This window comes from Molothrus ater, chromosome 7 (assembly GCF_012460135.2).
Source record: "Molothrus ater isolate BHLD 08-10-18 breed brown headed cowbird chromosome 7, BPBGC_Mater_1.1, whole genome shotgun sequence".
NCBI classification, from domain to species: Eukaryota; Metazoa; Chordata; class Aves; order Passeriformes; family Icteridae; genus Molothrus; species Molothrus ater.
Genome location: NC_050484.2, coordinates 2839446 through 2953813, shown reverse-complemented (window position 1 = coordinate 2953813; position 114368 = coordinate 2839446). Strand labels below are relative to the sequence as shown.

Sequence of the window (114368 nt, the reverse complement as noted above, 5' to 3'; positions counted from 1 at the left end):
GCAGCTTCCAGGGCAGGAAGAATCACCCCACAGAGCCAGATCTTTCCTTGGGATGCTTTGTCAAATAGAGGAGTTTTTATTTCAGCAGCAATGAACGCATTTGTGCTTCCCAAGTGTTCCCAGTTACTTCTATGAGAAATGAAATCTTGCAAGTGATGCAAGACAGAATAAAGCCCATGAGTGAGTGATCTGCCAGATGCTGGAAACATTCTTGCAGGACATGTCTTTACAGGTGCAACGTGCCAGGGCTGGCTGCTGAGAGTGCCACAGGCAGCAAGGCAGGGATCCATGAACAGAGCAAAGTGCTGTGGAGGAGCTGCTGCACAGGGTCACTCAGAGGGTGCTGGGGGCTCTCTCCAGCCCTAACACAGCAGGGGAATGAGAAAAATGGCCACACTTATCATTCATATTTCACTGGTTTCTTGGCCAAAATGACAGGTCCACACGGCAGCACCACAAAATGCAGCAGTGTGCTCATGAACACTCCTGGCTTGGCTGTGAAATACAAGGGGATCAAACCTGACAGTGCCCCTTGAAGTCAGTGCCAGCCTCTATCCCTGGGATGTGGTTCTGAGGTGAACACAGTGGTGGCTGCATGGATGTTTGGATTTTGAAATCTTTTGCAACCTCACCAATTCCACGATTCTAACATCACATGCCCTTGCAGCACACCAAGGAAGGTAACATTTAAAAGTCTATAACCAATTTAAAGCCCTGCCTCCCTCACAGGTGGAGCAGCAGTTGCCTGAGGATTTGCCAGATTAGGCAACACAGTGCACAGCACTGGATGATGCTGCAGTGGTGTAAGACAAAACTGGAACATCCCTTGAGAAATGGTAAAAAAAGGATTTTGTTGAGCAGCCCATGGCATTCCCCAGGACAGGCTGCACACACTCTCTGGGAATTGCTCTTAATTCCTTCCAATGGCATGGCAGGAGCCTGGAAATGCAAATTCCAACACACTTCCTGGATACCTCAGTTCAGGCACAAGACATGGTTTTGAGAGAGATACTCACTCAGCATTTTTAAAAAACATTCAGAACACTCCAAAAAATTCAATGGGCAGCACTGTTTTCAGTCCCTATGAAACTGCAGGTGATATGGCACCACCATGGTCCCACTCTGCCACCAAACACATTCCCACTATTTATTGGTGATTTTTTCCCCCCTATTAAAATGTATTTGCAAAGCAGCCCCTCCTGAAAGCACTTTTCCCTCAGATGGTCTGTCACTGTCATCAATACAAGGATTGTATCACACAGGGCCTGCTCTAAAGAGGTCAAGGAGAACTGTGCAGCTGATTTTTGGCTCAAAGTTCTTGGATATTAACTCCTTATTCCTGCAAGGCAGCCTTGTTTCCAGGAACAAGTCCCCAGACCAAGTAGAGCTTTGAGATATTCTGATAGCAGAGCAGATAGGCTAAAATAAAATTTATTTTTGTGCTTAAGTCCAAGCTTCCTGCAAATGAATTAGAGGCATGACAAGCTGAAACATTTGGGACAGGATTTGCAGAAGAGCTCACCATTAGGGTTTTTCCTCTTAGGTCAACAATGTTCTGCTGGAGCAGATTTAGGAAAAGGCAGGAAAATGCAACTTTTGGTTTTAAAGCCACGGTGCCCTGTTCCCAGCCAGTCTTTCACCCTACTCCTTTGCTCCCAAGGTCACCTTCAGCCACATCTGGTCCTAGCAAACCTACAGGTGCATGAATCATTTCCCACCACACCCAGCACTGAGGGCTGGATTTGTGAGGCTCCCTCCCACACACACACACACACACACCCCTACCTTGCCACAGGGCTGCTTGCAGGCTCCACACTGCCCCTTTTCCAGTGGTTACAAACTCCTGTGATCCCATCGACACGCAAGCCTGGATCAGGATCAGAAGTTAGTCAGCAAAGACTTGTGGGCACAACATGAGCAGTGAAAGGCAGCAGCTGCTGGGAGATCCTGGCAGGCACCAACAACCCCAGTTTAGTCTCTCCCTGGTACAGCAACAGAGCCACCCCCACTCTATTCCTGCTCAGCAATGTACAGCTCTCCAGAGTATGCAGTGAAGCCACTAACTTGGGGTTTGTTGTGCTCACACAGTTATGGGTGGGCCTGATTCATTCAAACTCTTTCTCAAAAGCCTTATTCTTGGGGCCAGGGCCCAACTCCCAGTCTGCACAAACCCACTGAATCCAAGGCTGGAGCAAGTGGGTGATATGGGAGTTTTCTTAGGATGTCCTTTAACCCTTCCTTCAGATCTTTAACAATGTTAAACCCAGATCTGATGCCAGTGCCCAAATCCTGACATTTCTCATTTATCATTCTTTGTGCTTTCAGCTGGTTTCCAATCTGCCAGCAATGCTCCTGTCCCATCACGTGGGCCTGGACAGCTGACAGATGGACTAATTAGGCATCACACTATTCATGGCAAGGCTGATAACAAGGCCAAAGCAAGGTCACAGTGAAAAATAGATTTGACTTTGTGAAGAACAATTGGTATTTCCAAGGCTGGGCACAACTTGTGCTTTCCAAGCCAAAGTGTCAGCAAAGCTGCCCAAAAAAACACCAACAAAACAGCTTCCAAGTTAAGAGGCCTAGGAACAGACTGTAAGGATAAGGAAACAGAGGCAGGATGTGCTTGGGACAACAGCTGTATCATGGGTGGGCTGTTCTGTATGCAAGGGAACCATATTTCCTGAAAGATTAAAATAGTATCAAATTAAAAATTAACAATATTTGCACATCAAAGGAAGCTAAATCCTCAGCCATGTGGATTTAGTAAAGGCTTTTTTCTACATTCCATAATGCAGTTATTTGACCCAATATATACATAATCATGCAAAATACAGGAAAAAACATTATTTTTTATTATATTATGGGATAATAAAACACCTACTTAAAGGCTTGCTCAGATTTAGCAACTGAGTTGTGAGCAATATTTATTCCCCCCATAGCTGGAGTGCATTCACACATGTTCCTTCTCACATGGACTCTCTAAAACAAGCACAGGACTTCCTGCCCAGGCACTTACCATATTCTTTCTCTACTACCTGGTTGCACACTTCAGTGAAGGCAGCACATTTTGTAGTGAAGAACCTACAGATCATTTCTGTGGGATTTATCCACCAACAGCCTTGGAAGCTATGGGGAAGGGCTGACAGGCAACCCCACAAGCTCAAAATCTAAAAGCAAACAGCAATCTGAGAGCATACTCTAAGGATATGCAGCCACCACACTCCTGCTTAATAGGTTTCTAGGGTGACTATCCATCACCAAGTCACCTGGGTGTTATTACAAAATCAGCTAATTAAAACCACACCCTGGGATCTAAACGAGCATAGGGAGTGCTGATGAGTAATGACAAGTTACACAAGGCCTGTCAGCCTCCTGGAGCTGGGAACTTGCTTGCTGTAGAGAAAAATAGGTGTTGTAATAATCCCTCACAAGCACCACAGTGATGGAGGAGCACAGAAGGGCTGCTTACCTACAGAATATTTCTGAGAGCTCCTTCACTCCCAGCAAAGGAAAGGTTAAAGATCTCTTAGGTCATTGATAAAAGGCAGCTGTCCCAAAAGAGGGTTTGATTCTCTCACTCCCAGGGTGGAGATGGGCAATCTTCACTGGATGGGCAAGGAAGGAAGGTGGCTCTGCAATCAGCCTGGGAGAGAGTGCTCACCCCTCCTTTCCCTAATGACTGTAGCAGCAGGCACCTTTCCTGGGAGGAATCAGCCAGGTCCTTCAGGAAGTGCAGTGCACAGAGAAGGGCTCATTATAAGGCATGCCCTGAGCTTGTGGCCTGCATGTCAAAGCCCATGTGTGCCTGAGCACAGGGCACACAGGCTGATCCCTGGAGAGCTGGGGAGCAGGTGTGGGACTCGTGCTGGGAGAGGCAGCACCTTGGGAGGGGCTGGAGGATGGGCTGGAAGATGTGCTGCCACCCACCCGGGCCTCACTTGCACACCCTGCCACCTGCACGCCCTCACTGGGGCTTCCATGATGTGTCCTTACCTTGGGAGGTGTCCTGGGAGATGCACATCCCTGGATGCCCAAGCATCTAGATTTACACCTCAGAGAGTTGATTCATGCTGTAGTTTCATTTTTCAAAGAGAAATGAAATCTTGAGTTGATACTGGGACTTTGCTGTCACATGGAAGTTATCCTGGGCATGGAACAGAGAAAGAGGAGAAATTAAACTCCAGTGCTGCTGGATGGATTTGCACAGCCAGTCCAGCAGCTTCTGGATAGCACAGATGGTCAATCACACCCAAACCAAGCCATGCTTGGTGGGCACAGAGTGATGCACCATGCAGGACCTCCTCAGCAGGTCAGACAGGTCCTCTTTGTGCTGGTCCCACTCCATGGGCACTGGAAAGCTGAAAGGCAAGTTGTCTACAGCCACAACTCCAGGACCTCTGCCTGTCTGGCAGGCCTGGCAGATCCCTCTGATTATTAGCAAGGTTCTTTGGTCACTGTATTCTGGATTCCTTGGTCTGCAGTCCAAGATATCCCAAATATCTTCCTGGGTTTTGCAGCTTCTGGCCAGAGTTCCCCTCATGGCCAATCTGGATGTCTGAAAATCTCCAAAAAGTGACATTTTTTGTAACCTTTTGGTTTCTTTTCCTTGCCCCCCAAAATTTTCTGTCCAGAAAAGCTTTTACTTTATAAAAACCCCTTATAAATTACTCCTCAAACCCATGCCAAAGGATGAGTGTCCTTTTGGATGCCATTACAACTACCACAATCAGAAAGGTAGGCAGCAGGACCAGTGATAAGACAGCACAGGACAGACACTGTGCCTGTGGGTGAAGATGAGCACCTTTGGGCAGGAAGTTACAGTCTGTTTTCAAAGGGCCTCAAAGAGCTTTATTATTTATGGATAGCATCATTATTTAGAGTCCAAAGGTCTGCCCATTTTCTCCAGCTTGTTTCAACAAAGATCAAAGGAAGATTCACCAGTGTCTTCCTCTGCATTGCCAGAAGGTAGTGGTAACAGCAGTAATTGGTGCTCTTTACAGTCAAAATGCTTCTAAAAAACCTTTTCTAATTATTTAATAATGAGACACTTGATGATGCACTGGAAGCAACATTCATTGCCTCCAAGAAAACAGAAGCAGCATCAGATGTGTGCTTGAGGAAAAAATGCCATGGAAGAGGGTGCCCTCTGTAGACACTAATCCATGTAAACCCCTGGGAAGGAGCTAACTGATGCCTGCCTTTCCAAAACTAATTCCAGGACAGACTGTGATAGTTGTATGCCTGTATCTCACTAGAAGTGGCTGAGCAAGGCTCAGTTCTGCCATCCTGACAGCTGAAAGACAATATTAAGAACTGATGATGGGATTGTGTATTTATCTGGGATATAACTTCTTCCTAGAAGCTAAACCAAAGGATAAATGTGGATGTAATATCCACATCAGGGAGATGACACAGCAAGGCATGAACCTCCTCACCAGTTCAGGCTGTTTGACTTGGGTGAAGAGACCTGAGGTGCACAAATAACATAACAAGTAATAGCAGAAATCAGCAAACAGATGATTGTCTCCTTTTGGAAACATTTTTCCTCTCAGCCCTTGAACAGAAAATTGGGGACTCCATGACACCCAGACACGATCTTCATTTGACTAATCCAGCTATTGTAGAATCAACAATTTATCTCCTGCATTTACATGAGGAAAATTAGACACAGATTAATTTGAAACAAGGGTGGGCTAGCAATGGGACAAAATACTGCAAGCAATTCTGTGCTGCAGGACTATTTTCAGATTATTTTGGGCACAAAGGCTGCCCAGGAGCTCATCACTTGGAGACAGGCAGGATGTAAATGTAAATGTAAAACACTGGGCTCCTACACCACTGGTACTTATGGACTCTCCCCCAGTTCCCTATGTTAATGCCACTTGGATACAACTGGCTATTTTGTGACAGTGAAGTTATCTTAAATTCCATGGGAAAGCTGATGAAAACAATAATTTAAAACATCCTTATCAAGCATTGGTTAAACAGTGGGTTTGGGAAGGGAGAGAGACTTTGGGAAAAAAAGAGATTTGGGGAAAAAAACTCTCCTGCACGTAAGAAGATGGAGTAACTCCCATACACACACACATATCTACACACTGTGGTGTGAGAGCACAGAGGGTTTCAGCATCACCTTGCCTTGAATCTTGAAGAATTTCTATATTTGCTTTGATTCTTAAAGGCATACAGAGCTGGGGCTGCAATGCTTGGAGTTCACTACGAGCTGAGCTGGAATGGTGTGTCAGCTAACCACAGACAAATTTCCACATTTCCTCAGTTTTCCTTGGAGTATGAGCAGAGCAAACTCAAATCTGCCTGCAAAATACCTGGTAGAAACCATCTTAAAATGTATAGCCCTTACATAACCCAAAGTTTAAATAACCCACTTGTACAATCATTTATACACATGCTTATCTCCACAAGACAACTGAAAAGTGGAACAGCTCCCCACAAACAGGAAGAAAAGCCTGTGGAAAAAATCCCTGCAGGATTGGGGCACCAGGCTGTGGGAGCCAGAGGCCTCTCCTGGATGGCAGGAAGGCTCTTGGCATGCTGCAGGTGCAATCCAAAGCACCACCAAAGTCAAACCTTCCTACAAACACTGCTTAGAACTATTTCATTATTCAGATCTCAGGAAAGCTGGGGAGTCAAACATCTCCTTTTTTACAGGAGAAAATGTGAAAATCCCACACTGCCTTTTTCCTGGACTATATGTTTGGAACTTCCAGACAAGACCCTGTATTATGCATTGGCTTTGAGACTTTTTTTTTCTCAATTTCTAGAATCACAGAATCATAGAATGGCCTGGGTTGGAAGGAATCTTAAAGATCCTTCAGTCTAAGTCCCTGCCAAGGGTGGGGACCACTTCCCCACTTCCCTAGATCAGGTTGTTCAGAGGATGCACAGCAAGCATCTCTTGCAGTTATTTTTTTTTTTTTCCACAGACAACAATCAACAGCTCTGAACCCAATTCCAAATGCAGTTTGGTTCAAGTTTCAAAAAGCTTTCATGTTCTGTCTGTGGGTGTGCACATTTTCCTTTAGTGTGGCTACAGCACTGCATTGGAAGGGCTACATTAAATTTTTTTCTTTTTTAATCTCCAAGGCAGTTATCTCTGACAGTGAGTGTGTCACAGGACAACATTTCTTGCAGGGATTGCACAAACAAGCCTCCAGCCTCTTGCCTTCACAAGCTATGCGACCCAGTGATGTTCAGCATGGCACTCCTTGTGTTTTATTGCTGGCTGCAAAGATTTGTTTTGAGCCTCTTTCAGTGCTAAAGGTCTTTATTGCTAAACAGCCCTTGCTGTTGAGAAATACATGAATTTAATGTACTCATACTGGAATGCCTGCTTGGAAGGTCATGGAAATTCAACTTAAAACTGCATTTAGTTCTTTCTTCCCCTGTTTTTCACTCTGCCTCTGAGTTTTCTCTTTGCTGTTTGTAAACCACTTCCTGAGCTGGTTCCTGTGCTGCAGCAGCTCTTAATGAAGCAGGCAGTCACCTCAGTGCTGCTCAGGCACACGAAAGGGATGATCCGGAGGAGGAAGGGGCAGTGGCAGTGGCAAGTCTCATAAAAGCAGCATCCTGCTTGTGCTGCTTTGACAAGATGTGAACTAGTTCCATTCATCCTCACCAAGTTATTAATAATCAAAATCCATCCACAGAAGAAAGCAGTGCTAGCAGCTCTTCCTTGGCTGTTTGGCAAGATGCCTGTAGGGAGGACATGGAAGAATCTTACATAGAAGAGCACCAAAGCCCATCCTGGGCTATTTCATACCTGGAAGAGGTTAAGGAAGGTTTCTGGAGGGCTTCTCTTTGGAGAGGAAATAGAAATCAGGCTTTTGAACATTCTGCATCAAAGCTCTCTTGCCTGTGCTACTGTTGCCTCTGTACCTTTTGCTAGGAAACAAAAAGCTTCCATGACAGCTACCAGCCATTCCAGGAGTGCAGCTCTCTTACTACACTGGGAGAGAATTCTGAGTATGAAAATGTGTCTGTGAATTTTTAAATAAGTCTGGCACCTTTCACGTTGTTTTTCAGCAAGCACTCTCCACTACCAGCAGGAGCTCTGACAGTTTACTGGGAGCAAATCCTGTGCTGTATTCTGAAAGTACATTTGCAGTTTTATGCTCTCAGATATTTCATTTTTCTCCCTGGTGTTTCTGGTGCTGGCATCTGGGATATAAGTGAGAGTACTCCCTTACTTGAAGCAAAAGATTAATTTTCAGCTCTCACAACTGAAAAGAAAAGCTGAAAACCATAGACTGTAAAAAGACATGGTAATCAGAGAGGCCACCTCAATTTTTGAGTGGTTTGGGGTAGTGAAACTTTAATTGTGGCTGTCCCTCTGATTGTTGCACATGGGAAATCTGATTCTAAGAGTTACACTCCCGTGGTCAGTGAAGAGAAGCACACAAAGTAGTTGAGCTATCCAGTTAATGCTCCAAATCTGATCACCAAATATTGCATAAGCTGCTCTCAAACAAGTTACAGATTCAGTATTATCTGCAGAAATAATAACAACCAGCATTTGGCAGCCTCTGAGAAACCTACTATTTTCTACTGGGCTGTTCACAGCGACCCCAAATAGACAAAATTAATCTAATAAGGCATTCATTATGTATCATTTACCAGCTTGTGCAAGTGTCAGCCCAGAACTCAGGACCACACCTGACCTTTTAATAGACACGTTTTTCTAACCAGCACTTCCTAGCAGGCTGTGCTGTAAAGCAGCTTAGCTTTGATGGAAATATCCCTCCTCCCCTCCAGCCCTGAACATCCTGCTCCATTAATGCTCCACAACTCTTATCACACCTCCTCACTGCTGCTGCTGTGATGAAGGGCAGGAGGTGCACTGTGTCTGCTGGGCCCTCTCAGAACATCTCTATTGCAGGTACAGGCCATTAGAAATGGAACAAAAAAAGCACCCAGAGCAGAAGCAGTGGGGAGAGGAGAGGAGGTGTTGTCTCTGGCAGGTCAGTGTCACAGACAGGTTTTATGAAAAATCCTTTCCTTGGGATTTTTTCTCCTGAGAAGCTGAGAGGCCTCAGGAACAAAATGTAACCAATGATTATCTGCTGCTGTGGAATGCAACAGGTGGATCTGTGATTGGTCTCATGTGGTTGTTTCTAATTAATGGCCAATCACAGTCCAGCTGTCCGGACTGTCTCAGTCAGTCACAAGCCTTTGTTATCATTCTTTTCTATTCTTAGCCAGCCTTCTGATGAAATCCTTCCTTCTATTCTTTTAGTATAGTTTTAATGTAACATATATCATAAAACAATAAATCAGCCTTCTGAAACATGGAGTCAGATCCTCATCCCTTCCCTCATCCTAAAACCCCTACAAACACCACCACAGAGGAGGTGTCTCTGGCAGGTCAGGGCTGCTGGGATGGCCCATCCAGGTCAAAGCCCAGGGACCAAGGTGAAACATCCGCCAGGTCAGGGCCCTGACTCACAGGCACTGACGCAAACACGGCAGCTGTTAAAATGTCACTGCCTGTCCTGCCCCGGTGACACCCGGCAGGGAACAGCCCCGTGCCAGCACTGCAGCACACCCGTGGCACCTCGCACACAGCCAGCAGCCAGGGGCTGGGCACACTGGGGTGTGTGCCCTGCTGCAACCAGGGTCAGCCCTGGGGGGGGCCTGGGCAGCAGCTGGGACTGCTCAGCCTAGGCTGGGGGGTTTCCATGGTGCAGCGAGTTCAAGATGCTTCAACACCATTAGAACGAATCTCAACAGCAAAGGGGGTGTGCAAATGGACTCTTGGGTTTGTTGTTGCTGAAATGTCTTTTGAGGTATTAAAAAGTTTTTTTCCCAGCCCTGCACTGGAAGAAGAAGTTGGGATTCTTTGGCTTTGGTTCTCAGGGTTGTTTATTTTCTCTTATTTAATATATTCTTTTTCGGACCTGCTGAGGTCTGTCCAGGCACACTGACCGCCCTCAGGGAGGTGTTACCTTTTTCTACTAAAAGCTACATGTACTTTATTTACAATAATTTTCCAATACCTATCACTTATGTTAGACAGTTTGTCTCGACCTTAAACCAATTTAGAAGTGTCACCATCACAGCAGAGGATGGAGGAGAAGAAGAAGAAGAAGAAGAAGAAGAAGAAGAAGAAGAAGAAGAAGAAGAAGAAGAAGAAGAAGAAGAAGAAGAAGAAGAAGAAGAAGAAGAAAGACAGGACGTGCTTAGATTTTTCTATTTTGCCTTTTGAACTTTCATTCTAAATCTTCAAAATTCTACATTTTCACCCTGTGATCAATTTACTAATATTTTACTCAAACTCTTGTGGCTTGTAAATCCTCACACAAAGCAGGTAATTGTTTCTGTGGGTTAAAATTGAAGGCACAGGTGTCTTTCACTCCATGCCAAAGTCTCTGAACCCTCTGCCAGGGTCTCGAGTCCTCCAGGGCAGCCAGAGGAATGTCCTGGGTTCTGACAATGGACACGTGGCACACACCAGTTTCCTACAGAAACCCTCACACTGCCTGGAACACTGACTCCTGAGCCAGGGCAGCAATATCCTAAGCCATAAGCTAAAGTAACCATAACCTATGAGCCATAATTTAGGTTTGCAAATACCCAGCAGCCCCGAAAATCTTGGGGCCAGTTCACAGCTACTGCATGTGGTTTAAGTAAAGTTCCTCTTTTAAGGCTTTGAGGGGGTGCCCAAAGTATCTTCCCCACTGTGGAGAGCTGTGTGCTCCAATGTGGTGAGACCTCACCTCTAGAGCTGCCTCCAGTCCTGGGGGCCCAGGACAGGAAGGATGTGGAGATGTTTGATCCAGTCCAGAGGAAACAGCAACATGACTGAGGGATGGAGAACCTCTGCTGTGGGGAAAGGCTGGGAGAATTGGGATTGTTCATCCTGGACAGGAGAAGGCTTTGGGGTGACTTAATTGGAGCCTTCCAGTGCCTGAAGGAGCTGACAACAAAAATGAAGAGATTATTTACAAGGGCCTGGAGTGACTGGACAAGGAGGAATGGCTTCCCACTGGCAGACAGTAGGCTTAGATCAGATGTTAGGAAGAAATTCTCCCCTGTGAGGGTGGTGAGGGTTGCCCAGAGAAGCTGTGGCTGCCTCATCCCTGTCCAAGGCCAGGTTGGACAGGGCTTGGAGCAGCCTGGGAGACTGGAAGATGTCCCTGCCCATGGCAGGGGGTGCAACTGGATGATCTTTAAGGTCCCTTCCAACTCAAACCATGTCATGATTCCATCTCAAACCCAGGGCAAAACTAGAGCCATTCATCTGAAGTGATGCTATGAGGTGCTCCCACTACCTGTTTGGAACTCCATGGTCTCCTGCATCACCTTTCCAGGGCTCTCCCTGGCCCTGTGTGTCTGCCTTTACCTTGGCTGCTCTGTGAGGTGACAGTCAACTCACTCCTAAGTGTGCTAACCAAGAGAGACACAGAATCATAACCAGCTCTGTCTCTGGCACATTAAAGACCAGCCCACATAGGCTGGGGGATTTTTACTATGGAAGCTCCTTTCCTTTGGGGTACAGTTTCCTCTCACTTGAATCAATGATCATTTGTTACATTAATTCAGAGATAGAAATCAGCTACACTGCATTCATGCTCTCTAATTGTCCAGTTGGAAAAATCAATGCTTTTATTGAATTAGCCAGTTGCCACAGCAAGTTTGCTTTGATCTCTATGGTTCCCATGAATCAATAGGAGTCTGTCATTGCCTCTAAGTGGAGCAAAGTCAGGCCCCCAGTCACATGGCTGGATGACAACACAAATCTTCCTGCAGAGCTCTGTGCATTAGGTGGATACAGGACAGTTCAGCAATTTGCTGAAAAAGTGCCTCCAATTGTCACCATGATATTTTATGAAAAATCCCTTTGCCAGGATTTTTTCTCCTGGGAAGCCTCAGAAAAGAATGAAAGCAATAATTATCTGATTGCTTGGGAATGTGGTCTGGAGATCATTTACCAACAGGTGCATCTTTGATTGGTTCCATGTGAACTGTTATTAATTAATGACCAATCACCATCAGCTGGGTCAGACTGAGGAGTCAGTCACGAGTTTTCATTATCATTCTTGTTTGGCCTTCTGATGTCTCCTTTCTTTTTCTTTAGTATAGTTTTAGTATAGCATTTATTTTAATATAATATCATAAAATAATAAATCAGCCTTCAGAGAACATGGAGTCAAATTCTCATCTCTCACCTCGTCCTGGGGACCTCACAAACACCACATCCAATGATTTCCTCCCCTGCCTCAGCGACTGCTCCCCCCTCCCGACTCCACTCCACTCAATTCTCATCTCTCACACTTGGTATCCTCTGTTTTCCTGCCTCCTAATCAGGTTTTTCTGTGCCCTAGGCAGGACCTCCTGCTGCTGTCTCCATATTGTTTTAGGTGCAGGTGTCTGTGCCAGAAACATCTTTCCCTGATAAACCCAAATGCCTCCCCAAGACTCCATTCCCCTTGCTGTTGGCAATAAGTCACCTTTAATCAAACTGCCGGTCCAAATATTTTGTTTGGTTTGGGTTGGTTTTCTTTCAGAAAGGTAATTTCGTTGCTCTTTTCCAGCCTCCCCATAAAAGTGGCCATTTTTTATCAGCACAGCTGGCTGCGAAGCATGATTCATACATAAATTACCTCTTTTACTGCCTTCCTTCCCTTTGTCAGCCCTTCTGCTGTCAGCTACCTGGGACAGGACCATTATTCTTCAGTGTTTAGCAAACACTCCACACATAATGGGCGATCCTGTAAACAAATGAAAATCAGACCTGAAATCAAATGCAAGCTGACTGACAGGACTTTTGTGAAGCCCTCCGAGCTCTGCAGGGGTTTAATCGGCTGTGCTGCAGGGCTGTGTTACAGGGCTCTGACAATGGCTCTGCCTTACAGCCATGCTCACACAGGATCCCAGGGGATGGCCACGGAAATCGGGTCTTTAGCTCTGTTACCCGTGGCACTCTCGGCTTGATTAAGAACGATGGGGCTGAGAAGAACCCTGTGACTTGTGACTGGCAGGAGATGATGGATAGCCCAGCACTTATCGCCTAATCAGAATTTCTTCCAGGGAAATCGGGGGAAGCGATAGAAATTAATGCTAAGGAATGGCAAGCTGCAGAAGACGTCAAAACTGATGGGGGAAACTTCCCAAGACAAGTTGGCCCTTTTTTAGTGAGGGCAGGAGCTCATAAAAATCCTGTGCTAAGAAATTTTGGTCATGCTGTAGAGAACACAAGCAAAGGCAAGGACTGTAAAGATGACTAAGTGCTAATCTGAGCATGAGTGAAAATCAGGGGGAAACAGGAAAGCAAGTTCAGAGGGCTGCAGTATTTCAGCTACCAAGTGTGAATACAAGAGGTGAGCAGTAAAACTGCTGCATGGCATGGCACAGCTCAAACTGGCTGTGCATTACGCCATCAAACCATTATGAAGAGTATTGCATGGCATCATCTGCAGGAGAAACAGTGAGAAGCTTGTGAATGCACATGGGTTGGAAGTGGATATTGTTTGTGTGGTACTGCCTACCCCAAACACTCATAACTTTCAAGTTAGGCCCAGGAAACTGTGAAGGTGGCTTGAAAATGGATGGGTTTATAAAAACACTCCATACATTGTAAATGTTTCTCTTCTAGTTTTCAACCTTCATGGTTTACTTCTGTTGTGCAAGGGTAGAGTCTGCTCCAAGTGTCTGCAACAAAGCCACAGATCAGATTTCAAACACCAGACTTCCCACAGCCTTGTGGTTTATCCCCCCTTGGGAATCCAAGGAACCCCATGGAATTCAGCATTCAGGGTCTTCCCAAGATGCTTAGAAGAGGATCTCTTTAGGCTAAAATGTCTGTGAAGAACAGAACCAGCCTCTTTCCAGATGGGATGATGCTGATAACCAAGTAAAATTATGAACAGTGGGTCAGCAAAGGGAGGTTTTGGCAAGGAAATGTCAAAGCTGAACAAAAATACAGGATGTGAAGAATTAACCATAACTTTAAACCCAAATCTCTAACATTAATTCAGGAGTAAAAACCCTTTTACATGATTCAATCATGTGATTAATTAATTAATTCCTACTCTCAGTGTGCTCCTTGCCATGGCTTATGGCATCAGTGGAATTTGAGGCTGCCTAACACTGGGGTTTCAGTCCCTTGCAGTGGTCAATCTATAAAAGAACTTCCCATATTCTATTTGAAGGATTTTTATCTGACCCACTGGATTAAGCTGCCTCTTTCCTGGAGAAATAGTTCTTCTCCCCATGTGTTTGTTATGATGCTGATGTGTGCTCCTGAGATGAGTTAAAAGGAGTCTGTTCCCAGCTCTGGCAAGGTGTGTATTTATGTGGAAAACAGGGTAAATAAAACCAACCAACCAACCAACCAAACAAAAGTCCTGCTTTCCAGCTCTCCAGAAATAGCTAAATGTTGCATATTGTCAGCAGAATTTTATGTTTTGGGAATTCTGTCCCCAGCATGTTTGCTTCTTTTCATCTAGGCAATAAAACACAGCAACACAAACTGAAGTGTGACCCTGTCCTTATTTGTCACCCAAGTCTTAACAGAGAATGAGATGAGGTCATAATTATGTGATTGATGATAGTATCACAAATTAAAAAGCAGGGCTGGAGAAGACATTAGTTAGACAAATTGAAGAAAGTCAATTGAAAGTGTGTAGCTGTGTTTTGCAGGAAGACCCATTAAATTCCCTCTGGCCCTGCTGCCTTGGCCTGAGTCCCAGGCTCAGTTTTTACCACCAAACTCATACAGGGCCCAAATTGTCACCCCCATGTGTCTGCTAATTTAGCTCAGGAAAACAGCTCCACTCAATTAAAGCTCCAGTGGCTCCAGAGCCACTGAGCACAGATGGGCACAGGGACACAGTTTCCATGCCTGAAATGCATGGAAAAGGTGGAGAAAAGCTGCACCACAAGCAGAGACAAGGCTGATCCTGCCCTTGCCCCAAGAGAGTCAGGAACCATCGGGACACGAGGCATGAGCAGCACCACTGCAGCTCCAGGTTAATTAGTATAATTAGTACCTGCCTCAGCTCTGCCTAATGAGGGGTGGTGTTTGTCCTCCCCATCCTGAAGGCTCCCTGCTGCTTCCAGGTAGATTTGCCACATGAACACGGGTGCTCTGTGCCCAGGATTGATGGAACTCAGTCCTGCCCAGGGCTTTGCACCAAGAGATTTCAGCTGTGAACAGGCTTTTCCCCCAGACACTGTTTCATGCAGGCAAACACCAACACCCCTCACTGAATTTGCACTGGCTTATCATAACCTTGCATTTTCCAATTCCCAAACAGCTGTACTAAGCTAGCTCAAAATATTAATGGAATCTAGTTAATGGAACAGAAGCTACATGATTAAATCCTGCTTTCCTGAAAAGCAGTATCTGGAAAATGACAGTGTTTATTCTAGAACGTGGAAATGTTCATTTTAAGGCCTCCTGAACAACTTCAGATACTTGGTTTTAATGAAAAGCTGAGAAACTTGGCTTTGTTTGAGGTGAAAAATGAAAAGGCTTGATTTAAGGCTTCTTTTTCTAGCCATAAAGCATCAGGAAGATGATTTTGAAAAGCCAGAATTTGTCCTGTTGTGACTTGAGACTCTGAGCTAGGAAGGTCAGAACAGAAAGAAGGAAGCACAACAGATTATGAATGCAGGGCATACAAGATAACAGAGTTTTCAGAAAACACAAGAGACTCCTGGAGAATCCAAAGCCATTGGGTTTTGAACACAGAGAAGAGACAACATTTCTTTTCAATTTTTTGTCCCCACAATTCTTCATTAAAATGTTATTCATGTTTCTAAGGCCAAAATACAAATACCTGGTGCAGTTACTTGGGAGGAAAAACAAAGGAAAGGAAAGGAACAAGTGATTTCTGAAAAAATGTCTCACTCTTTGCTTCTGTTATTAAAATTAGACTGTGTAAAATCAGCAAAATCTGAAAATGGATGATTTGCTGCAACTAAATCCATCTGCCAGCTAGAGACTGCTCCAAGCCTCGCTGGCTGTGGCACTGCCTGCTGTGTGATGCTGCCCATGCCTCTTCCCACAACTCTGTCTCTCTTCCCATCCTCCTGTTTAGCCATGATTTCTATTCAGCTCACAGGGTCTTGCGGCAAGCCCTGTTTTCATCCTGGATCCCGGCTCTCCAGGGCCTGGATCTCAGTCAGCTCTAATGGAACAGATAAATAACCACCTATGGCTGTCTATCCCAGAGAGCTCGTGCCACTTTTGGCAAGGTGCTGCTTTTTCAGGCATTTCAGGAAAATGGCAGCTCTGCCTGTGTCTGCTGTCAGGCTCCTGTGGTGCCCCAGAGTGCTGGAACTGAGCACAGGCTCGCAGCATTTCCTTCCCTGCAAGCCAGCTCCTGGATGTCACACAGAAAGATGAGTCCCATGGAGTGATGGGGTTTGTGCCTAAACCCTTCACAGCCAACACAGGCTTGTCTGCCACTCAGGGAAATCACTGTTTTCTCCCTGCCTGGAGTCTCCCTCTTCTCTAGATAAGTGATGACTGGGGCTGGGTTGCTATGTAAAATCACTCTGTTCCTTCCTAATCCAGCTTCACTGCTTTCCAGATGCTTCTCAACTACCAGAGCCATGACTCTGTTTGATTCTGTACTAAGAAAGTTCCTCATTTAGGATTTTTGCTTTGTTTTTTGCTGGAGATCTAGCAGAGATGGTGCCTGGTGGACAGTAAAACTATGTCACCTATCGCTCCAGGCTGTCCCAGGAGAGCACACCCGCCCATTTCATCATCTCCCAGATCCTGTTGGAGCAAATTCCAGCTATCTGGGGAACCACAGTGAATTAACATGCAAATTGAAACCTAAGCCAAGATTCATGTCACTGTCATCTTTATGTATTAGACCGTGGATCATGAAAGGAATTATGCTCCAGCTGGCTAATTAAGTAAACATGAAGCAAACCAGGGTAGCAGACAGGGGTCCAAGGGCCTGGGTGGAGGCAGGAAATTCTCCTGTGAAGATGGGCAAGTTTGTTAGGGGTAGCTTCAAAATGCACAAATGACAACAGCAGAACAAGGGGACTTCGAGGTGGACTCCTGTCCATGTCCAAGTACTGCACAGATTTCCACTTCCTCTGCCTTACAGAGCAGCAAACAAAGGGACTGTGGCATGAGACAGCCTTGAGGACAAAGCTTCTCCCTGCCCTCTGTCCAGGCCAGGGCTTTCCAACAGGTTTTTGCCAGCACTTGTCCCAGCCCATACCTCAGTGCTCTAAGGCAGCTACACAGCTGGCTTTGCTGCACACTCATCCAGGGAAATGTACTCAAAAGATGGGGAACTCGGCCAAAATCCCTGCTGAAAACCAGAAGTGCCGTTCCTTACATAGGATCTTCGATGGTTCCACCTCGATGCCAGCGGAAAACCAGCTCCATTTTAACTGTCCTAGCGCGCTCTAGTGGGAGCCGGTTCCCTGCACATTTGGCAGCATCCCGGCAGGATCAAGCAGGACAGATCTCCCGGCAGGACAGATCTCGCGGCAGGACAGCTCTCCCGGCAGCAGCTCTCTCACCCAGGGACACAAACACTGGTGTCCAAAGAGCTGGGGGCAAGGGAGACACCGATGAATCAGTGATTTCAATTTCCCACAGAAGCTGTGGCTGCATCCCTGGAAGTGTCCAAGGCCAGGCTGGACAGGGCTTGGAGCAGCCTGGGATAATGGAAGGTGTCCCTGCCCAGGGCAGGGGGTGGAATGAGATGAGTTTGAGGTCCCTTCCAACCCAAACCATTCTGGGATTCCATGGTGCTGTGAAAAGGTAAAGCAGCCTGTTATTTGTGGATAAAGTTATTTCTTTGCACCTACGGCAAAAGCACCCAAATAAAATATTTCCTCTTCTTTCCTTTCCTCTGGGAATTCTTCCTTTCAGACAAACAGCCTGACAAGGCAAGGAACCTCAAAGTGGATGGGATTTTTTTTATGCTGCAAACCCCATATTTGCAATTGCAAACAGACCTGTTCACCCACAGCCTGACAGCCTGTATGTGGGGTTCAGATCATAGAGTAGGCACTGAGTTGCCAACAAGAGAAACTATTTCTTTTTTCTTTTTTTTTTTTTGGTATTATTTTTCCTTCTATGCTTGGATAGGAACCAGCCTCTGGGAGGAAAGGAATGGAAGTGTTCAGAAAATAAATCGTCCTTCAGTTTATGCACCTTTGGGTCTCATTCATAACCCACAGCATTAGGAGAATAACTCAGGCTGAAATCTGCAATATTTATTCTATTACAAGGAAAATGAAATGGTTCTTTTGCAGGAAAAGCATCAGGCATTGATATCACAGGTTTGGGAAAAGCAACCACTGGTGTTGGTGAGTGAAGAGGGGATGTACCCTTCACAGCCCAGGTCAAACTGAATGTGCAGAGCTCTTTGGTGTGTCTGAACTTCAGCTAAAGGCTCCTGTCACCTCAGCAGCTCCATGGGACCCTGAGCAGGGATTTACAACGAGAGCCGACAGCCGGCACGGCACGGATGTGATTTAACCGGGACCTCCGAGGAGCACAGTGAAACAAAAGCTGCTCCGAGCTGATAAGGGCTGAAAAAGAAACTCCAAATGCATCAGGGCTCTTGAGCCTCTCTGTTATTGTGGAACACTCCTGGCCAGCCTGTTCATCAGCTCAGTGCTGGAGCTACCCCAGAGCTAACCCACAGCGAGAGGCACGGGCTGTGTGATGCAGCTCTTGAACAAGGCTCAGCAGAGCAATACTTAGCAGCTCTTCTTCTCCTGGAATACACCAAGAAGATTTTACCCTGAAGTTCTCATGAACCCTGAGAGCAAAAGGCAGACAAACCAAAAGTCTGCATGCAGCAGTAACCCTTGAGAAGCAGCCTGGATTCAATCCCACTCTCACCTCTACTGTTGTGCAGCATCCGACACAGGACAGTGAAGCCTCCAGGAGACTTTAGCAGTAAGCAATCCCATAATACTCAGTAAGGGGCATAGATAAGTGCTTGCAAGATTGTGGTCTCTGGGAGATGGGAGAAACTGAGGCCCAGTGCCTGGCAAACAGCACCCTCAAGGGAGATAACAGATATCAGAACAATTCCTTGCTTCCCCTTGTGGCAAGGGAAGAAAAGAGGATTTTGAGCAGCACAGAGGTGTGTTTGTCTTACATCATGCTGAATAGCACAGCCTTTGTTTGAGGGCACCACAGAGCACAGCACAGGCTAGGGGTTCTTGAGGAAAGGCGTGGGGAGGGATGTAAATGAAAGCAGGGCCTGGTTAAGGAAGTTAAGCTTGGCACGATGGGGAATTTCAAAGCTGAGGACTGTGTTCACACAGGCACAGATGCCCACAATAACATGTTTTTCCAAAGCAGCCTTGTGATGTTGAGAGACCTTCCCTGGGCTAGGACAGATCCAGATCAGACCACTGGTGTAATGCTCACCACTCATGACGCTTCACCTCTGAAGCCCCAAGCCAGGCCAGCCACAGAAATGCACTTTGAATGGAATCCTCCTTTTTGGCTGGGTTTTCCTTGTCCACTGGCAGGCCCAGCCCACCCTCTGCTGGCCCACAGGCAGCGGCAGGCAGCTGCAGAACCCTGCTGTGTTTGCTTCCTTGCCTAACAAACTAACCAACAGCCAAACTGACCTGTTTATCTACACCCTTCTTGGTCTGCTACCTGAAAAAAACCCCAACAATAGAAAACAGAGACTCAGAGCCAAGCTAAAAAGCATCACTTGGTCCCTACAGCCTAAAGAGAAGGGAATCTAGGGTATTGTCCTAACACCAGCAACACCATTCCTTTTGTATGCCTCTATTCAGCTTCAACCTCTTTTTACTTCTCCTTACTAACACAGCAGAGCACAGTGCTTATTAAGGCTGATTTTTCTTTCTTGGATGTAGGCCCTAGTATGATTTAGAAATAACCTTAATGTGGTATTTGTAATTCTAGCATTTACCTCTTGCCATTATTTCCAATATGATGTTACTGCATTCTTGGCTCAGGATGAGCTTCTGTAATGCTTTAAAACACCAGGAAAAAGCTCCAATGAGACCTCATTCCTATTGAATAAATGATGGGACATGAGCAGAGCACAGGATATTTGAATATCCTTTAAACATCACCAAAACCAATTAAAATTAAGCTCGATAAAGCAAAACTAAACCTCTGGGGAGGCAGACTGTCTGATTTCCCTGCAAAGCCATCCCCAAACCAGGAGATATCAATCACATCCAAATCCAGACACCCCTTCAGCACACAGCCAGAATGACCCTTCTTAGATGCAGAATCACAGAATGGTTTGGGTTGGAAGGGACCTTAAAGATCATCCAGTTCCAACTCCCTGCCATGGGCAGGGACATCTTCCACTATTCCAGCTTGCATCCAACCTGGCCTTGGACACTTCCAGGGATCCAGGGGCAGCCACAGCTTCCGTGGGCAGCCTGTGCCAGGGCCTCACCACCCTCACAGGGAAGAATTTTTTCCCAATGTCCAATCTAACCCTGCTCTCTTTCACTTTGACCCCATCTCCCATTGTCCTGTCACTCCTGGCCCTTGTAAAGAGTCTCCACCTTTCTTTTCAGCTCCTTAGCACTGGAAGGCCACAATTAGGTCATTCCCAATCCTTTTCTTCCCCAGAACGAAGGATCCCAATTGTCCCAGCCTTTCCTCACAGCAGAGGTGCTCCATCCCTCAATCATATTGGTGACCTGCTCTGAAGTGTCCTTCCTGTGCTGGGACAGGGATTAAGCCCAAACCACCCCCTGCCACTCCTGCACAAACAGAAACCTCATCTCAGGTGCCAAGGGACAACGAACTGCTGGACAGGCCATGGAGCCAATGCCATTATTGACCCTGATAATGTCCCTCCCACTGTTTGTCTGAAGGCAGCAGTGTCCCTGTCCTCGTGCACAGGCTGACAGGGCCACCAGGCACCCTGCTGGAATTCAGTTACTCTCCAATGTTGGATAAAAATGCAGTGCTCTGTCAAATTGTGCATTTGCCCATACATTTATCACTAAAGCCTGCCTCAGCTGTACTCTGTGCACAACTTTTATTCTCTCCAAGGTGTGTATTTTCATAATGATAGTGCTCTTAACAGTATATTTTACTTAACAGTATATTTTCATTTGGCCCCAGCCACCCTCCGAGCAGTAATTTATTGCTGCTTGTCACTAGCTGCTACTGAGAGTAATACACACACTGGGTTTATTCAGTATATTTGGTATTTCTGGCTTGACTCTTCCTCACACAGACAATACTGCCCAAGCCCAGAGACTCACAAATCACAACAGCCAAGTGTCTGGGCCTTCCAGCTGCACTTTGCCTTGTACCTCCCACCTTTTTGCCTGCAAGAGCTAAAAATTCCCATTTATCCCTTCTTTTGTAATGTGAGTGGAGAGCCTAGTGCAGCCTGAGTGCTCTGGGAGCTGTAGGTGTGCAGTGAACCCCTCTGTGGCCGATGAAAATGTGACAGAAGTTGGCAGGGATGCCTTGGGGGCCTGCCCGTGCTGACGTAATTCCCCATTCAATATTACCAGGTGGGGCCAGGGCTTGTGCTGCAAATTAACTGCAGAGCTCTCTATGTGCTGTCCCAGTGCTGCAGCTAAACCCTGCTGGAGTGTACAGGGCACAGCAGAGATTTTAACCAGATAAAGCCAACATGTTCAGTCAGTGTCACCTGTGAACCACAGGGAAAACAAACAAAGCTCCTTTGCAAGGAGTATCAGGAAACTTGGAGGCCCACTGAAGGGAAAAAAGCTCCCCTTAGGGAGACAAATAGAAAATAAAGACAGAAAAGCATCATTTTGCTATTTGCAAATGATTTTTTACCTCAGACTTGGCAAACGAGTGTTTTGCCTCTGCCCGTGTGGAAGCTCTGCAAGAGGACTTTCTATAGATGAAACTCCTGTCAGCACTCCTGGAAACAATTAATGGTCCTTACTGCATCACCTTCCACTGTGAAGAGGGATTGCCTCACCTGCCCCTCACTTTTCACCTGTGTACCAAGCTGGGTTTCCCAGCACCGAACATTCTGTATATGTGTGTGTGCACATACATACAAGTACCTCTGTGTGGGGGCGGTGCAGCCGTGTCAATGCACGCAGATATACCAGTGTCTGTGTGTCTCATGTCGTGCACACACACGCCCTGAGCACATGTGCAGCGGGAACACCCGCTTGCCCACACGTGGCCCACACAAGACCACGGAACATCCTCACCCTCCAGGGCACCTCACCCCCAGGACACGCGTGTGTCCCAAAACACACACGCCCGCCACCCGACCCCGCCACCGCCGCCTCCCTCCATTCCCCGCCCCGCCCGGGCCGCCCCCTCCGCCTCCCGCCCCCGTGAGCCCAAATCCCGCCGGGCCGCCGCCGCTCGTCCTTTCCTTTCCTCCGCGCCCTCCTGCACCCACTGACGGCGCCATGGCCGCGCGGCAGCAGCTCGGTAACGCGGGGCGGGCGATGGCCGCGGGAGGGTGTCCCTGCGGGGTGTGGGGGGTGCCCTGCCGCCGCCGCAATGGCCGCCGGCTCGGCAGCGCTCGGCAGCGCGGCCCCGGAAGGCGCCTCAGCGCTGCTTCCCGCGCGGGGTGCCGAGGGCGGGCAGGCGGTGTTTGCTGGTGTCCCCGGGCCGGCCGTCCCTCGTTCCCGGTGCACGGCTCGGCGAAGGGAAGGCGCTGAGGCCATCGGGCCCGCACTCTGCGGCCGTGGCCTCCCTGAGGGGCGGCTTCTTCCCCTGAGGGGAACCGCGAGGCTTTGGTGCTGCTCCCCTTCCCCTCCCCAGGCACCTGGCACCGCGTAAACATTAAACTACCTAACTTGTAAAAGCTTTACTGGCTTAATCCTGCCGTTTTCTCTGTTCCGCCGTTAAAACTCAACCACTCGCGCTCTTCCCGCCTGCCAGCTTTACTCAGCGTCTCTGACAAGACCAACCTGGTGGAGTTTGCGAAGAGCCTGAACGCGCTCGGCCTGGGTTTAATTGCCTCCGGAGGAACGGCCAAGTCCCTGAGGGATGCTGGCTTGCCGGTCAGGTACACACACTCCCCTGTACATCACCGCCAAAAATGCTCTTTTAGGCCCTGAGGCTGCTTAAATTGTTTTCTCTGTGAACAAAGATGAGTGAAAACTGGTTTGAAAGAAGTCTTCCCTTCCAAAACAACAACAACAAAAAAAAAAGAAAACCCTGCCCCAAAGCAAGCTTCAGAACCTTTGTGTCTACGTATCTGTTGGCTGAGGCAGATAACTGTGAGGAGCTTTTTGTTGGGATTCCTTGTGTGCCTTGAACCAACTTTATTTCCATGGGACAATCAGTTATCTTGATGTTCATGATCTGCCCTGAGTGCTGCTCCTCACAGCCAGTTGAAAGCTGGTCCTGGGACAGCACTGATGTGTTAAGAATGTGTTGAAGCTCACTGGAGTTCACTGGTCACAAATAATTTTCCCAGCACAATTCACTTAATGTAGACAGAGCCTAAAGGCTCTGTGTTGCACATCCACCCTTGGAAAAAGGTCACGTAGGGTCACTGGCTGTTTTAGCCCATGATTCTGGGGAAATTTGTTCTGGTTTATTCCATGCTGTGATTAAAAAAAAAAAACAAACAAAACAGTTCTGGCCAAATAAAAATGGGGTTTAGTGCAGTGATGAAAAAAAAGTCAATTATTTGGTTCCCTTGTTTTTGCTCCCTGTGAACACAGTGGCTGGCATCTGGGACACATCAGCACAAATCTACATCACCTCCAGAGCTCACTGTTACCCAGCCCTTGGTTGTGTCTCTCCAACTTATTTCCTTGGCTGTGCTGTCAGTGACGCCTGGAGCAAAGCATGCTGACATTTCCCCTTCCCTCATTATTGTTATTACCACCCTAAACATTCACAAGGAGTGGTGAAACTCAGCTGGAAGGAAGAGCACCTCCACATGGCCTTCCATTTTCTCTGTAAACCATTCTGATTTGGGGTTTGCTTATCTTGGTGATTCCAGTGTGTTCAAGAAATAGCTGTACTGCTTAGTTGGGTGTGAGCCATGAACTCCATTTCCATCCATGGGAAAAGCAGTTGTTGACCCTTTGCCATAGGGGGGTTTTGTAGTGAAATCTATACATTTTCTTTGGTTTGGGTCATTCAGCCTCCAGATAAAGTCAGAATGGCACATGTGCTGTTTTCTTCTTGGGCAGAGATGTCTCAGACCTGACAGGCTTCCCTGAGATGCTGGGTGGGCGTGTGAAAACCCTTCATCCTGCAGTCCATGCTGGTAAGTTTCTGCTAATGCATCTTTCACTCTAAAAGAGGGCAGGGAGGGTGGGAAGAGGAGGTGACAGATGCCTTTTTAAGGGTTGTGTGGAAGAACCAAGTAACAGGAACAGATTTGCTCCAGGAGCAGAAGAAGAGGTGAAAAGCCACGGGGTGGAGAGGTGCAGGGTGAGAGGCTGAATTAGCTCCTTGTTGCAATGCTGGCATCTCTGCAGTTAGCAGAGCTCTCTCCCTGGGGCTATACGTAACAGAGCTTCTCTGTAAATGCCTCTGCAGAGTCAGCTGCACAGAGTTTAACTGTGTGTGAGTCTGGTGTGCAGCACAAGGAACACAGCAGTGTGAGCTTTAGGGGTGATTCCTGCATGCTCTGATATTCTCTGACTCCTCTTCAGCAGGGAGGATCTCTGATATCTGCTCTGCCTGCACATTAATCCATCTGCTCTTCCCTCTCCTGTTGCTGTGCTTGAGGTACCTCAAGTGGAACCTGTTGCCCATTGTACTGAGGGCTGGAGACAATCTCCTGTGACCCTGAACACAGGACTGCTGCTCCTCACACTGTGCCAGCCTGTCACCCTCATGTTTCTCTGAGTTCTAGACCCCATCAGCCACCTGCACTGCTCATCCTCTCTTGCTTCCCTTGCCTCATGGGGCAGGTGCCCTTTTTCTCTCTCCTGAAGTCATTCATGATGGGTTCAGTGTTTGAAGGGTAGCAACTGAGTGCTTAGAAAGTACATTGTTGAGGTTGCTGCTCAGTATTTGGAGTACTCTAAGATTTATCATTCCACCTGTTAGCATGGAATTTGAACAGCCAAAGACTGTAAAGTGGAATAGAAGAGCAGGGGCTGAAGGTGCTGTCTGAACTAAAATGAAAAAGTTAAGCTAGAAAGGCTCAGGACAAAAGCACAGTGTGAAGGGAGATGTTGCATTAAAAACCTGGTGGTTATTATTTAGTTATTTTTTTAATGAAGATGCATTGTTTTTTGCAACCAGGCATCTTGGCTCGCAATATTCCAGAAGATAATGCTGATATGAAGAAACAGGATTTCAGCCTTGTAAGGTAAATGTTGGGGGATGTGATGCAATCCATCAGTAACCAAAAATCAACAGCAGAGCCCAGTCAACACCAAGGAAGGGGAGCAGTAGGAATTGTGACCTCTGCACACCAGCAGATCTGCAGTCTCCTTTCTTTACCCTGGCAGGATGTGCTGTGTATTTAAAAACATAATGTTCTACAGGATCATCTTCTCCACTTGTAGTAAGAGAAAGCTGAAACAAGAAAGTTATCTTGTGGTCCACAGGGAACTCAGAGGTCTGAATTCCTGCTGGTTCCCTGGGAAATCTGACACGTTACACTCAGTCAGTGTAGGGCCATGTTACACGTGCTGCAGAGTTGAGTTCTCAGTACTTTTGAAGCTGGCTCATCTTCCCTCAGGTTGGTTCCACGTGTCTGATCAGATGGCAATTCCTGATTTTGAAATGCTTGCTTAGTAAATATACCCTTTGATATTTGCATAATGTTTACTGAGTTTCAACACATAAATAAAGAATAGACACGGAAAATGGGTCAGGAACACTGCGTTTGTTCAGACAGAAAACACACAGATAAGAGACAGAAAACTTCAACTTTGAGAGCCATCTTGGGAGCAAGTGAACTGCATCCAGAAGCTGAAGTAACAAAGTTTGTGCACTAATGTAGCAAAGTTTAGAGGTTTTTTTTCAGTTTTTGTTAGAATGTGTTTACTTAGTTCAGTCACGCAGAGCAGCTGGGGGCTGTATGTAACTAAGTGGTGTTAACATCCAACTACTGCTTGTGAATAACCAGTTGTACATCAGGGAGTAGCTCCTGGTTCAGAAGCAAATGGCTGAGTTGGACATAGCAAATTGTAGGTGTAGCCAGGGTGGGAGGTACAGTACGACTGTGGGCCAGAATGCATCTGGAGTTTTAAAATTACTTTCAGAAACTGATGGATGAATTTCTGGGCTGAATTTGAAAACCTGAAATTTAAAACGGCAGGAATCCTCTTAGAGGGCTCAGCAGTGGTGGCTCTTCAGAGCATGCTGCATATTAAAGCAGGCTCTGCTGAATTACAGGGGGAATAACGTGCCCTTACATCAGTGACTTATGGTGCACTTGCATCCAGACTGGTAATTTGGATTCAGGTTCTCTTGCAAAAAGCAGAAGTAGCTGATCCTCAGCAGGACTGCCTTTGCATAGTTGCATAAAATTTGCATATCCAAGTCAGTGAAGGAAAGCCTGATATTGATTGTCTTGGTTTGCACAAATAAAAGCGTTAGCAGTGTTCAAGTCCACAGGTTCCTGATGGTTTGCAACAGGTCAGGAGCACGAATGGAACAGGGGGAAGGGGGCATCAGAAACACAAGCGGCAATAAAAGACATTGTAGGAAATTTAGAGACACGGGGGGTTCCAGCCATACTGGAAGCTTATCATCCCTTCTGCTGGAGTTCACAGGGAGTGGGAACAAAGGAATATTATGAGTTGGACACAAGGGTGCTCATCAAAGCAGTTCTGTGCCATGCTGAGCACGCCTTGGAGTTCTGTACCTTCATGTGCTCAGATCAAGAGAGTAAATTAATTCTCTTGGCTTAAAAACCCTGCTTGTGAAGGTCAGAACAAATCCCTCGTCTCAGTGCAGTTCCTGTGGCTCTGGTAGGATGGGACAGGCAAGTTATTACATCATGCTTGCTGGAATACAGACCTGCTTCTAGATCAGATGGAAAAACTAATTCCAGTAAGGTCCAGTCTTAGCTTGAGAGGGAAAAGTCAATTTTCTCCCCCACTTTCATGTGCTACAGAAGCTTTATGGCATTTGGGCTGCACACTCAGGTTTCATATATTGTTGGTATTTTAAAAGTCCAGAAGGTGACATGTAGGTCATTTTCTGCTCTTGGAAATGTTGTGGAAAATTAGATTGTACTTTGTTTGCAGTGGATCTTTCTTGGGTGCTTACGCTCTTTGGAGAATTGGTGGATGCCCATTTTCAGTATTGCTGAGAGCTCATTTTGAAGTCCTTTGAAATGGCTCAGGTTGGGCACCAGAATAACTAAATGTTTATATTCAGGCACATGTATTTAAAAAAGCTCCTCCTTCAATCTGGTTGCTGCAAGCTGTGGCTCTGACATTGTTTGATACACAGAGTTCAGTTGAATGTTACAATGCACTGTACTATCACTTGCCCTTGGGCTGAGCATCACTCTTGGCCACAGCATTTTATGCTGGTCCCTGATCTGAGAGACAAGACCATGAAATCACTGGTGATATCTTGTGCTTGCCAAGCCCAGTTTGGCACTTTTATTTCTTGCTGAGTAACCCAGTTTTCCCCCCTCAATTCTCAGAGTTGTAGTGTGCAACCTGTACCCCTTTGTGAAGACCGTGTCTTCTCCTGGTGTGACTGTACAGGATGCAGTGGAAAAGATTGATATTGGTAAGTTGAAGGGACAGTAAAGAAGGGAAAGTCTGCTTTCCAGACAGACTCTATGCTTCTGAACTCTGAGTGGTCTCAGCTCTTGTCTTTTTGTTTGGTGTTTTTGCATACCTGTAAAGGGAGTCTGCTCAGGAGCTGCAAGGAGCAGGCTGAAGGCATAGTTGGGTAAGCCTCATTGCTTTTAAGCAGTAAAAGTGTCCATAACAGGCTGGCAAGGCATGCTGCATGGGGGGCAAGCCATGCACTGCCCTAAAGGAGGAGCCTGAGGGCTGTGCTAGGAAAGGCCAGGTGGACCATGCTTCCTGCTGAAACATGGGGAGCAGACTAAACCTCTTTTACAGCCTGACAGTGCAATAGAAATTTAAAAAAATATGAGCTTTGGAGAGCAGAGCTGAGCCACTGGAAGTGCTCTGAGGATGAGTGAGAACTTCACTGCAGGAAGCCATTAGAAGGGAAGGGGTTGGTCTGAGTATGTGGGAGAGTGCTCAGGACCTGAGCTGGGAAGCATGGACACCTGCTTTGGACATTAGCATGTTTTCTCCTGCTGCTAGTTATGAACCCCAAAGGCTTGCTGTGCCTTCACTGCAGCATCTCTGCTTGGCAGCCTGTGAACAGCACAGGCACAGTTCTGTGCCTTGTGCTGGGGTTGGGATTGGATTTTCTTGCAGTAGTTTAGTCCAAATGATGCCCAGCAGAGCTCTCTATTAAATGTTTTATGGAGTAATACTTGCTCTGCATGAAGCAATGCCAGCCTCTACTTTTCCTTTGCAGCAGCCTAGTATCTGGTATGATTTAGAGAGTTGCAATAGCAATGCACTCAGACCGCAGGGAGAAGCGTGGCATTTTATCTCACACAGAGGACCTGGGCAAGATTCATTATTATTTGCAGAGACATTTGGGAGCTTCTGTGGTGTGGCAGCGTGGAAGCAAATCTTTCTGCAGACCCAGTGTGCAGAGGAGGGTGGTTAAGCCATGTGTGGGGACAGCCATCTTCTTTTTCTTGCCCCAGTTGCTCATCACAGCCCACATTCTGGGTCTGCCAAGCCCAGTCAGTGTTGAGTCAAACCCACCAGCTTTGAGCATTCTGAAGAGCACTCTCACCCCTCTCTGTGCTGGAGGGAGGGGACACATTCATCTGGCACAGAGGAGCCATGGTGCACGTCCCTTCCTGTCCCTGCCTGGCCTCACCTGCTGATGGTGCTGCTGTCCAGGAGGGAAGTGCTCCATGCCGTGCCGCTCTCTTGCAGGGGGAGTGGCCTTGCTTCGGGCAGCTGCCAAGAACCACGCCCGTGTGACAGTCCTGTGTGACCCTGCAGACTATGCTGCTGTAGCTAAAGAGATGGCAGCCTCCAGGGACAAAGACACTGCCATGGAAACCCGGCGGCTGCTGGCACTCAAGGTTGGTCACGCTTTCCTGCCCTGAAGGGCTCATGTACAAAGAGATTCTTTACCCCTTTAAACACCAAATCCTCTGTAAGGTGATGTTTCTGAGTTGACAGGTGTCCCCATTTGTGTCCCCAGGCCTTCACCCACACTGCTCAGTACGATGCAGCCATCTCTGACTACTTCAGGAAGGAGTACAGCAAGGGGGTGTCGCAGCTGCCCCTGAGGTACGGCATGAATCCTCACCAGAGTCCTGCACAGCTCTACACCACGAGCCCCAAACTGCCCCTGACAGGTGAGGCCTGGCCTCTGCTGGCCTGGAGGGAGCTCTGGGAGAGCTGGGAATGGAGGTGCTTGGACAGGCCTTGGAAACTGAAACACCATCTTGTACCTTAGTCCAGGGGATGGCCAGCAGTGTCATCACAGCTGCTTTATTACTGAGTGGCACTAACTTGGCAGTTCAAAGTTGAGCTGTATGGGACAGGAAAGCTGCTTTGTTGAGCCCCACAAGATCAATTGTAGCTCCCTGTTCTCTGTTGCAGTAGGATTGTGTGTCCAAGATGCTTTGAACAGATTTATGGTAGTGTACTTTCTACATGACATTAGATCCAGATTTTGCAAAGGAAAACCTCATTACCTCATTATCCTTTTAAGATGCTTTTCTACTTGCAAATTTCTTTGTTTATTATCTTCCCCAATTTTTTTTTTTGGTGTCACTATTTACTCTGCCTAGAAACCAAGCTGTTTTTCTCTGGTTTGAATTTGTTTTGTTCTTTTTTTGGTCTTTCTTTCTTTGATGGATTTGAGCAGAGGGGTTATTACCTTGGGTTTGTAGAATACTCGTTCCACTTGAAAATTTGGGACGGGTCTGGTGTATCTCTGTGCCATTTTACAAGGATGTGCCACTTGCCACAGCATTGTTGTAGTGAGGGAAAACCCTGTTTTGGAAAGAAAGTCTGGCTACTTTTGTTCTTGAAACTGCTTTCAATGTGTGCAGGATTGTCCTGCTGAAAAAGCAGGGAAGATTTGTGTTGCAGCATTTTCCCCATTTCAGCTCTGAGACCTCTTAGGAAGCTTTTCCATTCCTGCACTGGAGAGGTTGATTTGCTTGCAAGCCTGCCTCCTAGTATGGCAGCAGGGCAATGCTATGCTCACTCCTCCTGAATCTGGATTATTGTTGAGATGATCTTTTGTCCTTCAGTCTCCTGAAATGCTCACAGTGCTGCCATGTCAGTACAAGCAGTTCTTCTCTCAGGGCCAGAGCAAAACGTTTTGAGAGCAGACTTTTAAATGGCCTTTACTCTTGGTGTGGATTTCTGGGCACTCCACCAGTTGCTGAGGAGCCAGGGTCATTGAACAAGAACAGATTGTAGTGATTTGAGTGCTCTCTGGGGAAACCCTTTGTGCTGGCTCTCCAGGCTCTGGGGAGAGGCCTTTGCCTGCTCTAACACGTGTCCATGTGCTGTGTTTGCAGTGGTGAATGGCTCCCCGGGCTTCATCAACCTCTGCGATGCCCTCAACGCCTGGCAGCTGGTGAAGGAGCTCAAGCAGGCGCTGGGCATCCCGGCCGCCGCCTCCTTCAAGCACGTCAGCCCCGCAGGTAGGCTGGGCCCCGCTCCCCGCCCCCGGCCGTGTGGGCAGGCCCTGGGGCAGGCACGGGCAGCCCGAGTGCCCTGGCTCGTGTTTCCCACTAGGTGCTGCTGTTGGAGTTCCGCTCAGCGAGGAGGAGGCCCAAGTGTGCATGGTGCACGACTTGCACAAGAGCCTGACGCCCCTGGCCTCTGCCTACGCCCGCAGCAGAGGTGAGGGCTCCAAAGAAGCACAGCAAACCTGAGCAGCATCCTCAGCTCTTGCCCTGCTCCTCCCTGTGCACCACACTCCTTCTCCAGAGGGGCTTTCTCCATAAGGGTCTTCCTGACTGCCTATCAGAAGTTGCTTTCCAAGAGAGCAGCCCTTGTATACAGTTTCAAAGCACTTTAGATTCTGTTCCTTGGTAAAGATAAAAGACCTGTAAGAAGATGTATTTTTAAATTTGAATTTGTACATACACACACATATGTATGTATATATATGGGGCTTTGGCTAAAGGACCTGGATAAACAGCAGTGCTGGTAGCACACTCAACATTGGGCTGCTCAGGAATATTTAACTTGAGTAGAGATGTTTCTGTCTGGTATTTGATGGGTTTTTTAAAATGCTTTTGTACTGCAGAGCTCACCATAAAAAGCTAAAAAAAGTAAACAAAACCAGCTTCATCTGCTTAGCTGAGATACTTTGCTATGTCTCTCATTTTCCATGGCATTCCTAGAAACTCTGCAGAGATTACAAAAAACAAGGCAGACTTGATAAGGAGCACGTTGGCTTGGGTTCATTTTTCACAGACCACCTTTGAATGTTGCTCTCACAAAACCATTGCATGATTGCTAGAAAAATAAACCCTTAGAATGGCAGGGACAGAAGAAGTGACCTTGCTGAGTAGTGGAGCATTTGTGATGGGAGTTGATTTCACCTTAGCTATGCCATTAAATAGAAAATACTTATTTTAAAACAGAAGAAGAAAAAATTTGCCACATTTCTGGATCTGCTTTCTTGCAGGAAAAGCCAGGTGGGAGCATAGCCATCTAAAAGCTTTCCTCTTTTTCCAACTGTCTCCCATCTAAAATCTTTCTGTGTGATCCTTGCCTCTCCTTGTCCTCCTGCCACCAAGGGTACAGCTGGAGGTAGTCATTACAGAGTTAGAGTTTGACAGAGGCAGTGAAGAAGGAAGAATATCTGAACTATGGGAATATATAAAGGTCCATGTGTTTGAGGTAGGATTTTTCATCCTTGTTGCTTTTATGGCCTCTTTTTTTGGTTATTTTTGCTGTGGGATTAAATTCTTAGCTCTCACAGCAATTGACTGGACTGTAGGAGTGGAGAGTTTTCTTTGTCAGGTGCTGAAGTTTGACAAATGAATAAAATGAGGATTTTTCAGGTGCTGATCGGATGTCCTCCTTTGGTGACTTCATTGCCCTGTCTGATGTCTGTGATGTGGCTACTGCCAAGATCATCTCCAGAGAGGTCAGTGACAGCAGCACATCATTCCAGGCTATCCAGGAGAATCATTTCAGATGCAGCCATTGCTTTGTGACAGCCTTTTTGCTGGAAATTGACCCATTTTACCAGGAGGAATTTTACTGGGCCATTTGTGTCATCCTCTGAGCTGGAGTGCAGAATTTACACCAGTCTTTTGATGTTTGTTTTTTTCCCTACCAATTATCACCTGGCTGTGTGCTGGAGCCTGTGAAACAGCAGAGCTGGCAATGCTGCTTTCCAGGAGATGATTGCAAACCTCTGGAAAGGAGCCCTGCTTAAGCTGTCACAAATGTCTGGCTGAGCAGCTGTCAGGGCAGAAAAGAAGGGCTGGAATGCTGATGGCCAGCCCCTTGCCCAAGGCAGGAATTTGGAAATAGGTTGCTACCTGCCACTTACATGCAGCTCAGCCACTTCCCAGGCTGTGCTTTTTCCTTAGAATCACAGAATCTTTTAGGTTTGGAGCAGCCTGCCCTAGTCCTTGTCCACAACAGGAGGATGGAGTGAGGTGGCCTTTTCCAAACCAAACCATTCTGTGATTTTATGATGCCAAACAAATGAAAGAGCATATTCAGCTGGTTTGTGAGGGGAACTTTAGGTACAGTGCTGCTGAAAATGAAAAAAACCTCACCCACACTGTAAGGCACAAATGTGCAAGTTGTGTGTTGCTTCATGGCACTGATGAATGTAAACTCTCAGTTTCCATGCTCTTAACAGCTCTTTTTCCAGGGTTTTTGCCTCCTCAGGAGTGACACCCTTGAAATAAGGATTTATTAGATTTTAAGCCACGTTTACTGTTAGGGCTGAGAAGTGGAATGTCATGGTCAAGCTGTCAAGGATATTAATTATTAGCTCCATTCTGATTAGAGGGATGTGAGGTATTTTTTACTAACTTTGCCAAGAGCTCACAGTGCTCTGCTGCTTTGTGTTTCCAGCACCTAAGCCCATACTGTAACAGTGCTTTTGCTGTTGTAGGATACACACAGACCCCAAGAGAGGTGTGTCTTCAGTACAGGAAATGGCTGGTGCAGCTTTAGCTTAGCCCCTGTTTGATTTCTTCCCCTGTGGAAGCTGAAATCTCTGTGTTGCAGGTGTCTGATGGCGTGGTGGCTCCTGGCTATGAGGAAGAAGCTCTCAAAATCCTTTCCAAAAAGAAGAATGGTGCTTATTGTGTCCTCCAGGTTTGTACCCCTGCTCCAGCCAGGGATGAAGCTGGAAGCACACACACTTTGGACCTTAGATGATGCAGCTTCACATGCTGCAGCCAGCATGCTTGTCAAGCAGTATTAATATTCTGTGCTCCAGTCAGTGTCAGGTTGCCTTCCTGGTTCCTGCAGTGATTGTTGGGACTCCAAAATCACCCACGTTTGGTGAACATGACTCATGGATCACAGATTGCTGTCAGGTCCTATTTCTGCTGCCTCTGAGAGACAAATGAGCAGAGAACTTCACTATAGCATCACAAAAACAAAATCCAAGCCTTAGCTGAGGTTGCAATTGTAGCATAGCTGTCAGGGGAGTTGGAGAAGATGGCTCAGGAGCTTCAGGGCAAGAAGGAATGGAATTGCAGACAGTCTTGGCAACTGATTACCTCCTGGAATTCAATTAACTTCTCAAGGATGAGGTCATGTTGGTGAAGCCTTTATCTTCAGGGCTGAAGGCAGAGCAATGCTAAGGAAAGTTGGTCTGAAACATTTCAGTGGATTAGGAAAACCACATAAAGCATGTGCACCCTCCTATTTAGAGCTGGTCACCTTAGTCTGGGTTGTTTCCTGTCTGAAACCTCAGCTAGGGCTCCCAAAATTCTGAGTAAGGCCATGCATGGGTGCACCAGAGTGCAGTGTCACAGCTCCAGTTAACCTGATCCCTGGGCTGGTGTAAATTAATAATTGTGCTTCCAGCTGGGATGGAGATGTGCCCCAGGAGTGCAGCTCTGGAAAGAATCACATTCACTGTTCTTGGATGCCACAGAGGGCTGGGAGTTGTAGCTTGAGGCATGTAGGAAGCAGCTCCAAATACTCCTGCCTTCCTCTGGAAGGCTCTGTGTGCATGTGCATGTTTTTCCCCTTTGTGTGAAGACTGGGAGAGTGTAGGTTTTGGTGTAAAAGTGCTTTATTGGGCTGCCTTTGGCCTTCAGATGGATCCCCACTACGAGCCCGATGACCTGGAGGTCCGGACCCTCTATGGCCTGAACCTGATGCAGAAGAGGAACAACGCGGTCATCGACCGCTCGCTGTTCAAGAACATTGTCACCAAGAACAAAAACGTGAGTGGGGGGATAAATCAGCTTAAAGACACGTGCAGTGAATGAGCTGCTGTGCCTTCATCAGGGAATTTACCACTGGGCAATTTCAAGAGCTCCTAAATTATTTTAATGAGGTTTAACTGGCTCTTAGTAAACAATGCAGCAGACTTTCTGGACCTAATATACTTGAGTAAATCAAGATAGCTTTCCTTTGTTTTGATTCCTTGGATAAATAAGAGGAGCTGGACTTTTCCCATTATCTCAGGCTACCACAATATTTGTAAATACTCTTTGTAAACAAGAAGCTACCATGTGCAATTTTTTATGGTGAGACAGCCATGTGCTAAGGATCCGTCACAGCTCCTGACTCATTGTTTACCTCACCCTTTTGTGCCAAACTCTGGCCTGGCTGCAATTGCTCAGCAATTAGAGCCCACATCACCAGAAAGTTCTCAGTGATTTCTTTGTCTCTGTTTTTTTTAATGAGAATGAGATCAGACATTAATGAGCACACAATTAGTCATGGGCTCAGAAGCAAGTTCAGATATTGAGGTAATAAAAATCGCTTTCCTAAATTAGGAATGGAACTTAAAAATAATACAGATTTTGAGAGCTGTTCTAATTGTTGTGGTCCTGTTTTCTGCCTGTGAGCACATCTGATGACAATAAATGCAGAGTAGTTTTCAGGCTGAAGGCCAGTGATGTGTGGTGGCGTTCACAGGGGTCTCAGGACAAGGGAAGAGATGAGAATCTTGACTCCGTGTTTCAGAAGGCTGATTATTTTTTTTATGATACATATTATATTAAAAGAAAAATATATATCAAAACTGTACTAAAGAAATAGAAGAAAGAATTTCATCAGAAGGCTTGAAAAGAATAGAAAGAATAGAATGATAATAAAATCTTGTGACTGCTCACAGCCTCAACACAGGTGGCTGTCATAGGTCATCAAGTAAAAACAATTCACATGCTGGGTAAACAGTTCTCTAAATCACATTCCAAAGCAGCAAAACATGGAGAAGCTGAAGCTTCTCAGCTTCTCAAGAGAAAAGATCTTAATGAAAAGATTTTTCATAAAATATGTCCATGAAAGTGATGGAACCCACTGAGATTGAGTCTTACCCTGAGAATTGGAAGACCAATCACATTTGAGTTTTAATCCAAACAAAATGAGCTGGTAATTGACCAAATCAGGGTGTTCCTAGCTGCCTTGTTTTCCCTGGGTGTGGTTCAGTGGCTGTGCTGGCTGGGCTGTCAGGGCTTGCTGACAGGGGTGCTCTGTTCCAGCTGCCCGAGGCCGCTGTGCGGGACCTGATCGTGGCCAGCATCGCTGTCAAGTACACCCAGTCCAACTCGGTCTGCTACGCCAAGGATGGCCAGGTAGGAGCTGCAGCAGGGCTTCCCCACCCCCTGCCCACAGGAAAACCCTCCTGCACCTGGGGAGCTGCTGAGCAGGGCCAGAGCAGCTGCCCTGTGCAGAACAGTTGCTTCTCAAGAAGCTGCTTCAAAACCTTGCTGCTGTTTTTTCATGGTCATGGCAGGGCTGGCTCTTTTGTTGGTGGGGTTGGAAAAGCTCTTTTGGGCTTCTGCACTGTGGCTTTAAGTCATTTCTTTCTGGCTACTCTCTTCTTTCACATCATTTTTCTCAGGGAGTGTTGTAGTCTATGTAGAGCCATACAGTAGGTTTCCCAGTAGGTTTCTCAGCTGGGTTCTGACTGCCCAAATGCTTCTTTGTTTTCACTTTTTCCTTAGAAAGATGCTATGTGCTCTCTTCTTTTCGCCCCTCTGGGTTAATAAAAATCTTCTGTTCTCCCTGATTGTGTTTTTTTAAAAAGCTGATGATGGATGTTGGAATTTATAGGGGCATTATCAAATGTGTAATTGAGATTATGAATCATATGGTCACACAGTGGTTTTGGGCTAGAAAGGACCTTAAAGCTCATCCCATTCCACCCCCTGCCACAGGCATGGACACCTTCCACTGTCCCAGGTTGCTCCAAGCCCTATCCAGCCTGGCCTGGAACAATTCCAGGAATGGGGCAGCCACAACTTCTCTGGTCAACCCCTGTCAGGGCATCACCACCCTCACAGGGAAGAATTTCTTTCTAATATCTAACCTAAGCTTCTCCTCTTTCAGTTTGAATCTTGAATTTTAAAAAAAAGTCAGTTCTTTCCAAGTCATCACCAGGTGTTCAGCCTAAATAATTTCTCTAAAAATTGGTGTAAAGGTATTGAAAGTTGTATTGTTATCCAGCAGATCATTCTTGTAATGGTGCTGTTTAGCTGGCTCTTTGCTCTCCATGGAAGTTTTTCAGTAGGCCTGGATTAGTACAGAAGAAAAATACACAGAATCTTTTTGAGCTTTGGTACATCATAAATCAGCAAAATGGATGAAAGAGTGAAGCCTACAGGTAGAGACTGAGACTGAGCTGCAGTGCTCTCCCTGCACTGGCACTGATGTGTGTTTGTCAGGCTGTTGGTACAGCCTGAAAAGGCTGCAGTGCTGGTTCACAGGACTTCCTGGGGTCCTGTGCTCTGTGGTTCCTCAGAAGATGTCTCTGGAGATCCAGCATTTGTCTTTTATTCTGCTTTATGTTGGGTTTCTTCTTTTTCACTTTTAAATGATTCTCTGCACTCAGCAGTGTTAGATCTCATAGCCCCAGAACAAAGGTGTCCCTGTGTTTGCTCATTTCCCCTCATCACAGCAGCAATTTCCAATTTCCCCAGTGCTTTTGCAAGTCTGGTGCTGCAGCTGCACCAGAGGATGTGTGGTAATGGATGTGCCATATGGAAGGGAGCAGGGACAGGGAATCCCTGGGCAGGCAGAGATTCAGCTGGCTGGGCTGCAGAGGGGGCTTGCAGATTTTCATGTGGAAAGCACCTTCCACATTGCTGCTCTTCATCTGCTCCTCCAGGGCCTGGTTTGGGCTACATGAGCCAAGCCTGGGAGGTCCAGCTTGCTTTCAGTCCCATTGCTTTTGGTTTTCCAGGAGTTATTTCAGCCTCACAGCATCCCTAAGAAATGGGGATGCCTTGGAAAACTCTGGTGTATGAGACATCAGCCCCTCCAGCAAGGTAGCTGTGTTAGTACATTGCAGCCAAGTGTGGAGTGGGAAGCATTTCTGGAGCTGAGTGTCACTTCATGTGCAGGAAGCCAGCTGCCACTAATTGCAATAAACACTTGCACTTGCACTTCTGGCTGCCTTTCAGCTTGTACCATGTTGATTTACACTTGCTTTGATGACACCATCATGTTTTAAATTAGCAATTTAAAGTTATTCTTCCTTTATTCTCTGTACGCTAGCATTAAACAAACCTGGTAATTTACCTTATGCTTTCCCAGTGACTTCCCTGTTTTGTTTGTCTTCCCAATGGTCAAGTCCTTTATTAGATTTTTATATTTCCAAGTGTCTTTAGGGTTTTTGTTTTCATTCATTATCCAGGGTAAGTCTGAGTAAACCCAGACCAGCCTGGATCATTTTGCAAGAATCCTTTGGGCATTATCCATCTCATCCACTCTGTGCTGTTGCACAGCATTCCAGCTGTGGAGTGTGTTTGATTCTCCTATGAACCAAAGTGTTTCTAGTCAAGTAATTCTTAATTTTCACCCAATCTTTTTTCTATTAAGTGATAGATTTATTTTTTTTTTCTACTCACCCTGTGCTGCTGTCTCCTTTCACTGCTCACACTTAATAGGCTCTGCTTAAGCACTTTTGGATTCCCAGGAGATTAGGCTCTGAAAGAAACATAATTAATTTTTGTGTAGGAAAGGGGGGGAATGGCTCCTTAGTGGAGGATTTTGAGGTTTTGGCTGTGCTTTTGTGAGGGGGAAGGGCACCATGTGGGGCAGGGAGTGATGAGGTGTAGGAAGAAGGATTTTATAAAGTGAAAAAGGCAGGGAATAGGTACAGGCCAGTGTGAGGGGAGATGCAGGTACAAGTATAGAGGTTGTGTTATTAAGCAGAAAAGCTAAAACCTACTGATTTCTCTTCTTTAGACCAGACATTCCTGGCTGGAATTGAGGAATTTGTTCCATCAAAACCTGTGCTTTTAAAAAAGGCAAAACAATGGCTTGAACCAGTGTTACAGATAAAAACCTCTGCAGATGTGGGGATGCTTGTGAGGAATTTACAGGCTGCATCCCTTTGATCAACTGAAGTACAAAGTCTCTGCCATTTTGGAGTTGTTGAATACAAGCCAAAATTTAGGTACTGATCTCTTGATAAAATTTAGGTCACAAAAAAAGTGAGATACTTTGAGTGGTTCACAGAGGAAAGGAAAATGCTCTTTTAGAAAGGTTCTGGGATGCTGACAGGTAGCAGCAGTTATTCCTGCTCATTCCATCACAGCAGTGCCAGGCACAGCTCACAAGGACCTGATGAAGACTGAGACACAATTCTGGCTGGGAAAGGACACAGGACATCCCAAGCATTAGACACCTGGGGATGTTTCATGGTATTTTGGCCCCTGCTAGCAGCAGTCAGTCTGGGCTACGCTCCAGCATCTGCAGCCCAACTAAAAACGCCTGCCTTAGGCTGGCCTTGCTAGTCCCACTCTGCAGGGCTGAGCAGCAGTTCCTGGTGGGCTGTGGGACAGGGCCAGCTCTCTCCTTGGTGCAGGGAGGGAGGATGAACCTCTGTGGAAGTGAGAACACACCCGTGTGCAGCTGCTCTCGAGCTCCTTTGGCTCCAGGGTCCCTTGGAAGTGGAAGTGGGTGGGTTGAGAGCAGAGGTTGGACATCAGCAGCATTTGTCAGGGGCAAGGTGCCACTGAACTGTAAGAAACTATGTCTGTTCAGTGTTTGTGGTACCACCAATGTCCCTGTGGGTTTATTACACACTGGTGACTTCAGTTATGGCTGAGCAGATATCTGATAGCAGCCCAAGCCTCCCAAGCCTTTCATTTGCTCCTTGGGGGAACAGGATCCAGCAGAATGTTTTATGGTTCTGGTAAGAGGTGAAGTCAGTGTCTTGATGAATGGGAAGACAAATGAGTCATTCCTTTGAGGGCAGCCTGCAGCTTATGGCTTTACCATCTGTCCCAGGCTGAGCTGGGAACTCTGAGGCACTGGCAAGCACCTCAAGCCTCAGCACTGTCCCTGGAGAACAGTCTGGGGAACAGCTCAGCTGTGGTTGAGCAGGAAATGATGGGAGAGACTTGTTTCCTGTCAGATCTCCAGAGTGGAATGGCAGGAGTTCTCCATAGGAAGCAGGACCCACAGGATGGACAGAAGGTCTGACATCCCTGGTGGGGATGTCTGGCTGCAGGAGTTGAGCCAGTGCTGTATTTTCATAGCAGCTTCCTTGAGATAAAACCACTGTGTAGATTTTGCTTATCTGTCAGAGATCAAGCACAAGTGCTGTTAAATAGGGTTAGCAGCAGCCATTTCAAAAAGCCTGGATTCTGGCAGATGGCAGCACAGGAGAAGTGTGGTACCTCCAGGGCCTTGAGAATCCATGGATGTAACAGTGCCACTGACCAGCATTCCTGAGTGAGCAGTGGGTTTACTTCCTTAGCAGCCTTGCCACACAAACTGCACCTCTCAGCTGATGTGGTTAAGCTGTGTGTGCCTAACTCAGCAGAGAGATGATGGTGTTTGTGTGACCTGGGCTCAGGCATTAACATTCTGACCAGAAGAGGCAGGAAGCCATAATTGTGTCACTCTCCTGAGGTTAAAGCTTTGACTCTGATGGCTGGGGCTGTGTTATTTAGAAGGTGAAAGCACATCAGTGTTTGTGATGTTTGAACATGAGCGTGACTGTCAGCTCCAAAGAGCTGGAGAAGTTAGCGGTGCCGACAGCTGGCCCTGTAACCAACTCACAGGATCAGGAACGCAGGCATTCCCCCACTCATCACCTACACCTTCCCTGCTCGGGGCAGCTGCAGCTGTGGCTCTGACCTGTGCGTGCTGTGCTGCAGGTGATCGGGATCGGCGCGGGGCAGCAGTCCCGCATCCACTGCACGCGCCTGGCCGGGGACAAGGCCAACAACTGGTGGCTGCGGCACCACCCGCGCGTGCTGGCCATGAGGTTCAAGGCTGGCGTCAAGAGGGCCGAGATCTCCAACGCCATCGACCAGTACGTCACCGACACCATCGGAGAGGTGAGGGCAGCACAGCTCCTGCCACGCCAGCCCTTGTGCGGGTTGTACCTGCTGTGGGTTGGAATGGGTGACTCCAGGGCTGGGGCATCCTGGGCCCAGGGTGGTGGTCCATCCCCCAAGGTCATTTACTGCATCCTGGGCCCAGAACAGTGATCCATCCCCCAAGGTCATTTACTGCATCCCAGGCCCAGGGTGGTGATCCATCCCCCAAGGTCATTTACTGCACCCACAGCCTGCCCTGTGCCTCACTGAGCACCTTGGCTTCACCTCCTGCTTCTTCCCAGCAGTGAGGATGGGTTAAAGCTCCAGCTGATGTTCCAGTTCTCCCTGGCCTGTCAGTGGCTTCTCCTCACACAGAGCTGTTTGTTTGTGTGGCACTTTGGATTCTCAGAATCCAGATTCTGACCTTCCCGTTACGGGCCATAGTGATACCACAAAATAGTATGTCCTTTTTAAGTATCAAAAGCCAAGAGCTGGATTAGGGACCTTGTGAATCACCTTGTGAGCAGTTGCTTGTTTAAAGGGGTAAGAACTGGATCAGTTGCTGTTTCAGAAGGTGAATCATAAACTGAGCTGCTGTTAAGTCATCTACCAGATGCCTGCTGGCATTCATGGAGCAGCACACTGCAGGCAGAGCATCTTGGAATTCAGGAGGGAGAGAAGGAATCCCTCAGGTCCTGTGGTGAGGAGAGGGAAGGAGTTAAAAGGATGCAGAAATAACTGATGGTGGTAATGTGTTTAAACCCTCTGATATGAAGTTCCCAGCAGCAGAGTCATGGAGCAGAAATCCTGGGATCAGAGGGAGGCCATCACTCATCTCCCTGGCAGGGAACAGGGGGGGAGCTGTGTGCTCTGGGGCTGAGCTGGCTTCTCGTGCCTGCAGGATGAGGACCTGGTGAAGTGGCAGGCCCTGTTTGAAGAGGTGCCCAAGCAGCTGACAGAAGCAGAGAAGAAGCAGTGGATTGCCAAGCTCTCTGCTGTGTCCCTCAGCTCCGATGCCTTCTTCCCTTTTAGGGATAACGTCGACAGAGCCAAGCGGGTAAGGCTGTGCCAGGGCCAGGGCCAGGGGGCTGGGTTGGCTCCAGGGGGCTGGGGTTGGCTCCAGGGGGCTGGGGTGGCTCTAGGAAGCTGGGGTTGGCTCCAGGGGAATGGCTGTGCAGCCCAAGCTTGTCCTTTTCATTCTGTGTGCACTGCTGAGCAAAATCCCTGCACTAGGATAGCAGATCCTGGGAAGGATGTTCCTGGTGCTCACAGCTCTCACATGGACAGTAATTATCCAGTCATTGCTCAGTTTGTTGATTGGGATGAATAGAGGATTAAAGTTTATTAAACTGTTTAGGAATATCAAGCCAAGACCTGTCGCTTCCAGAGGAACCATTTTAGGTTCTCTCTGAGCAGCAGAGGGAACTTCCTGCTCCCTTAAGGAGCATCTTTGGGACTGGAAGGCTTTGTTCAGTGGGATGTGGATGAAGGATTGGGACTGCCAGCTCCTCCTGAGGGGGATTTTGTGTTTCCACCCTCTGATCTTTGCCCTGCTCCCTGTGTGTGCAGAGTGGAGTGCAGTTCATCGCCGCCCCGTCGGGCTCGGCTGCCGACGACGTCGTGATCGAGGCCTGCAATGAGCTGGGGATCACCCTCATCCACACCAACCTCCGTCTGTTCCACCACTGAGCCCTCTGGGCACAGCCTCACCAGCAGCCACGTGGCACTGCTGTCACTGGGAGGCTCCTGCAGCCTGGCAAGAAGCCTTTCCCCATGTTCAGGGAGAAGGAAGAGGTACAAGTTGGCTTCCAGTGTAGAAAATCCGTATCTTTTGCAAATAAACATACAGTTGTTAGCTACCTGCTGTCTGTGTGGTCCCTGTCACCCAAGTTCTGTGTCCTCAGGAAAAAGGTTTATTTTTGAGGTAGGTTTTATGGTCCAGACTCTACGAATTCAACAGCTGGCCTGGGGAATTATGTGAAAGCCTGGCTTCTGCTCAGCTTCTCATGGAACTGACCTAAGTTGGGTTGGTGGGTTTTTTTTGGATCAGCAGGTACTTCTAATCCATTATGCTCTTCCCTGGGAGGAGAGGGAGCAGCTCCTTTGCACGAGGCACTCTGGGGTTTGGTGCTCTGAATCCTGCCCTGCACTCTGTGCTTTGGCAGTGCTTTCTCCAAGGCAGACCCATTGACAGGCCTGTCCCCATAGTCCCCATACTGGAAGCAGAGTTCACAGGCTGGAAGCGGTGAGTGTCTGGAGACACTTCCTTTCTCTGCTGCCTGCAGTTTGCATTAAGCAGATTTGAACTTAACTCTGGGAAAAAGCAGAGTGAAAATGTGGAGCACAGTGAGAGAAGTGCAGGATGAGCCCAGACACATTTTTGCTGGCAATCGCTGCACCTGTTCCAAAGGGATTTTCTCTTTTTTGGTTCCATTCCATAAAATCTGTTCAGTTTTGCCCAGGAGCAGCCCAGAGATTTTCAATGAACACTTCTGTGGGCTCAGCTCTCAGCTGGTGCAGAGCAGGGAGTGTGCACGTGTGCCCTTGGCTCAAGCAGGGCTGTCCAGGTGGGAGATGGACCTGGGACAGGGGAAATCTGAGGATGTGCTGCTCACTGGCTGTGACTGTGGCCATGGCTTTTGTTTTACCTGATTGTCTGAACCAGACTGGTTCAAATGGAGCAGAGCAGAGACACTTCCCAGGTGAGTTATTTAAGGTACCATAATCCACACACTGTTTAACACTGTTACTCCATCTGCCCTTGCTCCAGCCTGAAAGGGAGCAGAGTCCTCTCTTTTCTGATCTCTGCAATGGATCATTTTGTCATTTCTGATCTCTACAATGGATCATTGCCAAGTGACTGGATGAGACAGGACAGGGTAGAGAGCATTCTACTTTTTTGGCACAGATTAAGACTGCAATCCAAACTAAAAAATGTCCATTTCTTCCTGGCTGGCCCCTTTGCTGTGCTAACCCCAACCCTGGCCTCTGACTGTTCTCTGTGCTGTTGCTTCCAGTAAATTATCATTGCTTGGAGTTTTACTTTAAAAGTTGGGGTTGGGGACTCTTCGACAGAGGTGAGTCCACAATGTTCCTTACATGTCTTCTGTGTCCTGCTGTTGTGGCTGCAGCTGGCACAGACCCTGCTGTGAGGTTCTCCTGGGAATTCCTCTGTCCATTCTTTACCTGCATCTTCTGCAGCATTGGCTGAAACAGAGGCTGGCAGTGAGAACCTGGCAGCTCCTGTTCTGTGGATTCCCCTGATCCTTGTTTGCTGTCCTTGGGGCACTGTTTGTTTTACTGAGGGCAGTTAATAGGTACTGATCTTCAGCTGAGATCTGCAGGAGATAGGAAATGTCTGCCTCAGCTGATAGCTCTGTAGGACCTGCCTGCTCCCTTCTCTTGCATGACTTGTACACAACATCTCAGCACCTGCAGAGGGATGGTTTTGCCTCCTGCTGCGCCTGTGGTAAGGTTAAAGGACAGGCAGGAGTTGTCAGAGGGGGAAAATTGGATTGTTTAATGTCCCAAACCACAGCTCTTGACGATCCTGCCTCAGGTGAGTGGATACAGGTTGATAAAAATCTCTGGTCTGGTTCCAGGTGTGAGGTGACTTCACAGGAATGTCTCTGGGGATGGCTGGTCCCCTGGGCTGCAGTGACAACTCCAACCAGCCTGGCACCTTCCCCCTGAAGGAAGCTTCCCCTGAAGCTGTGGGAGTGGTTGTAGGAAAGGGCTGTGGTGGTCTCAAGGTGTCCCTCCTGAAGCCTCCTGCTCTGCTTCTGCCTTGGATGTTGGCAGGGATTAACAGCACACTGTGAGCTCTGCTTGGTGTCATTTCCCAGAGGGAAGGGAATGTAGGGAACGTCCCTTCAGCTGCTGTGTCCTGAGGAGCAGCTGCTGCCAGGCTGGGATTTGCACTGTCACCTCTGGCACCTTACCCCTGGCAGGACAAGGTGCCACAGGTGACAGTGGCTCCCAAAATGTGGATGTGAGCAGAGAGGAATCATTCTGGGCCCTGGCAGCCAGTAACAGGGGTTTTATTTTCTTCTGCAGCCACCAAGGCACTTTGCCCTGGAGTAGAGAGCCCTGACTCTGGTTGTTCCTGGGCTCTACCCAAAGCTGAGCAGACAAGCCCTGTGGAGATGTGCCTCCTGTTTTGGAAATGAACTGCCAAGAGCTTAAATTCTGCAGGGCTTGGCATAGCTGTGAGCACCATGTGCTTTAAGGCACAGACAAACCTCTACAGGGAGCTTGGGGGAAAGTGCTGTTTAAATGGTTTTATCTTGAAATGCTCCCTGTGGGCAGGGGAGGTGTTTGCTGCTGCTACAAGAGATGTGGCAGAAAAGAGGAGGTGGGCTCTGACTCCCTTCAGTGTGTTGGTGAATTATTTGGTGACAAAGTGAAAGGATCATTGCAGAGTTGTTCTCTGGTCCAAAAGCTGTAGCCCTCACTTGGGAAAACCAATCTGGTTTAATAGGAAATGACTCCTCTGTGTCTCTGTCTAGGCCAGTTGTAGTTCTCAGGATTTTTAGGGACGTGTTTGGCTTTGGAGCACTGGTGAGGTAGAACTGAGTGCTGCTGCAATGATCCTGCTCTTTACAGAGGTTTGGGGAGCTCTGTAGGTAGCAATCCCTGCTGGCAGCTGCCATATGCCAAGAAGCCAAATGGAGTTTTCATGTGATGCTTTATTGGGTGCAGAGAATGCCGGTGCCTGGAGCAGTACAGTGCGTGTGCAGCCCAGGGGAGGGGGCTCAGCAATCCTGACAGGACCTCCCTGGCATTTGCAAAGGCTGGACAGGTCCTGGCAGAGCAAGCAAAGGGACTCACTGCTGGCTTGGCTCACTCTCATCCAAAGGGTTGTGAGGAGCATTTTGTTACCTCCCTCCCCGCCATGAGGTAGAAGCACAGGAGACAAGAAAGGGGCCTGTGCCTGTAACAGCCAGGCTTAGACCCACAGCTGGTGCCTGTCTCCTGCTGGGTTTTGAAGCTTTGGACACATTGAAATTCACAGGTTTGGACCGTCTCGCTAATTCTGGCACCTCAGCCACGGGAAGCTTATTGAATGCTAGCTATGGAACCAGCTCTAGCTCAGTTCATGTGCAAAGCAGGGGCTGTTTGCCTTTCCCTCCCTTCCCCTGTTGCCCCAAAGCAAGCCTGTGCCTCCTGCCCATGCCATACCTACCACTGTCTGTGCTCTACGGGGGCAGGGGTGCAGCTGGAAGCCTTTCTTTAACAAACTGCTCTAGCAATATTCTCTCCAGGTTTACTCCACTCTTCTTGGGGATGTTTGCTCCATCTTGTGTTACTCCAGCTCTGAATCATCCCGCTCAGAATTATCCACCTCAGAATAATCCAGCAGAGAATAATCATCTTCATCCTAAATTCCACGGCAGCAAAGAGAATCACTTAAACTATTTGTCTGGTTTGTAAATCTTTTTATTAAAAGAGTTGGTTTTTTTTTTCCTCTTCCACAGTAGTAAAGCTTTGGCACTTACAGTATAAAAATAATCACTGATCATAATTACACCAAATTCCTCTTTTGTCATCTGCATACTAAGTGTCTTCCATACATTTTATTCCCATATAAAAACACTTGGAAGGTCAGGGGAACAAAACTGATAAATAACAGTATGAGATACAAAGATACAGCTAGAAAAATACTAGGATCATCAAGAAAGAATTAGGACTGTGCATATTTTAAATATCACAGTGATTGGATTTGCTGTTCCTATCTTATTGCTGGCTGCACGCTTATGTGAAAGCAGAAGTGTTTGGTGGACTTTCCTATCCCTAAACCTCAGTATTGCTGTACTCAAATGTTCTTGCATAGCACGGGATCCTTGAATTTCTGCACCCACCCTCCCCATCAGTATTTTGATCCCCCACCAAATTTGTGATTTAGAACCTCTCCCCCTCCTCCCCTCCTTTTTTTTTTTCCTTGCCCTCTTTAAATTTGAAAATATTGACTGGAATTCAACCCTTTGAGCAAAACCAAGACAATCGCTATCAATCATGAGAAAAGTCTGAAACACTCCAAGAGTGGCGCTTGGAGAAGCTGTGAGTTGAGCTTAAGCTGGGAAAATGGCTCCAGAGCAGGGAGCCATTGTCACTAGATGCACTTTTTTGCTAGCATCACTCCAGTTTGGATGGTACTCGTGGCACATAGGGGTTTACACTTTGGTTTGTCTGTTGCCATGGCCGCAAGCAGTCTCGCTGGATGTTACTTTCCCCGTGGATGTTGTGTGTCTGCCTGTACATCTAGGGGCATGAAACACTCAATGGGGCAGTTGACGTTCTGTCGGGAGGGAAGGAAATCAGTTAGAGCTCTGTCCTGGGTGTGCTTTGTGCTGGGAGCTGCTGGGGCCATTCCCCAGCACAAAGCACACAGCTGGAAACCACTCCATGCACTACTGCCTCAGAGCATGCATCGAGGCCCTGTGGGACTGTGGCACTGCCCATGTGTGTGTGGGGATGAGCTCAAGCAGGTGTGTGTGTCCTGGGGGCTGCCATGCACTACCAAGGGAGCACCAACCCGCAGCTGCTGCAGCCCTGCAGCCACCCCGCCACCTGTGCCAGCCTCACAGCAGCATGAAGGGGCAAAGAAGGAAAGCTGTACTCACAGTGTTGGTGGCCTGGTGGTACCTCTGTGTGAACTGGGTGTAGGTGTGGCCAGCAGAGCCCTCGGGAGCCACCTCCACGCTGGGCCTGCGGCAGTTGTCACAGCGCCAGCCCTGTGGGGACACAACGAGACTGTCAGTGGCCTGGCCAAGGAGCTGCCAGGGCTCAGAATCCAGTCCCTAAAGCTCATCCCATTCCACTCCCCTGCTGAGAGCAGAGACACCTTCCACTAGCCCAGGCTGCTCCAAGCCCCATCCAACCTGGCCCTGGACACTTCCAGGGATTCAGGGACAGCCACAGCTGCTCTGGGCACCCTGTGCCAGGGCCCCAGCACCCCCAGAGGGAAGAATTTCTTCCTGATATCCAATCTACATCTACTCTCCTTCAGCTTAAAGCCATTAATCCATGATCATTCATACATGAGGCTAGAGCCACCAGCACCGGTGAGGCTGCTCCTGTGTTACACCAGACAGGCACCAATGCAAGTACTGCAGCTCTCCTAATTACTTTTCTCCTTGTTTGGGCCCTTGCATGACCTGAAACCCAGCAGTCTGGTAAGTGCAGCCCAGCACAGCCTCCCCTGTGTCCAACATCACACCTCCCTGCTGCTTACCTGCTGTCCTCCATAGCAAGTGCAGGAGCAGATGGCCCCAAAGTATTCCTTCTGCCACTGCTCCCCAACGTGGTACATCTTCCCATCGTCATAGCACGTGGTCTCATCTGTGAGGGCACAGGCAGAGCTCAGCTGCAGGGCCTGGGCTGGGCTTTAAGCATTCCCAAAGCATTCCCAAAGCAGCCTGGTGATCAGCAGGGAGCCCCTGGGGAAGTGTGCTCCCCTTGTCTGAGCAGAGGCTCCCTACCTGGCAGGGGAACATCAGACATGTTCACAGCTCTCCAGACACTTAACCTACAGCAGGGGGTATTCTCCTGACATGAGCAATGCAGTTTGAGTGACAGTGTGAAGGCCAGAGGAGCCTGAGGCAGCAGGCCCAGCAGGAATGTCCAGCTGGGGCAATCCACCCCTCTGAGACAGCGACATGTCCCTGGTGTGCAGCTCCAGGGCCAGAGGCACACAGGTGCTCAGTGTGCTGTGACCTGAGCTAACTAAAGGTTTTCTTCTTTTCAAGCCCAGGAATGTGAGATTTATGCCTCCATCTCCTGTGAGAACAGACTGAAGCTGTCACCAGTTCAGCCTGAACCAGGCACACTGACAGTCTGCTTGTCCCCCTGGCAGGACAGAGCTGGGATGCTGAGACCTGCTGAAGGAGAGCTCAGACTAACAGCAAAGACACTTACGAGGTTCACACTTGAATTCTCCTTTTCCATTCCCAAGGCAGGTGCAGCTCATCATCTGGCCATTCTCCCCTTGCCTGTCCCACTTCTCCCCAATCTTGTAGTTAACTCCATTGTCATGGCACCACTCTGGAGAAGGCAGGGGAACAAGAATCAGGAGTTATCCCACAGGCAGCAGGAGGAAAAGAGCATGGCATTGTCTCAGGAAAGGCAGGAGAAAGAATCTTCTCAGCTCATCTAAGTCCCAAGGAGGAAATGGGTTCAGCTCCTGCAGTTTTTAACCGCTGAAGGCTGTTTCAGCTCTGGAAAATGTGTAGAGGCTCTTGGGGAAAAAGTAGGATGTGACAAAGAGTGGAGAGAGGAGGTTTGGTTCACAGGAGATGAAAAGAAATGAAAAGGAATTTAATAGATGTGGGGTAGGAAAGGAGAGAAAAATATTTAAATGCTCTTTTTTGTGCAAATACCCAGCATAAAATTTACCACAATCTTACAAGACACCATGGACAAGCCATGTGTATCAAATACTGAAATATAAATATTAATCCTGTAAAATAAGCATCTTTTCCTGTAAAATTAAGTGTCTCTACATAGACTCCTCTGAATCTATGCAAATTGCAGAAATACTCTCTCTGCTGAGCTTATTCCACAATTTAAAAGCCTCATTTCAATTAGCTGGGTATGTTTTGTGTTAAACTGCTCAATGACAGACTTTTGTTCCATTCCCTTGTGTCAGATGGATTTTTTTTTTCCATGTAAACCACACAGTTCTGCAAAGAATAAAACTTAATGCCCTGGGCAGAAGTGTTAGAAAAATTAGTTAGAAAACTGGTTTTGCAAGCTGCTTTGCAAAGGCTGCCTGCAACACAAACCAGATTTATTGTAATACCAGCACTGGCTGTAACACTCACTGAAATCCACACTTTCCCATATTAGCTAGACATGTCTGGCAAGGTAAAACATCTCTTATCAATACAATACTGATTGTTGCTGATGGCAATTCTAGATTAGCTGCAAAGCTCAGAGGTAACCAAAGTTTTCCATCACTTCTCACGATGCAAAACATCGCTTTGGTTTAAGATCCTGCCTTCATTTGCATCATGTTTGGACCAGGCTGAGTCTGTCAAACATGGCACTGCTGCTGGGGGAGAGTGGGGATGGGGATGGTTAACAGCAAGCTACTCACTAGAAGAGTCACATCTGAAATGGCCACTGCCAAAGCCCAAACACTGGCACCAGAGCTTAAAGCCAGTTTCAGATAAGCGCTCCCATTCCTCGCCAATGGAATAGAAGGAGCCAGTGTAAGTATCAAAGCAGGTGTCCTCAGCTGGCTGGTTTAATCCTTCAGACACTGCAACAGAAAGAGGAGAAACAGGCATCACACACAGCAATGGGAGCTGCTGACAGACAGACTGATTTTCAGTGAACACACACGTTTTTCTTCTTGTAATATCCTGGCAGTAATGGAGTTACCCCATGGACATATACTTGATGGTTGTCAGCAGCCCAGCTCCCTGTGATTTATTTTCCATTTGCATGTGTCAGAGCAGTTGAATGATAAAAAACCTGACATGAAGGCTATTTTCATTTTGATTTGCCAAGTTTCAAGCAAGTGTGAGTTTCTGCATTTGCTGCTGGTGAGGAACAACTTGATTCTTGCCTGTCTTCAGGAGAAAATGTGCTGTAAGATGCTGAGGAACAGCAGGGGGTTGGTAGCCGCATGTGCACCTTTTTGGGGTGCTGGGGTTCTGTGTCATGGCAGGGGGTGGGAGAAGAAGAGCAGACCCTGTAGCTGGGCAGAGTCATTGGTCACCTTAGGAGTGTGCCTTGGCTGGTGGGTGCTTTACAGCCACCAGTTCAGGGGGTGATGATCAGGGTCAGGAGCTGATGGTCCAAAACCTCACAAATCACTTGTCCCAGTGTCCTGCTATGAACTGTCCTTGTCAGAAGTTTCCTTTCTGAACTGTTGTCAAGCTTGGGCACCAGGCAGGTGACCTTGAGTAAGGGGAATGAGGCAGGGGCTGCACAGGTCCAGCCAGGCTCCCTAAGGCTGTTCCTTACCAGTATTGCCAACTGTGACCATCTCCTCCAGCACCTTCTGTCTCCGGTGGTCCTTCAGAGCTTCCACTATGATGTTGTAGGTGGCCCCTCTTGTGAGACCCTTGAGCGTGGCACTAGAGGAAGTGCCAGGAACCCTGAACTGCAACAAGAGACAATGCCAGGTCACCAGAAAGATGGTAACACCCTGTAGGTGTTACCTCTCTCACAGGAAAGGCAGGGTGTTTAGGATGACGCCTATGCTCTGTACCATGATGGAGCCAGACCACTCCCCTTAGATACTCTGAGAACTTCAGATAATACCAAGTTAGGCAGAGCTACTCTGGACTATGGATCATGAGGGGTTACTTTTGCCATTTCGAGGAAACCAAGGGAGACTTCTAGGAAAAGTGCTGTAGCTTGGAGAAGCAGCACCTCAATCTCTGAAACTCCCACTCAGCTTGCTGCCCCCTTCCCTGGTGAAACATCACTGCTGTCAGCATTTCCAAGCTTTCTGGTTTCGCAGTTTTATCCTGTAGCCTTTTCTATAAAGGCGATGAGGAGGCTTTCATCCACTCTGGTCTCAGCTACATGTTAGACAGATTCTTTAGGCTAATTCCTGCCACTCCCTTTCTCAGAATCTCTGCTGGTCAGTGACTCTGAGATCTGTACAAGCCTCTTTTCCCAGCCTGGCAGTCAAAGGAGGAGTCAGAATTCTTCTGTTCTCCTTCTTAAGGTTGTTTATTGTTTCTTATCTATAAAATTCTTTTCTCCAGGTCTGTCTGGCAGGTCAGGTTGAGGCACACTGGTGTTATCTTTTTATACTAAAAACTACGTGTACATTATTTACCATAATTTCCCAATGCCTATCACCTATGTCAGACAGTGAGCTTCTGCCTCAAACCAATCCAAAAGCGCCACCATCACAGGAGAAGATGGAGGCCAAGAAGAAGGAGAAGGAGGAATCTGGGCATGTCCAGTCTATCTTGCCTCCTGAACCCTCATTCTAAAAACCCCAAAAAAATCTATTTTTCACCCTGTGATAAATTCACTATCATTCTACTTAAACTTTCGTGGCTTGTAAATCCTCATATAAGGTCAGTAATTTTTTGGGTCAAGATCAAAGGCACAGGGGTCTTGGGCCAAGGTCTCCTGGCAGGGTCTTAAGTCCTCCAGGGCAGTCAGAGGAATTTTTTGGGTTCTGACACCCCTTAGCACAGCAAAGGCACTGTTGCCCCAAGAGCCCCAGGTAAAGTGTCACCACCTCTGCTCTGAGACAGCCCGTTACCTGCAGCGTGTCCTCATCCTGGCTGACGGGCTGGCAGGAGATGATGTACTCGGAGCTCTCCAGCAGGGGCCTCCAGGAGATGGTGGTGTGGGACAGGGCCTCCTGGCTGTCGTTGCGCCGGGGCCTGTGCGGGTACGAGGGCTCCACCACGATGGGCACCTGGTAGCCGGGCACCTCGATGGCCTCATCCACACTGGGCAGCCTGGAGCCCGGCCTGAGGGGAGTGGCTGTGGTGGGCCCGGGCCGCCGGTAGCCGTGCTCCTCAAAGAAGATTTGCTGGCCCTGGTGTCCCACCGTCTGAGGGTGCCCAGAGGAGCCTGGAAGTTGGATCCCATTGCCATTGTCGTACCTGTTGTTGGTGAGGTAAGGGGTCCCCTCGTCAATGGAAGGCACGTCCAGGATGTCGGGCTGGTTGGGGTGTGGTCTGCTGATCAGTGTGGGGAGCTCATCTGGCAAAGAAAGGTTGGAGGCCGTCAAGCAAAGCAACAAAAAAGCTGCATTACACCACTCCAAGCATCAAATATTAGCCATTACACTTTTTATGACCCTGCCCTGATAGTAAGGTAATTTCCCTCTCTGCATCTTTCACACCTTTGTTGGTGTGAAATTTTCATACAGCTGAGCGACACTTCTGAACACTGCAACCCACCACCACTGCTCAACCTGAGAAGGAATGATTGCAAGAGATAGTTCCAGGTTATCATTTTAAGAGGAATCACTGGTGAGCAGGAAGAAACTGGCTCCTTGATCGTATTTGGATGTCCAGCTGGTATTTTGCTTGCTATAGGTCAGTCTTGTACTGTGAAAGTTGCAAAGTAAGAGGAATGCAACAAGGAACAAATTGAGTGGATTCTGCATTTGATGCAATCAAGTGTTAGACACTGATTTAATTATCCATTAGGTATACCAAGCAAGAATTCAGCATCAAGCACACTGTTCTGTTGCTAGTGTTCAAACACAGGTAAGTGTTATTAATATAAATTTAGAAGTGTACCTCCTGTATCCTTAGAAAAGAAAACCTCCTTACAAAGCCTATGTGACTCAAAGAAAAGGTGTGTGTGAACAGGATGTTTTTAAAAACATTATTATTTCAGTCCTCCACAAGTGTCCTTCAATGTCTTTCACACTGTGAAAGCTCTCTCCTGTTGGCACACAACAATCCAGAGCTTTGTTTTACCTGTCCTTTTTCTGCCAACCAGTGGTTCACTCTTCTGACTGTTCTTCACAGCAATGATGTAGATGATGTATTCAGTGCCAGGTTCCAAACCTAGGGAGGAAGGAAGGACAATTTTAGACTTCTGAGTTGCTTTTCTTTATGATTATGTGTGAGAACTAAGGCAGGATGGGAGGTGGGTATGGCTACAGTATTGGGTATGTGCATTTCACTCCTGAGGTTTTCAGGACAGTGCAGAGTTCAGCCTCCTGTTCCTCAGAGCAAGTTTGCAGTCTGACCACATCAGCTGGGATCATGGACCCAAAAAGAAGGAATCTTTAGCACATGTGACTGGTGGGTGCCAGAATCAGGGGCTTTTCTTCCTTGGAAGGACAACAATTGTGCTGACAGTGGAAACAAGCACCAGACTGTTCAAATGTGTGGTTGTTCTGATCAGTGAGGTGCAATGTGTTTGTAGGACAGGTGTGCTTACAGGACCACTCTCTAGTGCTGGAAACCACAATAAAGGAACACAATTTTCTACCTATTAGCTAATCACCAATCATAATTGCATTTTATAATTAGGCCTTCCCCCTCCCTCTCTCAAAATTCAAGTGTTTCAGGTGAAGAGCTCCCAGACAGAACAGAGTTACCAGTAATGGTCGCCTCGGTGGTGCCGGGCCGGGGCTGAGGCAGCACCTCCTTGACAGGTGAGCCAGGTTTCTCATATTTGATGATGTAGCCCGTGATCTTGGCTCGGGGGGGCTGCCAGGTGGCCAGCAGGGAGGTGCTCGTGGTTGTGAGGAAGCGCAGGTTAGAAGGAGCATCGATAGCTGGGTGGAAACAAAAGGGTTTAAATCATCAAATACAGAAAAGACCAGCATATTCTTCACCTGAGCTGCTTGACACCCTTCTCAAACCCATTGCCAGGGAATATTAAATGGTATTTTAGACAAGATCAGATACAGACAACTCCTAATTGGCCATATGTGATTGCTGTGTGCTAAGATGAGCAGAAAGGTCATTACCAGTGGAGGCATCCAGTACCACCGGGGAGCTGCGTGCGTTCTCGTTCAGAGTGTACAGGTAGATCTTGTAGTCAGTGCCAGGCTGCAAGCCTAAAATGAAGATAAAACACAAATGTTAGCTAAGGAGAGGAAGCCACCTAAGATGGCCATCAGAAGGTCTTTCAATAACCTCTTCTTGGAGCCTAGTCTTGATGCTTCAGATACTTTTTCCCACCTTTTGTTCCTGTAGTATTTCTCAACGAGGATATTCAATTCCAAAACAAGAACCCAGTGTACTTTCTGATACTAGCCAGGAGCTGCAGAAGCCCTCACTTACCAGTGATGGTGTAACTCCTGAGCTCAGGGCTGATGGTCCTCTGAATGGGGTTCTGGCCTCCTGCAGGGACAGCTTCCACCAGGAAGCCAGTGATGGTCTCGGTCTTGGTCCTCCAGGTAATGGTGATGGTGGTCTCAGGTGACATCTGTCACCCGGGGCCTGCGAGGGGGACTCACATCTGCACACAAGGCAAGCGTCCTGTCAGTACAGGGGACTGGCAATCTTACCAGGCAAGGGTTGGTGCAGCCTGGGATGGAACTTTGGACAGAGCCCCAACTTTGGGCACAGCTCCTCTGCACCCACACAGCTCTAAGTGGTCATCTGGGGAGGGTCATCACTTACTTTCAAGGGTTGTGACCACCCCCTGGGCTGGTCTGCTGGTCAGGGAGTCCTTCAGGGCATACACACTCACTTCATACTTGGTTGCTACCTAGAATGGACAGAGTTGTGCCATGTTAAGAGAAGGACCCAGCACAGGGGGGGAAATGTTCCAGCCCTCAGTCAGTGTTTGGTGGAGCCACATTTCACAGTCACCACTCACTGAAATATGAAACCTTAAAATAAACTGGGGAAGGACTGATGGGATAATTCTTATTATTCCCAGCTGGAATAAAAGAGTAGGCATGGACCCTGACACACTGTGCACATGTGCACACTCAGGAGCACAAGAAATCCTGCAAGAAGCTTATTTATCACCCCTCATTTTAGAATCTGTGCTTTAAAGCTGATTCTTCAGAGGAACTCTAATTTCCCTCCTATTTTTCCCAGGGTTAATGGATGCCATTTGCTATGATAAAGAATAAAATAATGTGAATAAAAGATAACTGTGAATGTAACAGCATGGGGGGGTTTTGTCCTTGGCTGCATCAGACTATGGGTCCACTTAGATTAGAATGTTTTTTAAGGCTCATTTTTGAAAATTATTCATAAAACTCCTTAAAAACAGATCAGTAGCTTTTTAAGATCACAGGAACCATAAAAGCAGTTATTTTCAGCCTTCTCCAGTTCAGGAACTCCTGAAATGCTTCCAGTGGAGAAGATGGCTATAAAGCAAATTTAAGCCTAAGTCACAAAAGACTTGTATTTTAATGTATATTTTGCAGATGTCTTAAAAATAGGCAATAGACTGCCAGAGCTCCTATATCACAGCTTGAAATCTCTGCATCAGATCACTTTCTGACCTCTTTTGTGAAAGATGAGTAAAAGCATTTTGCTGGGTTACTTTTGATTGTGAACCTGGTAATTTGCATTTGATTAGGCATCCAGTCTCTCTGTGCTAGATGAGGAAGGGGGTAGAATGCAGCTTCAGCAAGCCAATTAATTGCCTTTTAAAAAAACTACAGTGCTGAGTAGCTGCAGGCTGACTTGCCATGAGCTTCAGAGCCAGACCCTCAGGAGCTGAAATGATCTACTCCACCTGAAGCTCCTGACACAGGAATCTGAAATGTCTTCAAAAAATCTCCTTCCCACAACACAAAGAAAAAAGTTACCATCAAGCCAGACACAACTGCAGATGTGCTGTCTGGAGAAAGGTTGATTTCTTTCATAGGACCAGTCTTTTCTTTGGGGTTCACTCTGACTCTGTAGCCAGTGAGGCGAACATTGGGCGCATTCCAGTTGATGGTGAGACTGGTGGGAGTTACCTGAGTAAACCTCAGGTTTGTTGGAGGTGGAATTGCTGCAAAAATCCAGACAGGCACGTGGTTACTTTAAAAAAAGACAGTTGGGTAAGACAGTATTGTCTCCTGAACATGAGCCAGGTTTAGGCCAGAAAAGTGGAAAGCCTTGTGCAAACACAGGCAATAAAACACCGTGGGAGAGGATGTGTTGTTCAAATCTACAGAAACACTTTTCAGCAGAAATAAGGAGATATCAATGCTTCAATCCTGGAGTTAAGTGAGCAATGACACTTGCTGTGATGTAAGGTAAAGGCTTGGGAAGGTGATTAAATCTCTAGCAGGCCAGCCTGTATTAATTATTCTACCAGTGTCTGCTTTTCATCACACAGCTCACGGTTTTGTCCTGCTCCACTTGCCCCAGTCTGTTCATTTCCAAAATACCATGGATGATTTACAAAAGTAAGTAGGAAGCAGGCTCAGGAATTGCAGAGAAGATATAAAAATACTGCAAATGGAGAGGGGAAGCATTTTACAGCCACTTACACAGCGAGCAAGGCAATGGAAAAGCAGAGCTGTGGTGGCCATGAGGCTCATCACACAAGAGCCTGTTCAGGAGCAAACACATCCACTATCCTTACAAACAAATTCCTGCCTAAAAAAAGGAATGTCCATTGAAACAGTCTCTTGCCTTACTGTTGGTAAGCCTGGAGCTGTAAACAGAGCAAAGATACACCTTAGCATAGTGCCCACTATGGCACATTGCTATCAATGCTTTCCAGTTTTACAAAGTGGAAATACAGGATAATTCTTCCTTCTGGCTTAGCTCAGAGCTCAATCTAAACGCCATGAGAGTCAATGGAAAGTCTTGAATGACTTCAGATCCACTATTGAACAGCTCTCAAAAGGTAAACCACGGAGGGTGGGTTTGAAAAAGTATTATATTTGCATTTCTGGCAGGTAGTCAGCCAGCTGTTCCATCATTACATCACTTTGCCTCAGTTTAGCACAGCAAATCCATACACTAGGACCCACAGAATTCATTCTACCTCTGGAATTAAAGTGCCAACTTTTCAGCCACAAATGAATGGGAGACCTTTATTACACAGGTGCTACCTGTCTTTGTAATAAAGTCACATCTGGTAGTGCTGGAAGCTTGCAATGGATTCCATATTGCTGGAAGCAACGTTAAGCTAATTCCTTGCAGTAATTTTCCTTTCCCATCAAGGAATTTTCAATGCATGGAACTGCAGCTGGATCAGCCTGGCACAGAAGGGACTCTCCTGTGGAGGTGATGAGGTGCAGGGTGTGGGCATGCAGTGGGCTGTGGTTCCTAGGGCAGTGCCAGTGAGGGATCTGCAGGCTCTATGACACCTGAGGGTTCAGCAATCTGCCAGCCCTTCCTGCTGATCTTTGGCTCCAACAGCAAAGTCCCTGGGCCATGAAAGCTGCCCTCATCTCTCTTGTTGGTCACTACCTGTGCTTTGAGGTGTCACATACCTTGAAGGCAAGACAAGAGCATTGTGAGAGCACTCACCATGGATCAGGCTCTGTGACCAGGGACACAAAACCACTTGACACCCCTCCCTCCTTTCTCTAGGGTCTGCTTGTGCAATCCTGCTCTCTTGCCTGCCTTCCCTGATGTGTATGCAGGCTGACTCTGCTCCAGGCAGCTCTCTGGCCCCAGCTAAGCCATCCCTCAGGAGCAATCCCATCCCCTGGGCTGCCCCACTTGGAGCACCAGTTGCACATGGAAGCACACTTTACCCCTTGGGGCAGAACCCACTGCTGCCATGGCCTGCTGGGGGTGGTGGGAGCTGTACCTGTGGACTGGGTCCCAGTGAGGGGCAGGCTCTCCATGTCATCGTAAATGGCAACGATATTGATAGTGTACTCAGAACCTGGCCTGAGGCCATGCAGCTCAGCAGTGTCTTCTTCGCCCCCTGGGGCCGGCAATAGCTCATGGATTCCATCCTCAGGGCTTGAGTAGGTCACCCTGTACCTGGTGACTTGCCCCTGAGGGCTTTCCCAAGCAATTTTGATGGAATCAACATCCACCTCAGTGAATGTTAGTCCTTTAGGGCGGTCAATGTCTGTTAGGCAAATTAACGGTAAGAGGTTAAGTGATAAAAAGCAGGTTGTGGGTGAGGAAAATAAAAAGCATTTCGATTACATGCAAAGCGGTTTTCAGTCTGGTGTGGCAAGGGGGGCACTGGATTCTCCTCTGTGCTGCACCTTGCACACATGCTTACATCCCTAAGCCCAAGTTTGCAGGTGCCAGGCAGCAGGAAAGTGATCTTGGCTTTGCTGAAACCAAAAGGACCTGCATTGCCACCTTCAAAGCAGCCAGGACACCAGTTCTCCCCTATTTTTGAGTCCCCTTGACACCAAAACCCCTTTCACACAACTCCAGTAGCATTAAGCTACCTTAAAAGGGGACAAGGAAAAAAAAGAAATGGGAGTGCTAAGACCCATTTCTGCCATGTAAATGGTTGCTGGTGCCAAAGGCAGCCAGAGAACCCACCTGGCTCTGTAAGTTTGGGTTCATGCTGCACTTGCTGTTCACTACTGGGAGCTGCTGTGCTAAGTGCCAGTCCAAGGAGAATCCATCCCACTATTTTCTTTCATAAATTAATATCCAATTAACATACTCATCAAGAAAGCAAAATTACTCAGCATATTATATTGTAGAATCAGTTAGAAATAAACTTTTCAGCTTGGTATTGAGTGCACAGGGAATGTCCACAGGTGAAACTGGATGATATGCACACCTCCCAATTAAACCAATTCACAGGATTTCCTGGCAAGGTGGGAGCTCAGAGCAGGGGAAGTGAGCCTTGCTCCTCCTGGAGTGGCTATCACAGGAATACACCCATGTGCTACACAAAATGGGAGGATCTAGCATGTGATTTTTGTATTGGATCAAAACCATGCTTTTCTAGAAAGCTCCATCTTTTTAATTTGCCATGTTGTATTAGTCCTCATTTTTCTGCATTTTCTAGTTGGCAAAGGTGATTTTTGTCCAGGATTTTGTTGGTTTGAATGTGGATTCTTCACTCATCTCTGCAAAGCTCTGGAGAAGCTCCTGCTGTCTGCAGTGTTTGGGGCTGAGTCATGGTTTTGAATACAAGTTTGAGGAGGGAAGTAAGAATCACACAAATCCCTACCCCAGAGGGATATGGAGCACTTTAGCTCAAACATAGCCCCGAATTACAAGGTCTTCTGTCCCCCCTGTGACCTGAGCAGGACTGCTGCTTTCTACACAGCACCTCAGTCCTGGAATTTTATTTTTTTTTGCAGTGCTTCATCCCAAGTATAACCCATGTGGTTTCCCTTACTCCCTTATACAGGGCAAGTGCTCCCAAGCCCAGTCCAATCCCTTAACAGCAATCACCTTTGCCACCTAGCTCCACACAAAGGAGATCTTGGCACATTTTATCCACTGATTGGTTGATGGCAAACCCAATTGGTTGATGGAAACCCCAAAAGGCTTTTGTAGCTTTAGTGAAAGAAAATAAGAAGCGCAGCACTTTGAGGGAGTGGGAAATTGCATTTTGGCAGTGTTTGAGGCAGAGGGACTGCATTTTTGCCAGCATCTGCAGCTTAGGTGCATGGTACTTCTCACAGGGCAGACCACCTCACTCTCTCCTGGAGACCAGGCCCCTGGCTTTTGTTTCCCCTGGGAATGTGGTGGTAGGTTCAGAGATCAATAGAAAACACGTGTTTGTTGCCATGAAGTGAAATACGTACTGGTGACAGCTGTCTGAACCAAGGGCTGGCTCTCCCCGTTCTGATTCTGAGCATAGACACTGACCAAGTACTCCACTGTGGGCTGCAGACCTTCAATAGTGACTTGAGTTTGATCTGGCAGGAAAGAATACTGTCAGTCAGAAAGAACAGCACAAAGCTGGCCTCAAAGTAGCCTTGAATGAATGGCCTGTCTAAGCCATACCATGAATACATGTTATTAAAACAAGGTGGGACTGACAAATTAAATTTGCCTTTAAATTGCATCATGCTTCTCTGGCAGAGCACAACTGCCATTTGTACCTGCTCCAAAGCTCCACAGCCAAAAGGGCAGGTTAGCACAGTGGGTAGAAAGGTACAGGGAGACCAGCTTTCATCATTTTTTAGGATAAGACTGACCACCAGCTCAGCTGCATCACAACATCCCCAAGTGCTCTGCTGATCCCACAACATGCAGTTTTCCTGAGAGCTGACCTGGCAGGTTCCATGGGTACTACACTACAAACCTGCAGTGTACGTGACTGAACCCATGCTGAGGCCAAGGGTCACGTTATGTGACTTCCAGAAGGATTTCAGAGCAAGTTTTGCTGGATGCTAGAAAATCCAATGGTATTTCTTTGAAATGCAGGTGCTTTTTATGCACACTGCCAAGAACAAACTTCTGCAGTACAATAGTGTCAAAGAAATACGAAGCTTTTGGGACAAAAACCTGCCTGAGGTCATCTGTCCTGGATGAGACAGAGCTGAAAATCAGCAAGATAAAAAAAGAAAAAAAAAAAAAGGTACAACCAGCAGCAGGATTTTAGTGGTCACATCTTGCACTCCTTACAGATCCAGTGAAGGATGACATGACTCTTACCTGCAGGGACATTTTTTGTTTTTGAGGGCCCATGTCCATTCTTGGGATTAGCAGTCACCCGATACCCTGTGACTGGGGATGTTGAAGGGAGCCATCTGATGCTGATACTGTTGTCCTGGACATCAGTGACTTGCATCTGGGATGGTGTGTCTATTTCTGGGCAACAAAAATAATTTTTCTCAGTATGTTGGTAGAGGAAACCCTCCCTCCACTTTTGTGTCCTGGCTGAATTTTATCCAGAGCAAAAAAACCTGAACCATGATGTGTGGGTGAGTTATTTCATATCAATGTTAGCTGAGGATTTTTGTTGCTTTAAAGGCTACTTAATGCCTTTATCTGCAGCTACAGCAGGAGTAGGATTCAGCTATATCCAAATCAGGAGTGAGACAACAGTCTTGGCATTAGAAAAAAATGGCAAGACTCCTCAGGATCACAATCCGACAGTGAAGCACTGGAGTTAAGCCAGCAGTGACCCCACATTATGAGAGCCCAACAGGATTTCCACTCTGCAGTGAGCAGTTGAGCACTGCTTTTATCCCCCTCTGGACTTCATAGGGTTATCCTTCTCCAGGGCCACAGACCCCTTCTGTACCACCAAGCTACACAGCTCTACAAACTGATGGCCCTACAGCTCATGGCTTCTAAAAAACCCCAGGAATCAGCAATACACATTTATGGGGAAAAGCCAACACAAAGCTGTGGGGTTTTTGCCTTGTTTGGTTTAATCATGTCTCACCTGTCCTGTAGGTGACAGTGACTGGCTTGCTGCTGGCAGGGCTGTCTCCACGGCCAGTCACAGCATACACAGTGATGGTGTATTCAACGCCAGGCTTGATGCCAGTGATGGTGGCAGTGGACACTGTGCCAGGCACTGTGAACTCCTGTACTGGGCTGCTTCCACCTAGCAAGAGTAGGTTAAGAAATGTGATTAACCTGTAAAGCATACATTTAAAATCTCTACAAAAACCAGGACAGTCCTACATGCATCAACCTGAAGACAGGACCCTGTTGATTTCAGTGGTTGTTGGGTCAGAATTGTTTTGAGGAAAAGAACGAAACACATACATAGAACCACTTCTAAAATTACTGGAATACTCTGATACTCTTTTTAGGCAGACAAAATAGGATTTGTTTTTTTTTTTTAAAAAGGCACCTATGTGTCTGCTACAGCCCAAGGTGCCTTTGCTGTTTGCTTTCTAATGGCCTCAGAACAGAGTTTCTGGGCTGTGACCAGCTGTAGCAGCCTGCCCTCACCTGTTTCACCATAAGTGATCCTGTAGTATCTGACTGTCACTGCAGGAGCATCCCAGGAAATCTTGAGGCTGGTTGGGCTGGTAGGCGTGACTTCCAGGTCCCTTGGAACATCAGACACTAGAAAAACAGGGAATTGAGAAGGAATTTAAAGAGAAGGAATTTAAACACAGCTGTACATCAGCTACATACTCTACTTATACCATGCTCCTCTGCTACTCAGCTGTCTGTCCTTTGGCTCAGGGCACACTCCTCTCCAAAGAGATGTATCTGGCTAAAACCATATGGCATTGGACTGTATTTAATGAAAACAATTCTGCTGGCCCTAGAAACATCTGAAAGCAGCATGGGTCCTCCCACCTTGTCCTAAATCAAGCCCTACCTCAGAACACAGGCATTTCCTCATGAGTGAAGCTGGCAGGGGAAATGTGGATGAACAGCAATGACTTTGCTAGAAGACACCCCAAATGCAGCACTCCCTGCAGCCTCACCTGTTGTCTGCTGGCCAACCAAGGGCAGGCTCTCCTCCCTGCCGTTGACAGCGATGATGCTGACCACGTACTCGGTGCCTGGCAGCAGGTTGGTGAGGGTGATGGAGTTCCTGGAGGGGGGCACCCTCTCCTCCTTGGGCCGGCCCCCGCCCTGCTCGGGCTGGTAGCGGATCCTGTAGCCCGTGATGGTGGCACGGGGAGCGATCCAGTGCACCGTGAAGGAGTTCGCCGTTATATCCGAGAAGTCCAGGCCAGTGGGGGAATCCAGGCCTGGGTGTTTCAAGAGACACAAGGGTGAGCTCAATCAAACTGCTTGGCATCATCAGAGGAAAAAAAAAAAAGGTAATTAAGTCCCACTAATGAATTCTTAAAGGCTGGCATTAACCACATGTGCATCCAAGTACCTGTTTTCTGGACGCCGTACAAAGGTGCGCTCTCGTGCTGCTCAGAAACGCTGTAGACTCTCACCAGATATTCAGTGCCAGGGAGCAGGTCTGTGGAGTTGAAGAACAGCAATTTGGGCTAATGTTTCTTTGCTAACATCAAGAAGTTAATCAACCTACACTACACAATTTTAACTGTGTTTCTTAGGAGACAATCAAGTTTTGCTTGATGGAAAATCTGGGCCTCCAGGACAATCAAAAGTTTAAATCAGTTATTTTTGTGGCATCATGGTTCCTTGCAGTGCTTTAGCCACAACGAGCATGATATCCTATCTCATTGCTTCATCAGTTTGTGGAGATTGACTAGAAGCAATTACCTTTTTACAGGGTCCATTCTAGTCATCTACTAGTTTATCTATGCACCAGGCCAAAGCTTTAGCTGATATAAGCTGAAATAGGGCCAAAGATTTCCAACACAGCTGCTCTAAGTCAGACAAGCTCTAGATTCAGTTTTTTATTCTGAAAACAGGTCTTGTCTCTCAACCAACTGGATTCTTAGATTAAAAAAAAAAAACACAACCCCAACTATAAATATAACACAGCTTTTGCTCCAAAAATTAATGTCAGCTTTTGGAAAATGCCCAAATTTTGCTGCCATGTCCTGTAAGGTTCCAAAACAGGATGTGCCTTCTGGTCTGAGCATACAAAGTATCAAAGGAGCAATGGCCTTTTTGCATATTCTGATCCTCTCCTGAACCTCTGCACTGCAAGTCCTTGACATTACTGGCAAACCAGGCGAACAACACGTATTTACTGTTAATACCTAACCAGGCTGCAAATCAATGCAATTGCCTCACAGCCTGATTCATCACTGTCCTTGGATTGATAGGAAAAAACTTGCCTGTGGTTTGGCTTTAACTTGGGTAAAGCTAGAGGCCAAATCCCATTTGGTGTGAGTTTCTATGAGGCTGCTTGCAACATCACTTTACATCAGCTGAGAATTTGGCCAGTCACACTCAAACTTTTTTTTTGCCTCATCTTGTGCTATGTGGACCTTCTCACCCTCTACAACCTGTAGCAAGGTGGGGGTCAGTCTTTTCTCCCAGGTAACAAGAAAAAACAAGACCTCAAGCTGCACTAGGGGAGACTGAAGTTGGATATCAGGAAAAAATTCTTCCCTGAAATGTTGGTCAGGAGTGGAGTCACCATCTCTGGAAGTGGTTCAGGTGGTGTGTGTGGATTGGCACTTGGTGATGAACATGGTGGTGCAGGGTTGATGACTCAAAGACCTTGGAGGTCTTTGCTCTTAGTAATCTTATGATTTTATGAGGAGGGCTTCTCATGTTTGTTTGATTTATGCAGGTAACCCACTTACTTGTTAGGATGACCATGTTGTCTGAGGGTGAGACTGTCACCTCTGCAACATCTTCCTCCTTCTTGGCAGGGGAATAGCGCACCAGGAATCCGCTCAGCACGATGGAGGTCGGGGCAGTCCAAGTCACCCTCATGGTGTCAGGCCCCACGTTAGTGAAGCGCAGGTCAGTGGGAGGAGGCACAGCTACACAGCAAAGAACAAACCCACCTCAGCTCTCAGACTCATACTGATCAAGGGGTCTGTTCAGGGAATCAACCACCAGAGAAAGTATCTCATGCACAACTGACTACGGCATCAGACTCATGCAAACAGACTTCTAAACTACATTTGGTTCTACTACAGTTAAGAGAAAAATGTGTCTGCACTGCTGTCAGGCTGCTTTAACCTCTTGGCAATTCCTGATATGTTAAATGTACCCCGTGGGGCTAATTTAAAAACAAGGTAGCAAGTTTCACCAATGTGCTTTTAGCAGCTGGATTTTGTATTACAGATGTGGTGCCAAGAGAGGTTTAAAGTTGCCATACAGCAGCTACAGATGGAAAAGTAATCTCATCTAGAATCCATACATGCACACACAGGAAAGGAGAGGGTATATCACTAATTTCCTTTGACTCTACTTCTACTCATGTCGAAGGATTTACAGCCTCAGGACTTTCAAACCCAACAGGATTTCATGCAAGAACCAGTTTCCAGCTCTCCTTCAGCTCATGCACTATAGAAACCCCTGACGGTGTGGCATGGCTGTCACTGGCATGTACTCAGGGAGTGGTGTCCATCTGCATCCTTTGGGGCATTGTGGAAAGAGTAGGGCCACCATGGAAATGGGCTGCTGGAAGCTCAAACAGCTGTCAAGGCTGGAGGGTGTCTACTGATCTGCTCCACCCTCCAGCACTCCTATTTTGAGGAATCACAGTTTTAAAGTCTGGCAAACACACAGCTCATGTTTCAGGCTCTTGATTCCAACTGGATCCTGGAAATCTGAACAGCAGAAGGTGAATAAGCCTGGCAAGTCTGCAGTCATTCATGGTATTAAAATGCCTCCAATTCAAAAAGGAGCAGCACCATATCCATCCCCAGCTGCCACATGGGGAAAGGAGCCAGCTGGATCTGCCTGGCTTCCCTGCAGCAAGGGGCTCAATTCCTCTTTGGACAAAGCCCCAGCACCCCGACAGCCAGTGACAGCCGGTGACACCGTCCACGTCACGAAACACAGAAGTTTTCAAAATTCACCCGTTTGCTGTGTCAGAGTGGTAGGGGCGCTCTCTCCGCCATTAATGAGTGTGATTACACTGATGTCGTAATCAATGCCCGGCTCCAAGCCTGTCACTGTGTAGTATCCTACTGAGGAGTCCACAAAATCTTCAAAAATAGGGACACTTTCTCCTGCTGCAACTACTGTGATGCGGTACCCAATAATGGCGGAGGCATTTAACGGGGTCCACCTCAGGCCGATGCTCGAGTCAGTTATGTCAACAAAGCTTAGGTCAGTGAGCTGGGGCACCTCTAATGAGGTAAAGAGCAAATGGGAGAGGCAGAGACACACGGAGGCAAAAGAAAGACAAGGGAGAAAAAAGCAGTGTTCATCACTATTAACATTGACAGAACTTGAAGCAATTGCGGTGATATGCACAATTTCTGTTGAGGTTCGGGGGAAAAGGATGGATTTTGGTGGGGTGGTTTTTGTTGTGTTTTTGCTATTGTTGTTTTCCTTTTGTTTTCTTAGATTTACCCTTCAGCGCAGTCTCCAGCTGCTTCCCTGGGCAGACAGAACCTGAAACCCCAATTCCCTCAGAAGCTGAAACCCCAGTTCTCTTTAGACATAAAATTTTCAAAGAGCTCAACAAGAGGCACTTAACTTGCAACAAATTTACTCTGAGCAATGATGAGCCACAAAGACCCATCATTTTCTGACAAAAACAGAAGCAGAAAAAACACAGCCCTTTTTTCTTTCTACAGGTAAATGACAAGAGAGCAAAGTTTAAATAAAACAACTACTTTGTTGATTGACCCTCTACAATTCTTGCTTTGTTCAAATGGTGGATCTTTTATCACTGGGATCATAAAAATATCAACTCACTTGAAGAGGTTAAATCAGACCCTCAAGCTGCTGAGAACCTCCACAAACTTCCAGGGTAGATCATCCACTGTCTGAACTATTTACACTGCACTTGGGAAAAAAGCCTCAGATCCCTGCAATGGCTTGAGGACCTGGCCCAGAATTCCTCAAGTTCTACTTACCAACTAACTGCTGCAATATATGTGCTAAAAACAGATGATGTGAAACAGCAAGTAACAGAACACTCCCTTGGAAACATGGAAATGGTTAAAAATGACCTTTAGATGGTACTAATTTTGTCAGAGTGACAACATCCCCGAATCCAGAGGTTATGCCCAGCATATGATGTGCCCAAGAGCCTGACATATGTGGCTAAAATGGTTCAAAATCTCAAGTTTTAGCCCCTGCATGAGAATGCCCTTTAATGACCTTTAAGATGCTGCCTAAATTTTTGTAGGGAAAATAAGCCAGCTGTGACTGTTTTCCCTACTGATATTATTCCATTAGCAAAGGAGCTCATTTCCTGCATGTTAGGACCAGCAGAATTGGGCAGGGAATGGGGAACTTTAGATGCATGTTTAATTGACAGTGGCCAAACCTTCAGTTGTTCAAGTCAATAAACTGGTATTGACTTAAGCCACAAGATTTGGCTGTGTAACTTTATCAGGGTGATCCTGAAACCAGTGGGAACTAATGGATGCTCTTCCTCACTCAGGATCAGACATCAGTGAGTCAAAGATTCAGGACTCTGTGTCCATTCTGTTCATTACAAGTTAGTTTGAAAAGAAATTAAGGGACAGAGATATTGTTTTAATAATAGTGGTTTTGTTCTATTTTGATCTCCTTCTTGGAAGACACTTATTTTACAGAATAGGTGCCAAAAAAGGGGCTAGTTTTCTGTAAAATAATTGTTTACCCACATGGAATGCATGTACCATATCACCTTTAAAGAGTTGTAAAAGCCAGACACATACATTCTTAGCTTTCCCTCACCAGAAGATGGTGAAGGGCTAAAGCTATTCCTGCATGACTATGCAGCATCACAGTATTAGTTCACCCCAGGGAGCACACAGCACTTCAGTGAAGCACAGAAATTTTAAAGCAGTGTTACAAGAGCAAGCAAACACAGTAGCTGGCATCATCTCAGAGCAGAAACAAAAACAAACAAAGCCTTCACAAAGGAAAACTAAATGCAACCATTTGGGGAAATGCATATAAATTTTGCTACTGTGGCTACAAAGGCAGTTTCTGCAGTCCCCACAGATGTCATGTGAGGTGGCACACTCCACACTGTGCCTCAAGTGCTACAGTGATGGACCATTCCATCTTGGCTTTCCTCTCCATTGTGCTCAAGTGATCTTCTGCCACCAGTGCTGCCAGAATTTCTCCTGTGCTTGCTTTCCACTCATACCTCTGCTCACCTACTTCCTGTTGCCACCAGCACTTCAGGGCTAAATTAAATTCCTGCTGCTGCTGCTGCCCAGCTCAGTACTGACACAGCAGATCCATGGGCTGACCACCAGCCTGTGAAGCACAACACAGGCTCCCCATGCAGAGAAGTACATAGGTGTAAGAAGCTCTGTCACAGGCTGGAACGTGGCTGTTCTGCTTCTTGAGACTAAATGTGAAGTCTAAGCCCTCTACTAGCAGACTAATACAAGTTCTGCACTATAGAGCTCTCAGGCTCAGCCATTTGAGCTTGGGCAGCTGAAATTGCTGCTCATGCTCTGGTTACCTGGTGTGATGGTTTCTGAGATGGGCACACTCTCCTGGTCATCCTTGACAGAGTAGACACTGACGTTGTACTCCACACCAGGGTTGAGGTTCTCAAAGGTGCAGGTGGTCTGATCTGCACCCACCACCTCCTCCAGGGTAGAGCCCTGCTGCCCATCTGTGGGAGCAGTGGTCACACGGTACCCAGTGATGCCTGAAATACAGAGGCCAGTGTCAGGAGTCTCCTCATGGATCCTGGACTGCTTACATCAGTCCTCAGTGTGACAGCTGAAGCAAACATGTGACATTTTATAAGTGATTTGGCCACCCTGGGCCCAGCAGGAAAGAAAGAAGCTGCTTTGTCAAGCACCCCTAATTGAGCTTCCCAGGAGCTAGCCATGCCACCCTCATGGCATTTCTGCTCCCTTTGAGACCTCACCAAACTGAGGTCTCTCCCTTTGAGACCTCACCAAACTGAAAATCTCAGGAGTTTTGAGAGGAACTTCTCTCAGGACTCTGTCAGAAAAAGATTCAGCTACCAATACAGGTTTTTGTAAACTTTCAATCCACTTTTTATGGGAGTCAATTGTGTAGCTCCCATCAGCTATTGTGGGAGAAGAGTTCATCCTGAACATGGTCAGAACTTGCACTTTCCATTTGTCACTTCCACAAATCTTCGTGGTCCATTCTGCTTTCCTTCCCTCAGACCATTTTTCAACCACTGGAGATTACTTAAAGAAACCCTTCAAATCCTTAAAACAGCTGAAATATTCTAACACATTCATGCTCCAAAACAGCATTTTATATAGAATGTAAATCATTAAGAGTCCTACGGCAATAATTCACAGCTGTGAAGTATATCTTTAAATATATCTAGAAACGCGTACATTTTCCTTTAAATTAATCAACAGCTAATTTCCCACCAAACTGCAGGGCACCACAGAAGAAGTGTTAGTTAGCATTCTGCTCCAAGGGGAGGTTTGAGCACAGAGTGAGTTCACATGGTTACCTGGAGATGTGCTTCTCTCCCAAGAGACTATCAGGATGCCAGTGTCAGGATTGGACCTCAGGCGCAGTCTGGTCGGTGGGGCCAGTGCTGCAAGTGTTCAGACAAATGGGTCACTGATGGCACTGAGAATCATGCTGGCTGCCTCAGCACCCCTCTCCCCACAATATCCTCAACCTTTGAATTAGCCAGAAATACTCCCCTAAAGCTGTGACCCTGCATTGCATGAGCCAGTGCTGCTGTCACCTATGCACCAAAAAGAAAAACCAGCTCACGACAGGGAGGAAAGACCAGAACTGCCTCCCAGAAAGGAGTGGAAGAAGGAGGAGGAGCAGGTGCCATACGTGTAGTGACTCTCCTGATGATGGGGGTCTCTCTCTCCTGGCCATCCATCAGCACTGTCAGGCTGTAGGTGTACTCCACGCCGGGGGTGAGCCCGAGATGACGATGCTGCCGGAGTCGGAGATCACCTCGCGGGGAGCCTCCCCGCCCTGGCTCGGGCGCACTCCCAGCTGCAGGGCACAGGGGTTTGCTTTTCAGTCACAAGCTGTCAGTACCCTGACTGACCATCCAACAGCAGCACTAGGGGCCCTCATGCTGAACTCCAGATGTTACTCCTGTAACTTGTGGTCTAGATGTCCCACTTGACATGAAACGCCATGTCTGCACTGACCTCTGTCACCTAAACCTGCTCCCTGTGAGCAACAGGCCCTTTGCACCTCTCCCCTTTGTGCTGCCATCTTCACCACCATAGGAAATGGCTTCCATCTGCCCTCCCCACCACAGTGAAGCAAGAAGAAAATCCAACACAGGACTTTGCTCCTCCTACCTTGAAACCAATCCTTGGGGCAGGTGTCCAGGTGATGACAATAGAGGTCTCAGTCACTTCTGTGTTAAAAGGAGGAACAGAGCCAGCAGGCTGATCTGTGGAGTGAATTGACCAGAGTTCAAGTCTACCTGCTGTGATGGCTCCAAAGAGTTTGAAAACCTGACCTACAGCAGCACAAATAGTCAGAGGTATGAAATGAGTGCTGAACTAGATCACTTCTAAAAATCCAGTTATTTGGGAGGGATCTGACAGATGATTTTTGTCTGCTGCTGGGCTTGACAGACACAGTATGCAAGTGGTCTAATCACAGCCAGAGCTTTTATTCCTGAGGCAAACAAAAATACTCAAGTGGATGCATGATCCTCTATGCATCCACCTTCAGGAATCTGGGGAATCCTGTTTTTGGCATGATATTTAAAGTGTTCCTCAAAACTCAGCTGTTTTTTTTAATTCACCCACTAAATGCCTTCCAACCAGCAGAATACCACACCCCTGTCTGTCATCCAGCTGTCCCAGCAAGGACCATCTCATCCCTCACCAACATCTTGTGAAGTCAGCAGAAAGGAGCCAACGTCAGTCTGAGGCATCTGTGGTCTCACTGACATCTGTCAGAAGCATCACACAGAAGCCAAAGCCTTTGTGCATGCCAGATCAGCCCAAATAACAACACTGAGTTTAATCTGAAATGGCCTTGTTAGTAATGTCATTAATGAAGAGGCTTGGTTAATCAAATCTACAGTCTCAAACTGGACTGGTTACATTCAGACAAGCCAGAACTTGAAGGCAATATTAAATCTAAGATATCAAATCACATTCTACTTGAGGAATATTTATAGATAAGACTGTCAGCAAAAAGCACCTTGCCAATGTCAACAATGGTACTCTGATTGAAAGTTTGAGCCCTTATTTTAGTTTCACATTGTTCTAAAAGAAACCACATTCTCTTCTGAAAAGAGGATGTGGTTCTGGGCTTGGGTGGCTTTGACTTTTGCTAGTTTATATGATGGCATCATCATTATTTAAATACTGGATCTATTTGCTCTTTTTAGAAGTGTGTGGGGGTTGTTACAGAACTCTCTTTCCTTCCAAAATCTGCTTAGTATTTCTTCCAAACCAGCATCACAAAGAGAGATGACTGAAATGCAAAAAAAAACCCCACAGAATACAATGTTTGTGTCAGTTTGGGTAACTGCAGTTGAGCTGCCTCAGATGGTATGGCTGAGCTTGAGAAATGACTGCTTTCAGCTTTATGTAAGTACCAGACTAATTATTCTTTGCCCATTTTAAAGGGGTTTGTATTCTTTCCTTCATTTGTCATGCCAAAACCAAGCAATTAGGAAGATCAAGTAAAATTTAATTTCTCTGACATCCAGCTAAGCAAAAAGTAAGGTAGCAATAGTAAAGTTCTCCCTCTTGTTTTTAATCATCAGGAAAAGCTGAAATATATTTTACTAAAAGCTTTTTGATGCAAATAGCTTTTTCCTGCCAATGAGTTCAGAAAGAACAACAAGGAGCATTTTTCCCAAGCTGTTCTGCTGGAATGCTACTTCAAAAGGCTGCCCCTGTAGATCAACTCACAATAGGCACTTTCAGCACAAGTTTTGAAGAAGGGCAAGGTACAAGAGGAGTATGTGACACATGTGTGTGTCTCACTCACAAGTGGTGAAGACGCCGGTCTCTCTGTTGCTCTGCTGGTCGCCTTTCACGGCCACCAGGTACACGGTGTACTCGGTGCCAGGCTGCAGGTTCCTCAGGAGGTACTTGGTGGCAGAGGGTCCCACGTTGTAGGTGCGGGGCTGCCCTCCCCTGGTGGGCCCTGCTGTCAGCCTGTAGCCCGTGATGATGGCGCGGGGCCGCGTCCACATCACCAGCACTGAGTGCTCCGTGGTGTTGACGAACCGCAGGTTGGTGGGGGCGTCGAGCTCTGGGGAGGTAAAGCAGAACACCCATCAGCTTCCCAGCTGAATCTCCACCTCACCCCCACTTCCAAACCATGGCCTGTATTCCTGATGTATTGTGGGAGGGCAACAGAAGGGAGGAGAGAAGGTGGGAAGTTATTTCACTTCTGCATCCACGCCCCAGCGCCATCCATTAATACACCGAGACAGGCAGACCTGAGCGCTCCAGGCTGCACTGATTTGGGTCGCTGCCATCTCTGCATCCCATGGGGAAGGCAGCCTAAAGGTTGACCCCAACACACTCAGGAATTTCAACAGTTTCTCATGAGCACTGAGCATTTTTTAAAAACCAGCTTGGTTTAGACTTGTCAGTATAAGCACGGAAACCTAATTTTAGTCCTTTTCCATGAAAAAGATTTATTCTTTGAAATCCTTGCCCAGTCCTCTCAAAATCCCTTCCCAAAATAAACCACCCCTACTTTGTCATTTGAATGTCAAAATAAGTAGTAGTCAGCGACTTTCTGCAGAAAACCAGTTCCTAGATCTACTTAAAAATATTCACACCATGGAACCGACCATCCAACAATTCCAAGCATGCTCATCTCTCCCCTGGGACTCAGGGAACAGCTCTTACCAGGCTTCCTCCCCTTTTTATCAGTGCCCCTGGGAATCTGCTGAAGCTGATAACCCAGATAACTCCATAAACAAGAGGCTGAGGCAGCACAGCTCCTTCACTGGAGCCACAGTGACTGGTAGAGATGTCACTGCCTTGAGCTGAGGCAAGGTGAGGCTCTGCAGGGGAATTTGCCCCCAGAGCAGGCAGGGTAGCACTGGCTGCAGCAAAGAGTTCACAGTGTTCACATGGCAAGTCTCCCCACTTTTCTATATTCTAACCATATATTGAACTTAATAGCAGTGAGGTTTCATCAATGCTCTTTTTTGCCGGCAAATGTTTTTTTCTCCTCCTGGAGAAGTAATATTTTGACAAAAAAATTAATGTTTTCATCACTCTCCCAGTGATTCAGCAGGAAGATGCTTTTCGCCTTTTTGTTTTCTCCCCAGTTGTTTTCTCCATTTTTGAGGAGGGAGGAAAAAGGAAGTGAGGTCTTCCTTCTTCCACCACTGGAAACAACTGGGGAGAACTCAAAAAGGATGAGTGTAACCTGGCTTAAGCCCATCTCCAACCCACAGGCTGAAAGTCAACTTTATCCCTTGCTGCTACTTAGATCTGGGCCAAGTCTCATCTGATAAAGACTGTATCTTCCTAAAATGTGTAGCCTAAAGTCAGTTCCTTTCTGCACAATTTAATTTGCCAGCTCTATTAGGCTTCTATCACTTCCTCTCCCCATAGCAGAGGAAAAAGGGAAAGATTAAAAAGCCACACACACACTCAGAGTTTATTTGTAGACTGCTTTTTAACGGAAGGCCAAAAAGAGAATCACATTTACACCGTGGGAAGAGACTTTTGCTGCAGGGTTTTCCTTGGGAACCCTGAATGATTTCTGTTTCCCAGGACTTTCGATTACAGGATGCAATTTATGTGAATAGTTTCTGCAATGTGGTTTAGGCCAAGCAGTTAAGCAGATGATCACAGCCTATGGAAAACGATTCCAGACATTTGTGACTGTGCTGTCTGAATTAAATGTCTATACTCCTATGTACACCTCTCTGTGCAGTTTCAGAGGAACCCTACACCTAGCCTAGGCTCCTCAAAACAACCACAGAAAATTACAGATCTGGCTGGGAACTGAGCCCTTCTTGTTCTAAATGCTTCCAAAAGGGCTCAGATTCCTAAGTCGCATCCTTGCTTTTGAAAGCCTCACTTGAAAGAGGAGGGAGGGTGCTCACACCATCTGTGCTGGGCTCAAATTAGACACCTATGGCAAAGGATGGACATAAGGATCCCATTCTCCCTGCACAGTCAAGGGACAGGCACTATTCATTGCTCATAACTTTATGGATGGAAGTAAGGATATTCCTCAAAGAGCATGGTTATATTCACAGATTATCCCATTTCCTTTCCTTCCCTCTCATATTACTAAGAGTCAGGCTGGGTTCTCAGAAATTGCTCTTATTTACTGAAAAGTATTAGAAGAGCAGCAGATGCACACAAATACCCACTCACCCTTCTATTGCCCAATAAACAGGACCTGATCAAACCAACTATCTCCCATGTTCCATCTGATCTCCTCCTCTTGGGTCAAAAACAGAGATAACCACCCAGATAAAACTCTTACTCTTCCATCTGAAAACCTACATCTTACCCAGCCATTGCTCCTCTCTCTTCTCTGCACTGCTGCAAAGCAAAAAAAGTGCCTGACAGTGCATTTCCCCTCACACTGGTGAGGTGCTGCACTGCCACTAGATCATTAGCAATCAGGTTCTGAGGGATTCTGCATGAGCAGGCACAACTGCTACTGCTGCCAGGGGAGCCAGGTAGGTATGGAGCTGTCAGAAGGGAGATGGGGATTTTCAGAGGAACCTCAGCAAGCCTTCTAAGTCATACTGAAATCTGCCCTAAGGTACCAGCAAAAGAAAAAAAAAATTATAAAAGTCACAGGCTGTGATCTGTGCTGTAAAAGAACTGCAGGGTCCATCAATTCTCAGTCAGTAATAAAAAAGTTGAATTCCAGCCATACAAAATTGTTTTAAAGTGCCATGAGACTTGAACTCCCATTGGAAAGCCCTGGAGGAGGATAAATCTGCTGAAGAGATCATTGTTAGAATGAATGAATTCCCAGCCCTGTCATCCTACTGATGGGATACCTCCTGGGCTAGAACTGTTGCACTTCAAGTGCTCTGTTTATACATTTCTCCAAGTGACAGAAAAATCCACGCTTCAAAAGGCTGAAAAAGAGCACAGAGAAAAGACACTTACTGGTGGTTTGCTCTCCAGTCAAAGGTTTGCTCTCCCTGCCCTGGTTTACAGCAAAGATCTTGAAGAGATAGGTTGTTCCTGGGATCAGGTCAATGACTTCAGCAAAGGAGCTCCTGGTGATGGGCAGCCTCTGGCCGTGCTGGCCGGGCCGGTTGACAGGGATCACCTCCACCCGATAGCCGGACACTTGGCTCTGCGGAGGGGTCCACATGATGGTGATCTTGATGTCAGAAACCTCCACAAACTGCAGGTCTCTGGGAGAAGGCACTTCATCTGAAAGCACAGGGGTACAATAGTTGTCAGAGGGAGTCTTTAGCAGGAGGAGAAGTTATTGGTTTCCATGGAAGGAAAATAAAAGTGAATTTTCCTTGAACGATGAATATTACCTAGGCCAAGAATATTTACCAAATTAAAAAGTCAGGGTAACCTCACTGTAAACATGCCTACACACATTCCCAGACAATATTCAAGCAGACTACAATTCTAAACATCATTATCTACTTTAAAGTATATTATGTCTTCAGAAGGTACCTTGCTGTGACAGAAAGAACTGAAAGACCAGATGCAATATGCTACAGAACTTCAAGTATATGCAGAAACAAAGCCTGAGGGGAAACAAAGTACTCTGGGGGTTGGAAACGGTAACCTCCTTCTAAAATGAAAAGGAGGGTTTTCAAAACCCACAGCATGTTCTGAGTGTCTGTGATTAACTTGAAATCCATCTTTTATAATTAAACAAGTACAGGGGCTGATCTGGCCTTACTGCAGTCAAATGCAAAATGCAGTTCCCTCAGTGCTGGGCCACAGTACTGCACCCTTGAATTCCTGTGTTTAAATTAAGTTTCTTGAGACTAGGACTGATACTGTCCTAAGGTTAACCAGTGCACATTTTTGGAAGATGAAGAAGCCAAACCATAAAGTCATTGAGCTGAGTTCATTCCTGGTAAATTCCCATTTGCAAACACATGCTTGCAACTTGCAGGACCATGAAATTCCACTGCTTACCACATCAAATCCCAATTCTTTCACTATCCCTTCTTTTGATTTGGTTATTCAGTCCAACTGGATACTTAAAGAACCCCGAAACCAGAAGTTTTTTAAATACTGAGTGCCTCAAATTTAGATCTTATGGTGTTTTGGCACATCAGTCAATGCTGAGCAATCTCCCATCCCCACTGATTGCAAAGGAAAATAATGGGTAGGACTGGAAGGCAGAGGGAAAAGTAAGGTGAACAGTTTGAACATTGTGTTGTGGTGTCTGATACATAACCCTGAACATCACAAGCCAAGTGTTCGGTCAAAATGATACACCAGGCACTTCAGAGGATTTCTTAGCAGAATTCCCCTAAGATAACTTGGGAAACTGAGGTCTCTTCTGCAGACAATGCAAGACCTGCCTGCAGCCCAATCTCTGGGAATTACAACCCTGTTGATGCAGAGTGGTGTTTTGACTGTGTCAGTAAGTATGATTTTACTCCAGAACTTCAATACCAGTGAAACTTACAATTCGAACCCACAAAACCATAACTGAGTTCATTTAAGCACTCCCTTAGCTAGCAGCAGAAACCTAAGTGACTGAACCCCAGAAGATGAGCATTACCTGTGCGTGGGACCCCAGTGGTTTCCTGCTGGATGAAGACAGGAGTGCTCTCCTGGTTTTCTTCCACAGCATAGATGCTGATGTTGTACTGAACCCCCGGCATCAGGTCACTGAGTGTCACAGAGGTGGCAGTGTCGGGCAGGTTGAGCTCTGTACTGCTGCCTTCCACAGAGGGAACGTAGACAATCCTGTAGCCTGAAGCAAGAGAAATATGGAATCCTCAGCACAAGCAGCAAGCACAAAGAATGCTAGAAATGAGGGCTGAGCTGATCTCCCTGCTGAGCTTTGATAAAAATAGTCCTGAACTTCAGCAGGACCTGTGGCCTGTGCTCACGTCTCACCTACAGACCACACACTCACACCACCTTCCAAAGCACAGTCTGACCTGGGTTAGGAGCTCTCTGAGGTCTGACATGTGGATTTAGGCCTGAACTGTTCTCATGCTCACTATGGGATGGGTCTGGATGACAGATACAAATATAAGGGCTTGTTTTTATTTAACACAAATCCAGAAGGAATTGTTTTACATCCAGCCTTCTGCATTGCTTGGTTCAGCCACTGAAGCCAAGGAAATGCTGAACTACCCATGTGCTTTCCAGCTGGTCTCTCTCTGACCAGGCAGAATCTTCCACTACCTTTGTCCCAGAGTTATATTTTCCTTTTCACCTACATTTTAGGTTCTACCAATAATGCAGAATAAGGGCACTGCAGCAGGACAAACCTGTGATTGGAGCCTGTGGTCTGCTCCAGCTGATGACAATGGATGTGTCATCCACACTTTCCACTGTGTGGTCAGGTGGTGCATCAGGAGCTGTTTAAGACAATAAATACAGGAGGACAGCAAGTGTGAGGGTCAGAGGTAACAAAAAAATCTTGAGCAAACAGCAGCAACAGCTTTCAAAGTGCAGCAACAGCCAAGCACACATACCTGTAGTCTGTGAAGTAGACAGGATGAGATTCTGCTCTCCCTCTTCAGAGATCTGGTAGACATTAACAATGTACTTGCGACCAGGAAGCAAGTCAGGGATGTTGACAGAAGTGGCTGTGCTTGGAAGATCTGAGGAAGGCAGGAGAGAAAAGTTTGGTTTAACAATTCCATCTTCTTGCTTTCTCTCCAAATTCAATAATTGAGAAGCCTGTTCTAATCTGGGCTGAAGCACAGTCTTCCAGCAATAAAACAGCAGTTTCTCTGCACTGTGTTTGGCTCACCTCAGAAGAGTTGTGTGGAGAGTTGGGACCAGCAACCAAGGGATATTGCAGGGCACCTTGAGCAGCAGCCCCCTGCACAACCATCTCAGCTGAACACTCATTTCATACCCTGACTGTTGAACTTTCAGTACAGAAATATATGGAAAAACTTTCACATGAGTAGGTTATGTGGAAACACTGACTCATGAGTGAGAAGAATGACATTATGAGGGCTGGTGAACTTCTTTTTCCCTTCTCCCAGATGTCCACCTACGTGCCAGATGTAGAAAACTCCCCAAGAAGCAGCTCCTTGCTGACCAGACTGAAGCCAAGCATCTTAGGGGAAACTAGGAATTGCCTTTCAATCTGCCTGTAAACCTCTTGTCTGACAGACAAGCTCAGGAGCTGCTGCTCAGCTCAGCTGTCTGGGCAGAAAGAAAGGTGGTGACAGTCCTGGCAGTCTCCACAAGAGCCACTTCTGCTCAGTGTCCAAGCCTGTGAGTTCAGGGGAGCAACAGTCCAGGGAGAATTATTAGGTCAGGAGATTGCTATTCTTTTTGTCATGTTCTTCTACCATACTCATGTCCAATAACTATTATAACTTCAAATGCTTGAGGGTGAGGTATTGCTATTACCACTGTTTAGACAGGAAAAAGAAATTAAAATGAAATTACATGTAGTGGTGCCATGGGCTCTACAGTAAATGTTAGAAAACCAGTTTCAATTCCTGTGTCTGAGTCCAGTGCCTTTAACCAGCTTCCCAGCTCAGCTAAATTGCCACATTATCAAAGATGAGGAAGATCTGATCCAAACAAAATAACTGACAGAGCAGACTGGAACATGAGATATCCATGAGGTAACAAGCAGCCAAGAGAGGGCATTTGGGAAGGAGTTCTCTCTGTCCATTCTAATGGAAGGACAAAGGTATGCCAAAGGAAATTAGCCAGGAGGCAGGTTCAAAAAAACGGATTTGGTTCTCTTCTCATCTGAACTGCTGCTCATTTTAGGATGCTGTGGAAGCCAGTAACTTTACATGATTGCAAAATGAAAAAAAAAAAAACTGAGCAAAAGAAATGGAGCAAAGATTCATGGGGATGAAAAGAATAATTATATCTACTCAGAGTTATTACTCATCCACCACTCCTGGCTCAGGCAGTTTTTCCTCTGCAGAATTCTGGGACAGTATTCTGAGGGGATATTGCTATTTGTTTGCCTTGTTCTCTTACAGCTATTAATGGAGAAAAGACAAGGAACTGAGTTTTTAATCCAAGCTGCTCTTGCCACTCTCACATCCTAACTGAATCCTACTGAAAGACAGGGAGGTGCTCACTGTGATGTTCACACCAGCTCTACTGAGTGCCAGAGAGCAGTGGTGCCCTGACTGTGAGCAGTGCTTTGCCCTGGCACACACAGCATTGTCTCACCAAGGTACTGGGGCTCGTCACCCTCCTCGCTCAGCTCATACTCAACACGGAATCCAGAAACGGTGTCAGAAGCAGAAACCCAGGAGACAACAAAGCTGTTGGATGTGATTTCAGTGACGGATTCTGAAGTAGCAACCACGGGAGGAAGAAGAGTTGTCTCTCCTGAAACAGTGTTGCCTACCAGAGAGAGGAGAGAGAGGTTGCATTAAACATCACTACACTTTTGTGTTAAGTGGGATGCACAAAGCAAGGATGTGGGTGAAGGAGATCAGGTTTTCCTGGGTGCCCCCCTGCTCAGCTCACTTGTCACTGCTGTGGTGCTAGTTGTGGTGAAATCAAAGCGGGTGACTTCTTTGTGGCCGTACTGCTGGACACTGATGAGCTGTCCCTCATAAATCACACCAGGCTTCAGGCCTGAGATGGTGTACGAGTTCCTGTGGCCAGGGATGGTGGCTTCCTTCCACTGCCTGCCTGAGTTTTTCTGCAAGAAAAAGGACACTCAGATAGTGAGAGACTCCCTAGGCTGCAGGCAGGGCAATCTACTGTCCTAACCTGCTGTGTGGTTACTACTCACTGTGATATTCAAACACAGGTGTGACTTGAATGCCTTTAGTGCACAGACAGAATCAAGTCAAAGGAGATGAGAAAAGTATGCCAAGAAGCAGGACCAATGGCATTGAGTTATTAGGTTTTACAGGGGTAAACTAAAAACAACCTAGCTGTGAACTTTACCCTTTAAAAGGAGCATTATTTGTTATAAATTCAACTCATTCCTTCACCAAAAGCACAGCAAAGCATGAAGTAGTGGCTGGAAAAGATACTTTTGAAGCCTGTTCATAATAACACTCTAAGCCATCATCTGAAAACAATATACAGAGAGGTTCTTTCCTTCTACCCTGTGTTTGAACTCTATGGGAAGCTTTAAAATAATGCTCCATCCTCTGAGGTTTGTACTCCAGTGCTTTAAAGTCCATTTCATTCAGGCCTTCATCCAAGATACACTGAAATCAGTAAAAAGACTTGAGTGCCTTTGGATCAGGGCCTTTATTGTTCTCTTAATAACAGGCAGCATTGAGGTACTAATGCTCTTAATCATTAAGTGGTCTTTTGTGAAGCTGTACTCAGGGGAGCTGGAAGACAGCTCATCTGCATTGGTTAAACCAAATCATTCCTCACAGAGGAACCAGCCAATGAGCTGTGGTTAACCAGTTTGGGTTTAGATGTTGGAGAAGATGGGAGTGAGTGTTTATTTAATCCTACACAAGCTGTTTATGACTTCATATCTTAGTCATTTTTGCCTCCACATTAACAGAATAAAATGTATCCTGGTAGTCTCTGGATATGCACATATTACTAAAACAGCATTTCCTTGGATGAAGAAGCTTCCACAAGGATTTACATTCCTAAGGATATAAACTTGTCTGCTTGCTGTACTAGTGCTTTGTTTAATAAAATACTTTATAAACACAGCAACCAGTGAAATTTGGGCAAGAAAACATTAAGTGTTTATATAGCATTGGCTCTCCTTGATGCTCAAGAGTAGCTGTTGACCTCAAGAGGCCAAAGACACTGAATAAGCAACTCAAGTTTGCTGAAGTTGTGTCAGCCACTTCTTTCAGACACCAGAAAAAGCCAAATAAAGTTCTCTTGAGGAACAAATTATGACAGATGTGGCACTCACAGGTCTCCAGCGCAGGATGTACTGGGTGATGTGAGATCGTTCAGGAGCATTCCACTGGATGGGGTGGGAGTTTGGCTGATTGGTACTCTCTGTGATGATCACCTGAACAGGTCCAGTTGAGCCTGAAAAAAAAAAGAGTTGCTGGTTTTAACTTGCTGAGGATGTTATGGAGTCATCAAAAAGCAAGAAAGCTGCATGGCTGGCATGGTATTTCTATACATGGGAAATCAGTTCTATTGTCTTTCTATCCTTCACTGCTACCTAGAAAACCAGTGAGTAAGAATAAATTCTGTGGGGAAGCTAATGTGCACTCCTCTAGGTCCATTTCCTGTAAGCTACCAATCAAATGGAAAATGGGAGAGGTCTAGTACAGAAAAAGTCTGCAAAGCAAAGCCTTGCTGTTCAAAGAGACAGGGGGAACTTCTCAGCAAATAACTGTTTTCTTCACTAATATCTTCTGAAATGGAGCAGGGAAGCTGATAAAAACCATCTGCCAAATCCAGGTCTAATCATGCAGCATGGTGAGGGAAAATTTCTGGTCTGACAATGAATATACCATAATAGACACTAATCTTCTACTATTTTACTAAATTTCTCAATCAGTTCATTTGAAACACTGAATTTTCCTGACTCTGCAGAGGACTCCACAGATAAGTGAGACTTTTCTTCTGCACACAAACCCCACCAGAAGGGTAGGTGGAAGTCCTGAGACAAAAGAGGCCCATGAACCAATGAAAATGACAAGTTCTGCAGTGCTCTAATGCTTAAGACTATTGATTGCATGCAGCTAGGTCAGCTCAGGCCTATTTCCTCCAACAAGCTCTCCAATTGAGAAGGACAGGTTTTATGATCCTATGGTTCTCTTTTCAGAGAACCTGGGCTCACTGGGGAGGTGTCACTGAACACTCAGCAGCACTGTCCTCATCTTAGTTCTCAGAAAATCTCAGCAAAGAGATCCCTGGAATCTGCAAAAAAGTGTTTAAGCCATTAAATAGCTGCACCCTCACCCCATTCCCAACATTTCTAATAATAATTTATTTGGACAACCATGTAACATATAACTGTTCCCCATTTAACAGGATTTCTAGAAAAACAAACTTGTGCCCACAGGCAGAAAATTTCGAAGCTCACCTAACCCCAAACCTACATTCAGAAACATTAGATTTGGTTTATTTACACATTTTCAGTCACTCTTGTGTCTAAAGCAGCCCCAAGCCTGGTCTCCAGGCTGGAGGCATGCATATTTCACATAGCTCAGGGAGATGTTTGTTTAAGCAGTCCAACAGGAGTAAATGAAGCTCAGCAAGCCTTAATACTTCATCTTATTCAGATTAAGACAGTGGCAGTTGCAACCTTGAACAGGAAAGTAGAGAAGTTCCCCTCATGTTCTGTTCAGGGAACTGAAGCTGAACAACCAACAAACAGGCATTGCCCATTCCTATAGAGTTCCTGGAATTGCCTGGACAAACAAGAGTTCAAATATTTAATGTCTTTGGGGCACTGAACGGGAAAAACATTTTGTTCCATGATGGATTTTGCTTCTGCAATGAGTGGAAAAGGAAGAATCACACATGTGAGTTTCAGGAAATATAAGCTGAAGATCACACGTGTGATATCACTAAATACCAGGAGGCAATATAAACCCAAGCTGTTGTGTGCACTGAGAGTCATTCTCTGAACTAACCCTGGCCTTAGGAATAGCTGCAAACAGCCTGAGCCCCTCTTTATCACCCCCTGACCACTGCTTGTGTCTGCCAAGGGATAGGGAGAACCTGTTCTGCTTTAAAAGGAAACCAAAATGCATTAGGTACAGAAACCTGACCAGGTGAGGGGTGCGAAGCTGCTCTTCCTCAGGTCTCACTCAGCAGGTGAGATCATTTTCTGTTGTGTTTCTTACCTGGGTAGGTCTGCAGAGGTTGGCAATGCCACTCTCCAATCCCACGCCCATAGCAGTAGCACTGGTATCTGACCCCATGCACATACTTCTCCCAGGAGTCTCCAATCTGGTAGAACGTGCGCGTTTCTGAGTCCTGGCATTGGTCTGGAGGCACAAGAGGGACAGTTCACACTGGGTGTTACTGAAACCACAGTGGGTTATCTACAAAAAAGTCCCAAAAGCAAAGAAAGTCCCCCCTTTTTGCACAAAGAAATGCAGCACTGAAAATATAGGCACATAAAGTGGCAATAGAATTAGAGTCTCAAATCAAGGTTCTTAATATAGCACTGCATGTCTTAAGTTGGGTATTAGGGGGCTAATTCAGCTGTGATGCATTTCAGTGGGGTGTTCCTTCTAGAAAGAATTTCATCCACTCTGGACCTCAATTCTGCCCTGGCCAATTGACTTCATCTCTCATCCAAAGCTAAACCATGCTGCTCTCAAGGAGATCAAAGCCAAAAATTCCTCCTGCCTTCAGAATTCATTTACGCTTTACTAGTCCCCAGAATGTTTTTATTTTCAGTAGAATCTTTCCAGATTTACCATTGTATAAACCAAAGGGGAACAGATCAGATCCTGAAATCAGCTGAATTAGGGTAAATACAGCACAGTACAGCACTTCAGTACACTTTCTACCCTAACAACTGCATGTATGCCTGGCTCCACAGAAATTTTCAGTGAGAACCAGCATTATGTTTGCTTGGATAAATAAGAGCTTTGTTTAGAGAGAGCCAACAAAATTAAAACTTTAATTGCACTTATACAGATAGCTGAAATCATCCCCCCACCCCCTTCTTCAAACTAGTAATTTTCAGGAGCTTTACAATCTATGTTCCTTGAGTAAACACGTACAGATACTACTCTTAATAAAGCAGAGCTTCACAACTAGCAATTGTCAATAGATTTTCTTGGCAATAGTTTGAAGCTCTCTTGGACTTAGCAACTGCAAATCAAACAGCCAGGTCTTATCTTCCAATCAAGGTTTGCTAGAGAAGGGGAGGGAGGAAGAAGACATGAAATCTCCTTCCTGCAGAGAACCATGATGGTTTTAGGTAACCTCCAGAGCACTATTAACATGTGTTCTCATCCTGAGCTTTCTCTCTTTGCTAGAACAAAGGGCAGCCAAAAAATCAATTCAGTCCAAGGTAAGTTAATATATATCTGGTGCCCCTTCCTCAGTTCAGGGAGAAAACTTTGAAAGGTTTTAGGATAGAGAAAGGCAAGAAAACTGATCCTAGCATCAGGGCCCAGCTGCATGTTTTATCAGTGTTCAGGCTGAGAGCCCTGCTAAGCTGACAGCTGAGGTACCAGAATCCAGCCAAATGACCACAGCCTGAGGCTAACTGCCCTGCTACCACCAGCTGCTACATTTTACACCATATGCTTGCCACAGTCGTGGTTCTCCTGTGGCAGGTGTGATAACCCAGGCATATGTCCTTAAATTAACCAATGTCCTCTCACTTACCCTCCAGCAAATGCAGTGTTGCTTCTAGTTTTGCTTTTGTACAATTCAGGACAGAAAGTGGACAAAGACTGGGCCCAAACTCCCACACCAGTTTGTCCATACCACAGCCAGTTTGTACAGAGGCACAAAGTGTGTCTGGCAAGGGGGGACAGCCAGTGACTCACCAACAGGATCACACTTCCATCTGCCCCGGCCCTGGCCAAAGCAGGTGCAGTTCAGCATGTGCCCCTCATCATGGCGCTTGTGGAAGGTCTGGTTCACGTCGTAGGTGATGCCATCCACAATGCACTGGTCTGGGGAAGAGAGTAGAGATCATCAGCAATGGGTCTAAGCATTGAGACAGAACCCTTCTGCCTGGAACATCATTCCCTTGCTGGATCAGCACACAGACTGACCATGACCAGCTCCACTCAAGGCAGAGAGGAGCTTTCCTTTCTGTACTCTGTGACCTTCACAGTGCTGCACACACAGCCCTGCTCCTGAGTTCATCTATCAGCACTGTACAAATAAGAAACAGTTGCAGAAAAGAGGTCTGTAGGACACAATCCAGCTACAGAACTGCCTCTTTGTTCATTTAGACATATTCCACGTGTGAACAAAACTCTAAACCACCACACTCTGACCATCTCCTCTGAGGAACATCTCAGCTGAAACTCCTCAGCCTCAAACCACTGCAACTACACAAGGAGAAAAGGGCTGTTCCAAATTTATGAAGATACAATGAAGAAGTACAGCCATCCTCATGATGTTATTCTGCTGGGTATCTCTGCTACCCTCTGTAGTAATTTGAAGGTAGAGGCTGATATTTTACACACAGAAGATGCTGCTGGTGCCTACTCTTCCCTCATAACACAGTAACCAGACCCCATGCTGTAGTACAATGGTATCACTGTTAGGTCCAATGTCCATCTGGGATCTGGCCCAGAACTCCTAAAGCCAGTCTAATCACAGCAAGGAGCAGAAAGACAAAATAAACATGAAAACAAGCCCAGAAGCAAGTTGTTTTGTTAAGTGGGACCCAAGAGACCCAAGTTCAGGTCTGGAGTCAATCCTGGACCAGCTGTCCTTGGGGAAGTGAGTCCATGATTCCCATGATTTTATTCCCCATGATATTTTCCCACACCATGGGCACAGCATCTGGATAAACCAAGGAGTGCTCAGACTCTCCTGCAGGCGCCAAGGTCTGGCTGCTGTGTTTAAACAGCTCTACTCAGATAACCTTTGCCTTTTGAAAAAGCAAAGTATCTCTACCCTCTCCTCAGCAAGAAAGACCACTTCAACTCCAGAATGGAACTGCAGAGAACTAGCTGTGTAAGTGGAAACAGGACATGCAGAGCCCAGAATTTTGAGCAGTGCCTTTCAGGCTGAAGGGAACACATTTAAAAAACCCCTTCCAAGGCCCTTGAGCAAGCCTTTCCCTATAAATTATATCCCACTTCAGCAGTGGTGTTAAAAGAGTCCTTTCTTGGCCTCTTGACAGCAACCCCCCTGCCTTTTCCAGACATGAAGCCAATGCTGTGAGCTAGCTGTAGGATGATCAAATGTCTGTCCTTTTAAGTCTTCTTTTTTTGGTATTGCTTAAGTACTTCTCCACTTGGACCGCTCACACAAATGAGTAAATAAATAAGAGTAATCTCCATGCTTTCCTGCCAGCCTTTCATATAGATTAGCCAGCAAAAGGCTAATCCAGCACAAAGGAATTGAAAATTTCACTGCAGAACAATAAAACACAACAGCTCTGCTTTCAAACTTCAGAGTAGTCTGGAGTTTTGTCTGTTCTTGAGGTGGGGAGGTGCCTATACTGAGCTCCATGTAAAATCACAGTGCTGCCAATTCCTAAAACTAGACAAAAGGAGGGAGGGATACCACAATCAAGACAATCAAGGTTTGCTTCTGCTTCAGAGCCTGTAAAGGCTGGAATATACTTTTCCAGCACATAAACAAGACAAGAACTTCACAGCTCCTCTAATCCCCTTACTACTCCAAGGAGTAAACAACAGTTCTTGAGTGTGGGCTCGAGCCCACAATGACAGAAAAGAATACCAACTTCTCCCACCTCCCACTTTGAGTGAGGTGGTGATGCCAACATGAAATTCAGTACCTCTGAGCTGTGAATAGGCAATGCAGGTCCATTCTCCACGGCCATTTCCTACACAAGTACATCTCATCATGTGGCCCATGTCATGCTGCTTATCCCACTGGTCCCCAACACGGTACATGACACCATCGTTGGTTGTGCAGATTTCTTCATGGGCTGGGTGAGAAGAAAGCAAGAGGATATTTATGAGGCCAGAATTTACAAGATTTTGAGGACTGAGACCATTTGCAATGCCCCTTCATACCAGGTAGTGGTTTCTGCATCTTAACAAGGAAATTTTAGGCACACACTCAAATTTAGGTTCTCCAGCAGATCTACACCAGCAGATCTGATGGTATAAACTTCTGAAGTTTTCAGCTGTAGAAGTACCTACTGTTGCAAAATCCTGTGCAAAATTAAGGATTAGTTTATGAACTGGTTCTATTCTTAACTTTGTAGAAGGACTCAAAATCAGAATTACAGGGAGTATCAGAGAAACTTATAGGAAAAACTCCAAGCACCCAACATTATCTGAAGAAGTGGATGAAAGACAAGAAAAAAATTAACAGTAAACTCCAGCAAGTCTCACAACAAAAAAGTAAGTTAAATTCACCAGAAGATTTCTCAAAAATAACCTCTACTGACAACTATTACTTGTGACAGAGTATGGAGGAGTAAAGAAATAGTTTAATTTAAAAAAAGAAAAATAAACTAACTAGTATCATGGAGTATCAGGGACTCACACCAGCTGAAGAGCATGCCTACCACTGGCTTGTAGCAAAGAAGTCATGAAAATTTACTTCTCCTGGCACTGCTAAATCTCTGCTAGCGGTGGTCAGTGGGGAAAAAAAGGACAAAAGAAAACTTCAGAAATGCCTTAAAGGACTTTGGGCTGAGACTCATTAGAAGTCATCAATATCTGACCACAACAGAGATCTTCACTTTCCAGCTCAAAGAACCAGGTGCTCCATGAGCCCTTTATGGCTCTCAGCCTTACCAGCCATGGGGCAGAAGCCAAACTTCTGGTCAGCATCGTAGTTCTCTGTGGTTCCACACCACTTCATGTTGTCCCTCCGTCCCTCGGAAGTGCAGTCGGTGTAGTTGCGGTTGTTGTACAGGAAGGGGAAGTGGCACAGAGCACCATTGGAATTGCCACCCCGTGTCTGGACCAAAACTGTACAAAAAAATGAAGGGAACAGATGCAAATTCAGCCTGCACTCTCTCTTAGCATGCATGGAAGAGCTTGGAAAACAAAGCACTCGCACTACTTTTTCCCATGTGTGCCCTGTATATAGTCCACAGGCCTCTTTTCTTGGCTTTAATTAATTCAGATGTGGAAACATAAGCTTTGCATGAGGTCAGCTCAGTTCAAGCTTTGCTCTGGAATGAGCTGCAGAGCCAGCCATGGGAATTCCCAGGAAACAGGGAAAACCAAAGCTTACTGTGCTTGGGAAGTAGCTTTGCAAAGCCTTCTCCCAAGGCCTAGGGAATGAAATAAACTCACAGCTCTCAGCATACCTGCATTATCTCTGAAGCCATTTCCCAATGGTGCCCCTCAGCTCTAAGGAAGCCTTCACCCTCAGGAAAGGGTTACAGCTCAGTTATGTACAACAGGACAAGTCAAAACCTCTCTGCAGGCTGGAAGCTTCATGTTTTGCAAGCAGCAGTGGAAAGAGGGCTGTAATAATCTACCTGAACTAATCACCTCTTGAGCAACTCTGCTTTACAAATATTAGAGAACAACAAGACATTTACTGAGATTTTTCTATATCACATTTCTCTTTTCCACAGTGTACCACAAGAAGCCTCTCTAAAACATGAACATGTACATGAACAGGGACAGTGTTTGGGTGGTTTTTTTGGGTGTTAGTTTCTTTTTGTAAAAATAAAGTATCCTAAGTGCTACAGAAAAAGGCTTGACTTTTATCAGGAAAAAACAACCAAAGTAGAACAGAATTTTAAAGAAAGTGTCTATGCAGTGTAAGAAGCAGTATTTTCATGTGGGAACATGAAATATTCTTTCCAAGGTCAGATCCCAAGAAGCTGCCTGGACACTGCTCCATGGCAGTGTCTGACAGGCACTCCAGGAAGTGCAACCACATAGGTAGACAGATCTGTGCTGTGAACACTCACCATCCACAGACAAGAGGCAATGCTGCTGCCTTAGTCATGCCCCAGCTCCTGATCGGCGACCACAAATCACATGAAGAGCACTGCTATATATGGCAGCCTGGCTAGACAGCCAGGATGGAGGGAGTGACAGGACTGCACAAACTGTACTCCATGGACATCCTCCTCTTTGCAGCCTAATATGGACATTGCTTGAAGCAATTCACCCAAGCAAAGCCAAACATAAGCATCCTTTGGGCCAAAGCTCCATGACCAGGTACTCCCATTCTAAGGTCAGCTCAGAGAACAGGACTCCAAGGGGCATCTGCAGCACCCTCCAAAAACACCAAGAGCATACAAGCGCTCTGTCAGCGGGCAACCCTCGATTCACAGCACTGCCTTGCTGCCTTGAGTCCTTCCAGAATGCTGGAATTGGTCAGGCAGCCTGTTCCTGTGTCCTCTGCTCCCTCCTCCATCCCTCCACCAGGGTGACATGCATGTGCAGGCCCTGTGATTGGAGCTCACCGTTCTGCTCGGTACAGAAGGAGTATCTCCTGTCCTGCTCGAAGTTGGAAGTGGTGCTGCACCAGAAGTGCCCGTCCGTGCGCCCTTCGGTGGTGCAGGAATAGAAGGTCCTTCCATCATAGGTGAAGGGCAGCACACAGGGCTCTCCATCAGAATTGCCACCGTACGTTTGGGTCACGGCTTCAGAAAGACAATCACAGCATTAGACTGCAGTGTAAAGCAATTCACAAATTTCAGGGCTCTAAAACAGCAACAGTCCCTCCAGGCCAAGCTGTTGGCTGCTGGGAACCCACACTGACTGCCAAGGAGCCGAGCCAATACACACCAAGAGACAGCTCCATAGCTGTGGCATTCCTCCACATTCTTTTCCAAACATATATTATTGCAGCTCCATTTGAATGAAGTTATTAATGCTGCTCCCCAAGGGCGCTGTTTCCCCACACCAAGTTATAAATAGCTCACTGGGAAACATTCCTGCCCTAAACAACAAGGCTTCAAATAACCAAAACATTTCATCCCCACCTTGCACCTTTCTCCAGTATGTTTTCTTGAGAGGATACTTCTGACACACACATGAACAATGCTGCTCCCCAAGGGCTCTGTTTCCTCCTCAGAAGGTTATATACAGCTCACTGGGAAACATTCCTGCCCTAAACAACCAGGCTTCAAACAACCAAACGATTTCTTTGCCACCTTGCACCTTTCTCCAGTACATCTTTGTCAGAGGATACTTCTGACATGCACACCAAGGGTTCTACTTGGAAATTAAGCCACAGGACAGTCTTAGAGACCTCACATCAGCTCATACCTATCTCCTGGCAGCTGACTCCATGGCCCAGGCAGGTGCACAGCATCTGCTGGCTGCCCTGTGTCTTGAGCCACTGCATGCCCACGGAGTAGACGACGCCGTTGTCGGTGATGCACTGCCCGTAGGGCTGGGGCTGGGGCTGCTGCGGCTGGGGCTGGTACAGCGCCGTCTGCACGTTCGTGATGCTGGGGGAGCCAGAGCCTGCAGCACAACGGGGCACAGAAGGGACATGTGGCACTCAAAGCTCAGCAACAGAGGGCTGCCATTAAGTGCTGAGATAATAAAACCTCAGGCACTCCAGCAGATGGAAGGCACGACACTCTTAAGCTTCCCGAGACGCGGCTTAATTATTCCACTTTGCAAATTTCAAAATTAGAAGAACGACTCCCCCTCTCTGCTAATGACAGCCTCTGGCTGCCAACCCTGTAGAGCGGCTTTAGAAAGCATTTAGAAAGTCTTTTTTCATACAATTGTTTAGAAAACAATTTTTTTAGGGAAAAAAAATTAGTTGAAGGAAATGTAGAATAGAAAAATCAAGATCAGTGACAAGAGAATAAAAATTACCAAGGGAGTAGGGAGGTAAGGCAAAAAAAGATTAATTTTGAATTTTTCATTGAGAAACAAGAAGAATAAATTCAAAATGTGTTCTTTTACTCAGCAATTTTTAAACTTTGAATCAAAGTTTTTAGCACATCACCATTTGAAATAATACAGAGAGACAAAGAGGCTTATTTTTGTCTACATCATATGAATTTTTCCTAATGATTCCCACAGGAACCCCCAGCTCTGCTGAAGTAGGGGAAGTAATAATGGAAACCCTTGAAAATACTGTCATCCTTGAAGTGTTACTCATTTTGAAGTTTAGACCTTCTGAGAGTTTTAAGTTAACCTGATGGTACCAAACTGTTAAAGGTCATTTACCAAGAAAAATTTAGTGCAGGCACTGCAGGAAAACAGAAGTTCTACATTGCACTCACTGATAAGAAACCTAGATCCTTAAAATGACAGAAAAAAGAATTTAGGAGCTGAAGAGGTAAACCTTGGGCAGAAAAAATATGCTACCCGTAAACTAGGCAATATTTCATACCAAAATTACAAGCTATCTCATGTACAGATACTAAACAGCATTGTATACATTCCTTGACATTTTTGGGTTTTTAAAGCTCAGCCATTAGTAGGTGTATTTATCATGTCAAAGAAACCAGATGGTCTCAGTGAGGTTTAAATAAAGGACATTTTAAAAAAGTTACCCTGAGGGGAATACATAAAGTTCAAACATTAACTTGGAGTGCCATGCTCCCAAGAAAAAGAGTTCCTGTGGATGCAGGGCCCTGGATGTGATTTACTGCCCTGTGATTGTGCAGGCAATCCCATCTGTATGTGCCAGCCCCACTTCTGCATGGAAACAAGGTACCAATTAATCTTATCTTCACACACACTAACAAGGAGCATCTTCTGAACTCTGGCCCTCTTTGCTGCTGATCTTTCCCAGACAAGACTCCAAAATACTTGAATGAGGATGGAACAACTCAACTCCAAGCCCTGACATGTCAAAACAAGCCATTCCTCTTCCCCTTCCCTATGCTCCATGACATGATGTGCCACTTACCAGTGCTGGTGGTGTGCAGGGCCGTGTGCCTCTCACACTTCCATTCTCCCCTGCCATTCCCAGTGCAGACACACTGCAGCAAGTTGCCACGGTTGTCCTTCTTGCTCCAGGTGTCTCCAATTCTGTAGGAAGTCTTGGTGTCGTGGTCATTGCAGCGATCTGTGTGAGGAACAGGACTCTCAGCTGGGCCTGCACTGGGCAGCTTCCACCACTCCACCACCAACTCTACCAAACAAGCTCATCCACTAAAGCCTGAATTAAAGGTCCACATCACTTTCTAGAGCCCACTACTGCAATTCCTACATGCACTAAACTGCACAGGCTGAGAGCATCCCAAAATCCTGAAAGATTTCCATTCACTTCCAGAACTGTGCTTTCACATTGCAGCCATTGTCAAAATGAGCTACTTTTTAAAGCCATTCTAAACCCATCCTGTCCAGCACACACCTTTAAAGCTTATCTTGTTTTAATGACCCTTTTTTGTCTTTTTAGAAAAAAACAGGAGTCTTTACAGCTTGGTCATTTCATACTATACACAGGGCACATTTCAAGTTCAGAGTTCTCTCTCATCTGGAAGGGACTAAAACCTGTTTGAGGTCAACATGTAAAATCCCATTTCTTTCAAAAGAAGCCTTCATGAAGCTGCAGAGGAGTTAATACAAGCTGCTCAAGTAATACCAGGAGTACCAGACTTTCTAAATCTCTTTAATAACCCACAGCCCCCAGTGAATTGAGCAAATGGGTTCAAAGGACAGCACAACAAACTACTTTTGTCTGGATGCCAGATCCACATGGATTAACTAGTTCGTCTACCATTACAACATTTTACCTTCCTATTCAAGGGAAACTTGATACAGTGGCTCAAATATAATCACAGATCAATGAACATGGATTTATGAAGAACTGTGGAAGGACAGACGCATTAAGCCAGATTGCCACTGAGAGAGCACATGGGACAGAATGTGAATGTAGAAAACGTTACTGATTCACACTGCTAGAATGACCAGAAATTGGGCATTTGCCAGAAGTATGGTAAATTGGTGAGGTATTCTTCATGCAGTTTTGCAAATGTGAAAAAAATGTGTCTAATGGACACACTTCTCAATGAAAAGCTGAAATGTCACGGAAGCAACCAGCTGTGATTCTGGAAAATGCTGGCCATAAAAGATATATAACAGCAGCACACACTTGAAGAGTAATGCCATTTTGTGGGCTAGAGGTATCATTTTATAGACATAAATTTGAATTTCTCTATTCAAATGTAATTGGAAAACAAAATGAAAAATGAACAGCTCCTTATACTGCAATTTCCCCCATCATACAACTGCACAGACCTGAGTGATGGAAAGAAAGCTACTGCCAAATGCATTTTATTAGTAGTAATAAGTCCTCCAAAATTCACAAACAACACATTCTGTTTTATTCATTCCCATTTGACAGCTAATGATTTTTCCCCACATGTCTTTAACAGACTTAATATTGTCAAGGCTGGGTTGATTTTTATAGCTTATTTCTTGACCAGCTCTCTCCAGATCTTCCATTTTCATCTCAACCCTCCTTAATGTCTTATTCTTTACTGCTGCTTATATCATCAAGGCTGCTGTTTATATCAGCAAAAATCCATTATTTGTGTGCCCCAAGGCAACTGAATATGAGGCAATTGAAAGGCTACAGAAGAGTTTCTCAAACCTTGCATAACCAAGGTGTAAGGTACAAAGTTACATTTTCTTGAGGCAACTGGTGTAAACCCGAGACAGAAGTAATGTCTTTGGTAGAGCTAACAGGACTGGAACAGAAGGTCAATAAACAAGCAAGATTTTGGGTTTTAAAAGTCCTGTTTGCTCTGCAAATACAAATAAAATAGAGTCTTTACGGTAATCTCCCACAATGATGCAAAAACTTTTTCTAAAAAATCACCTGTGCTGCTGGAGCGAGAAATGGGGTGGGAAAAGTGATAGGTGAGATGACAGAGAAGGCAAAACAAACCCTGGTTTAGCTAACAAATAAATTAAATAGTAATAGAGAGAAAGAAGTAAGAAAATATTTTAATCTTGCAGATCCTGCTGTTGGAAAGGGTATTTTACTTAAAAACTACTCCATTGTCCCTCAGAAGGCTCCTTGAAAGTCCAGAAATGGACATCCTGGGCTAAATGCTCTGCCATTTTGCAGGCCAAGCCATTTCCCTGATTTCCTGGGAGATGCCTGGCTGTGGCTCAGCTGACATAAAGATTCCTTGCACCTTTCTCTCTCCATGAGATTAAATCCCCAAATAATGCAGGCACCCTTGTCCCAGCACCGATGACCAGCTCTGGGGAGTGTTCCCAGACTGCAAATGGTGACCAAGGCACCACCACAGGCCTCTCTCCCCTCATCTACTTCTCGCCATTCCTCAGGGGACGCCCGTCCCTCTCAAACTACTGGTACTTGCACAGGGCAGGCAAAGGAATAACTTTCCTTTCCCAGGAAAATAAGCAGGAAAATAAAAAAATAAGTAAGCTAAATAAAGCGTAGGCTGGCACTTACTTCTGGAGGTGCAGGTGATGCGGCCGCTGCCCTCACCGAGGCAGGTGCAGTCCACCATCATCCAGCCCTGGTAAGGCTTCTCCCAGGTCTCTCCCACCACATAGGAGGTCCCGGCTGTGTTGTCGTAGCATCGCTCGGCTGTGAGGGGAAAGCGGATCAGAGCCCGCCCAGGGCATTCCCACACGGGGACACCTCAGGGAGGACGAGGAGAAAGGGCCCACACACCCTGAGGGAGAAGGAAGGAGCAGCCACTCACCCACAGGCTTGCAGGTCCACTCGCCCTTGCCGTTGCCCAGGCACACACACTCCAGCATGTAGCCGCCCGTTTCGTGGGGCCGGCGCCATGTATCGCCGATCTTGTAGGACTGGCCGCCCTCATGGCAGCGATCTGTGGTGGCACACGGGGAAGATGAGGTGAGGGACACACCAGGGATGGCATGGTGGTGACAAGGTAAGGGCCATCTGGCAAGGGGCAAAGGGGGTCAGCTGGGGTAAGGGGCAGCAAGAAGGAGGAGGGACACTGAGAATGAGGGGGGACATCGGCCTGTAAAATGGCGCTCCACATTTCCCGCCATTTTCTGAGGGAGCCCACTATTTTCTGCACTTCCCATGCCCTGTCCTCTTCCCTCAGGTAACTTCTCCATGTTCCAAACCCCAGGCAAAGCCTGGCTGGTGAAAAGGGAATGCCAGGGAATGATGAGGCCCTGTTTCTCCCTCAGGCCCTGTTTCTCCCTCAGGCCCTGCCCTCAGGCTGAGGGCTGGCAAGAGAGGGTTTGCCTCCATCTTGTTTGAGGCAGCGCCACTTGGGCTTCTCTGTGGTCATTCATGAGGGACATGGTAGCCAGGACAGCATGTGGTGCTTGGTGTGACAGCCGAGTGGGAAATCAGACCTCTTTTGTGACAGCCTAGTGGGAAATCAAAGCCCCTTTTGAGGTTTGGAAAGCCTGCCCTGGAAAGGCAGATTCCTGCCCAGCAGTGCCCCACAGCTCTGAGGCAGCCCAGGCTGAGGGAGGGCAGCACGGTGCAGGGCAGTTTGCAAACACTGGGTTTGTTTCTTTGGAAGAATCCAAGAAAAAAGAAAAAAAAGAAAAAAAACACCCACATCCCATCATTTATTAAGAGCCAGTAAAATGTTTTGTGGGCTCATTTGTGAAAGCAAGGAATCTCAGAGCTCTGAAGATTGATTCAAAGCCAGTTGCAGTCAGTGAGACTCTCCAGTGAGCTCTAAACCAGGCTGATGATGAGGAAACAAGGCTGCTCTTACACTCGCAATTTCCTTACTGACTCTTTTTCTTACAACACTTATCATCCCTGCCCAATAAAGTGCCATTAAATTCAGAAGGGTTCCAGCTTTACTTGTTAGGTTTAATGCGTTATTTTTTTCCCATGCTACAATGATGGCTGGTTTCCGAGTCCTCTGTGGCAACACTACTAGGGTCTGCATGTTTGTCTTAAACAAGAAACTGGATACTTTTAACAGCAAGACTTTTCTCAAAAGGTACCTCAGAGACTTTGAAATCTCAGTCTAAAAATCCTGACACACAGCAATCTTCCTCTGGGCTCACAGAAAGTCCAATTATGAACTAAGGGGAAATTGTGAACAATTCAGTGACTCAATAAGGAAAGGATTTCCAGACAGAGATGTGAAACAGGAGCTGGGGAGAAAGGACCAAGGGAAGAGAGGGAAGAGCAAGAGGAAAGTATGGGTCAGGCTAGTGAAAAAGGAGTTGCAGAAACATGTTAAGCTGCTGTCTGGATATCAAATCCCAGCTCCCTTAGAGACAAGTGTTGATGACATTTTTGGAGGATGAAGGACTGGCTCTCAGGTAGCATTCATTTATTATCATTTATTCTGAGTAGTCCCATTAATGCTGACTGTGTTATTTTGACCCACCAGCTGCAAAGCAGACTTTTTCTCCAGTCAAAAAACTACTTTTATACTTGCACCTCTGAAGATGTAACACACTCTAGTACATAATAAGTTACTAGCCTGTATGGCTGGACACTAACAGTAATTTTTGGCCGATGCTTTCTCACATAGCACTTGACCTCTTAAATAAAAGAGGAGTTTGGTTGTGCAAATGTACACGGGACAAAGACTTTTAATTTTAAAGCTTTAGTGGGCTTTGGATTAAACCCCATGCAACTGTAGCTAACAGGCACTGGGAATAGTGTGTAAATTGCTCTGGAAAATATGACTCTAAGGAACAATAGCTCTAGGAAGAGGCTCTTAGTTACATACTGGCAATGGTGCAGCTGATTCTCCCACGTCCAGCTCCAATGCAAGTACAGTCCCAGATCATGGAGTCCTTGGGGCGCTCATAGGTCTCCCCGACCCGGTAAGTGGATCCAGTGTATTTGTCAAAGCAGGTCTCTTCAGCTATGAGGGAGAAAAAAATATAATAAAATAATCAGCTTCATGTAACCACACCAGTAACATGCACAGTCAACAGAAACACATTCCTTGCCTCCTCACACAGATACTCCTTTTATCCTGGGGAAGAATGCCTATCAGTCTCCTCTTTCCTCATGGGATGAAAGAGCAGAGAGGAAGTTGGGTGAAATTTGCCCCCTCAAGGCCCCCATGATGCTCAACAACCTCAATAACCTCTTTTTCCCTCCCTCAGGGAACTAAAAGTTGCACATGGCAGGCATGCCTGAAAGCATCAATCCCAGCTGTTTGAAGCCAACAGGAGGGAGCAAACAACCCCTGGAAACTGTGTGCTTTGTCATGCTAATCCTCCTCGATCTGACTTAGCAAAAACTGAGTAGATTAATCCCAAATTCTGCAGCAGTCCCACCAAAGTCAACAGCAAAGTTCACTAATTTTGTATTGCTCACACTGATGCACAGGTGAGTGATTACAGAACATCAGTGCTGCCACCAGACTCAAGATGTGAAGCAGAACAACTTTCTACACTGCTGGGCAGATAAAGTTCATTGTGGCATAAGGAAAACTTCCTACTGGACTTCTAAACTTAAAACTTGGGAATCTCTGCAGGGGAAAAAAAAGTAGATTGAAGCCTCTTTTATGGAGTAAGGGGACAGAGTATTCCTCAAAATACTCCAGTCGTGAGGCAGGCAGCACACAAACCATGCAGAACAGATGGCTGAGATGCTCACATCTGTCTTACATGAACACTATCAGCCAGGAACCAGCTTTTCATCTCTTCTATCTCCAGAGCAACATAAAGGAATTATGGCTAACCAGTGGCTTCAGACCAATAAATACAGATAGATTGCATCTGATAAACTGAACTACACCGAATCCTGGAGAGACTCATCCTCCAGCAGACCTCACATTTAAACTTCTTTCTGTTCCCTAAACTTTTTCTGCACAGACTAAACAATCTCATTTTACACTCAATTATAGAAAGCTCACAGCACGGCCGGGAGGCTGTGGAAAGTTGTAAGTTGAAATATTTTTAAACAAGCTGACGACACTGCACAGCTATGAAAAGTTGGGGTGAAGCAATCAAACAGAGCAGAGCCAGAGCTGCAAAGTGACTCCAGATTTGAACTTCCCAATGCGAGTCCAGGAGTCAGTTCAGTTCATTATAAAGAAGAGGTTGGCTCCAAAATTAATGTTTAGATCCAATCCTCCAGAGAGATGAGTGATGTTTGGCTCAGGGTTCTGGTGGCAGGCCCATCGCTAATGAAAAGCATTTCTTAAAAATCCCAAGCCAGATCTTCAGTGTAATTGAGTGTAGATCCCATTACTGACCCTAAGTACCAAACTTCAGTGGAAAGCCTGGGCTGCCAGCCCTAACTCGTACAAGGCTTGGCTTACTCGGCACCAAAAGCCGAGTAAGCGAGTAAGCACCAAAAGCGCTGGGGTCTCGACGCAGACAAAAGGGGCCACCAAACTTACGTTCGGGCTTGCTCTCGCAGTTGAACCCTCGGCTCCCACCGTAGCAGGTACAGACCAGAGTGTTCCCCAGGTAAGTGCGCTCCCACTGCTGGTTTATCTGATAGTACCGTCCATTGTCATAGCAGGTCTCTGGGGGGAGAGGAGGAGGAACGGGGACGCAGAGGGGGTAGAGAAAGCAAAGTTCGGCGTTACCGAGGGCAGCAGCCGGGAGGGAAAGGGCGCGGGGCGCACACGTGTGCGGGTCCGCCGAGCCGAGGGACGGCTACGGGCGAGCTGGGGGATCAGACAAAGCGCCCCGGGGCCACCGGCGCTGCCGTGCCCTGCCCCTGCCCTGCCCGCGGGCGGTACTCACGCTTTCCCTGCGCGGCGGTGCCCTGCGGCAGCGAGGTGGTTTGGGTCTGCGCCTGCCGCCGGCTCTTGCCGCCGGCCCCACGGCGATGTCCCCCCGCCGCCGCGGCCCCCAGGCAGAGGGCGAGCAGCGCCAGCCGCCACACGGTGCGGCCCGGCATCCTGGCACGGCTGGGCTCGGCACGGCTCGGCACGGACAGCCCGACGGACGGCACGGCGCCGCTGCCGGGCGCTATATAGGGCGGGCTGGGCGGGAGGAGGCGGCCGCCGCCGCCCCAGCGCCCATTGGCCTCGGCGCCGCCGGGGGCCGGGCGGGGGCCGCCACCGCCCCGCCGAGCCCCGCCGGGGTGGGAGGCCCGGCCCCCCTCAAGCACAGCGGCCGTGCCATTTTGTAGAACATCTGGCTGAACAAAATGGCTTTTTTTGAAGGGAGAGGCAAACTTTTCTTTTTTTTTTTCCCGTGGAGCAGCGCTGCCTGTAAGCGGATACTGCTCCGTTCAGGAGGAGTAATGTTCTGCACAGGGGAGAAGGTGAGGTGTAACATACGGGTTGGAAATAGCAACTCTTAGTGATGTTTTATCTACTGCTGGGAACTCAAGGTTAAAAGCTTTCACACCTCGCTTGGAAAAATCGGTGTCATTGCATGCCATTCAAAATAAATTTAACACCCTCTTTGTCTGACTTTATTTCTTGCTGTCCAAAATCAACTCTTGAGAAAAAAAAAGAAAAAAAAAAAAAGAAAGAAATACTAGGTGTTGAGCCTTTATTAAATAGAAGGGTTCTTCAATGTGATGCCCTAATGTAACCTTGATGTACATGAATTTTGTCAACCTCTTCCATCTGTCTTCTTCCCATGGGCATCTCTGCTGCTCTGGGGAGGGGTTCTTTTCCCTGGTTTGAAGGAACACTGTAAAGCAGAGAGTGTGTACAGTAAGTGTGGCTCTCAGGCTGCCAGTGAACAAAGCACAGTGCATGCCCCATTCTGGTACAGTGCCTGGACCAGCACCCAAGCTCAGACCATACAGGAAGGTTGTGTTTCATGCTTCTCACACTTATTTTGTCTTGGCAAAGGGATTGTTAATCTAAAAAGTCTGCTGCAGTTCCCAATGTATAAAAGCAACTCTTCAGACAAAGCTGAGTGTGAAGAAGCCTGCAGTGTTTCCAGACATCTCTAAGGTGCACATCCACAGTTTTCCATAAGAGTTCTTCAGCATGTTGAGCCCCACACTCTGGTTCCACTTCCTGCAAGCCCACTGTGTTCTCTTTACTGACATGCCAGCAGTAACATCACTGCTGGGATGAAGGCTATGGCAGCAGGCAGAGTACTGATCCAGTGCATGCCCCCTTCCAGGAAAACACATACTTGTGATGTCAGGTATCTGTTTTCAAGGAAATTTCCTTTCCCCTGTGTGAGGATTGCCCACAGATACCTTTACACAAGCTACTCTGCTGAAAACTTACTGGAAATTGAAATCTGACCTGGCAATTGAGGTGAGCTGTGGTGAGCTAATTCCCACCTTTCTAATTTTTATTTTTAGATCCACTGCACTGCCTTTTTTAAATTTATCTATTTTTTTTTGAGTCACCAGACACACATTATCCCACATAATATTCACAGAACTAAGGTGGCCACAGCAAGGGAGAGTATTAGCTTTTGAAGCGGGACACAGCATGATAAACCAGCAAATATCCAGTTTCTTGAAATGAGAACCTGCTCTCAGAAAGTGTTCCTGCTTTTCCCAGACCTAAGATATGATGTGTCATCCTCAAATTCCATCTCACATTCCACCTTATATCTGGAATTCTCTGATCAAAGCCAGGTGAAAAGCACATAGTCAGAAATTGCTGCTGTTTGAGCATTGGATGTACTTTACCTAGCTTGCTCCTAAGGAAGAATTACTGAGTAGAAATCAGTGGAAAAGAGGAGTTTCCATCCATACATGCAATAAGGAGGCAATTTGAGATCATTTTTCCAGTTACTGAGTATAGAGCCAATGAATGTGTGAACAGACCCTGCTGCTGATACAAGCTGCTAATTGAGCTCAATTGGCATGAAAAGGAAAGGGTTATGAGAAGCCTTCAAGGACAGCAGGATTATGATATATAAAATTTGCTCAGGGAAATCTGCTAAATGTAAGAGCTAACTACCTAAGGAACAGGATGTAGTGGAATAAGCAAACATGAGGAAGAAATACCTGCTTTTAGCAATTTGCAAGTGGCAATAAAAGGTTCATGTATCAGGTATAGTTCCCATGAAGGTTGAATTATTGACATTGACTTCATTTCTGTCTACTTTAAGTCCAGTTCATGTAATTTTGCACTGCACTTAGGTCTTCAAGGGCAGTATAAGTACTTACACAAACTGAAAATTGTTTGTCTGAAATTTGAATGAGAAAAGACAGTGTCAGCAAGCGTGTGACTGTGCTAATGCTTTCCACAGAATTAGTTACACAAATACAGGGACAAATGTAAGATCCTTGTTTGAGAAAACATTACTGGAAGCACATAAAACAAAATTATAATTTCCAGTGATGCTCAAATAAGTTTCTTGCATAGCCATTATTTACAAGCCAGCAGAAATAGTCTTACAAGTAGTATTTCAAAATTACTTGGAACAGCCTGGTTTCTTTTTTAAAGGAATCTCTGACAGTAATTACAATACAAGCATGTACTAATTATTATACTGCATGCTGTTAAACTTTGTGAGATGTCTCTTATTTATTTCAGGAAAGGGATGTAGCTCCTTTTTCCGTCCCTCTGTCAGTTTGTCCCTCAAGCTAACAGGAAATGAAAGGAAAATTCACCTGAAGTCTTCCTTCAGATGACATCAGTTTGAATTTATAAACCAACCGTTCATGGGTTCTGCATCCAAATAAGGATTAGGAATGTCCCAAACCTCTGCTTTAGCCATTGGTATTCTGATTCATGTTCTTGGTCTATGCAAATTTTTTTTCCCTACTGAAATCCTACCTTTTTGACTCTTGGCTAGGAAAGGCACATACCCTTATAAGGTTCTCCTGACTTTTGTTGCTCCATTGTATTGCTCTGCAGATAAACCTCTCCACTTGATTTCCTTTACTGCACACACTTGTGTGTGGGGAGCCACACGTGTGACTGGGAGCATGGTCTGTCCCTGTAGCCATTCTTCAGCACATTCCAACAGCAAAGAGAGGATGAATCAGTACATAAAGGACCAATCCAAGTCATTTGTTATTGTATAAGCAACCTTAGAAAAAAAGGCCACTTGGGCTTAATTATATCCTTCTAAAATGATTGCTTATAAGGAACAGGAACCATGAAGAGAAAAGGTCAGGATTCCTCTCCTTGACACAGGGAGACCATTAAACGCTTCCTGCAGTTCCCAAATATTTTGCAAGAACCCCTGTTGCGAGCTGAAAATTTCTGAATCATCACAATTTCAAGTCTGTGGTTTTCGTTAGGTCACAGCAAAATTCACTTCAAGGCTGCTGAGGCTGTGCTGCACAGTGCTTCATTCACTGCTGAGTGTCTCGTCCAGGAATCCGGAACAGGGCTCTTGAAATGAAATCCATTCCTTCTGCCCATTAGCTGCAGCTTCAGGGACTCAGCACAGGAATGAATTTCATCGCGTATAAATGCTCTCTGACAGGACATTAACTGCATCTCTGGCACTATCAATGGAAATTCCTTCTCTTCTCCCTCCTCCCTAGTCCTTCCCAACGAATTGTTTGGTGTCATCAACACAGAAAAATGCATTTCCTTTCTCTAGCTGTCCGTGGATTAGGAGATATAGTTTGGTCTACCCAAATTGTTGTAGTTTGCCAGTGATGAGAAGTTTGCAGCCACAGCTCTTGTTTTGCATTAGAGTCTGCAGCACTGTCAGCCCCAGACTTTTAACCCTTGTAAGCCACTCCCTGCAAAATCAGGGGAGCAGCTTTGGAGGGCAAGGGGGAAGAGATTTCCATTCTTTCCCTGGTGGAGGAGTTCTCCTGGGGCTTTCAGGTTGTTTGTTTGTTTTCCCAACTTTCAATGAGGTGTTTACATCACATACTAGAGATTTAAGAACAGAACCTGAGATCCTGACATGCTTCCTGTTGCCAAAACATCAACAAAAATCAGAACTCTCGTTAGACCCACGACAATGGGAATTTGCAGGCAAGTGGCATGGGACAGTCCCTCATTCCCTGGTGAAGTTTCCAGATGGGCAGCACCAGCTACAAAAAGCTGAAAACCTGTTCTTCATCACATTTGAAATGTTTGGCAGAGACTTTCTCAGATGCCTGAATCCTACCTGTGCTGCCCTAAATACTTTGGATACCCCATCCTGATGCCCCTACAGGGAGTTCTGCAGCACCTTTGGGAACCCTCAGGACAGCTCTGGAACTCTGAGTTGCTGTTTCAGGAGTTCTGCAGCACCTCTGGGAACTCTCAGGACAGCTCTGGAACTCTGAGTTGCTGTTTCAGGAGTTCTGCAGCACCTCTGGGAACTCTCAGGACAGCTCTGGAACTCTGAGTTGCTGTTTCAGGAGTTCTGCAGCACCTTTGGGAACCCTCAGGACAGCTCTGGAACTCTGAGTTGCTGTTTCAGGATGCGTCACGAGCATCGCTGATTGGGACTGTGGGACCTGGCTTGATGTCCCACACCAAGCACAGTGGGGCCAGCTCTTGAAAAATGTTATTTTAGGCAGAGTTGGAACTATTTTGTCTCAGGGGCTGTTCCATCTCCCTGATGTCTGCCCTGCTCACATTCTGTTGGCTGTTTTTATTTAGTCATTACGGGTTTCTAACAATAATTTGACTTTTGACTAATAAAGGGTTTTTTCTTTTAATGAAAGGGCAACAGTCAGTTATGTCCATTTTGTTAGGATCACTTGCATCTCCCTCAAAGCTGAAACAGAGCTGAAACCCTCCCTTTTTCCACAGCACTTTTAAAAATACTAAAGCAAAGTGAAATAACGGTGATATCACCACCAGCAGCATGAGGTGAACTTGGCCAGAAACCCTGGTGTTTGAGTGCAATTCCTTTTATTCTCTCCCAGTGAATATGGCAAACCACACTGAGTCTTGTTTGGTTTTAGGCAGGCCTGGTTAAAATCCAGAAATAAATGCTAGTGCTGGGTTGAGCTTGGCTTGCTCTGAGGAAGTTGAATACACTGAGCAAGCAAACAGCCACATATTATGATGATGATAGGGGAGTGCATAAGGGGTTGAAATTGAGAGTCACAAAGGGCTGAACCAAGCCAGGAGCATGCAGAAGGGAAATGTTTTGGCTCCAAGCTGCAGTTTGTCCCCTGTCTCTTTCTTACCCCTTCCACCCAGCATTATATGGAGCCAAGAGTGTGGATAGTTCTTTGCTGCCAGTTTTGAGGGGTTTTTCTTTAATTTTTTTTTGTTTCCTTCTTCTTCTTTTACTGTAAATAATCTAATTTTTTGGCTGCATTCTCAGAGATGAGAGAAGCTCTCACTTTCACTTGTTTTTCAGCCCTGCCCAGAAGTTCTCATTGGCCTCCTACTCTATACTTTCCAGCTTCTGGGGTAGAACTTGAGTCTTCTCCCTGTCTTCATTCTCACTTTCTTCTTCTTGCTTTTCCACCCTCTGCCTTCCGGTAGTCCAGGCCAGCAAGATGTTCCTTGGTTTCTGATGTATTTATTTTAACTTGGCTGTTTCTATGGCCCAGCAATAGTGTCACTTCTCCTGTGGGACTTTCACAACTCTTTCTCTTCTGTGGATGGGAATCCAGCCCAGAGAGGCCCAGAGTAAGGCAGAATAGCTGCTTCTGACTTATTCAAACCCTCTGTGGAGGCTGAGCTTCTAGCAAGAAATTGTAATAAAGCAGGCTAGAGTTTCATTCTGTGTCAATCTGTTAACTCACAATTAGTCTGAAGCCAGGGCTTCTTACAGGTATGATTCTTCTCTGGGGAGCTTTGCCAAGGGACAGTTTTGGTTCTTTATAGACATCAGTATTTAAATGATTTTTTCCTCCCATCACTTCCATTGGAAGCCTCTAAATGGGACTCAAGCTGGGAAAAGGAGCTACCTTAGTCCTAATGTCTCGTTGCCTAACTGCTTCTGGGCTGGCTTCCTGTCACCTTCCAGCTGTGCTTGGAATTATTTTGGTTGAAAGCTGGGCCTCATGGCAAAGGACTTCCTATACTGATTCAGAAAATTTCTGCTCTGTCATTAATCCCTTGACTTCCTTCTTTACTTTCAACTGCTGATTATAGTGAGTTAGACATTTTTTTTCTGGCACTCAATAGTCTGCATATGTTTTTTGATTCTGGCCAGGTTTTTTGATTCTGGTTTTGGGGCTTCTTTGCATCTTGGACTGGCTTGGAGCTCGTATTTTCAGTCTGTAGTGAGCCCCCTATCCATGAAATCATGCAGATTTGGAGCTTTTCAACAGCTGTCACTCACTTCATTTGCCTTTCTGACAGCATTTATAGAGCTTGCAGTGTCCTCACTCTTGAGATGATGAATGACTGTAGTAACAATAAATATACATGGTTTTCATGGGCCATTTTACATGATTCTTTTTGCCATCTACCCTGATACAGCCCCACTAAAGGAGTTTGTGTGGAAATGGAAGCTTTATCACTGATAGGATTCAGCCTTGCCTTGTGAGGGATTGGCTCAGCTAGAGATGCTGCAAGAGGTTTTCCACTGGGACATCACAAGTGAAAACAAGTCAGTTTGCCTGGAACAAGGAGCCATGCCCATATTCCAGGAATCTGTTTTACTACTTCCAAACACTTACACACTGATTTAAAGCTTCAAAGTGTTTTGCAGGAAAGCTGGTGATTCAGACACATCTCTTCTCTTGCAGAATTCTCCTCTCAAGCCCAGCCAGCACCTCTGAGTGCTGGGCAGAGGGATGGCTTCATAGTTTGGCCTACACTTTCTTGGCTACGCTTTTCCTGTAATGGCATGGGAACAGTGGCCAGGCAGGTAGTTAGGCATGTAATGGATGGAAAACTAAAGCTCTTATCTTATAATAAGGTAGTTGCCAGTCCAGCCCCTTGAACTGAGCAAAAAAATTCACCTTTTTCTCAAAAGGTGCAGAATTTCAGCCTGTTAGCAGGATGATCTAAAATAATCATTATCATTTCCATAGGTATGGAAACGGAGGGGGCAAAAATGCTGTTTTAAAAGGGAAAAAAAAAGCCTGAAAAGTTTGACACTGTCTGAAGAGGAAATTTTCTCTTTATGTTGTCCAGGATAGCTTCTGGCAAGACCAAAAAAGCTGAACATTATTATTAAGTGAAGTAGGAAGTGTTTCAAAGATGCATCATATCTCGGTCATATGCTAAAAACAAATATCCCAAAGCTTTTGATGATGGATGCATCTGGTGTTTGTACTGATTGAATATGTCCCAGGCCAGCTATATTTATTGGAGGCACATTTTTGCTTAGCCAGGTCATGCAGAAATTGAAGTAAACATTACCTAAATACGTATCATCAGATTGGGGTATTAATCTGGCAGGATTAGTGTAAACCCACTTGCTGTCCATTCCACGTCTGAAAGATTTATAGGGGAAGGTAGAAGCTTTAGAGTCTGGAGATATACATTGCTTCTGCAGCTGATTATAGTCTCCAGATTTATATACAATGTGGAAAGAGGTCATAGCTCACTTTCCAGGAACAACATTCACATTTTCCACAGAGTGCATTAGTATAAAGTGAAGATTAGGTGCTCAGAAAATGAAGGGAAAGTTTTGACAGAAGGTCTCTTCAATTAATTTACAGTTAAAAATGTCATCTGTAGTATTGAAAATTAGTGCTACACAAAGAATTTATCTCCTGATGAACTCTTCCTTCTCCCTTTTTTTAAAAATTTGTTTCAGTGGTGCACAGGGACATAGAAACGGAAGGCTGCAAAGGGCCTGTATAAGTCTCACTTCTTAAAAAAAATTCTCCTGAAATATAAATTTGAAAAATTACTCTTTTTCGTCTATCAAATAAAACAGACTGAGACATTTCTTTTAGGGAAGTCAAAGTGGGGAAGAGAAACACGTACCTTTGATAGGATTTTTTATGCAAGATGGAGCATCTGTGCATGGGAAAGAGATCTTTAAGACAACAGAATCCTAAGGATCACAGAAAAAGCAGTAGTGTTTTACCAACATTGCTGTAAGATGGCTCTGTGGCAGAGCTTTGGGCTCTGGATGCTGCTGTTTAAGCCCCTCTGAAATGCAGGGGGCTCAGGCCAGCCTAAGGACATCTACCTCCCATGTGTTTATGACCTAAGGATTGTCTGACAGGCCAGCTCCCAGAGACTTGTGAGCCTGAATCTCACTGAAAGACAGTAAATTTTGGTGGCCCAGTGCCTGAGTCCATACAGCCATGTCCTTTATGCCCCTGGCTCCTGCAGAAACAGCGTCTGGTGGAAACTTTGCCAGTGGGAGGCAGATCAGCTGGGGGGAGCACTGTCAGGCCAGGGGCAGCTCAAGGCACTGAATTCCTTGCTGTTGTTGGCTCTCAGCTTGGAGATCTGTGAGGGTTTGCAGCTGAAAGACTCACATTCTGACCATGCAAAGACCTATTAAAGTGTGGAGCTTTACCTGCTGCAGTTATTCCACTATTTGATTTACCTCACCTGAATGAAGGCAGGCATGTGCTTTGTCTGTCTGCTGCCTGCACTCTGTGAGCAGCATTTAGGTACATTGGTATCCTCAGCCTTGCCACTGGGAAAGTGTGCATGAATAAACTGCATGACAGGGTCATAAATTACAGGGAGAGTAGAGCAAATCTTGGCAGCAGATCACAGCTACTGGAGAGATGAGAGCTGTGGCAGACACATGAGGAGAGAAGCAAAGGAAGACTAATATTTAAGAGGAAGGCAGAAATTTTACTACTAGACTTTGTTCCACTGAAATGAGACCTTTTCTGAACTTGGTTTCTTTGGGAGCAGGCTCAGTCTCCTAATTTCTGTTTAATGTTTTTCTTTTTGTTTCAACTCTCAGGGAAGGATTGATGCTTTAAGACCATTAGAAATTCTTCCTTCTTTATAGAAAAGCCAAACTCAAAACCATAAAGTGGATCTGATTTTGAAGCAGGTCAGAGCAATCTCACAAAACTGCTCTCAATACATACTGTCCATGCCCATCTCCAAATCCATGGACTGCAGCTATATCCCTAAATTTGTGTGTCAGCCTTCATAGGATGTGGGCCTAAATATTCCTGCCACATCCAGTGTCCATCACAAACTCTAAGCACCATTACTGTGTAAAATTAATTTTTTTTCTTTGAAGTTTCATACACTTATAATGTTCTCATAAGTGTGTTGGAAAACTGTGGTGTGACTTTAAGATATGCTTGGAAAACCTTCAAACAATTACAAATATGCACACCAAAAAAATCTGTGCTTGGATGAGGTAATCCACAAGAGGGTTTCCAGTTGGCCTTTTGAAAACCAAGTATTTTATATATAAATGTCAACGTTAATTAAAAATCAACACAGAACAGGAAACAAAACCCCATAATGCTGTATGGGTTATGATCTGAATACACTGATTAGGTATTTCTAAGAGTTTATTCCTGCTCTTGGAAGCAGTCAAGCTGTTTAAAAGAAACAAACAGATATGCACCCACTGGAGGATGCAGCCCACCAGATGATTTCATACTGAACAAACACATAGAGAAGAATTTTCAAAGACATTGTGGGTCCTTGCACAGTGCCTAGTTATTAATGAAAATGGAGCATCCTAATCCTTTTGGCATCTAGAAATCCCTCCCATGATTTAAGCATATTGGCCAAAGCCCCTCCCTGGAGAGCTGTGTAGGTTGATCCCATGAATCAGTGAGACCTCATGAGTTAATATTTGTGTACTTATGCTCTTAGTTAGCTTTCATGAGTGGTGCTAAATGGCTTTTTAGATCCGGTTCTCAGATACACAAAATGTGCCTTCCAACACTGCTGGTTCCAGCCAAGCTGCAGGAGGAAAGAGGAAATGGCCTGAGCTTAATCCATCCTCAGGACAATCTTAAAGTGATTAATTTGTGGCTGTCCTGAGTGCCACACAGCAGGTTTCAGTGCTACTGAGTTGTTCCAGAGATCTGTTTATTTATTGGTGCTGCATACATTACTGCCTTTTTTTAGGGATGGCAGAATATGCCACAGCATCCCAGGCACACTTAATGCCTTGCTGGTGGGGTGCACACTTGGAAAAATTTTGCAAGTCACAGCGCTTTAAATCAGGGGTCATACAGAGATAAAATTCATTTTAAAACTATGCCCCATAGTGTGTTCAGTGCTGTGCACACCATTTGTTTCTATGAGTGCACAGGAACACTGCAGACATGCCTCAGCGAAGGGTGACTGCTTATATCTTTAACTCCTTGCAGGTGAAATTCTCTCCTAAATGGTAGAATATAAATAAACTGAACCAGATTCACCTCCATGGAAGGTAACACTTTCTGGTGTTCATATGCCACACTAGGTATCAGTCACTGATTTGTTTTGCCTTATTGAAAGAAGAAACTTCCTTTACAAAACTGATTTTTGATATTGATTTTAAGTCCAAGCATAACTTCGGGGTGTTGTGACCTGGGGATTTTAAATTTAGATTCATACTCAAATTTGTATTGATGTGTCTACTAAATATAAATTCAGTCTAAATGAACGAATTACACAATGTTTATTGAGTGGGACCTAGAAGACATGGCCTTGTTTAACTGGTGCCAGAGGAGCCACAACCAGGGAGAGCATCACGAACATCATCTGTGAGTGATGCCTTTCCAAGTATAAAGGGGTTTTTTGTAGGGAAAAGGCTTAGCAAATGTCCATAACTGTTTGGAAAGGACCAGAAATCATTCTTCAGTCTTTCCTGCTGCAAAGGAATCTGAATGAGGCTGCATGCAACTGCTGAATCCTGCAAAGAAGAAAGGAAACTTTTCACCTGTCACCATTTGCGAGTTGCCAGAGGCAATGGAAGTATAAATACAATAACTCACTGCAGTAGCGAGAGCTTTGCAGTGAACTGCACCATCACCCTAAAGCCCTGTGTTAGATTATAAGGGTATGCTGTGCATGATGAATGCTTCTGGTTTCAAATATTCCAGGGAGAACATTTTTTATCTCTCCCCCTCCTCAACGTCTACCAACTGTGTTTGCATCTAATAAAGTCCAGATGCTTCTTGAAATAAAACTGTTGCTACATTGGACCACAAAACGTCTTTTAAAATTAAGGTTGTGACGTTTTTAGTAAATGTTCCCTTTTGCTGCAGTGGGCTCAGAGCAGGAGGCAGTAACACAGGCAGAAGGTGTTAATTTTATCAGCTAACTGTGGTGTTATTGCTCTGTGGTGCTTTGGTGGACAGGTTCTAATATGGCCTGGATCTAATATCCAAGATCTTGGAGAAACTTTGCTGAGAACAAGTGGGATTTCTCCTAATCTAGTGTATACTTACCTCTCTGCACCTACACAACATCTGAAAAATATTGTTTTCTGTCTCAATGGCCAGAGGAATTAAAGCAGTAGCATGCACATGGAAATTTGGAGGCACACTTTCTAAGGAAGAAATTTAGGATGCTGTGTCAATGAAGGCTATGAGGCATCCTTCTAGTGGTTTGCAACACGTTTGTGGCAGAGGGCCAAGCCAGACAAAAAGTGAATTTATAGAGGGTCTATTATGTCTACAGTAATAACCATCTTTTATGCTGGTGTGACAGCCTGTTTTCATTTTGTTTAAAAGACCAAATGCTTTTATGGGCAAACCTTGGCTTACACACCTCTGTCTTAATTATCTCTCCTACCACCACGGTGAAATACCTTGACTCCTTGTGTGTTTTGTATTTTCAGCCATCCCTGTCCAATTCTTGCAGGAATCCTCCCTTGAGCACACCTCCATTATTGTGCAGATATTCCCTTAGCCAGCTTGCAGCATTAAGAAATATGGTTCCTTTTTTTAAAGAACTGAAGTACTTGGATTGCAAGAACTGTTCCCCCTGTGTTCCACGGGAATTCACTTGTGGCCAGATACTTCTAGAAGCCTCTGCCCTTTCTGAAGTAAATGCATCTCTGAAAATCACAGGTCACTTTCCTCTAGGGTCAGGTGCTACATGGAATAACATGATGCTAACTATGCTCTTTCAAGTTTTGAAATTCTTTTCAAATTCAATTTTAAGTCCTTTTCAAGTCAGCAAAATTTGGCAGCTCTCTGCTTTGAAAAACTGAAAGTTAACAGGGAGAAAACCAGTTTTCAGGTCCATCTTTGTAGGGAAAAAAGTCTTACTGTTGAACAAACTAAATGTATCATTTATGTGAAGAAAATAGAGAAATGCTTCAACTTCAGTGATAGCTAATTTTAGCAATAAATGAAAAATATTATAACAGTTTGATATCTATTAAAATTTCTAGGTATCCTGATACTCACTTGGAAAACAATACTGAGGGGACTCAGGGAGGAAAGATGTCAATGCAAGGATTGTTTTCTGCAAAGGACTATAAATACACCTATTTTGGATGTTGTAAGTGGAAGTAACATAATGTACAACAAATGAAAGAAAAGATGCAGATCTCTGCTCTGCTGATGGGTCTGTGTATATGAAAATTCACACTGGTTTGTTTTCAAGGTAGAAAGAACATTCAGTGTCTCGGGTGTATTTAGATTTATAAAAACTCACCCTTGGGAACAAATACAGAAGAAAAAATGAGTCTCCAAAATAACCCCTCTGCATTTCAAAAAACAACATACTATTTTCCAAGAACGATCATTTCTGTCTCCAGTTTTATATATGTTCAGCTTCACTGGTGAAAGGATGGATGTGAGTCCTTTGCAACAGACAAAACTTGAACCCACGAATTTCACTGTGTTTTGACCTTCACTTTCACAGCAAACATGTTGGGACTCAAAGTTTGAGATCTGGACTACTTTCAAGCCTGGTGCAGAATTCCTTCACTTCTTAAAAGTTCAAGACTTCAGCTATTAATCTGGACTGCAGAAAGGAATTGCACATAGACCTGGTTACTGCAGGTACTTGTGCTCCTTGGAAAGTAAGGTTAGACCATCCAAAAACTCCCATGCTCCAGTCTGGGGTTTGAACACACCAGAGGTGTAAAGTTGTCCAGAAGATGTTGGTCTAACCTGGACTTGAGCACCTCCTGTGGAGGAGATTGCTTCTGTAATCAGGGCTGCACTTTGGAACTGCAGAAAGTTCTTCCTAAACCACTAAAGATAAAAATTGTGCTAAATTATCCTCCTTGTGGATGTTCCCCCACAGCCTCAGAGTGACAGATCTTTATTTCCTTCCTTCCTTCCTTCCTTCCTTCCTTCCTTCCTTCCTTCCTTCCTTCCTTCCTTCCTTCCTTCCTTCCTTCCTTCCTTCCTTCCTTCCTTCCTTCCTTCCTTCCTTCCTTCCTTCCTTCCTTCCTTCCTTCCTTCCTTCCTTCCTTCCTTCCTTCCTTCCTTCCTTCCTTCCTTCCTTCCTTCCTTCCTTCCTTCCTTCCTCTCTTTCTGTCTCTCTCTTTTTCTCTCTTTCTCTTTCTCTTCCTGTTTTCTCTTTTATTGTCTTCCCTTCCCTTTATTTCCTTCTTTCCTTCCTTCTTTCCCCAGATAAAACTCATGTTCAGATCTGATCATCTTTTATTCCTTTCCTACTGCTCCCTTGTAGACTCTGCAATTTGTCCCTAGACATCTTGTTGAAAGGCTTCAGAATAACAGGAGTGGCATCCCAGGCAGAGAATGGGAATCAGCCTCTGAGTCTTGCCTACAGTGTTCTACCACTTTTCTCCCTTCCTACAGTGAGAATTCTAATTTTTGGCAACAGCATCTCAATGATTTCTATAGTCTGAACTTTTCCTTATCCCTTAATTCTTTGCCTGAGTTCTGCTGCTGAAGCACATAAGCTCCCTCTATCACTGAGCACTCTGCACTTGTCTCTATCAGATGTCAAGTTATTGATTCAGAGGTGATGTCAAGGTCATTTGGGATTCTGACACTCTCCTTGAGAGTTCTCCGTGAGAATTCTTGGAAATTTTGGTGACTCTTGGCCAGGCACAAATGTCCTAGTTATGTTCTATTTATTCTTGACAGCTGTACCAGGGAACCATGTTTTAATGGGAATAATTTAAATTTTTAATATGTCTGTCCCTGAAAAAAGACCGTTCAAGAGTGAAGAAATTCTGAACACTATCATACTTAATGCAATCCTTATCCTACCCTATCTCTTCTTTCTCCTGATTTTTGAAAGAGATCAAAGGAGTGAATAATTCACAGTCTTTGTAAGTGAGCACTAGCAGTTCTGTTCAACGTGCTAATAATGTGCAGCAGCAAAGCAGAAATGGAAATTGGACTATGTGCAAATGTTTCCCTTTTTTCCCCCCATGCATTCTGATTACTCTCTGTGGATGTAGCATCCCACAAAATATGTGAAGTTTACATCCAGAGCAACAGACAGAACAAGTTTCAACAAGAATTCCTTTCTTCCTGGCTGAAGTGTATAAACCCAGCGACTGTGCTCCCAACACAAGCTGCAGTTTACGTGCCTCCCGTACATGTGTCTGTGTATTTGTGGGGCTTTTCAAAACAAACTGGGCTGAATCACATTGGAACAGCTTCACAGGCTGTGTCCCTGGAACAGCAGACTCACACCAAAACCCCTTGCCTGCAGGCAGGTAGGGACAGCAATTGTTTACTCACTTGCAGGAATCAGGAGGGGGTTGTTTTCCCTTCACTTTAGAGTCCCATATGGTGATCCTTCTCCTGTTGGGCACTCTCAGCCTCTTCTCATGCACCCAAAATGCCTCCAGGGGTGCATCCTCAATCCTCTGACCCACCCCAGCCACCTTTGGGCATGAGATCCTGCTCACTCCTACTCCCTTCTCTGGAGCCGCACTCATCCTGCCTGTCACACCGTCCTGCACTTCCACCTAATTTTGTATCCCGACTTTTAATTATGGCAGGTGGGCCCGAATTTCTACAGACCTCTGAGAAACAGAAAAAGTGTATCTCACTCCTACAGTCAGCTGAAGGATTTGCAAAAGCTTAAGATGACTGACAGCATTTTGAGCTGCACTGAGGTGTTGGTGGAGGGATTACAGCATGTAAAACGATGCACAATTAAACACCCTGGGTATTTATTGGATCTAAGCTCATAGCAGATTATTGTCCTCTACATTTTTGGGGGTTATTTTGACTAAACCATTATGTACTGGCCGAAACCCAATCTCTGGAGGAGAAGATTAGCAGGACTATTATGCCATCTTGCCTAATACCTCTCAAGATTTATTCTCACTGGAAGCTATAAAAAAATATTTTGTAATCTCCTCCAGGTTACAGACACATTGGCAGACACACCTCCCTCATATCAGGATCACCATTTCCTTCAGGGCTGATGGATGATACTGCAGGAACAGAGATAAACTTGGCCCTTGGTGTATCATGAGTGTGATTTCAAAAGCAGTGATTTTTTGCATCAAGATTAAATGCATAAGCTTGCAATTTTATTTTAGGAGATATTTATTCAGGGAATCCATGCTCTGGCTGTCCTGAACCCCTCAAGAGAGGCTCCACAGCCAGACTGCTGCTGCCCTAATTAATTCTCCTGCACATTGGCATTTACAAGCAATAATTTGACTCTCTCTGTTTTATTAAAACACATATTGTAAAGTGCTCAGCTAAGGAGGAAATTAAAATTTCCTTTCACACCCAAGACTTTCCTGGTAATGCAAATACCTTGATGTTTCAGCAGCCAGCGTGTTGTGTAGACAAAGCAGGGCAAACCAGCCAGAGACAGATTTCACAGAGACAATGATCAAGGGTGTTTGTGGAGGCATGAGCTCCTCTGCTGCAGAGCTGGGGCAAGAGGCGGGAATGAGAATAACCTGAGCAGGTCTTTAGCTGGTGCAGTTGGGAGTCATTTAATTGATTCCAGAGGAGCCACTCTCCCTGAAACAGAGTGGGTGGAAATCTTCAGAAAGGCTTGCACCAAGGACCTCACTGTTCATGAGAAGTCTCTTACAGAGCTTTGTTCTTATCATAAGCAACTCTGAAGGAGGCTGGAAATGAAGGGGTCAGCAGAGAGGCCAAGGGTACAGCTCTTCCAGCTGTTCCACAGTTGGGATGGGAAAAGTGCTCCACAGTCCCCCCCTGTAAGGTCCTGAAGTGCTTTATGTATTCATGAGGTTGATTATTCACTAGAATAATTATTTAGTGGAAACACTTATTCAAAGGAAATAATCACTCAGGAGAAAGTAGGATCAGGAAGAATGAAGCAGCATATCCACCATATCCATCTCTGTGGAGCAACATTTACAGGAACAGGAGGGGAACAGCAACTTTTTCTGGTTGAAACCACAAGTGAAATTAGAAGCAGGAGAAATCCCATTTGAAACTAAGCCAGGGCTGTGGGCTTTCACTCCTACGATTGTGGCAAATGGGATGGGGTTTTTAATGATGAGATACTGTTGATGTAGAGTGGTGCCTCCTGGGAGAAGCAGGAAGATCCCCTTAAACTGACTTTTCCTGCCTCCTTAGTGGATTTTATCCTATGCCTTTGTCATTAGGTGACATCAAAAGTGCTGGGCAATGCCCTGTGTGTCTCTTAGGAATCTGTATTCTTTTTGCTTAACTTAATAGCTATTACTTCTAATTCTTTCATGACCCAAGGTGTTGAGTGCACTCCTGGGTGAGAATCTGTGGGACTCAAATGCCATTATGAAATATTTTGCTGTTGGAAGGTACTGTATCCTCAAAGTCAGAACTTTGGAAATGTAAGCAAAATGTCCACAAAATCCCCAGACAATCAGATCCAGCATTTTAATAATATCAAATACCCCTAAAAAGGCAGAAAATCTGATTTAAAAATTTATGCTAATTAAAAAATTTTAAAGAAAATTTTCTTTTAAAACCTGGTATGAAAATCAGATCGCTTCTGTTTTGATCAGAATCTTGAAAAGCAATATTCCCATTTGATTTGGAATGAAAATAAATGCTGAAATTGCCGGGCTTTTGAAATGCCTTGG

At 46.0% G+C, this 114368-nt stretch overlaps 2 protein-coding genes across 2 annotated transcripts; one reads left to right on the top strand and one right to left on the bottom strand.

The window, feature by feature from the left end:
• The first annotated feature begins 22274 nt into the window (after positions 1-22274).
• ATIC (5-aminoimidazole-4-carboxamide ribonucleotide formyltransferase/IMP cyclohydrolase) lies at positions 22275-42286 on the top strand. The gene is made up of 16 exons (XM_036387037.2): positions 22275-22399; positions 22856-22982; positions 24124-24200; positions 25190-25256; positions 27555-27643; positions 28891-29042; positions 29165-29321; positions 30501-30626; positions 30721-30828; positions 32001-32086; positions 33190-33279; positions 34236-34364; positions 35631-35723; positions 40263-40445; positions 41329-41484; positions 41997-42286. Exons 1-16 carry the CDS (start codon positions 22378-22380, stop codon positions 42114-42116), a joined length of 1782 nt encoding a protein of 593 aa, XP_036242930.1. The 5' UTR covers positions 22275-22377; the 3' UTR covers positions 42117-42286.
• Positions 42287-45844: 3558 nt separating this feature from the next.
• FN1 (fibronectin 1) lies at positions 45845-97587 on the bottom strand. The gene is given in 48 exon segments (XM_036386785.1): positions 45845-46725; positions 47051-47161; positions 47662-47768; positions 48345-48470; positions 49525-49689; positions 50400-50538; positions 51664-52112; positions 52841-52930; positions 53470-53649; positions 53845-53934; positions 54161-54296; positions 54298-54338; positions 54503-54590; positions 55651-55838; positions 57600-57869; positions 59527-59640; positions 60383-60538; positions 61119-61283; positions 61637-61753; positions 62125-62394; positions 62529-62618; positions 63883-64065; positions 65113-65385; positions 67674-67865; positions 68661-68747; positions 69002-69097; positions 69100-69169; positions 69487-69581; positions 71144-71410; positions 74263-74535; positions 75863-76057; positions 76584-76673; positions 76791-76919; positions 78475-78651; positions 78778-78955; positions 80156-80277; positions 82053-82196; positions 83721-83849; positions 85658-85810; positions 86631-86807; positions 88268-88447; positions 89076-89276; positions 90685-90843; positions 93208-93345; positions 93464-93595; positions 95450-95587; positions 97079-97207; positions 97431-97587. Coding segments are annotated over 48 exon segments (7431 nt in total). The 3' UTR covers positions 45845-46650.
• Between the last annotated feature and the right edge of the window lie 16781 nt (positions 97588-114368).

Coding starts and splice junctions, on each gene's coding strand:
- ATIC (XM_036387037.2), top strand. CDS start 22,378: ATGGCCGCGCGGCAGCAGCTCG. Junction 33,280..34,235: donor GTGCTTATTGTGTCCTCCAG/GTTTGTACCCCT, acceptor TTTGGCCTTCAG/ATGGATCCCCACTACGAGCC. Junction 34,365..35,630: donor TTGTCACCAAGAACAAAAAC/GTGAGTGGGGGG, acceptor GCTCTGTTCCAG/CTGCCCGAGGCCGCTGTGCG.